This window comes from Anabas testudineus, chromosome 16 (genome assembly GCF_900324465.2).
Source record: "Anabas testudineus chromosome 16, fAnaTes1.2, whole genome shotgun sequence".
NCBI classification, from domain to species: Eukaryota; Metazoa; Chordata; class Actinopteri; order Anabantiformes; family Anabantidae; genus Anabas; species Anabas testudineus.
In genome coordinates this window covers 16,772,812-16,890,717 of record NC_046625.1, presented here as the reverse complement: position 1 = coordinate 16,890,717, position 117,906 = coordinate 16,772,812, and the positions used below count along the sequence as shown (strand labels likewise).

The following is a 117,906-nucleotide window of genomic DNA, read 5'->3' as shown; positions in this document are numbered from 1 at the left end:
TGGATCTTCTTGCTCTAATGTGCGGGATTGTCAATTGACTAACTAGCCTCCGTCTCGCTGCATATTTCACTCTTTTACTAATGAGCCATTGTCAGCCACTCGGCTCTCTTTGGCCAGGGTGGAGGACTGTTCTGGTGACTGCTGAGAAAAAGGAAACCCTAAGTAAATGTCAGTTATGGACACTTAATGTGGGTAAAGTGACGTAAATGTGTATTAATGTAATGTTGTATTAGGACATAAAAAAATGATTTTTAACAAAAACCATTTTAACAAGCCAGATTTTAAGATTCATGCTCTAAAAAGCATTTTCACTGCTCATAACACTGAAATGCATGTAAGGCTTATGTCTTGGAAAATATACTGGGATTTAACATTCTGTGGAGCAATTTCCCATATAAGTACCTAGAGTTATTTAGTTTAATGTGCTCTTATTATTCTTAAAGTGGATGAATAATGTAAATTCTTCTATAACCATTTCAGCTAAATAAATTTTTCACCCAGAGTTAGGGCACTGAGGGCAGTGTGAAATAGCTCATAGTCGATCGAGAAAGTCTGCAGCTGATGTGAATTGAAGGGTGTTAAACTGAGGTCAATGAGCGCCATCAACACAATCTATCATGAGAGCAACTGAGGGGGCAGATGTGTGCGTGTCTGTAGGGTGGAGGGGGCACGGTCAGTGTCACCCAGCCTGAGCACAGGGAGGATCTTGTGCATTCAGCACAATCATTAATTATCTGCCAGTTCTCATCTTAAATCATGAGCAGGATCCATAATGTAGAATGATGCTCGTACTCAGTGAAAAACATTGCTGCAATATCATACATGTAATTAGCATAATGCTCATTTTAAAATGCATACATTACTGAACACTTGTTTTTTTTTTTTTTGGCTGTCGCATTTCATCATAACCTTTCCTCAAAAGAATCGTAAAGAATAAAGCTGTTGATTTCCTGTTTTTATTATTAACAATATTAAATATTCCACAGAGACCAGCAATCTACTGTTCCACTAACCTGACTTATCTCATCCGCAGACCTCCGCTGTTGTGAAAAACTATTCAAAGCATATAAGCGAGTGTCATCACAACCATACAAAAATATAGTCATTGTAGTTTATGTACGGTATAAACAACTTCACAGACTCATAATGGCCATCACTCTCAGTCTGTGTCTGAAATCACTTCCTATTCACTCCTCCCTGTGTAACGTACAATGACCAAATAATGAGCAGTAAACTGAGACACTTACTGAGCATCACAATGTTCAGCTCTAGAGCTGCAGAACAGCCACCTGCACAACGAGAAGCGTTGCATTGTAGGACTGTTAAGTAATGGACATGCCCTGTGCACCACATTCTCTGTAACAGTAAAGTAAAGTTTTCAAGTGTGTCAACAGTGTACTGTAGTGGACATGCACTCAACATTTGGACACTCAACATGGCCGACAGTAAGTGTAGCGCACTATTGAGCAGATAGGGAGTGAGACAGCCTCAGTCTCTGGAGAGTAGATGCTGCCTTGTTATCACAACCTCTCACTCATGTCATGTTGGTTTCTTGTCATCACTGTGTGTTTCCAGGCAATCAGCAGAGACACCAGCTAGTCATTGTTAAGTCTGACACAGAACTCACAAAAAATACATTTTAGGTGTTTGCACGGACTGCTTGGTAGCAGATTGAGATTGGACGGTGTCAGGCTTCTAGCTAATGTAACCAGCTACTGGCTTTATTTTTATATTTAGAGATATGAGAGGGGAAGGATCCTCTGATCTCGCTTCATGAAAGCAAAAGCAGATTTCCCAAAATGTCAAGCTTTTCAATTAATTATCTGACACCAGCTCACTCATTTAGCTTGTTTCCTGTTCTCATTGTGACTTTTTTCTCTGTTACTGTTTAAAGCTTTTTTGTTTTTTCTTCAAAGGTGTTCACTGTCGGGCTTTTATATCAACACTGAGACAGGTTTTACTTGCTATACCCATTAATACCAATAGATCCCACTAAATGATGCTTCCTATTCAAGTAATGGAGACAAACACAAAGAGGGACTTTTATACTTGGAAGATATTCACTTGAATTATTCAACTCAGACTCATTATGCCTCATTATAGCTCTAGATACACATTTGAATCCAAGAAGAAACTCCTATGGGCACCTGACTGTTGTTTTAAGACACTTGAATAAAATGAGATGAAAATGCTGCATTAATGTAAATGTGCAAATTTAATGAATCATTTCATAAATAGACGTCATGTCAACGCCTCCATGCTGCCAATGCACATGACATCTTAATAGGTTGTGTACATGAGCCAGTGCAACTCAACAGCATCCCTAACACCATGTGCATGTCACAATCAGAAATAATTATTGTACCTGTCAGTTACTATGGATATGTGAGGGATTTTCAGAATGAGGGGATCATATCATTTTTCATTACATAATGGTGATACACGTTAAAGTCTAATCTAAATAATGTCAAGAAGAAGTTAATTTAGCTCGGGGGTAAGAACTTGAGCATGTGACGATAGATCGTGCAAATGTGTGTGGAGGTTCTCAGTCGTCCATCTCAACGTTGTCTCAAACAAACTGGGATAACCACGATACACTGTGAAAGATTCACACTGTAGAGTAGATAGAATAGATAACCACTGTCTGCTCTTAGGTCTTTACTGTCTTGGACACAAAGATCAGAGAATACGTCAAAGGGGAGTCGAATGATCGATACGACCTTGACATATTGTAGCACACACGCTCTTCTCAGCACATGACAACTTGGATCTAATTGCTTACAGGGTGTCCAACTTAATTGCCCCTCTGTCTCCAGCAATTAATTGTGGAAATGTTCTAATTTAGCTTCTAATGCTTTGTGACACGCTCCTGAAGGAAGCAGATTCAGCCTGATGTGGAATTAGTGGCTGCACACAACAGATTTTTCTTTTTCTTCCACAAAGACGGTTTTGACCAGCCAATCACATCTGTCACATATGGCATTCTTCGCTGCTGAAAACGACTTCAGTCGACTCCCACAAGTCGAATCCTGGAGACGCTGAAGCTGTAATACACTCTGCTGCATGAAGAACGAGCTTTCTGAAGGACACGAGTGCGGTTTTTTAAAACACAGGGAATTATTGTAATTTCATCATCTCTCAAAGCCTCAATCAAAGCAGCCATAAAAGAAACTTCTGTGCTCCCCCAACAACCCCCAAAAACATAAAGTAAAATAAAGAGAAAAGAAACCCCACATCAGAACAGAGCCTGCTTTTGATCACTCCAGCCTGTGAGTGAGTAATTGGACTTCATAATTGATACACCGCATGTAGTATTTTATTCACGGGGCCAGAACAGCTGAACATTACTGTTCTGCAGGCTGATATTTGGTTAATACAGTTGCAAACACAAACAAAAAAACATATGTCACTGGCTTTATGCACAAGAATTGTCACTTAAAATCACACACTTAGAAGTAAAAAAGCAAAATACTAAAATAAATAAATAATGAATACAAATTTACCAGGGAATTTGTTAACTGCAGTCTTTATTCAGTGTAGCGCTTTTACTTAGAAACTAAGAATGTCACAGCAAGTGCATTTGAAAAACCCTTCAGATGTGTTCAAGCGCGTTCACCTGATCGACTGAATCAGTGAGGCACTTGCCCGTGTTTTGTCTTGTCTGTATTACTGTATGTACGAACACAACAAATAGTTTTGTGTCTTTGAATAGCAGATCTGCTCTTCAGAGTCCACCTGCGTGAGGCCTGACACACAAGGACACAGTTTGAAAACACTTGTGCCTCTACGCTGAACAGAATATTTCTTCTTCACCATTTTGAGTGACACACGGGGAGAAAAAAAAAACGCTTTAGTTATGAGCTATGAATTAATATGTGACATTTCATCCTGTCAATGGAATGTTTGAGCAATGATATACAACCTCTCTGTCAAGAATGGTGTGATAAATCATAGGATGCTGACATTTTAGATTTGTTATCATGTATGCTCTGGAGGAACAGGAACTCATTTCAGCATAAAAATGAAGGGGAGGAAAAGCGTGCCACATATGATGCTATCTAAACGTATGATTGAGCACATTTGTCCTGTCGAGGCATAATGACGTGTTGTGCAGGCCACAGCCTGCAGCACATTCTCAGAGAGGATAGCTTAAGTTACTACTAACTAAACAGCACATGCCAGTGTTGATATATGTTAATAAGGTGGAAAGGTCGAATGCAGGTGTTTTTATTTATGTATTTAGTTCATGCTAGTGTTTTGGTAACTGTGCCTCAACTGGTAAGAACATACTAAATCAGTGTGTGAATAGTTATTAGCTATTTTGAAGTCAGGGATCACTGGATGTTTGAACTTTTTAGAAGCCCTCCTGCTCAGACCAAGTCCAAAGCACAAAAACACAAAGGCACAGCTGCATCTGGAACTCAAGAACACATCAGCTTACAAGCACTTTGTGGAGAGTTTGGCAGATTTGTTTTATTCAGATCACTCATGCGGTAAAAATGACTATGAGCATTTTTCACTCTAGCTGTTTACTGAATATAATAGCTGTGTGTTATGGTGCTTGTATGGAACATAATGCATGAAGTGTGGAGTGTGGAGGCGTCTGCATTCTCTTCAGATGTCAGAGACTGTTTGATGGATTACCCAAACTGTCCCTGCAGTCTGCTGCTACTTCTGTTTGGCTTGTTGCTAAATTTTGTTGAACCATCTCCGCAGACCAGAGTAACATTGTAAAGACATGTGTTATGTCCTCCCAATCCAATTTAAATGAGGGTGCCATATATTGACTTATGGCAGTCATTTAAATCCTGCACAAGGACATTGGACTCGTCTTGGCTGATACATTTGTCTCCTTTCACTCTGGACCTGACATTATAGGCTGCTAGTTGTAATTTATTATATCATATAATAATGTACTTTCTTCTGTAGCTAAACAGGAACTTGGTATTGCTCCCGTGTGATATCACTATGATATAGTTCGTGTTTCCTGCCCACAGAGATTTGTCTGTCAGTAGAAGTTACTGCAGCAGCCAAAGCTGAACAGTAGGCAGAATCCTCATAAAACATCAGGATCCCCACATCCAGCCCGGCGTAGCTGGTCTAACCGTGAAATGCCACAGACACGCTACATAGGGCAACATCAGCATCACTTCACCACTGTACTAAGACAAGGCAGTCTCTATCAATTACCCAGCTTTTACTCTGTAAATCCAGCAACAACATTGACTATAGCATGAATAAAATCAGCTCTATTAGTGTCTAATGCTTTAAGTTACCGAAACAGTCAAGCAAACTCCAAAAAAAAAGAAGGACCCAGAATAAATAAAGAGCTTCTGTGTGTCAGCGTGTCTATAATGTTTGTATTTTTCCATTTGTGTAGTAGCTTCAGCCTCGTAGATTCTAACACAGTGGAACAACTATCCTAAGGGAAAATATCCTGTCACTAATTCAAAGTGGGACACAGATCTATGTCAGACGTGTGCTGCAGTTTATTTACTCACCCTTTTATATCCAACACATTCTAAATTTAAAGTGTTTTTAAAAAATAATTTCCTCTCAGTTTTTCAAAAATTAAATTAAAATACTAAAAAATTCCAAATAGATCATTTAATGGCATACTATTAAGTTCAAATTTGTAAAAACTGTAAAATGTAATTAGTTGTTTAAAAAACATTGGCCCTCCCACCTCCTATTATTTGGAAAGTCATCATTTTGTCCTGATATATTGTAATCCACAGCAGAGTATCACCCTGGAGGTGGCACATAGTAAGCACAAGAAAAAAACATTAAATATTTTCCAGAGCCGCTATTTAAAATAGTCCATGATTTTGCACTCACACGCTGCAGGTGCCCCGCTTTTGTTCGCTCACAGCCGGCACATAACAGTTGGTGCAAAGGCATATCTAAAAGCAAACGCTGTTCCATATCTGCACTCTTCTTCAAAATCTGCTCTGCTGCAGACCAGTGTTGTCCTTTGTCACAAGATTATCTGTCTGTTTCTGTCTTCTCTGTCTTGATACTGCCCTCGAATCCAGCCAAAGAGAAGCACACAGGCCATAACTGATTATATCGTACAAGCACTTTTCAGTGTGCATCAAACACATAATGCTAGTATGAAAAATCATTTTGCTCAGTGACTTAATATACATTGCGATCTTTTTGCTGGATCTTTTAGTGCTTGTTTTGTCTGATGTTTCAGTGGTATAAATCTTTGCTATTTCTCTTTAACATTACAAATTAGCAGTGAAAGTTAAAGTTCATAACACACTGGGTGAGGTTTAACTACATTCGATTGATAGTGATAGAACGTAAAATGAACAAAACTAATCTAGCTTTTCATATTTATTATATTATATATAATAAAAAATGTAGTTCTCCCAGTCGATAAAATGATTAACCAAGCAGGTTGTGTCATAAAGCCAGAAGAGAAACAGACTGACATTTGACCAGTGCCTGGTGGCAGCAATGGTTCCTCTTGTCAGAGTCATAACAGCAGTGAAATACCACTGTCAGTTATTGTTCTCTGGTTGTCACGGCTTATGTGAAATCTATTTTCTCTGTTTGAATACATTCTGGCAGCAAAGAAAAGACCTAAAGTCACATCTTCTCTGTCCAGTTTTTGACAGGGAGCATCTGACAGCAAATGGCTGCATGGCCTCTTCACAGACCGACCGGTCTCCCATCTGTCCTTGGGCAGCCTATGTTTCACAATGGCTTCAATTCCTTTGCACTAGCTTACAATTATTTTACCCCTAGTGCCTTCATCATCTGTGAGGTTGGAGTGGAGACTGTCCTGGTGTGATTGTAGGCACCTCCTATATGCTCCATACAGGAACATTTCTGCATTCTATATTATAAATAATTTCAACAGTGCCTGTTTTTGAAGAGAGAGTAATTGTGATGAAAGCACCATAGCTGCCCTTCGTAGAGTGTTAAAAATAAATAATCTGCTGCCTATTTGAGACGTTACTTAACACACAAAGTCTTTATTACATATGTCTGCAGCAGGAATATGAAGGGAGGAGAAGATTTTTCCATGATGATGATTGCTCTGGACCCTGAGGGATTACATAGAGCTCTAGCCTACATTTGACCTGGCAGCATGTACCCAGCCTGTCAGACACTGCCATGCCTTTAAACAAACTTTCCTTCAGTCCTGTCATGGCATCATGACACTCCACTCCACTCAGAGTCAGCCCCATCCCAAACTCAGCCGCCTGACGTTGTCAGAAGAGTGATCAGTCGATACGTCTTCAGATCCACGTGTGTCGACTCTGATTAACTGGCTGAGGTTTCGCAGTTAAAATTACAGATGTTTTGTTGCATTTGCAAATTTTATCAGAAGCGTTTTATCTTTGGAAACCCAATCTCAAAGTATTTACAGATCAATTCAAGTTACAAAACAAAGATTCAGTCATTTGAGAAGAATCAGAGGGTAGATGTCTGTGAAAACTCGCCCAGCTTAGAGTCTCGCAGTATATGTTAGAGCTGAATTAACTTGAAACAACCTAAAAGAAATTAAATTTAGTGACTCAGCTGTCTGAGTATTGAAACATGGAAAGTAATGCAGCACTGTTGGTTTATTAGCCCGCAGTGTTGATGAATGGTGCAATAATGGCTTTCATTATGAGTGCTGATTTAGTTGCTGGTAAGTTCCACAGTGGTTTATTGTTGGCTCCCTGTGTTGTTGACGTGCTGCCCAACCAAAGCCAACATATACCAGCACAAACATTCACCCACAGTATAGTTTTAACACTGTTCCCAGCCAGCTCAGCTATTGAGCCTTGAGCTCACTCACAAAACCAGGGCACTGTAGAATTAAACGACCTAAAGACTTGTTAATTTCCTTATGATGTGGTTATTTTGAAAACAATTTATTACAGTCACTGAAACATTTCAGTGAAATTAGTATCATCTGCAACACGGTTGATACTGAATTAAAGTCCTACTTCCTAGAATACACTCAACAGAGTGCTCGTTTGAAACAATGCTGATGTAAACTCTGACCCTAATAAGGATAGATTCATCTGCGGTGTTGTGCTCTCTACTACAGTAATGAAATATATGAAATAAACTATGAATAATAGTCATGTTCATTCACTTAATTATGTGCAGAGAATTAGTTTGACTCATTAGCTAAACAAGATAATGCAAGTCCGCCTGGAAACCAACGCGGTGCTGATGTGGTTGTCGCGGTGAGTCGAAATGTTGTGTCAAGATGGTTCATTTTACTGAAATATTATCCTATACTTGACGCAGCTGGACTGGCTGATGTTATTACTGTAAATGGAACACCGTACGGACTATCTCATTATTTACAGTAGCACATGCAGTCCCGCAGTGTAATGGGAGCCATTGTAGAAGTCTCCCATTGGCAATACATCCTGCTGAAATTCTGCACTAGCAGCTTCAGGAGGGCTGTAAATTAGAAATGAAGAAGCATGTAGTCGCACAGACATCCAGACCTGCACTGGAGCTCTCTGAGGTCACACAAACCACCATTTCAATTCTCCAAATAAATCCTTCTGTGGCCAGAATGGCCGGGAAGCAGTAATTCACAACAGCATGCAGCGTAAGAGAGGCTCTCATGATGGCTACATCTCTCCTTCTCCGGTGACACCAGAATACTCCCTTTTGTGATCCTCGGTCTCAAAAGCCCCAAAGAGCATCGTAGCAGTCTGACAAAACAGAGCTGTCACAGCCTGTCTGCAAGAAGAAAAGACACCCTCTGTCTAGTTGTCTTTGTTATGTCTTGTCTTTTTTTTCATTTATACTTTGCTCCTTTATTTCTTCTGTTTGTTTTGTCTCTATTCTTTCTTCCACCCTTCCTTCATTCTTGTGTACCTTCCTTTCTCATTTCATCCCTCCATTGTTACTTTCATCTCTCTCTTCCCCTCCCTCTGTCCTCTTTTTTTTTCTTCTATCCTTCCTGTGGTCGCTCTTTTCTTCCTTCCCTCATTCCCTTAATTCCTCCATCCATCCCGTGTCTCATGACACAGCTCTCTGCTCTGCACACATTCTGCTCCATGTGTGTTACCCCTGTTTGGACAGCACCGAGTCCATCAGATCTGAGTTAAATGCAGCCACACACTGGGCTCCACGCTGATTGGTGTGTCAACACAGGCTGGATTTCAACTGCCTGCTCAAATGTGACTTTGTTTGGTGCGCCACCTGTTCAAATCCAGCTCAGATCTTATGAATGGGTGAGAGAAACCTTGTCAGATTTGAGCAGGCAGTGTAAATCTAGCCCATGTTGACGGACACACCAATCAGAGCAGAACAGAGCGAGGATCTATGTTTGTGGCTGAAATGCTGTCTTAGGCTTCAGATATGATGCTCATTTCCACTGTGTGGCGAGTGTTCGTTCTATTCTTCAATTTAAAAGAAGACGCGTTGCTGTCTGAACAGGGAAACAACGTTTTGCATTAGTGACACTTTAAAGGAAACAAAAATATTACATGTAGTTGAGAGAAATGAAGGATTTGATCCAGCAGTTAAAATGGAGAGGCAGCTGGTCTAAGAGAGCTCTCAGGGGGATTTGGTGCTGCTGGTTGGGTGGGGAGGTGTGAGAAGTGGGAGAGTCACAACCAAATCACTACAATTAGTAGAAGAAGCACAGGAGACTAGTGCCCCCCAGTGTTTGTTTGATATATAAACTCTGTGCTGCTGTGATATTAAAGACTCTCACTTAGTTGAAATTGCCTTTTTTTTAATCATGTACAGAGATCAGAACCAAATTACCAGCTTTAGTTGTTGTTCAGTCCTTTATAAATAATCTGTCTTCTGCAGCTTTACTGTTCAAGTCAACAGCCAGAGCTGCAGAGTGGGTGTACATGAAGCAGGAAGTCTAATGGTTGCTGTCATGAAAAGAGCCTGAAACACAGTCTAGAGGTTGTCGTCGTTATGTATCTGAGGTATAATCCCTTTAAATATTACATTAAAACACACGATGTTTGGTGGAATCAAATTTAATCAATGCTATGAAGTGGAAATGACAAAGTATTTGAGCTGTTTTCATTGAAAAAGGACTGGTTTCTCATTCATAGATGAAGTCCTCACTATATCCTTTTCAGTGGCAATTCTCCATGGAGGAGCACTAAGACTGTATTGACCTACATTACTTCACGTATTTTCAGCATACAGTATGTCTTTAGCTATTCTTCCTTGCTGATACTCAATATCCATAATCCCTTTGTGTAGGTTGGATTCATGGCGTGCATCAGCCGTCTGTCTGTGACTGGATGATTTCCATGAGCAGGTTGCTGTCAATGTGTAACCAAGGAGAGCCAGGAAGGTCACGTGACAACATTTCACAGGGGCCATTGTACTGCATTGGCCTTTTTGTGCGATACAGGAAGAAATGTTACAGACTTATCACTTACGGCAGCCTAATGATGTGTCATTACAGGAAATTGAAATTTATAACCTGCATTTGTTGAAAGCATTAGTTTTAACTTCTAAAGGCTTTTATGGCACCGAATAGGAGAAAGAAAGAAAAAGGTAAAGACACAGTTTGCTCTAACAAAGTGCCAGCCCTGTTGGTTTAATGACATTTTAAGAACTTCATCAGAATATCCCATTGAGCCTAATGAGGGATACATCCTTTTCCCCTGGAGCTTAACTCCTGTCTCTGTGGGAACTGACTGATAACAGGTAGACTTTGCCCTCAAGGGGAACCAACACTACAGGAAGAGCAGCAGTGCAGATTCCAAGCTGTCACAGCAGAGGTAAGGCATATTTCAATGGATTCAAGTTGTTATTAATTGATTTATGTGAACAGACCTGAAGTCAAACAGCGGCCGGTCGCTTTTTGAACACTAGAAAAACAGTTTTGTCACATCTCGGAAGTGGGGATGTTTAAGGCTATGTAAGCAAACAGAAACAAAGTCCAGCTCTTGTCATTCAAAAATTAGAAAATATGTTTAAACATACAGTATTTTCACTTTGTTCTGTCAATCACAGGTTTTATTTCAGGAGTTTAGTTGAGCTGTATTGAGGAAGCTGATGTCAAATTAGGTTTTTATGTGGCATGAGTCATTACTAATTTCCGATGTTACAGGGAGTGTATATTTTTGATTAAACCATCTACACAGATCAAAATACAGTGCTGACGCGTCTTTGAAACTGCTGGTTTCTTATCTACAGCCAGCGCAGCTTTCTTGTGGTTTCATTTCATACAGAATTTGTGATTGTGCAACTAATTATGACTCAATGACTTTAATGATTAATGCAAAACCGGGGACCTTAAAGTGTCATGTCGTCACAGTATATGAAATAAAATCCCTGCATTTGCTCTGTCTTCCTTGATGACATCTGAATGTCCTCTGAGCTCAATTAACCGCAACCTATTTGGCCATTAAATACACATACAGCTCTATTATAAGAGAATGAGGCTTAAGGCCATCATTATTAATGTTAGTCATGGATGGCGCTCAGTGTTTGTGATGTGTGATGCATCATTTTGTAATCACCCATTTATTTGTTCCACGCTGACATTGCCCCATTTGCCAGTTTAGCATTCCTGATGAAAGCGTTGACGTTTATAAAAATGCTTTAGTGTCTCAGCCGTGACATTACCTTGCCTGTCTGTCAGAGCAATGGCCCAAACCAATGGCAACAGCAATGGTGGATATGGACCACCTCCCTCGTACAGCCCTCAGGACTACAGAGAGAGCTCCTACACGGGGGTGAGCTATCAGGTCAGTCCCAACATCAGTACCTTTTTAGTACAGAAGCTGAGATAAAATCATATTTTTTCCCTTCATTTTGGATTTAATGTCTAACTGTTAAGAAAGCATCAGCTGAAATCACACACACCAGCAGTCTTTGATCATGGGATTATCATATATTAAGTGTCAGCAGCACAAGAACTGTTTGCTCATTTGATTTCACATTGATGACAGTGTTCCTTTCACTCACTCACTTCAAAAAGAAAGAAAACTGAGTCCACTATCCAAACCCAAGTGTAGTTTGAACCGTCTGTTTGTCTGCATGATGCAGGTTGGGACAGGACAAGTTGCAGTAGTCTCCCCTCCTGGCACCTATGATAACATGGCCCCTCCTGAGGGTATGGCAGCAGCTGGAGGTGACCAGCAGTACGTTGAAGCTCCACCTGACTACTCCAGCAGCTTAGAGGATAGTGGCTTCAGCGATGCTGCCATACGAAGAGGTGAGGAATGGAGCGAGCATAATGAATATGTGTTAGCTTGCATGGCCAGAGCAGAAAAGGATAAACAGAATTCACACCCTCCATTTTCTTTTCAGTGTTTTCTTGGAATTGATTTGAAATTGAAAATTGTTCCCTGATCTGCAAACTGTACTGTACTGTACCCTGCTGCAGCTCCTCACCTCCCACACAACACAAATTATTTGAAATGAGAGGTTGAAATGCGGGTTTGGTGAAAACAATCATTTTGAATTGTGGTGCAGCATAAACAAGTGTGTGTGTGTGTGTGTGTGTGTGTGTGTGTGTGTGTGTGTGTGTGTGCGTGCGTGCGTGCGTGTGTGTGTGTGTGTGTGTGTGTGTTGTGTGTGTGTGTGTTTTCTTTCTTTCCGAACAGGTTTCATAAGAAAAGTCTACTTGACCTTGATGTTGCAGCTGCTGGTGACTGTTGGGATCATCTGTGCTTTTATTTACTGGTGAGGCACCAGGGGAATTCCTTTTCCCCGTGTAAGAGAGGAAATGCATGTCAGGCACCTATCCATCTATCAGCCTTTAGTGTAGTCTGTCAGTGTGCAAGGCCTTCCAACATCACAGTGTACAAGCACCACAGTTGTCCTAACAAAAATTTCCAGCATGCAGCTCAGCACTGCTCAAATAACCATAAATATGTGAAGTGACACAAGAACGGTAGAGAATACGTGAGCGTTTCTAAAACCTAATATTTTTGCCTGCAGTTGTTCGAAAGCTTTATATGTTTTGTATAATGTATGTGGTGGAACGCTGCTACAGTAATTTCTTTTCATAAATTCCATCTGGCTCCCATGTGCACAATGCTCTGTCCTCTGTTAATATTTAATCAAATCATTCTACTGCCTCTATCTAATAAATGGTTCCTCTATTAACCACTCCCTTTTCCTTATCAAACAACAGGGACACTCTCAGGAACTGGACACTGGCCAACTTCTGGTTCTCCTATGCTATGATGTAAGCTGCCCTGAACATTTAGTTAGATTGTTTAAACACTGCGTGCTTATTTGTTTTAGCATCTTTGACCATCTGCATGTTTAAACACGTAATAAAATCTCACGTAAATCACGAGCTGTCACCTGCTTCTGAATCCCACTCCAAGAAACTGCCCTGAATAATTCACTGGCTGAATTCACATATTAAACACAGCTCTTTTTTTTCTTTTTTATAGCCTGTTTATTTGCTATTTACGATACACTTTATATTCTCTGTGAAATAGGGCGGCCGTGATGGTGCTCATCCTGGCAATGTCCTGCTGTGACAACCTTCGTCGTCAAGTTCCTCTCAATTTCGTTGCCCTGGGCCTGTTTGTGAGTAGAAGCAGTACCAGCCAGGCATCAAATTAAACCCCCACCACACCTGCTCTATTCCACCATTTTTCTGTTATGTATTTACTTTCCATTTGTCTCCCATCTATCTTTCTCTCCCTGTGTCTCAGACTATTGCAGAGGGCCTGATGCTTGGATCTGTGGCAGCGTGAGTGTCCAAGGATCAATCCCCACCTGATGCTGACTCATTTACACAACAACAGCCCTGTTTGATCTATATCTGATAACGAGTTTGATGCCAGCAATGAAGCCATCTAACCCGGAAAGATGTTATCATGGCTGGTTTGCCAAATTAAAAAAGCGTATGGCATCATATTCTCTGGGTGAAGCTGGAGATAAATCAGAAGCATCACCAACAGCTGAAAACCGTTTTTCTCTGTACCAGCGCCAGCATAAACACAAGATACCTTTTCCATTTATGAGATATTTCTTCTTTAGCAGAGTGTCACTCTATCAGAAAAGCTATCAGTTGATACTCTGCTCTCCAAAATACATTAAAATTACCATATTTATGACACATAGCCAGAAGTTGTATCAGACATGAAATGAACATGGGCAACACATAATGCAATGCACGTCCAGTGGGGGTCTTTCACTTTAGTAGAGACGCGTCAGTTTAAACTGTTACATGATAAAATACCACATTTCTTATAGGACCCAATGTTTGCCTCTCGGGAGCGAACAGAACCCCACTGCTCAAATAGTGTATACACTTTAACTGCTCACTAGATTGACATGATACTATGGGGTTTGTTCCCACTGCGTCTGTTTGATATTTCTCTCTGCAGGTACTTTGATGCTGAGGCAGTTCTGTGGGCCATGGGGGCAACAGCGCTGGTGTCCTTCGCCTTGACTCTGTTCGCTATGCAGTCAAAGGTAAGATCTGTCACACACTTTGAGCTCAGTTTGCAGTGCAGTCAAGTGAAATTTCATAAACTGAGGCAACTTTGCCACGCAGCCGGTGGTAAATGTCCGTACACTTGCCTGTGCAGTCAAAGGAAACGTGTTAAGCTGAGCTAGTCAGGTCCGTTTTTTCATGCGGTGTTTGCTATATGCAGTCACCAGTTTAAAGCTCTGATGGCTTTGCTGCCCAGGCGAAACTATGATTAATGCTGAGATCAGTGTATTTGTCAATCAAGTTAATTCCTTATGTCAAGAGGTGGGACAGAGTTAAACCTCTGTCTGGGCTGCTCTCGTGCTGACTAAGACTCCTATCATAAATATTGAGTTCAGAAATGGCCTTGAGCCTTTTGTTATTTGCTCAATGCCCCTTCTTCCTTTTTGTCAGTGTCCTTTTTACCATGAACTGTCTAATAAAGCAAACATGCTACAAAGTTAATCTTTAAAAAAGTCCTTTCAGAAACACTGCTGGCACAATGCTTCTCCACTGAGTTACATTTAGATATTGAAAGGACCCAAGGCTAAGTTTGGTGAAGTGACAGTGATGCATGCGCTTTAAATGATAATAATAAATAATGCTGATGTGAATTTCCAACCTCACCAAGAATCTAATGTAAAAGGTAATTTTACAATTATTACAGTACAATGATAGATGAACAAATTTGATTAATTAAAGAAGCTTCTGCTACAGTTACCTTTATATATATGTGCACAGTAAATAAACAGTATTAATCTTTGAATTGTCAGTATTTATATAAAGTAACTTATGCTTGTGTAAGTGACACTTCAAATTAGACTTTATTAGCAAGAGTCAGTGTGCACAAGTGAAGAGACCTTTTGAAAACCATCTTGATAAATGGCTCATATATATATATAAAAAAAAGGTAAATGTGCAGTCACTGAATGAAAAAGAAAAACAGACGAGATAAGAGGCAAATTCTAAATGCATTTAAAGTCCCTCTGAATCAGTGCTAAGTGCACCTGAAGGAGCTGCAGACATATATTCTTTCTGCAACGACTGGGTCACAGAAACAAGCATGTGTCTGCTGAATACACTGACATCACATCTGGCCTTAAATGCTCTTTTCTCTTTTCTAATCAGTAGCAGGAAGTCATATGGATTAGGTTTAAATAGTCTGCATTTAATGCTCCTGGATTATATGAATAGAAAACTGCACCATGTCATCAGCCCATCGAAGGCTGAGCGTGGTCACTAATACCACTCCTTTCAGATTATTTTTACAACTTTACATTCATCTTGCAGTTTCAGCAGCTCGTGCTCTTCAGGCCACACCGTGCACGGAGCTCTTTTGTCTCTGTCACTGTGATATAAATGTCATACACAATGCCTTGCATGTTTAGCTCATAGCTGCTCAGGTGATCAGTGTTAAGTGATTCTCCTGAAGTAGCTGCCATCTTTTTTTCTGTCGATCTGAAAAGGCCACGCGGGCCAAAAGGTCACCCTCCCCTGCCTGCGTTGCATCTTGCTGAATAATTATCCAGGATCATTATATCGAGAATGGCTAGGATTTTCTTTTGTATTGAGCTGCAGTGCGTCTTCATCATCTAGTAATCTGCCTCACAGCACAGCTGCAATGCCGACGACCTTGAGCACCCCGGCTTTTACAGCAATGATGAGAGTAAATGAGAGATGTTGTGTCTACAGTTTTCCGTTTGAGAGGCTTGTCACATTCACTGTTTCTCTCCCCCACCCTCCTTTCCTGCACCAGTGGGACTTCACCACACTAAATGGGAGCCTGTGGGTGTTTGCCTGGACCCTCTTTTCGTTTGCATTGCTTTGCGCAATCCTCCGATCGCAGGTAAATCAAGTTAGTCATTGTGTTTACACCTGTGTTTGCTGTGAGAACAGGTTTGAAATTAATTGCAGTTCGAGGCAGGCAGTATATACAGCCTCATAGCTTTTATCCCCAGGATGTACTGCCACTGACCCGTGTCCTGAACAGACTATAAAAAAGAGAGTGTGCACTCTCCAACCTGCACTGATCTCAGACGGTGGCATTAAATGTTCACTGTGACGACTGCTAAAAACATATTGTGTCCAGCCTTTATCAGCCCTTACAGCATCATATTCATCAAACAGAACAACTAAAATGGAAAACGATGTAATTTGTAAGCTGTGTTAAAGAGGGAGGCTGGATTATCGTCTGCAGCCAACACTGCAGTGTTATTTTCCAACTGTTGGCGATTGTTAGTAAAGTGCTGCTGATTTTGTGTCTCTCTCAACAGTATCTTTACATCACATACGCCTGCCTGGGAACCCTGCTGTTTTCTTTAGTAAGTACACTCAAATTTTCATAATAGAGAATGGTTTTTAGAAAAGGGCAACACAGGCAGAATGGAGAAACAGACTGAAACTAACCTTTCAAATGAAAGAAACCATCATCCAAGAAGGTTTAATGTCAGATGACAATGTGATGGGAGATTTGATTGCAGGGCCAAGCAGCCCACCAGCCGCTTGTCACTGCATTTAGTCTGAAGAGAGTCACTCTGATGTCCTCGTGGCCTTTAATTTCTATTATGCACTGCTTAACAGCAGTGGGCTTCGTGTTCACAGTCACCTCACTGTTTGCCTTTGGCATTAAAAGCAAATGTTGTGACCCATCCCATCAGCTGGTGGAACAAACTGCGACTGCACACAGGGCTGAACAGGCTGTCAGCACCAAGTCACAACTTATTTTCAGCTGTACAACTGTGACTACATGATTATTTATATGGCGTGTTATCTGCAGAGTCTTCGCGCTCAAAGATAGGAAACGCTGCTCGTGTTTTCCTTCAAACCGATTCCTCTAACCGCCGCTGTCTCTTTCGTCACACAAACACAGTGCCTTCAGATGTGAGCGTTTGTAGTGCTGAAGCATGTCGTCTCAATCTGTCTCTCTGCAGTACTTGGTGTTTGATACTCAGCTTATTCTGGGTGGAAAACACAGGAAGTATACAGTCTCTCCTGAGGAGTATGTGTTCGCTGCTCTCAACCTCTATCTGGACATCGTCTCCCTGTTCCTCCTCCTGCTGCAGCTCATTGGCCTCTGCCGCTGACACTCAGCCTTCATGGAAAACCAAAACCCTTTGGTTTCATCAGCAGTTGTCTAATTGCTGGCTGATCAGAGATCTGCTATCATATATTTTATTAAGGACATAGGAATGTTTATGTTTCTCTTTCTGTCATTTATCACTGTTAACATTTTATACTCTATTTTCTAAATGCTGTTGCCAAACTAATAACCACTGTTAACAGGATTAAACTGTGTAATATGTTCTGCAGCTTAAATGAAGCTTAGAAATGCTTGTGGAAAACTAGATTCCAGAAAGCAAACTAACTCTGCTGAAGGACAGAATCTGTCTGCATTAGCACTCCCAGCTCCCAGGGCACTGTCATCTTTTTCTCTGCACAATGTGTTTCTACAGACTGTAGGTACTGTATCTCAACAATCAGGGAAGAGGAGCAATCTCAGCTCCATGAATAAAAAACACAAATCAAAACTCAACACATAGTTTATTGGCATCACACATCAAACTTTTTTTTTTTTCATATAAAGAGGGAATGTATCAAGTATAGACTATGAAAGTGCAAATAGCATTTCAAGGATTAGTTGCTTTACAATAGAAAATCTCGATGAGTTACAAAATGTTATATGCCATTTTAAAATAAATCACCTGGACATTAGAGGTGAAATACAAAGAAAGTACAAATTCCATTTAGACTTGTAGCCATTCCATGCACAGCAAACTGTTGAACAAAAAAGGGCAACAAATGTCATCTCCTCCATTAATCCAATCCAACAAAGTTAGCTCCACTAACCATATGGCACTCACTGCTTCACCCCTTCAAGACACTTGTTGATGCAATCACTGTCTTTAGATTTCATGTGACTCTAAATGTCTGTGAGAAAACAAAGATCATTTACTTCAGTCAGACATTAGTCTGTGCAAAAACATACTTAAGTCTTACAACACTTTGATTTTATATTGGGTATGACATTTACAATCCATTTTCTTTAATGGATCAATTCAATTTCTAAAAGATACCTGCTTTATATTGCAACTTTCCTCCATTTTAGTGTCTTCAGGTGAGAATACATTAAAACACTTACAGTAAGTCAACTCATTCCAAAGTCAATACAGTGATTGTTTGTTTTTCAAACACAGAATAACCAACTATCGTGTGCAAGCAAAACCTCTTGCTCCAAACAAGAGAAATAAAACCTTTTTTCAGAATACTTGGGAATAAGATTTGAAAGTACAAATGTATGACAGTGACCATTACCCATTATACCAAATAATAATAATAATAATCAGTGTTATCCACTAAGATAATACTACGAGAACCAACAAAAAGCCTCGTGCTACAAATATTTTGATAAAAAAAAAAAAAGAGTTAATGTCTGCACACTACAAACTTGAGATATATAACTTTAAGGTAACAGGTGTTTGTTTGTTTACACTGTAAATACTGTGTAATTAGCACTCAGATAATGTATGAAAAAAAGAATTAAGTAATGGTGATTGACATAAAGGCACTGTATCTCTAACCTGCGTAGAGAACTGTTTCAAAGACGTGGACTCATTCATGCATTACCTTGTAGCCCACAGCAGCTGCAGAGCTCCAGAAAGGCTTTGCTTATATAACACTTAAAAAGAACCCAGACTTTGATTACAGTGAGTTGGGCTTGAGTCATTAATTTACCAAAGTCAGAATATGATCGCCTGATCATCTCTTTCATTGGCCTTTCCTCTAGTATATAAGCGCTACTACTCGCTCCACATCCAGCTGCAGTGCTTCACATTACTTTATGGCGAGCTACAATAGAATTCAGAATATGCTGTTCAAAGTTATGAACTGAATGACACGGAGCGGCCTCTCTGGTCCTGTCAGCATTTGCTGTTTCTGAAGCTCAGAATACATTTCCAATTAAAAGTGGAATTGAGGCTTTGAGACTGTCAAGTCCATTATGAAATGTTTTCAGGTCAGTCACCTACTCTTCATTTGAAGTATTGACCAAAATGTTTTTAATTGTGAATGTGTCACATAGTAAAGTACACAACCATTGTGGTATTAAACTAGAGATCTACACAGAACACTACAGCTTTTAGTGAAATTTGAAACCATCACTCAGCTTCAGTCTAAAATATGGCTCGATACTTTCACATTAAAGTTTAGCTGAGTTGTTTAGATTGTAATTAGCAGGCACAATTTGCTCTGAAGAATCCACTTGGTGACTGCAAACTGTGCTTTAGCTAGTCAGTGTTTGGCACCGATAAAGTAGGCTGATATGGACAGAATGAGATCTCTCTCAGCCTGCACCATATAGATTGAATACTGGAACAAAATATGAATCTGTTCCCTATGTACAGCTGAAAAATCTGCTTCAGCCCTGATTCAGACACATACAGTAGGCTTTTACTCCAGTGGAACAAAAATAATATCTGCAAGAGGCAGATCTACTCTAATATTTAATTCAGAAACCTTTCTTCATACTTCTATCAGCATAGTACGTGACATATTAATACCTGTCATCAAATGTAATCTCTCAGTTGGTGATTTCAGGCTGTTTTCTTTTTTTTGGTGGGGGGGGGGTACAATACAGTAAACCCAGGCATCTGCCTCCAACAGTATACTAAGCTAAGAATCTACTTCTTCCACCACGTCCAGCTGAAGATGAACCAACACATTCTTCATTCTGTTTACATTCCACCCCATTAGCTATTACACATACAGTGGCAAGAAAAAGTATGTGAACCTTTTGGAATTTCATGGTTTTCTGCATTAATTTCTCATAACGTGATCTGATCTTCAGCTTTGTCTTATTAACAAATATTCATATTCATAGTATGAACAAATATAATGTGCCTAAAATAATAAGACAAAACAATTCTGATCTTTCATGTCTTCATAGAGAACAACCTCAGTGCTAGTGGAAAAAGTATGTGAACCCATCATGTAATCGTTGATTTACATGAAGCTAGAAAGGGTTACAAAGTGATGTCAAAGACTTTAGAAATTCACCAGTCTACAGTTAGACAATCTACAAATGGAGACACTTTGGGATTGTGACCAGTTATTACCCACATACTTTTTCCAATATCACTATGAGGTTTTTATGGTTGTTCTCTATAAAGACATAAAAGACTTAGATGATCAAATCACATTTTCTGACAAATTAATGCAGAAAACCATGACATTCCAAAAGGTTCACTTACTTTTTTCTTGCCACTGTATTTATCAACTCAATTTGCAATCTCTCGTTTCAGCCTTTCCAAAAAGCTTGTTCCCATCTCTTCCAATCTTATCAAACCAAATGCACTTGTTCCTCCCACTCAGAGGAGCTGGTGCTGGGCAGCTGGTCAAATACAGAGTCACACTGTGGAGTGTCAACATGGCAGACCTTAGAACCTCCATGCTCAGCATGGTCTCCACTTGTGTCAGCTGTAGCCATGTAAGGTAATGGCATGGTGTCCAGCCCTACGAGATCTAACTGGGTTGGCCTCTCAACAACAGCACACTCTTTTTCTTCCATATCGCCCAGTCTGTGAGAGCAGAAACCGACCTCTGCCATCACTTCCTGAGGTTTCCTGTTTTCAGGCAGGACAAGCACACTGGATTTGTCATCGTCTTGCAGACGCTCTCCTCCATCTGCATGTAGTGCACTAAAGTTTGAGTCTGTGTCAGAGGAGTTTGAGGGAACCAGGGTGATACCTTGAGGATTCATGTCGTGGAACCAAGCCATGATGTTGCCCAGCAGGTTAGCGTTTCCTGCCAATGCGGACGATGACGATGGATCGTGAGTGCTGCATATGGTTGAGTCTAGCGTGTCACTGGAAGAGGAGAAGAGGCCTGTAGATGAGTTGCTGCCACCTGGAGCTACCGGTATTGGCACAGATGGCCTGTAGGCCCGGTGGTGACTGTCACAGTGCTGACCAGTAGCGGGAACACCAGCGGCAGCAGAGTACTGGCTGTTGATGTTGCCAAGTCTAGCCAGGTTATCTCCCAGTTCCAGCAGTTCTGAGCTGCTTAGGGAAGCTCTGGGGAGGACCTCTACACCAGGAGCTCTCTGTTCAAGCCTGGAAGGCAGGGAGGTGCCAATTGCACCAAGTGAGGCTTCATTGGCAAGACTCTCATAGTTGGACTCACCCCCTGCCATCCCCGAGTCCTGGAGTGAAAGCTGAATGGCTAATAAAATGTTAGGGTCATCATCATCCAAGGAACCAAGACCCTGCAAGAAAATAAAGGGGACATAGTGTCAGTAATGCAAAGTACCTGAAACCAGGCCAAACTGATTACTAGAGTAAACTACATATTTTTAAGGACAGTCATTAGTATTAATGGCATCAGTATGTGTTTGTGCGATTGACTTCAAATGAAACTCATTTACATATTTTTTATATTTTTTTTCATATCTAGAACATGAGGCAGGTCATTTCTTTTATCTTTTTAATACTCTAATTGGACAAAGGTGGGATTATACTCCATGTTCATCAAAATGTGTGTGTATATATTGTGTAGTTTGATTTTATGGCACCATTGCCCCCTGCATTTTCACTTTGCATTCAATCTTCTATCTTTTGTATAATTTAGACAATATTCGTTGTTAAAAATAACAGTAGTCACAAAAAAAAAAAAGAGAAGTCAAATATGAAACTGGTGATGCTAATTTTTTTGACATGAATTTTAAACCATGTTGACTGTAACAGCTTAAAGTCCCTTAAGAGACAGTGAAGTTAGAAATACTCTTCTGTTTCAGCATAAACTGAAATGCTTTATAGTCTGAAAGCCTTTGTAAACTGTGTACTCACCATCAGAGGTCCTTGTCTACATCCACCTCTGACATCCTGTGTGCCTTTGTAGAAAGGGAAATAGCAAACGCCCACAGTCAAAATACTGTTATTAAACAGAATCCTTACAGCAGCATTTGGAAAAAATTTAACCCACTGCTAATTGACACATTTATACAAGACACTGTCACTTTAGTAAACTGTGCACAACAATTGAGTAAAAGCAATCACAGAGCAAATGCCTTCAGGACTTTCCCAGGAAATTCACTAAGTCTGTCTCTACTTTTGAAATGAACTAATCCTTCTTGGCAAAACTTACTGGCCTTAAAACTAAAAACATGGTCAATCTTTCACTCAACACAGCCAGAAACAAAACGGCACTGGGATGGATAAAGCTAGTCTATTAGACATACTGGTTTTGTTGTACTTTTTTAAGCGATTCCAGAGTGGGTTCTATACAAATCTGCGTAAGAAAAACCGAGGACAGACTACTGGTTCAGTGTAGTTTAATTTGATGTACTAAATATGTATTTCACCACCGATTTTTCCCCATCATGTGTTGATAATAGTTAATGAAAAAACATCATTGTGACCCAATCCAAGCCAGAATAGAATCCACCAGCAATAAAAACACTAGAAAGTTCTGAAAGGAGAGTCACGTATGTCTTCTCCCATACCTAAACTGTTTTCGCCAGGTTCATCAGGGTCAGGCGTGTTGCTCCTGAGACTGGACATGTCGCCTCGTCTTCTCTGCCTGTGTCTCCGTCTGTATTGGAACTCTGCATACTCCTTAAAAATAGCAAAAGACAAAACACACTTTTACAACTATATGTCACCAAATACTAACTATACATTTATATTTCATTTCAACAAATGATCTAATCACTCTGTTTATCAGTCATTGTGCCCAACTCTCATCATCTACATGTCACTTGCAGAACCAAAAAAAAAAAGCTTCCATATATAACTGTACTGGGACTAAAGTGTTTTGTAGGTATTTAATAGGTAGACTTGTACACTGCTAGCTTTGGTTCAACCAGTGAAACAGTGTGTTTCAACTGGGATCTAAGTCTCCCCCCAGGGAGGATCAGCACATAGAAGACCGCTTCACACCATTTAATCTCCAGAACAAACCTTCAATCATTAAGCTTCAGCCTAGACTGAATCCAGGTAGAGCACTGGAAATGAAGCAACAGGAGGACTGAGAGTTGGATAAAGCTGTGTCCATATGCCTGACCAGTCTCAAAAGCTACCAGAAGGCGTAATCAAACCTAAACGTGATGTCATTAAAAAGTGAAGTATATTAACTATTTATTTGCTGCTGCAGTGTTAAAAACACAAGTCATAAAGAATTAAACATACTTTGGCTATTTTTTCCTTTGATGTCACTCAGCCTTAATGCTGGACATTGACTGTCGTGTCGTGTACATGTAAGGCTAATCTCTGGTTGCACACCAACATGAAAAGGCTTCTTCATCTTCATAATATCTCGTAAAATAATCAACTATATTCTCTGTTCAATTATCTCATAGATTTGCAAAATCAGCGAGTCACATTCACATAATCAAAAGCCTCTCACCCTTACTCTGTCTTTCATGTTTCCACTGCTCTAAAATTAGCCCACTATGAAGTGATCTGCAGCCATATTAAGAACCATGGAGTGGACCATCTGTGCCTGTGAGGCGTGTCATCATGCTTTCATTATTAGTATGGTGTTCCCATTAACTACTGTGGCTGACAGACAGAGGCTCTTAATTAGGGGTCAGCTTCTTGTACTAGGTGTTCAGACTCTGACGGAAGCATTTAACTTCCACATAAATACTTTCTTGTGCCTAAAATCATGTGTTGACTGGTAGAATACTGGCAGGCGTGTTTGTTATCTAAATCCTGTAGGAGAAAATAGGGTGGACGTAAGATAAGCATCACACCAGACACTGATAACTTGTTCTTTTGAAGATAAGCCACATCTTTGTAGTGTTCCTCCCAGCTTAATTAAATTTTTGCTTGTGGCTTGTATACTACATTTGTCTTAAGAATCAATAGTGGTATTCCGCAGTACAGTAAACAAACTGATACAAATTAAAGTCTGACAGAGATAATAGTCACCAAAAGACACTGACAGTATTTCAAGCAACTTCTAATTAAGAACAGTTTGGCTCTTTCAGATTTTTCAGAAAGTTCAGACCAATCAGTGAGAGGAGATAACCTGTGACATCATCTCATGTGGCTCAATATTTTATAATCTTACAACAGGATCTAACTGTCAAACTACTTCATACACTGTAATAGCACATTTAAAGATTAGAAGAACGGAATATAGAAAACATAGGAACCAATTTCAGACATCACTGGCATCTGTGTGAGACAAGCCACAAAGCTGTGTCCAACTTTGGATGATAAAAAAATTTTGTCCAGTGATGGCCATTTAAGTGGCATATGCACTGCATGGGGCTGAGCAGGTAGAGAAGGAGGAGTTTTAAAATGCATTTATCAAACTGGCATTTGTACATGTGTCAAACTGTGCCGAAAAATTAGACAGGCCAATAATCGGACCATTATATGGTCAACAGTTTTATGAGTGAAAGTACAAACGCCTGTTACTAATGTGCAGTGATTGGGAGCAACCTGCTTAGGTGTTTGCCAGACGACACGGTGCACAGGGGAAAACTGAGCCATCTGGCTGACTTCAGTGTGTGGAATAACATATTTGGGTCATCATTGGCTGTTGACACAGCCAAAGTCAAACCACCAATATTAAAATGATTCATGTATACTTCTTGACTTCATAAAAAGGATTTAATGTAGAGCTGCATAATTATGTAATAATAATGATTAAAGTATCTGCAATTGATTGAACCTTATTAGGTGATATACTAAAAGAGTGGCAGTATTAGTGCACTGGATAAAGCTCTCATCCATTAACAGCTAAATATTCTGACCTATCACAGGTTTCTGTTTTAAATCGGTTGGTGATATCACCTTCTGCTTCGAAAGTGAGTATAATTGTAGTTCCTGTGAATAAGATACCACATCCCAGAGTCCCTAGAGTCCTCAATGACTACAGACCAGTGGCTCTGACCTCACATATTATGAAGGCTTTTTAGAGGCTGATTCTGGAGTCCTTCCGCTCTCTGGTCAAACCTTTACTTGACCCCCTCCAGTTTGCTTATCAGCCCAAAGTGGTGGACAGTTTCATGGACTGGTGTGGACTAAGCCATCTTCAACTAACCCTAACTCTAAAACAAAGAAGCTGTGATGGACTTCAGGAAATCTGGGAGTCCTGTCACCCTGAGTATCCAAGTACAAATACCTGGGAGTGTACTTAGTCCAGTCCTGTCTGTTGTCCAAGAATTATCAGCACTGTACAAAAAGGCTCAGTTTTTTGAATCTTGATTGTTGACGAGAGCTGCAAATGTAATATAGCTGAACATTCTCTAGGAATAAAATAATGTGGCTGCATTTTACAGTGATGTTATTGCTACTGTAGTGTCCAGTAGAATTTATGATAGATGTCTACAAGGAAAGTCAATAATGCCTCTTGGACATGTGTGTATGCTATTGATATTAGATTTAAACTGTAGGTTTAGCATATATGTCTTTGCCCCTTTAACAGATGGAACTGCAATACATTTTTTACGTTTATAAAACAAATAATTTAGAATCATCATAATAAGGTGTGATCTAAATACTTTAAAATACATTATATTTTAGTCATGAGCAGACACCTCTAATCTGTTTGGATATGTTGTCAGAAATTTAACAGTGCAAAATGTGATCTGTCAGACCATAATAGTGTTGAAAGACACCCACACGTTGTTTTTGTCGTGGGGGCCTCAAAATGCACAGTTGACATTTTAACTAACAAATCCTGACAGTCAGCTCATTCTCTTACCTCTGGTGATGCAAAGCCTAAGTATTCCCAGTCCCATGTTCCACCAGCAAAACTGCAAATGAGCAAGAGATAGAGTTTTAGTTAATTGTTATAGTTGCTAAAATGATATGATTAATTAGTCTCAACCAGTTCTATTATGTTTTATTACTGTTTTTGATTGAAAAGAGATGCATGTTTGTATGTTACCTGCGTCTAGGGGCTTCAGGAGAGTCATTTGGAGCCACTCCCCTGGCCACTGAGGCCAGGAACTCCTGCCTCTTCTGCTGTACCAGACATGCTGCACGGATGATCTTGTGTCGTGGAGTCCGCAGGTAAGGTCGGTTGACCTTTTGTGCCAGGTCCTCAGTTACCATCTCCAAATCAGTCTAAGGACCAAAAACAGAGCTGGCTAAGAGATTTCTGTTGTTTAATAATAATTATAATAATTTATGATTGCACAGTTTGAAGATCAACTTGATGATCTGTTTCCAAACTGGGATGTTCACAGAAAAAGTGACTTTAGAAGTAGCTCACTAAGTTATTTTAAGAGCAACTGTGTATGTATTGATTTGACTATAAATTGCAACAAACTGTAAGGAAATTGTAAAAGACTGATGCCCCTTTATTTTAAAGTAGGTAAAATGCCACAACATAAAACAGGCTTGCAGGCAAGTAAGTACATTCTGTATGTATACCAACAATCGTAAATTATACCCTAGATAACACTACATCTTAAAAGGTGAGATGTGGAGGTATAACTGGGGCACACTGTGAAGATTATTAGGTAGAAAGCTTTAGTTCCACATTTCTAATGCCCCATATAAAACTGAGTACTGAGAACATTTGTCTTTTTTCTATGTAAGTAGGACTGAACCTGCATAAGCTCGTAGATCTCTTTCTTTGTGCTTTTGGGTTCCAGAAAAAACCCATAAGGATAAGAGCACTTGAGAATGCGGCGAGTCTTCAGTAGTTCTAGGACCGCATCTTCAATGAAAGTAGTGTCAGGTGGGCCTCCTTCCCCTGGGAAAGAAAAAGAATAGACAGTCAGAAATCAAAAATCTGTTTTACGTGTGTGGAATACATCCCTCATTCCAGCCTAACTTCCCAACACTTCAAAACAGACCAGTACATAATGAGTTCTGAAACAAAGAATTTGAAAGAACAGCTCTGTTTTAATAAATGTACTGTAGATACTGTTTAACTAGAGTTCAGCAAATTCTTTTGAATTTTAGGTCAAATAGAGATGTTATTTGAATGCATCTATTTAGCAAAAGCACATCATAGTATAGACAAATTTTAGCATTTTAAAACACTGTGTTTTTTGTGTTTTTGTGTTATTTGTAATAGAAACTTTTCAGAAATGTCCACCCAAACACAAAAAACTGGTGGTCAATAATTGCCCATGGTCATTTTATGTATAAAAGCTGCAATAGTTTTTAACAGGATGAATTGTGCAAATTTTGAACTGACTCAAACTCATGACTGCTGAGTTATGGTCATTTCCATCTCTCTCTGTCGGTTGACAGCCACAATTATGTAAGTACTGCCACAGAGATTTAAACTGTTTATTAGAAGGAAAAGCTTGGCTATGTTAAACGGGCTGTAATTGCCTGTACAGATGGGGATTTAAAGGACTCTAGACAAGGCTTATTCACAAAGTTCTTGTCCCTCCTGCTTACTTCCTATCCTATCCTATTAATATTAGAACTTCCCAAGACTAATATCAGAGGACTAGATTAAGATGCCTAATAAAGATTGACACTACTGCGGCAGACTGCACACTCACTTCCACTCAGGGCTCGACTGAGCTGCTCCATCTTCTCTTTGGCTGTTTTTAAAAGACGTTGCTCCAGCTATGATTAGGAAAACAGAAGGGGTTTTTTTTGTTAAGTCAATCATCTGACTGATGAACAAAGACCAAACAAAGAGAAGCCAAAATAAATTTTAGGAAGGTGAAATCAGCAGACCTGTTTTCTTTTTTTTTTTTTTTTAGTAAATCAAACCATTGTTATGTCTGATGATTGTTGCTGCAACAAAACCCTGTCACCTAAAAATGTAAAATGGCTTGTACAGACTGCGTGTGTGTACACAGACAGTGCAGAATACAGAAATACTGTACTTTTTATCATTTTACAGTATATGAATTTGGAAAATGTGCCCACCTGTCAGGAAATGGGCGAGTGTTACGCCAGATAACAATTTTCCACTGGCTACAGCCACTGCATGACTGTACACTATGCAAAGCAGACATCATTGGCAGACAAAGCCACAGCTGTTTACCTGATAGCTGTGCTCATGGTTCTTGAAGCGTGTGTAGTAGTGCATAAAACGGTCGAGTTCCTGAAAGCTCTTGTGCTTCTTCTCTGCCTGCAAAACCAAGATGAGACACCAGTCACAGTCAATAAACTTCTGAGCATATTGTTACCCCTTACAGAGAAAAGAGTAGGTACACTGGTTGACAGAAGTCATAGCAAGTGAGCTCTCTGGTACTTGTGATTTGGAAGAATGCTAATACAGTAAGGACCAGGAATGAACTTCTCTCAGCTTTGATAAAGGTAGGCAGAATTCACTCTCAGGTAAACTAAACAAGCGGCTACCTGTAGGTTTTTTGTCTTTATGTGTTTTTCTTCATAGTCATGTAAGCTCCAAAGAAATGTAATTGTGTTTGTATTTATAAACATACAAACACAATTACTGTTCTTAGCTTCCTGCCAATTAGGTATCAAATCAACAATTGAAGACACACACAATTGTTTTTCTTTTACAATCAGCAATCACACTTAATCAACCCAAGTGACTCTGTTTGCAATTCCTTTTGCATTTATCAATCAACTACTCTGTGCAATCTCACAAAACATTGTAACTCTACTCTCCATATACTTGCCACTTCAGCTTTTTCTAATGTGGATGTGTCCACAAGCCCCATGTTACTGCAGTTATTTTCTCTGTTTAGCTGTATTTAAGAACCAGGTATATTTCTGTAAGTTCTGTAGATGAAACCTGAAATTCACATATGAATGAATGAATATATATATAGTAAATGACAATAATTGTTGACCTATTTTTAGTTTATGCCAACAATCTGAAAACACAGACAAGTATCCAGCTATAGCTTGAATATGTGTGAGTATACCTCTTCAGTCATCTCCTTGGACTGTTCCTCCACCTGCTGGATGACCTCGTAGCGGGTGCAGCGATAATAGCCTCCTGTAGATGAGCTGTGCTTTTTCCACTCCTCCAGGCATATCCAGCAGAAGTCATACTTACACTATAAGAAAATAGGAATATTATACCTAAAACTGCTCTAGTTAGCCATCATATCAACCAGTGAATAGCCAATTACTAATTGTGTTGCAGCTGTCAGTCACTGTATTATGATGAGAAAATGTAAAATCCTTTCTCTCTACAAAAATATACAACATAAGTATAGACCTACAAGGATATGAAAGAAAAGATTTTTAACATCAGTGTTATGTGAACCTCGCTATTAGCCTGACTAATGTCTACCAATTTGTTTTTGTGCGTCTCTCCTCCTCAGTCACTGAGGGCCAGAGGAGGTCTACCTGTATGTATAAAAGGCTGTGAAGGAGGAGCAGTTCTGTTCTCTCTCACCACCACCACAGATCATGTTTTGCATTGTAGTCTGTTTAATGTTTTGTTAGTTTGGTTTGGAGTTACTACAAATAATGTCTTCAGTTTTGTTTTGTTGGCTGAACTGAATGGATCTCTTTCCATGCATACACATAGTTAACAGTATATGTACTTTAGGTTTAGTTTAACTTGATTATCCCCTCCCAAAGCCAAAAGACTACAAAGGTTCACAAGCTAGGTGATGACATGCTAGGTATGAAACTGGAAGGATATGAAAGATGAAAAGATTTTTAACATCAGCAAGTTCTAATAAAAATGGTACTGTTCTCAAAATTAGAGGAGAGATATTGAGGTGCAGGATACAGTATCTAAAGACAGTACTCTTGGACACAAGATCCCCTGCTTGTCTGTCTTATCACTGTCTCAATCGTGTTCCTATATTTTTTATCTTTTACAAATGGAAGAGCTTAAAAGAGGACACAGCAGTTATTTGTACCTAGTTATGAATCCTCACAGCCTGCTACCACTAGAAGGCACTCAGACCACATTTGAGATCAGCAGGTCCCATTGGGCATTGTAGAACAACAAAACACTAAAGCCACTCAAATCTGCAGCCTGTTTGGGTGTAAGTGATTTCTCTTCCCATGGCACAAGTACTTCTGTGGGTGACAAGTTAGGTAGAGCAACACAAAACCCTAAAGGCTGAGACCTCTGTTGTCCTGGAAACACTATGCTTACATGACACTTGAGAAAAATCAATACAAATGAAAGAGTGGGAGAGGGATGAATGAAAGGAAAGATACTAAAATGAGACCATGTGAAATGGAGACACTTAAGATTTAAAAAGATGTGAAGCCACACCAGAGGATAGGAAATGGCAGCAAAAAGACAAAGAGATGTTTCTTGGCAACACTGAGTCCTGTGTTTCTAAGCAACGGGGTAAAGCCATTTCTTAACACGTAATAAGAGGTCAAGAGGCTGAGCCCTCTGTGGCCTTGTCAAAGCTGCTCCATTACTTCCACAGTAATGTCCATCTCTGGTCAGCCTCCTTAAGCAGGGTGAAGAAAGTGACAGAGTTGTCTGAGACAAAAGGAGCCTGGTCCTATGATTGCACTGCGCTCCTTTAATATCCCCCAGCAACAGTTGTAGTTGCAGTCAGGCAACATGACTTTGTGATTTTCAGACTACATGACGCCTTCCCAGCTCTCTGGCGGATTGTTTGTGACAGTACCATAAGCTGCCATTTGTAAAATAAGCTTTTATAAAGCTAGCAAAACGCAATGGCCTAAATATGATCAGAAACATTTTATTCTTCACAATTTAATTACTGCTATGCTGCTACAGCTAACTTAACCAGAACTAGAGTTTCTTACTTACTAAACTTTATAAAACTATTTCATCATCAGTTTAACAGCACATCATTTTCATAATTTGAGCGGCAGTAGCTCAGGTCGTAGGGCAGTCATCTACGAATACCAGGGTGAATGGTTCAATTCCTGGTTCCTCCTGGCTACTTGCTGAGGTGTCCGTACATGTCGGTGCTACAACCGAAACCCAGTTGTAGCACCGACATGTACTGTCTGGCAGCTGTCCAACCACAATTTCCCCAAGGGGATCAAAGAAGTTTTTTTTTTTTTTTTATTATTATGAATACATAATTATTTCATCATTAACATCATACAAGTCCAAGGTGTAAATTACAAGCTGACAAACATTTTGTATAAATATCATAGAGCAACAGGAAGGTCTGGTGTAATGAACAAGAAGAACTGGCCAAATGTGAATGAGCTTCAGTGGTATTCTGAAGTTTAAAGGTAGCAGATATTCACTGAGCTCTTGTCTAAGTCAGAACAACCACCTGTGTGCTGATAATCTGCTGTATACTATACTGTACTGCGCCTTGAGTATACTTCATCTAAAACCATTTTCCCTAGTGATGCCCCAAACCAAATCTGTTACTGTTTGTGTAGTTAGAGAGATCCATAAAGGCATTGACATAAAACCAGCAAGTCCTTCTTAGGAAGTATGTGCAACCTTTAATTCTGACATACAAGGTATTTTGTCAGCCCTGCCCTCTTCCTTACAGCTGGTCAACTTCCTACTTCAAACACTTCTTACACATCTTGAGATGCACTTTGAAACATCAAACCTGTGGTATAGAAAAATTCTATCTGTAAATTCACCATGTGATGAAGATGGATGTCTAGACAAAGGTGTTTTTCTTTTTCAATTGGCATCAACATATATTTTGTGTTTTACCATGCCCCAGGTATCTGATATGAAGTCCGGACAATGTCTGGAGAATCAGATGCAGACATTTCCCCTGCCACACATGTAGGACCAAACATGAGACTATCTGAGTCTCACTCATTGAAAACACTCTGATTCAGGCAAGTGGTGATACATGCATAGCATGCACAAGGCACGATGTGACAAAAAGTATACTGCTGAAATTGCGGTATTTTGTTTACAGCTACCAGAGGCAGTGCTAGTCGAATGATAGAAATGCAGTGAATTCTATGGACATTTACTTACTGTATTCATACATGGTCTCAATCATCATCAGACATTACGTAGACTTTGCACTACAGAACTGGCTGGATGAAGTATGTTTAATGTCTGGGCAAAGTGTTTTGCGCTTTCACATTCAGTGCCTGAGGGTAATCTCTTGATAAGTTCAGGGTTCCACTGTATGTCTGAGAAGGGCCATAAATGCTCACACAACTTCCCACCCCCTCGCTAACAGATATTTGAGATTTATATAAAAATGGACAAAATGGATTCCTATATAAAATAGTCATGTCACCTACAAAATTGATAGCAAAATTGAACTAAATGTAGCACTTCACAACACTGCCTTGGCTGCACCTACAGAAAATAGTAACATAAAAATATTAAATACAGTGTCTGGAAAATGAGATGTGAGGGGGAGACTATAGATAATGCACCTTATTTTTCTTTCATATGATGTCAAGGCTGATGTCTCCTTAAAGTGCTTTCCACTAAATATAATTTATATGTTTTTCCAATCAGAAAACAATCTACTTATTACATCTGACAACATAAAGACTGGACTAGCATCTAAGCTACCTAATTGCCTACGGTATATATAAGACAGGTGCACTTAGCAGCTTAACTTACCTTAGCACACTGCATGTGGTTACAGCCCTCATTTTTCTGTATTGGGGACTTGCAGTTGGCGCAGGGTTTAGAGTTTGTGAGCAACCATAAGCAGTTGGCTGCATCCTCATAAGCTTCACTCACACCAGCCACTTCAAGAGAAGAGGGGGGAGGTAAAGAGAACAAATAAAGGGATAATGAAACAGAATGAGAATGACTATTACCACTGCATCTAAACAGACCAATGCCCTGAGCAGGAAATTGTCCTGCTTGACTAATATGTATTGCTTATATATTCTGCTAACATCTCCCAAGATGCTCTTGCACCCACACACACATACAGTACAAACAGAATAATTGGCAATTATCAAAGCACCCCTGATGTGCCGTTTGAAATGCCAAGATAAAACTGAATCTGGGAAAATTGAAGGGGAAGATGGTTCCAAAACAAAATAATTGCTTTTATCTTTCCTCCATCACCTCTACAAAGAGGCACTTTGGAGGGAGTTGGGTCATCTTAAATGATCTATTAGATTGCTCATAGTCCAATTACTGCTTCTGAACATCATGTACTTTCAATAAAAGGTTGTTCATTTTAATTAATCATTTATAATCAACATGATGGGTTTTAACTGTCTTAGTGTTAAACAGTTTGTAATTGGTGTGGTTGAGTTCCAGGAAATTTAATTTAATCCATCATATTACACGTAAACTAACCTTCTTTATTACTGCACTACATAACTTAACACAGTTATATTGAGTCAATATCGACTGAGTTAAGTTATGTTACAAAATCTGTAGCTATAACTACTATTACTCTAAAAAGCATCCATAAATAAGAAGAAAATTCATGACACTACTTACATTCCTCAGGTCTCATCTCAGTGACTTTTTGTAGCCACATCTTCCAGGTCTCACAGTCACATGGCTCATGTGCCTCACCTCGACACTCCCTGTAATACACACATACAAGTAGAGATAAAGATTGGAGGTAAAATTAAGTATTCAAAGCAAACATTCTGTCTCCTGACCATAGACAAACACACTGATAACTTAAAATCATTGACCATCATTAATAAACACATCAGCTTTTCAACTGAATCTCTTCCTTATATTACAGAGGTTGCAGCAGTGTCCAGCTTCATTACCAAATGTCAGATAAACTCGAGTGAACCTCAAGTTAAACTAATGGCCACTTTCAGGAACCATATAGTGAGGTAAGGCTATGTCAGGTGTCCAGTATTAATTGTGGTGGTGTGGGGATCATAATACATTCTGAAGGTATCTAGGAGTAAGAATACAGAGGAAGACTAACCAGCATTTGTGCTCTACTGCCCTTAAACATCCTGCTAAGCAAGCACACGCAGACAGATAACTTAAGTAATTACAAATGTGTATATACACAATTATACCCATGCCAACACACACAAATGTGACGATGTGCATATAGGCGCATATTTAATAATTATTTATTCTCATTCTGAAACGTTTTGTTAAATAAAGTATTTGAGAACCTATGGATAGCAGCAGTCTAACATCTGAGATAAGCTAACTAAAGGTAGAAGATTTGCAAAAACACTGGACATAATATTGTTTTGATCAAACAGTTTATATGTGAGAAAATTGTTTTCCCTATGTCTCCCTTTTCTCAAAGTGCTGTTTGGCAAACTCCATCCAGGCATTTATACAACTTTCCCTTACATCTGTTGGTTGGCTCCCTAAAATTACCTTGTAGTTAGTGGGTTTGACTAGACACTGACCTCATTTTCAGACTTTCTAATTCACTGTGGTAGAGCACATGAAGAAAAACATGTTAACATTATTACAGTTTAGAATTTCTAGGTAATGTACAGTATATAAATTAACCAAAACATCTCTTGACATGTGTCTTGCAATAATGAATGCTTACCATACGTTTTAACAATACCCACTCACCAGCAAAATAGATGTCCCCTGCCACAATCTACAGCAGGAGCTTGAAGGAGGGGGAAACTCAGAGGATCTGAGGTGGAGGTGCCAGGACCCTGAGCATTTAATCTGACTGCCCTTTCACACCCCGCTTCAGGACACCAACGGATTGCTGGGTTGTTCTCGACAAATGCCTGTAACAGAAGTAAAAAGACAATTACAACTAATCGGCAATCCAACCGGTGGTGAACTGTACACTGACTACACCCGCAACTACAAGTATTTTTGCGCTTGAAAAGATAATTGACAAAATTATTATTCTGCTTGGTGTTAATTTACTTTTAAATGGTTGTAAAACCCCACGAGCCAGTGACTTTGAAATCTAAAGAGCTAACAAATTTTAACATAGAAAAATATTTAGGGGAATTATGTTGTTACAATAATTCCCTCACTGTGCATGTGCTCTTTTCTGAGTCCACACCCTCAGAAAGCTACAGTGCTGCTCAATTTTTTTTAAGTAATTCAATCTTGACCCGAGCTGTGCTGTATAACTGAAAAAAATGTTCATGTTACTATGGCAACTCAAACTAAAAGGTTGGCTAATTATTTGAGGTTTGTACCCATTAGACTTTTCTATTAAGAAACAATAGTTATGGGTGGAAAGCAGCTACTTACGCTGAAAGCAAAGTGAGTGCTGACTGGTTGGTAGAGGCATCTGAGGCAATTTGACGCTGTACAAAGCACAGCTTACTATAGTTGTACCATGTGTTGTTTGGCAACAGAAAAAAATATTTTAAATAAAGACTATTTGGTGGTGACATCCAAGAATATCTCTCCACTTTCATCAATGTTTGCCCCTCTATGTCATTCAATCTCAGGCAAATGGCATCTATGTTTAGCCTGCACTGAAACTGAACAGAAGGAGACATTTAAAATGTGTAGAAGGCTCACCGTTACTGTGTGAACATCTGTGTTTTTCAGCTAATTTACCTTAATGTCAAACTGAAGGTAGCGCCTGTCCATCTCTTTAGAAACCACACTCTCTATGACTTCAACGGGAACTAGCTGGTAGCAGTCGAAAGCAGGGCAGAAGATGTTGTGAGCTTCACCCTCTTGGATCTTTAGATTTAGAAACCTGTGGAAGTATTCATACATACATGTTGGAGACAGCAAGTATCTACACACATAAAACAATTAGGAAGACCTGTGCAAGTAAATTAAGGCCATCCAAAGCTGACAAACAGAATCTGCATGCTAAATCAAAATACACTGGTATACCCTTCCCAGCATGCTCTGCAGAACTCGTGGCCACAGGACATGTCAACAGGTTCCTCGAAGACGGAGATGGAAGACATGCAGATACCACACTGTAAGACAAAGGTAAATATTTTTTAAATACAATCAATCTTACAGCCAAAGTGCAATTTGTTTCAAGTCTATCTAGACAAATAAAAGCAAAGAGTAACTCAAAAATTATGTGGTGCAAATTCAAAAGCCTGACAGCTCTTTGCATGAACGACAAGATTGTTGAGAGTAGGCTGACTGATGAGTGGCTTAATGTTAATATTCAATTAAAGTAGTAGGCTGGTAAAATTCTGCTGTAATTAGCTGATATGTCAATGTGCTTAAATAGCCCTTGATTTATGAAAAAAACCCTACAAGCAGTCGAAGTTGAAGATGATGACCTCTCCTTAACATGTGGCTTGGTAACTGTGTTCAGATGTATTTTCTCACACCCACATAAACTTGACAAACAGTAACAAACACAATCACACTCAGACATACACACAGCCCTTGTTAGAGTGAAAGACTGACCCTCACAAAAGGCATAAAGAAGGCAGTGTACTTCAACAATGTAAGTATTGATTTGTGAAAGAGCAGTATGTGATATAATCAACTGTAACCTTTAAAGAGGCCCTTGAGTAGAGCCGGTCGATTGGCATGGTGCACTTCAAGGCCCTCTTTTTCAGAATCACAACAACAGATACTGTCATATAAACACAACCTGTAATTTCTTATAAAGTAAAAGATAAATCATGTCTATCACCTTCAGCTATAATTTGTCATTTGTAGTTTAGTTCACATACTGAAACACACTGAATTGAAACATTTCCAAAAGGATAAATCATCATCCAAAAATATGATGTCTTCTGCCTCATTTCCCTCTGTAGGTGGTTATGTCATTTCAGTGTTCATTTTGTCAACAAACTTTTTGGTGATAAATATCTGACTCATACCTGTAGCCTATGCTAACTTGAGTTCAACATGTACACCGGTCAGCCAGAATAGTAACCCTACATGACAGTTTTAATGTTGGGTTGGACCAATGTCAGCACAGGCACTTTGAGAAGAAGCATTAAAACTGTCCTGCCCACCAATAGATTAAACCACCAGGTGGTGTTCCTGTTTTGATGGATTGGTGTAATTGCTTACTTTAAAACTCTCCCAGGCTGTAGGCTATTTATACTGTGAGTATGACTTGTCTGTTGACACTGTCCCTGTCAGAGGAGCAACACACCAGCTGCAAAGTGACACAAAGATAACAGATTTTGCACTAATCATCTGTCTGCACATAGTTGCTAGTTGCTGTCAGTCATTCTCAATTACGGAATAATAATTAGATATGATAAGATTGAGCTAGTTAAGGAAAAAACTGTGTTATTATTTTTTTTTACTTTTGCTTTCATTCTCATCTTTATTTTACCTGCCATAGGTCTGCATTTAGTACACTTTTACCCATATCCATACATTTTCAGTATGAATACTTTTTATTTTTTTAATTGACAAGTAATTAAAGCCTGAAATTATTATTCTCATAGTCCAACATCATAAAATGTAAGCTATGCAGCTACAATCCACAGTATTCACTGAACTATGTAGGAGGATCTGCACGAGCCTAACATTTTATTCTCAAATTTAGGATGTTAAAATTTTGTAATAAAGCTTTCCATCCGAAATTAAAGGGATGCTATTATATGTAAACATTAAAGTTAATGGAAATTAACTGATAAACTGGAAATTAACATGTTAACAAACTATTACTTTCCACCACTTTGATTCTTATCAGACATATCTGACTGCTGGCAGTCTTCAACAGAAAGTGATCAAACAAGACCAACTACCAACAGCATTAAATTAGTAAAAGGCCAGGTGCCACTAGTCATTGTTTCGGTGCAGCACATCACAAATTACCAGGCATAATTTCCATATTGACAAATGCTCACAAAGATCGCTGTTGAGGAAAATGTCAAGCATGTTTGATAATGATCAGGAAATCCTAGACAAGGTCAAGATAACAGGAGGGCAATTAAACAGGGAGCTTACTGACCCTGTAACAGCAGTGGGTCAATAGGTTCAATGATACCCATGCAGACATGCAGATTCTGTAAACACAGCTGTGCAAACTACACCTTCCATGATGGTATTTTAACAATACACTTGTATGTCTGTGACTCATGGGAGCAGCTGTTGGTGAATGTTACCAACATATTTCTTTAATCCCTTCTAAATTTTTACGTTTTACATAGTTTTTGGTATGTTATTTTTTAGGATAAAACAATTAACAGACAGCTACAATTATATTTGTATTTAGTATTCTCTATGCTTTGTAAAATTGATGACTTTATGCTTTCGTGTTTTATACAGACGCAGAAGGTTGTGAATAGAGGTTCTTTTCTACCTGTTGTTATGGTCTTTCTTATCAGACTATGGAGAGTTTTTAATACTGTTATGTTCAGGATTTTCCAACACCCTAATTAACAAATCACTAATTCTCGTAGGAGGAGGGAGGGGGGCACTGGCATGAATACTAATGATTGCCAGCATTATAATACTGGGAAATAATCAGCATTATGCAGAAAAACAGGTGTAGCAGTGAAAATTTAAAGAATTCAGCAGAAACACTTCAGGAAACTGCTGGGACCGTAGGGACTCAATTTAAATAAACATACAGGTGTAAAGTTTTTATGGGTACACTGCCATTTACTACTAAAATGTGTGCTTTGGTTTGCTACTTTTGTCCCTTGCTGCTATATAGCAGCTTCTTGGCCAGGAAAACATGCTGCTCCCCGAGGCTACTTGTCCTTTGGTTTCATTTCATCTGATGGCTCTTCAATGATGGGTACAGTTAAATGACAGACTTCATAACATTGCTGTTCTCGTATACAACATCTGCTATAGCCATTTAAAGTTTTTAACTTAAACTTTTTGGAAAAAAATAAATAAATAAAAGACATTGTGAGGCAACTGTGAAACTATTATTCTTGGTCAAACATGGATGCAGTGCTATGTTCTTAGGTATCACATATAAACTGCACCTCTATGGAAGAAGTATAGACGATGGTTTGTGTCATGAATATCTCACTAATGTATGCATTTCTTTTTCTCTCTTGTTTTTCATTTCTCTCTCTTGTTCAAATGATTTGTCAAACATTGGTAAAAAGGAACCTAAAGACATCTCTCACCAGAGAAGACTCCTCATCTGCAGGCATTAGGCTGATTTGGTCAGGTGACGTGATGGAGGAGCGGGTGGTTCGTGGTGTCCTGGGTGAGGGCAAGGTGTCCCAGGCATTGCAGCCACTTGGAGGGGGATGGGGCATCTGTACCCCTGAGCGTTGGCAACATTCCTCTGCATTAGTCATCCAAGCCTCTAAGAGCTTCTCCCTGTCCCAGTCTGATGAAAAAGGTAAAGACATAAAATGTTAATAACACAAAAAAACAACAGGAGCATCATCAAATGAGGAACTTAATAGTTTTTATGTGCATATGATGAGGTATAAAATAAGTTTGGATCAAGGTTGTGAAAATTACTCTAATAAAGACCTAATATAGACCTGTACAGTTTTGTAAAAGGGACTATTAAAAGGCTGGAATAAGGTTGGAATAGCCAGTTAAGTTGGTCTTTTAAACCAACATAAACCTGTTTACCCCAACCCAGACTTTTCTAAGCCATGTGATAAGCAAACAGAGCAGGCCCAGTTTCACAAAGTGTTCTAAAAATAGCACCTCTGATCTAGAATCACAAAGTTGATACAAAAACATGATGTATTTTGTGATAATATTTTCTGTGCTTCAAGAATGCAGGCCTTAAGCACACATGGATAAACAAAGACAACATAGGGAAGAAATACCATTCAGTCAATTGTACACAATGGATTCACAACATTTTCTTCAGTCTATATTGTCTTACATTTGTCAGAACTAGTGAACAAAGCGCAGCAAAGTCCAAACAAATTCCACCTCAGTGGCAACGTACCCACCTTTCAAATGGCCAAACAGCACTGACCTGCTACCACTGGTTTTCTGTTGAAGATTATCTGTTCGATCTTACATTAGCACATTAGCAGGTTTGAGAACTTTTCAGTATAAATATTGAATGGCTTATGGACTGTGCCTGAGCCCAGATATTCTCACAAAAATGTCCCCTCCAAAAACAAGGAACACGACCCGGTCAACTGTGCAATTAGGCCATTATCAGCCTGGAGACACGTTTCACCACCAATCAAATGCCTCAGACTCTAAATGGCCTCGTTTAGATAATGAATATTGCAACAATGTCCCTCGTCTCCATTCAATTAAAACTCATCAATGAATATGACCCTATCTTCATGCTTTCAGCCATGAAAATGGGTCCGAAATTAAAAGTCTTCACATTTAGTCTTAAATATTAAAAATTAGTTGGGAAATACAAATTAGCAGAATTATAGAAAAACGGACATGGTAGTTCAGAAGGAAAGCTCGAAGAATTGTGATAAGGAAACTGACAAAAAACTAGCAAGAAAAAAAATACGTTTTCACAAGAAATGAATGATGCATTAAGTCCAAAAACCCCTTCTAATGGAGATTAGCAAAACTCCTGACGTGTCCCATCCTATTAAATAGAGAGACAGCATTCCCATGATAGAGGTGAATAAATATAGCACCATTCTGGGGTCACCCCCTCCCCCCAGCTTCTAAAAAGTATGTCTAATATGTAGAACACACAGCTATACAGCCAGAAACTCAAATTAGTAAACTGTGTGTTTAAAGAGTGAAAATCAACCCCACACTGACACATTAGTGGTTTAAGGCTACAAATCAAATCAAAACTGTGACACATTTTCTCAACATGTGGCCAAGCCTAAGCTAGAAGAGATTCAGTTTAAGGAATTCAGGAAAACTGCTTGATGTCTGTGGGCATGAAGAATGTGACAAAATCACATCCCCTCACTCTGCTCATGGAGAGTGAAGGGACATGGTGACAACTGTGTCTTCTAGACACATGTGTCATTAGGAAAATAAGATCAACATGATAACTTTAAATTAACTGGACATATTGGAGTCATAAGAATTATCACTTTTATGAGCTAAACTGTGTGGACATGACTATGAACTTTGCTAATGTGGATAGGAAATACCCAAATGATGTAGCCCAAGGGAACAGCTACAGCACAGTTTTCTTTTTTATAAAGAAGTGAGCTTATTTCTTTAAAGAAATAAAAAGTAAAAATGTGAAAGAACCTATATTAGCTAGAGCAATATGTGCACAAGTAAAATAAAGCTAACTTGTGTGGTTGTGGATGTTCCACTGTTCCACTTTTCTTGCATATTTGGTGAAAAGAACAAGTACATTGAACTGGTATATAAACCATAATACAATAACACTCTCCACTAATAGAAATACAAGTAAAATTCTGTGAACAAAAGCTCATCTCGCTTCTTTGACAGCAAGAAAATCACTGGAGTGTACCATGAAGATGAGACAACACAAGGATTCTCGTGCAATGTATGGTATGTAAATATTAATGATAATACAATTGTACATACTATCCAAACAATTAGTTTTAGCCAAAGCTGCAAAACACAAAGCAATTATTAGCCATAAATAGAAGTCACACCCTTTAGTGGTGATATTCCATTCTTTGTCATCCATCACATGATGTCTCTTTTTAAGACCTGACCACAGAATATCCTTCCAGTATTTATCAGGCCTCTTGTCATGTTCTTTGGCAAATCTAATCTTGCAGTTTTGTGAGTAATGGTGTTATTTATTTTCATCTGTAAACGTTGACTTCATGCAATGTGCTTCAAACTGTCTGATAAGTCACTGGAACACTACAGGCACGATTCCACAGGTAATCCTTCTTCTGTTATTGGTAATGTGTTTTTCCCATACATTTTTATTATTGCTGCAACTGTGTTTCTACCTGTTCTCATATTCATAACGTCTCAATATGCTTTTTTTTTACTAGTTCAAAAAGCTTCTTACCACTTACAGCTATGCTGCATTACACACAACCTAGGGCTGTGCCATATAATTTCCTCTAGTGTATTGTGATAATTCCTCCCTATGATAAAAATGTTGTCATATTGTCAATATTGTGATACTGACAACATACACTAGGTTGCATGATGACATGTTTGCAAATGTGCTATAACATGGCCATCTAACATAAACCTACAAATATAACAAGCATGCTGAAAGGCTGAACTTTAACACTATATTTAATAATAACAACAACAACTAATAATAATACTGTATATGATTGCCATTTCAACTGTTGACAAGAAGGGATCCAGGCTAATCATAAAATATGGATGACAGATTATACTGTGAAGAAAATGTTTTATTTATAATATAATTACTCAGTTTCTTTGGTATTTGATGCCCAGGTATATTGGGTATTTTAGTTTGTTTTAGTTTGTTTCATGATATGTCGTGATATAGTTTTAAGTCTACATGGCCCGCCCCTGAAAAAACCTAGAACAATGCACTGTGAGAGACTGTGGTGTTTTAAGTGCTGTTTTATATTATAATCTTTAAATCAAATTGTCTTAGTAAATCATGCATCAGCAAGGGTTAAAATAATCACAGGTAAACCTAATTTTGTTGCATGAGTCATAGATGTATACACACTTTTGTTGCATTAAGATAGTACAGTGCATTTTTTAATGTTATCCATCTAACCTGTTTTTTATTATTATTATATAACATTTATTTTCACTTACATATAAGGTATACAGTTATTGTAAGATAACAGTTTTCTATCATTAACATTTTAGTGACATTCCACTAGTGCACTCAGTTCTGCTGTATCCTGTATATACTGTTTTTTAACCACAAGGCTTCCTTGATGTGCCTATCATATTAACAACCAGCAGAGAGCTGCATGTGTGTAACTGAGTGTGTATCTTTGTGTGTTAAATCGTACCATGAGCACGTAGCAGTGCCTCTGCAGTAAAGAGAGGGGACTGTAGCATATCAGCTGTCTCCACTATCAGCATGTCCTTCAGCCTCCGTAGATCCTGAGGCCGCAGGCCCTCATAAAGCTAGAGAGGAAAGGGCACAGTCAAGAGAGGGGGTAAAGAGGATGATGACAAGAGGAGAATAAAAAAAGGAGGAAAGTAAGGAAGGTTAACAGAAAAAGTGAAGAAAGAACAGAGGGAGTAATAGAGGGTGAAATCAGGGTAAAACATGAAAGGAAAGGAAAAGAATGAGGGTAGGGGTAGAAGGAAAGACAAGGCAAAGGGAAAAAGAGAACAGAGGTATTAAAAGCAAATCAAAGATTTGTAGATTACTGTTCTGCCTGGCTGAATGAGCTAACCAGCTGATGAAGACGGGAGTCACATATTTTACATCTGACTATTTTGTGACTAATATCTATATATGTGTGTGTTTGTGTCCAAGGAAATCATCTTCAGTGCATATAAAAGGTTGGCTGTCCAGCAGATTTTCAGCGAAATCTGTACACTATAATATTCAAAAAGTACCCAGCTTTGGAAGGAAACTACAGACAAACAAACACTGAATGAAAGACTTTCATTTCTTACAAACTATGCCTCATATTCATATTCATGTACCCTAAAGATTAGGGTTTGTCACCCTTGTGAGAGTTTAGGCAAGTTAGGGATTAGAGTAACAAGGGTAGGTTTGCTAAAAAAAGTACAGTATAATAATAAACTGTTAAGGTCTTTGTTTCCAACAATAGGGGAGGAGATAAACTGTAAATGACACTAGTATACAATGGATGTCATTCTGTACCTCTCTTCGGTCGAGGGCTGCATACTCTGCCTCTATACCCTCTGCCTCAGGGGCAAGAGAGAAGACCATCTGCGACTCTAGGCACAGGGCCAAGTCCTTGTGGTGCTGCTTCTCTGCACAGTCACATGGAGTCTCGCGGTTTTCATTCTCCGCAAACAGGTCCGCTTCTCTTTGCACCAGCAGCTAAGCAAGTTTAAAAGAAAAGAGGGGAAAATGTATCTTTGGATGGTGGGGCGTTTGAAAGCAGAAATTGTTATAATAAAAAATATTCCAATAATATTTTCGCTTATCATCGTCATAAAGCCACAATAATTCTGGTATAAAAAATGTTTCATCATTATAACTTGCAGTTCTCTAGTTTCAGAGTGATGTGAATTGGATTTGTGCCCTTGTATAGTTACATGATTTTTTAGAAAGTCTACATAAGGGAAGATATTGAATAATTAGTGTAAATATCATGGTTGTTCTGACCCCTTTTATCTTTCCTTCACTCAAATTTCTTTCTGTCTTGATAGGGTTAGTTTCCATCTATGGAGCCTTTGATTTATAACTCAATGTTATAATACACTAAATTATATTCTATACTTGTTCAGACTGAAAAACAGATTCTCACCTCAACACAAGTCCTCATGCCTGAGGCAGCAGCATAGTGCAAGCAAGTGTTTTTCTTGTTGTCGACAGCATTGATATCAGCACTCTCATACTCTCCACGGTCCAGCTTTGCTCCAGTCCATGCCAAGATGATTTGTAGACATTCTGCACGACGCTGTTCATCTTCATATGGCCGTGAGATCCGAGGCTGCAGCGCCCCCTCTGAAGTCAGAATCTGGGGCCCCATGCAGAGAAGGTGCAGAGATGTCTCGTTGTGCATATTACGCTTATTAGGATTTCCATCTTTGTTTAGGAGAAAATACCTAAAAGGATAAGAAAAGGACAGAAATAACAGTTTTGTTTCAGTTGTTTCTTCACATTTTGTAATTAATGTGCAAATCTAACTCCATCAATTAGTCTGTGTCTCAGAATTGAAATGCTTTATGTGGAAACTACAATCATAAGAATAATATATATCCTTGCATCTATACATATTTTTCTAAACAATATTTGATCAAGTCAAAATACGTAATGAAGTAAAAATACAATATTGAGCAAGCATCTGATTAGTAAGGAAAAATTAAGGCCTCAAAGGCAAACACATGCAAGATTTTTGTGGGATGGGAAGCTCTTGGAGCTCTATCCTATCCTATCCCAGCATGTTGCATTCCTGAGAGCTGCTAACAGATGGCTATGTGGAGAGACAGATGGGACAAAAACATATAGAGACAAAAGATGAAGCATTTTATCTTATGATGCAGCAATACAGGCCGGTGTTACAACAACTTGAAGAACCTTAAAATAAAAATTTCTGCCACATAATTAATACAAATAATAACTACATCCATCAGAATTTACAGCATACAGTATGAATAACCTAAAGCACAGCCAATTAGTCCTTCATCTATCAACCATTAGGTTTATTTTTTTTTGGTTTTTTTTCTTTTTACCTCAGCCAACCACAGATAGCAGCCAGACCAAAATTACGTGTCTCTGAATGTGCACATTACATGTCTTTGCTCACTGCTCGTTTGATTTTATCTGGTCCACATCCTGACCTGAGTAGGCGTGTCATGGCGTGCCGGGCAGCATAGTGTAGTGGAGTGTTGTGCTGGTAAGACTCTCCATATGTAGAGTTGGGATCCAGAGCCTCCTTGAACTGTGGGTTGCTCTCATAGAGTTGGCAGGCGAGCACCTCATCCCCATTAATGAGAGCCTTACGGAACTTGGTTGCTGTGTTCCCCATCTCGTCCTTAATGTGGGTCCAAGCTCTGACTGACTCAGCAGCCTCTTAAGTGGTCTTCAACCTGTTCAAGTCCAATAGGCCACCATACTGTATGTCCTAAAGGACAAAAAATAACAGGGGTTAAATTCCTTTATAGCTATATCCAAATCCAACAAGGCCTAGCTAAAAGCCAAAGTCACTGATCTTGTAAAAAGTTAAAAAGCTTCAGCCACTTCTTCCAAAAAGCCCAAAATAGTTTTATCATTAAAAAGAAAAATCCGCTCTACACAAATTTTCTCTTTCACTCCCTCTGAATTACAAAGACAAGAGCTGCATCTTCAAAGTTGCTCAAGCTGCTCTGCCACAAGCCCCGGTGCTTGTATCACCACTGAATTCTACACCACCTCACTGTTTCTCTTTTTATTTTTTGTTTTGAATAACTACGCATAATGCCAACAAAGCTCACACAGAGAAAAGAACAAGACTTCCTCTGGCACCACCATGAGCTTCCGCCTCCCTGTGCCAATGCTGCCAATCCTACTGAGGCCAAGAGTCATTGTAGAGCAAGCTATCCTCAACTCAAGAACAACATGCGGCGAATCAGCATTTCGCTTCCACCAGAGCACCATATGGTCCTGACTGTTTGGGCAGTGTGATGCCATTGTGTATTTTGGGGAGTTACAGCACAAACCAACAGAACATGACATAATTTCTTATGAACAGAACAGTATACACTGCCTAATGACTAAAATTCATTCATACCATTATTTAAATTCTTCTGCCCAACAGCTTCTTGTTGTACGAATGGTAAAAAGCGAAGGATAGAATAAAATGCTCCCACATACCCTCAAGGTGAACATACATAATACACATAATGCCAAACTTTCCTCAGGAAGCAGGTAAGACATACAATTGATTATTTTCCCACAGACATATGCAGATGAGTCTGACTCATTTTGACCTTATCAACCATTCTTAACACATTTACAGTGATCTAAAACTACACCACAGATTGTACATGCATGTTACACATACGTAAGAGAAGGCAATTCCAGGTCATTTTCATAACCTTTGAATGCCAAGAATGGATGTAAGTGGGGGAAAAGGGCTGGAACAGAGTGGGACAGGACCTTTTCTTCCTACTCATTCTTTGTAACATACTAAATAAATCAATTTATATGCATGTATGATTGATTATTCTGTTAACCTAAATAACTACATAATGTCTACATATTCTAATGTGTTAATATACTGCCCAATAAGATACAACACCATGTAAACAAAGAAGGCAGCTGTCACAAGCTAACTTGCCTTGCATCAAAACATCTTGTGCCAACTGAGGACAGACACCCTCATAACCACACACAGTCAGATGGCAAATGACGTCCCACCTTTGGTGAACACACGCAAACACCTGATCTTTGAACAGTTATGTAAGCTCCTAGATAAAACACACTAAGGCTACTCTTCAAATGTATAACTAATTAACCTACCTACCAAACAATAGTTAACGACACTCCCATATTCCAGCTCCAACCAACGACATCCAACTAGGCATTAAAAACACTAAAGTCACACCGGATTGTCTGCGCAGCTTGCCACTTGTCACCAAACCCCTCCATGCAGGCCTTTCCCCATGTTGTTTGGTGTTTACCATTTTAGACAGTTAGCTCAAATCGACAACAGTGTGTTGTGTTAATGAACAGTCCGCGGTAACGCTTCGTTATATATCTAGTTAATTAAAAACATCCACTAGCCAACCGACCTTAGATAACGTTAACGCTGCAAATCACCCCGTTAGTTGAAAGTCTTAGTGTTAATCACAATGCACAGAGTTGCTTGCTAGCTGTACGTTATTCAAAACAAAAAACATCATGACGCTAACATCTGCGTTGGCTAACGTCAGCGCACACGCTAACGGGTCAGCTAGCAAGCTAACCGTCCTGCTAGCCAACTTAGCTAGCTAGCACAGTTGATAAACTCACACTAAACACTGAGTATCCCGACTTACACAGATGATACATCTCGCAGTTACAGACCTGCCCTTGTGAAACGACTGTCAGTCGCTAGCGTAACAAAACAAAGGCTTTTCTCGTTAAGTTAGGCAATGCTTTCCTATAAATAGTGTGTGGTCAGAGCTGTACTGTTGCTCCTGTCAACTCTCCGTAGACTCTGTGCTGGCTGTTGTTCGGGTTGCCAGGTTCCAACACATCCCCCAAACAGACGGATAAACATGGCGTTTTTTTTTTTTCTCTAAGACTAAACTGTGCCATTTTGTGTTGCCCATAGATTTACTGGCTACATACCGATAACACAAGCATACACTGATTCCAGTGATTGTAGCTTGTTCAAACGAAAACCGCTGTACTCCCCTCTTCTGTGCATATGTGTGATGCTGTCTGGCAATAATAAGAGTATATAAGCCTGTGCAGTTCAGTGTATGCCACGTTCAGATGGACGCTTCAAGATAAAAAAACAAGTCCACATTCTGGACTGTTGATCTCACCATGTGATTAAACTGAGATTTTCACTCAGTTTAATCACAACTCAACAGGCTCCTGTGGTAAAAACCTGCGAGTAGTAACGACGAACCGCCACCAGATGGCGACAGAGTCCGGAGCAAGAAATAAGAGTGGCTGCAGAACCTGGAGCTATTTTTAATTTGAGTCTTTACTTTACGTTTAATAATAAATGAAGGATAAAAAGAGCTGAAGTGAATTCACTCTGCATCACACGCTTGTGCATGCTGTGGTGAACCAGTCAAAAGCAAATGCTACATGCCCAAAGGCCTATGTAAAGCCCACCATATGTGAAAATAGGCTGAACAGTATTTAAACATAACAAAAATGTGTTAACTCGAAATAACTACTCAGATAATAAACTGAACACGTGCCTTTTATTATCAAATATCTGCACTTAAAGTGAAAGTAGGCTATATACAGCATAATATTCTCATATTTAAGAGTGCACAAATTTCTTAGGCCTTCAATAAATAATTTGTAAGCACATAAGTGTAAGGCAGATACAATGTGGTATGCAACAATTAAACATACATAACACTGTGTTTAGAAAAAAAAAGTAACAAATTGAACCGATGCTTTGGCAAAATTTCAAATACAGAGTTACATATATGACATACTCAAAAATGATATATTATCAAGGGAATCAGATGAGCCTGCATCTCCATGCAGCAATGCTTAATGTGCCACACGTGTCGTGACTTTTCATGTCAGTATTTTAAAGTGTCTGGGTGTGCACATGACACAAAAGCAAAAATAATATTTCTTATTCATGACCATACCAAACCGACACATTTCAGAGTCAACACATTCAAGGGTTTGTGTAAAATGAATAGTATGCTGCCATGCCCTTAGACAAGGAAGCTTCTTTGCTATAGGAGCTACCATTGGTGACATCAGAGGCCAAGTCTTCACATTTGATGTCAGCGGGTGAGTCTTCTGTGCTTGGACCATTAACAGACAAGCGCCTTCGTTTGCAGCTTGTGGAATAAGAGTCAGCCTTATCCAGAGAAAGCGCTGATTGCTGCGTCTCTGTCCAGGAGGAGATCAACCCTCCACTGCCAGTCACCTCCTCTTCAATCTGTGTTTTGACTTTTTCTGATCCCTCTGGGAAACCAGCAGTTGGACTGGGTCTGGGAGACCAAGGGATGCTGGAGGTGACCTTTCTCTGATATGGGGCTCTGGACCCCCACCCTGCTGACATGGTGGTAAAAGGAGAGTCTGGATAGTAGCTGAGAGCATGGGATGTTTGCATGGACAGGGATTTGATGCCATAAGGGAGCAGGGAACTCGAGTATTCACCCTCATAAGGTGTCAGATCTAACTTGTTGCTTGCGCTAGTGCCATTTCCCCCCTGTTGCATGGAGGTGACAAACCACCTCTGCGAAGTTCCATCTTCAGTCTGAGGTGAGAGGAGGCTGTTAGTCTGCGGTACTGCTCTCTCGCTGTTGTAGAAGCGGTTCTGGGGAAGGTTGTTGACAAATTGGTCCTGGAAGAGGGGCTGCATGGTATAGCGGGCTCCGGGCACAATCTGGTGGGCACGTGGAGAGTCGGTTGGAGACGGGGTGAGGCGGTCATTCTCTGAAGCTGTGTACATCCTAGAAAAAAAAACACATACTTTTAAACTTCACTTTAAAGGTCAAGGAAGGTGACAAAAAAAAAAACAACTAATGTCTCAACATTTAATTCAAAACATATTCAGCATATTTTGACATAGCCTACTAAGAAGCAACAAAGTAAAATACTCACGAATCGTAATTATCTCTGAATCCTTTAGCGAAAGGGTTGTGGTCAATTTTCAGTTGTGTGATCTAAAAGAAAGAACCATGGAAGAATAAACTAGAGGTTAAAAGAGAAGTGTACAGTGTAAAATTGCAGGTGATTAACACAGAAATTGTAACTGATGTTGGCTGTATGTGTTTCTGTAACTCGATATTACAGACTAATAATAAAGAAATTACTGAGCACAATATGCAATTTACAAGCCCAGTATTTATACTATAATCTAACTCAAAACATATTGTGTCATAGAGGTAGAAAGTAGTAACACAGTGGAACTATTTTCACTCTCACTATAACTCCACTGCAGTTCTGACGGAAGTGTTGAACACTACCTTTATTTCTCTTTAGTTATTAACTACTATTGCAGGTGTTGATTCTTAATTATAGAGAATCAATAAATAATGATGTATTGCTATGAATCAACCATCTGGCAGCTCATAAAGTGGTTAAAGATCAGCTCCACCTTTATTAAGTCTCAATCAACACAGACCTTTTAATAGTAAAAGTTTTGTTTTTATGATTTTCACCTTTAGGAGTTTCTCAAACAAATCTGGACTAGACTTGTATATGTATATTATTAATAGTACTAAATTTAATAGGCTATTGTGGAGCCTACTCAGCACTTTGACAAGGTGGTGGAGTGTTGTTCAGGCAAGAGGCTGCTTTTACCTGGGAAAACAATTTGTGGACTTCTAGGTGACATGCAAAAAAAAAAAAAAAGAGAAGAGGATATTTCTCTACTTACATCTGTGTTCTGATAGGCGGTGACGGCTATAAACTGAGTCTCTGGAAAAGTGAAGCTCTGGGTCTTTAGGTCATTGTTAAGGTCCTCCACCCCGTCCTCCGTCACCTCCACGATGTGCAGCCTCGGCTGGTACTTGTGCAGCGACTGCAGGACGATCATCTACATAAAATAAAGGAAATTAAATTAAATTAAATTAAATTAAATAAAAAGGTCACCGGTTAATAAGAGCCCCGACACGATGAGTCTATAGGTGCAAAAGTATTCAGCACTCAACCATAGTTGATTTGAATAAATATAAATAAATAAATAAATAAATAAATAAATAAATAAATAAATAAATAAATAGCGCAAAATTTCTTGTGTAGCTGTTTGTTTGCGCAGTTTCTGTTGCAATTAAACGCATCATGTGTGAGCGCGTTTTATAATGAACGAATCGGCCTCTAGGAAGCACACACCTTTATTATAAGCTACAGTATTTCCCCATGGGGATCAATAAAATATTTATTAAAGACTGTAAAATAATATCACCAAACATGAATTTAAGTCCCAGCTGTAGTCCAGTAACTGGAGGTAGGACAAACAAAACTTACATTTATTTAAATAGAAATGCTACAGGCCTGTAAACTGCAACTGATACTAAAAATCAACTAGTCACTTAACTGCAACGAAACCTGTGAGTCAATTGAACATAGAGTGTTTAAACACTCTGCTGGGACAGATAACAGCAATTAGTTTATTTTCATGTGAAGTAGTACCTGTGAAGTAGTACTGTGACTGGTCCCTTTGTTGTTGGTGAGTTTCAGTTTGCTGAAGGAGATTTCTTGTCTCATCCAGTGAGCCCCTGTGTTTGGAGACTCTGGATGGATGTAAACTTTGTTCCCTGTAATGAAGACAGTTTCCCACTTCAAATTCCGCCACGTTCAGTCAACACAAATAGTGGTTTAGTATGTTATTTATAAAAAAATAAATAACAGCAGGCCTGTATTTCAACATATGTAATATACCCTGAAAATAACGTTCAGTCTTCATATAAAAAATTAAAACCAAATAAAACAAATAAAAAACAGAGGCCACTAACTTATATATAACTTATATTAATAGTTTAAGATTTAATTTAGAATTCGTATTAAAACTAAATGTCAAACATGGACCTGTTTCCCTACCTTGGCTGCTGCTGTCCGCCTTCCCACAGGTCACCCATTTCCCACCCTGAAACCTCCAGTGGTTTGGATCCGCCAGCACCACCTCCACAAACACGTTGTAGTGCGCTGTGAGACTGAGACCAGCTATGTTAAAACTGAGGAACGGGAACATCCGCCTGTAAACACAGAGGAAATTCACATGAACACACCTCTTTTGAAACGAGCCGCTTTCAAGTGTGCGTAAAATCTCCTGGATTTATGGGCCAGGACCCAGAAGTGTTTTTCAAATGTAGGTAAAAAGGACAGTTAATGAGGTCTAATGTGACAGTAAGAAGACAGTTCTCCTCATCTGTTATTGTAAAGTGTTCCTGTTGTCTCACCTGCCCTGCTTGGTGATGATCATCTCGGTCTGGTGCCGGTGGAACTTGAGCCACAGCGGTCGGTTGCACAGATAGACCTGGGCCCTCATCCCCGGGCCTGCGGCCGGTAGAGCCATGTTGCTGAGCGCGGACCCGGACCCGGTGTAGGGCGGATAGAGGCAGCCGGTGCTCTGCCCGAACTGATAAGTGGGGCTGAAGTGACTTCGTCCGGCTGTGGAGGGAGAAAACCCCGCGGGGGGCAACACGGAGCCCAGGTGGAGAGAGGAGGGATACCTGGCCGCGCTGGACGGTGCGTAAACTGTCCCACCGGGGGTGTAAGGGATGAAGGAGCAGGGGTTCGCTGCCTCTGGGTTTTGTTTGGAAACCGCTGGAGAGATGTAGTACCGGTCAGCACCCATACCGTGCTCCGTGTACCTGCTGCCAGCCGCCGGATCGTCCGCACCCACAGCTGGAGACTTGCGCCTCTCCTCCGCTGCTTCCTTCGTAGAAGTGAAGGCGCTGCTCTCCCCCTCACCGCCGAGCATGGCTGCTCCTCTTCCTCAGTGTCGTCACAGGCTGGTTGGTACCAGGGTTTTTCTCCTCAGTAGCTTAACTCACCAAAACTTTTTTTTTTTTAATGGCAGGTGAAAGCTTCCTCTGCCTGAGACAGGAACAGATGATGGTTAGGCACAGCGTGTGTGTGTGTGTGTGTGTGTGTGTGTGTGTGTGTGTGTGTGTGTGTGTGTGTGTGTGTGTGAGGCTACATGAGTCACCAACATTTCAGAGCACTAATAGGCCTACAAGTGGCAATAAGTAAGTAACTTAGCACGAAAACACAGCGAGGCGGTGGTGGAAAGTGACCGTCATATCAAAGTCCAGGATCTCCGTGGGGGTTGTCAGGGTGTGGCTGTGACAGTGGGACCTCGGCCCACGAACATATGAACTTCAAACTTCAGTCGGTTTATTCTTTTGGAAATCGGTGTCTGTAACTTAACCTGACAACTGAACGTCCGTTTCGTTTCATTAGATTTTTCTGTGCTTGTAAATAACCGGGTTTAGTGTAAGAAGAGTTATTTGAAGCGTGGCTCAGATTAATAGTTCACGATCCATGCGTGCGTCTGCGTAAAGCCCACAGAGTGAAAACAAACGACTGCTCATCCTTGTTTTCTGTGGACACCACCGAGGGGGAATCGACTAGAGGTTCGAGCCAGTTTCTTGTAAATCATATGACAAACTTGAAGTAAAGCACAGATTTTTATGTGGTGAAACTCTAAAGTGAAAGTTCGCCCACGATCTCGTTGTATATTTGGAAAGAATCTGCAAGAATCATACGAAAGAATAAACCGCATATTTTCGGTAAAAGGAAAATACAGTGCTATTTTTTTTTGTTTTTGTTTTAAAATTAGATTTCACAACAATAACCACGAAAATACCAAAATGGCAGCGTTAGTAAGTCATTTATCTGGATAAACATTTACAAAAACAGAAAAGAAAATATCGAGGACAAATAGGCTACTTTTATTTGTATTTATTTTTTTATTAATAACTGTAAACTGTGCTGATTTAGTGTTATAGGCTAATGTCCTGTTATTCGGACTTAACCTAATGAATTTGCATTCATTCAGTCCTGACATGGCTCTGTGTCCCACAGGGATGCCCGACGTGAAACGGGGGAATAGACAATTATTTTTCCGTTTGAAAAAACCTGTGATGTTTCCTGGATCCGACAGTCCGATGTAAAAAAAATCTAAATCTAAACAAATCCGAAGAGATTCTATTAATATAACTAAAAACACACAGTAGATAAATCAAATGAATGAACGTCGCTCGGTCATTTCAAATCTAGCTGCATTTCGGGGGAAATGATGCCTGATGATGTTGATTTCTCTTTCATTATAGTCTTAAATAGGCTATAAATAATTTATCATCAGACTGTGAATTAAAAAATATAAGTGTTCAAACACACAAACTTACCCAGCGATTCTTCCTAATGGCTCCGTTTGCAACTCAAGCTGAAGGCACAAAAACAAAAATCTAAACTAAACTAAAACACGAAACAACCTGCGAAGCTGATCCCACACCGGTACGTGCCATCACCTTGTGTTTGGGGTCGAAGTGGGAGTAAAACATGAAGCCTGAGCCGTGTGGAGGCGGACTGATCAGAGTCTAGGCGCACTCCCGCTTTCGCCGCTCCTCTCTCCTTGTGGCCATGACGCACAGATAGCAGCCTATTATCAGATTCTCTTCTGATCTCCAGAGGAGGGGCAGGGGATCCTCAGCATCACAGCCCAGGTACACATCCATCCACGAATCGTTTCTCATCACTAGATGTCAGATCACTAGAATAAAAGTCCCCTGATGGTGTGTCTTTGAAGGGTATAAGGTGCGCTGTAGTTTGGGGAGACCTTACTGCGTCGGGGTCATTTTCAGTTCCACGTAATACTTTACATGAAAGTTTTAACACATCTCGCACATTCTCACAGTATAAAAGGTGCTATTAATTTCACTTTCAGCTGTAGGTCCTCCAGGCTTCAGCCATGGTTACACCAAAACGTGGCGGCGCAACAATAAATTGAAAAGTAAAAAAGGCCTCCCTGTCAATAAGAAAGCTATAGAATCCACACAAGTCTTTGATTTTCACATCGGTTTTGCCAAAATGACTGTAAATAACTGTCATGAGTACAACTCAGCTGTAGTAGTGGTTAAAGAGTAGCTCAGACAATCAATAATGATACCATCACATGTGAGCACTAATGGGGCTGAAGAGTGAGGAGCCTATACAGAGGAGCAGCAGAATGAATAGCTGTGTAGGGTTGCATGTGCTGCTCTGTGTGTGTGTGTGTGATATTGCCATTATGGGGATGGGGGAAGCAAACACAAAAAAAGGATGTGTGTTACTTTTTATTTGACACCGACACTCAAAAGGAGAAACACACATGCATTTTATTTTCAGTGAGGTATGAGAATGTCGACAAGTTTACACCACAAATCGAATGCAAACTGTGTATCTGCACTGTCCTCAGTGGTTCACCACAACAGAACAGCGCATGTCCAATGGTGACCGTTGCCCGTGAGCCGCCACACTATGCAACAAGGTCCCTCACGAAAATCACAGATAGATTTAGCTCTTAAAGAGGACTCATATGATGCTGCTTCCGCCTCAGTGCTCACTTCACTTCTTCAGTTCAAAGGAAACCAAATTCAGCCTTTAAAATGATGCTGCATTGCTGTGCTGATGGCACCCCTTAACAGCTTAAAGACCCGCTCTGAAGACCAGACGACCCTCAGCTGCATCTGCAGTTTTACATGAGAAAGACAGGGAGAGGATTAGAGAAGGAGGTCACCACCTCTGAAATAAACACGCTGCATATCAAACAAAGACAAATCAACTATTTGGGTAAACTGTTTGATGAGCAAACAGTCTAAAGCTAATACACTTCTCCTGGTGGCACTGATAAACTGATTGAGTTGTTTGATTATTTCAGGAAGTTAGAATTCACAGTTCTTGGTGTGCTAAATAGTTTCAGTGGTTCTAAATTTACTTTGAACTCGAAGTACCTTTCCCTGCTCGTGTGTTTCCCCCCTTGCTGATTGTATGGCGACTGATTTGTGCTGTCATTTCCAGCCTGACCTCTTCATATATTGAGTACAGTTTGGTGAAGCTTAACCCTGAAGTGACGTATCACACAGAATTCAAATCCAAGCACATTAAGCTCTCTCGCTCCCTCCAAATTTGTCTTTTCCCTATTTAGCAAACGATCCATCTGACATGCAAACACATGCTTTCGATGGTGAAACCAGTGAGTCACAAGTGAGAATGTGTGGAGTTTTGAAAAGTTGTCGCAGCAGCGCAGGGGAAAAGTGCTGAGCAGAATGTACGTCTGTGAACGTGAGTTCGGAACTGCGAGGCTGTTTTTACATTCATCTGCCAATGGGGGAATTTTCTCTGTGCTCACCTTACATCTCAGTTTAACACGTGCCTGAAAACTTCAGGGCACATCAGCAGAAACTGGCGATTTCTACAAATCGTAATTTGCCCGTGCTGCCTTCTCAGTAAAGGCATAAACCTCTCTCACAATATTCCTGCCTTGCTTGTTTTTTTAAAAGCACTTGTACTCTTCTCTGCTTGTCATGTTTACTGGGAGGCCTGCGCGAGTAGCCTCGCTCCTCACTCTGTCACGCTCAATGAGCAGCTTCCCCTAGCTGTGCCTGCTTTTTGACACATCTAAAGGGCTGTTTCTGAAATCTTGCCATCTTGCCAGCCACCCCTCCCACAGGGTTCATGCCAGGCAGGAGGAAAAAGCTGGTGACCTGGCCATCGCTGCCCTGCCCTAGGCCACTGCCACCATGCTGACAGCAGAAGGTCTGTTGGTCTGAAGCCACGCCAGGATCTCTGCCCGCCACAGCTTGTGATGTCACGACAGATACGCTGTAAGAGGAGACTTCTGATTGGCTCTCAGGGCTTGGCCTTTCTCACTACCTGGGAACCCGCTGCCTTCTCAACAACCTACACACATACAAATGTAATTAATTATCATTTCTAAATTGGATTTCAGGTTTCTGGCATTATAACTAATCATATGTTCTCCTGTCTCCCATGTGACACTTGGAGTTTAGTATCGAAAAACTTGACTTTACTTTAAGTGACTTGTATTGTAAAACATACATTTTCAAATGAAATAAAAACGTTCATATAAATTATGTACATATAAATGCACATACATGAAGACTTGATGTAATATGATAAAAGCCACTGGGATACTACTCCCACAAACTAATAGTCACCAATGAAAGTTTCTACTGCAGGGCTTCAGATGGCAGAAGGTGAAGGGCTCCGGTGACCCTCTTGCTCATCCCACCCCCTATGCTTACATTTATGGTTTGGTCCTACATCCTGTTAAGAGTAGCAGCAGGAGCGGACCATCACATTTGGTGCTCAGCGTGGGGGCGGTTGGTGAGCTGTCATGTTCCAGCTATCCCATGGAGATACACTTCTGCCTCTCTGCGAAGATTTGGTGTTTTCTCATTTGCATTTGCTAATGAGATCCTGTTTGCATGACTTTATACTGGAAGACTATCACCCTGGATATCTTTTTGCAGGAGGTGGATTTATTTAACCTTTATTAACCATTTAGTCCCGTTAAGATTAAGAATATCTCTTGCAGGAAAGATCTAGTCACAGAAGTAGTGTCATGGTAATGTAACACTACAGTTAAGTTAAAGGACACATTGAAAAAACCTGTTTGTACTAGTAACTGCTTTACATTGATACAGTAAAAGCTCTCAGGCTGGCATTTAACAAAGACAACTGCGAGATTTATACCATCAAGTAGTCCCAACCTACTCCAGATGTGTTTAAATCAAAAGTTATGTTTTGTGTCTTTCTATTTGCCATGAGGGAGCATACCATTTCACTAGTGATCAAGTGTCTGAGCCAGCCCTCGACAGTTCACCCTAATCACAACTTCACACAAGAGACTCATTTTCCCAGAAGCTTTCCTCAGCCAAGGCCCATGACTTCCAAAATCATTTATCTTATGAAAAGTTCGAGAAGTCACAGGCGCAAATGCCAATTAGGGCCTGTTTAGAGCACTTCCTCGTTACCACCCAATCTGTACTGTTGAGAATTTGTGCCCATCAATCTGCCAGTGTCAGCGGCCCCCAAAAACAGTGACAGTCAGATTTCATGTCGTAGCCTTAAACTGGTGCTTTGACTAAACCAAAGTGACCTTCAGAGTTGATGATGATATATTTAAGCCCCAAAAAAATACGTGGCTCGAACATGAATCCAAATATACCTACTTACTCCCCTCAATGCTTCCTTTTCTGCAGCTGACCTCTGACCTCAGGGACAATCAAAACATTTGTTTACAGCTGATCATCATTTGTTTTTTATTCTAATAAACTGAATGAGAATAAATTGTTTAAATCCAAGTATCTTAATAACTGTAACGTAGCGGTTCTCTTGATACAACTCTGAATATGTCCTTCACACAACACACATGGCAAATTAATAAATCTATACATTGGCACAGCAGGAACAAAACATTAGGATAATAAGCCATGAATAGCAAAGAATTATATATGTATAAAGAAAGAACAAAAATATATTTTTGCTATATGGCTCAGAAGAATGTCCTTTTCTCCAGTGGGGTGGAAAGAATATTTTCTCCATTATGTCCCCTCTCTGAGCAGACAGGCAGAGACATGAGCATGTTTTTCTTATATGGGGAATCTGCTGACTGCAGTATCACATTATGATTAACAATTTAACTACAATACCCTTCTTTCCCCATTGTTATTCCAGAGATGACTGAGAGTAAGCGTGAAATGCCAGCGACAATACGCAGGCTTCATTAGATTCATTGATTGATTTATTGTTTTCCATGGTTGTAATCACTTTCCCCGAGGTAATTTGTAAGCTCTTTATGGTTCAGAGGTATAAGCCTGAGAGTTAATTAATCTGCTTTGTTTCGAAGTTTTGGAAGTAGAAATGCCCCTCTGAATTGGTAACTGCAAAAACAGTCTCTGTAACTCAGAATCCCTTGTTTACCAAGACACAAGATCAAAACTAAGCAGATAAACAGACTCAATTATGTCTGAATGATTTCTTCTGATTTTTAGTTTACTCTGTTAGTTTTCTTCTTGTCTCATTCTAAGTGATGAACTTTGTCTTACACACGCTTCAGCATCTTGTAAAAGGATTTAGAAACCTTTTTTATTGAAAAATCAAGACAGAGTTTGCCAAGTGAAAAGAAATAAATAACAACTTGTCAATGAAACTGACCTACAGTGAAGAAAACAAGACAGATCAAACTTCTGTAATAGTCTTTGCAGTAATTACAATGAAAATCACTTCTCTTTGAGACCTATTCCATGCTTTTATTCTTGGGTTAATTTCACTTTTTTCATCAAAAAAAAAGGAAAATTCCTCCTCTCAGTTGCGGTAAAGTATCATCACCCCAAAACCTTATGTTCTGGACATTTTCATTTTTACTTTTAACAGGAGCTAAAGGGACACCACCCCCCACCCATCCACCCACCAACAAAATCTGATATTGACTGGCTTTTGTCAGTCCTAATAGAAGTCCCGGCTCCCTTTAATTGGCTTTGCAATGGCATGTGAATGAGAACTGCTGTTTATGGGTTAAGTGCATCTTAATCAGGGCTTTAATCCAGTCATTAACAGAGAAACATGAGGTGTTGAGAGGAGCGAGGAGAGGTTGTTAATTGAGAAGCTGCTTCTTGACTCCCTGTGCTGTGTGTGTATGTGTTTCTGTGTGTATGTAGAGCTTTTATGTGTTACTGTATGTTCGACTCGGGCACGTGTGCTCACTTTTGGAGTGCTACATACAGGCAAAACCGACAAGACATTATATTATATGTCATTATATTATACATTGACATTTTGACATTTTATAGGCTATACTACATGTAAAACCAGAAATCATTGTTTTCAATATGTCACTATCCACTCACAGTTTCCTTATGTTTATACAGCCGATATCTATGTAAAGATAAATATTTCCTCGACAGCACTTTCAGAGAAAAACACACACATTTTCTTTATTTCAGAATCGTATTTGTTTCCTGATAAAAATACATACCACTACTGATTGCTACTTACCATTGTCTACAAAACACAACTCCTCTATACCAGCCCCACTCCTCCCTATTGCTCAGCTGTCACATTCTCACTGAGTTTTTCTCACTGTATATTTTAGCACCTATCCCCCGTGTGAGGCCTGTGTTCTTCTGTGCCACCTCTCTTGTATTCATTTCACAAACATGAACACACACACACACACACACACACACACACACACACACACACACACACACACACACACATGCACGCACAATGCACAGAGCGTTGAATCAACAAGATTATATTGATTAAACACACTGCTTTTAGATATGGTCCTGATTTGCATCATCTTTTGCGAGGTGTATTTTTCACCATTTGCAGAGTAATTTACTATAGACTTACACACACCCACTGATCCTATAAAAGCACTGTCAATTGCTCAAAAACCTTCAGTGCTAGTCACCTTTTCAGAGAGGATCATCAACAAATAAGCCCCCCAAAAATAGCCCATTCATATTCTGCTGGTGGCATAGAGGCTACAGGAGAGAAGGTACTGTACATTTGGGATTGAATAGTATTGTATTTAATGGGAATCTGGTATTGACTTCCCTTATCCCCGAATCCTATCACCAATTGAATTTATTTAGGGTCAGTTTATGTTAATTATTATAATTATTATTTATTTATTTTAAGGTTAAGGTTAGGGTTAGATATTCTGAACATCTATCTCTACTAATTAACACAATTCTGTGTGTATTCCTTCTGTGACCATTCATGTGTGGTGGTGCTGCACTCAAATAACTAGATTTAGCCACCTGAACTCCTTATTACTGGTTATTGATGGTTTATAGATAGAACGTTAAAAATGGAAACAACACCGCCTGATTGGACAATCTGGACTAATTACGACAGTGAGTGATAATGTGCCAACAGCAGCTAGTCCAACACAGCAAACAGGTTTTGAAGGCAGTGACAGCTCCGTGGAGGGAGAAGCCTTATTGCCAGACACCACTGTCGCCATCTGCAGCATGAACCTGGGCCTTGGGGTGCAGAATTGTTTCTCCATTGGACAAGGAAACAATGATGTGAGTGGGAAAACTGCCGATTCATAGGCACGCAAAGTTTCACAGAACTCAACAGAACACAATCCCAAAACTTCTGTGGCTTCTTTGTACTATTTTGAGCTTATTGGAGCCGACACTGCTTGTGCTTTTGCCTTAGTCATATTTCGAACCTGCAGTCAAACATGACACAAAACAAAACCCAAGTCCCTTCAGGTATTTGAGGTGTTCTGTCTGAAGTGCACCTCATGCTACTGATAAAGCCTTAAATTAGCTGCATCAGGTGTGCTTGAGACAATAAGTGATTTGCCAATGCGCTTCTATTATGAGGGATTCTATTTGTGTGTGTGTGCGGATGTTGTGTGTATCTGTCTATTATTCGAAGGTGTGAAATACCTAATGACAAGATAAACACTGTGGGCCAAGCTTGACCTCTCCCAAAGCTTCACCACACACACACACACACACACACACACACACTCGCACACACACACAGTCTAGCTGTGGAAGCGTGAAAACATTTACATGCCATTTACAGCATGAGATGACACTTGCTCCCAGGTCAGTGGGTCACACACACACACACACACACACATACACACATCCAAACACACACACACACACACACACGCACACAAATCAGTGTCAGCCCAACAGGCAAGCAACATCTCTCTCTCTCTCTGATGCTGACAGACGGGGATGTTGGAAGTTCATTTCATTTGAACTTCCCTGACAGTGAATGGAGAAAGTACAGATGAAGACAGATGGATCTTTAGCATGACTACACTGAAGCATACTCACTACAGGAAAGACAGTGTGGAGACATAATGTTGCGCTTTATATAGCTTGAACAGTGTTTTTGTGCATTTACAAGTCACAAATGTTTTTTTTTTTTTACTTGAGCACACACACGAGAACACTCAGACACACACACACACACTCTGATACACATACGTCTTTACTTCTGAGATGTTATAAAAACTTCTCTTTTATCCATTAAAAAACTATCGATCTTGTGCTTTGCCTTCTCTACTTGATGGGTTTTTTCTGTCATAATGGAAAGTCTCCCCGGCCATTTCTTCAGCCTATTCTTCATTTGGAGTAATTATAGATGGAGAGGTAAAAGATGTTTTTTCCCCTTTCTTTTCTTTTCTCCTTCCTACCTATCTTCCTCTCCTCTGTGTGCATTCAGAGGAGCTCTCACCACTGCATTCTTATTAGGGACATGTCTGAAAGGCTCTCCGCAGCATGTGGTGTCCTCTGACCATCCGCTATGGCTGCTTTTTGTTGGCATTAACAAGCCAAGCAACCAAGGATAGCTTTTCAACAGGTACAAACTTTTCCTTTTAGATAATTAACCGCATTCAGACACTCACTGCACTGTAGGCAATGTGGGCACAGAAGACTAGAGAGGATCGTGTTCTAGAAAAAAGAGGAGAGAAAGGGAAGAGGGATGGAGAAAAAAGAAATTGATCAAAAGACAAGATGTTCTCTTTGGTGTTGTTTAGTGCTGCTGGATTCTATGCCAAACCCCTATTCAAATAGTGTGGTCTTCTATCCTGTTCTCCTTGTTGTCCTCGTGTCTATCAGTTGCATCTTTTCATCAAGCCGGACCACCTAATGAGGGAAAACTCTGGTCATTGTAGAATGGTCAAAGGTTTGCTGCCTTAATGAATGGAGGAAGCACACGAAGGGCTGAAAGCGCTCCCTCGTTCCTGTTTGACATGCTGCAAAAGCCCCAGGATGCCTCCTGAAGAAGGCCTCCTCCATCCATTGCCGTCTCATCTGTTGTTAAAGAGGGCATAAAGCAAAGGCAGAGGGGAAAAGTAATTTTCTTCCCCTGACTATCCATTCTTTCAGTGGGTTTCTTCCACTTTTTCCTGTGAACTTTCATAAAGCTTATAATTATCTTTCTGAGAGCCCCTCAAGCGAGAACGAATGGAGTCTTTGTACCCTTCTCTCTTCAGCCCTCTCCTGTTTCTGGGAAGAAGGGAGTCATATTAACATTTGGTCTTCCCCTTCTACAGATGCAGCGAAAAAGCCAGCTGTGTCTCTAAAAAAAACCCCTTCAACAACTTAATTTTCCAAACATGTTTTCAGAATCACAGCTGAGCAAAACAGGGAGGAAGAATTTTTTTTATCTTACACCTACCATTTACTTATATGCAGCACTGTTATAAAAACCCAGAGACTGAGAGAAATCTTATATTTTATTTTAAGAGAGCCCAAGAAAAACATCAGCATTTAAAATGACTACTTTATTGATCTGGCAGCAGAGATCACTGGTTTGGGGTCAAACTCTCCCCCCTTTATCCTCTATCGAAACCCCTCCTGCTTACACCCACCACTCCCTGGATCCCTCTGACTTCCATCCCCAACTCTTCTGGCTGATTACTCCTAATGTAATTTTAATTAAAAACTGTGGTGTCAAAGGGTTTAGCCTGCCTGAGAAGCGAGTGCAGATTGTGGCACAGTGGCAGACCCCTTCACTTGCTTGAGAGGAAATGCATTCTGACATTGCTTGGGTGGTGCCAACACCATTGGAGCCAGGTTAAGCAAAAAGGCTTTCTGGTCCATTTAAATATCAGTTTGTAACTTTATGTTACTACAGTGCCCAGAAATATGTGTGTTAGTTCTCTTGTTGATGAATTTAAGTAGTGTGCTATTTACCTCTCACACTAGTGGTGATTTAATTATATACTTCATGCAAACATGTTTACACACCAGGGTTATTGTTACCTTAAACTGACTGGATTAGACTGTTAAAATCGAGAAAGTCTCTACAAACTTATGCTTCAGTCATCACAGAAAACTCCATCACAAATCTCTCTTTCCAATCTCGTGTCAATTAAATCAGTTCTAAAATCTAGAAATAAAAGAAAAGCTGACACCACCAAGCTGTCACTTATAATATCAATGTCTAATATCAACAAACACTGAGTTGACTTTGACAATAATGCCACGTTTCGGCGGTATGACCTGTAGAAGGTGCCCCACAGCAGGACTTAACAGCAGAGGTCTGCCTGTAGGTTTGTAATCCCCTCACCCTAGCCGTTGGATTATGTGCTCTCCATCGACCCTGAAGAGACTCCCTGTGGCTCGGGCTTAAACACTCTCATCTCCACACCCCATCTGCCGGCCGAGCGACGTCTTGAAAGTCACAGACATGGAGGAGCGGGGAGTGAGGCCGCAGAGCAGACGAGGAAAATGAAAATACACCTTGTTCGTCTCATTGTGGCCATGTGCAGCAGAGAAAAGGAGAAAACGCATAGTTTATATTACAAAGGATTAGTTTCACTTATTAAGCGGTAAAATTTAAAATCTTTCCTGGACCTGGTTACTTCTTCTTCTTCCTCGATGCAGCAGATTGTCAGTGTAAAAGTACTTTAAATGATTTTCCTTGAGTGAAGTTCGCGAATAAGAAGCATGAATCACACATCAAGAATCTGTTTTCTGGGGTCTAACGAATGTCAGTGTTGATGACCTGTTAACATTCTCTGACAGGGGCCTTATCTTGTGACCATAAGTGGACAGTTGGAGGAGTTGGTGGTTGGCCCTGAGCAGTCAGGCATGTTGTAAGAGGGTTTAACTTTGCTAACCTCCTTCTGCCAGGTTCATGGGACCCTGCTGCTCGGGTAATATTGGATGAATGTTGGGAGCCCATGCCCGTACTGTATCAGCCAGCATGCGACCATGGGTGGTGGGCAGTTCCAACGACAGAGCCAAGGAGCTTCAGTTGCTGTTTTACCTTACATGTTCTTGAAAATCTCAAAATCTAAAATGGATTTGATTTGTTTTACTTAAACTAAAACATTATATTGTAGTCACACAAATCAAGTATGCCTAAGGCTAACCACGTTGCAGTCTGCACCCGCTTTCAAAACAATATAAATCACAGCTATTTAAAATGTTTTTAAAGGCGGTGTTATCTCTGGCTGCAAGTGACAAGTGAAAACAGGAACTGTCTTGTAAGTCAGTAAGTAGATTAGTAAAAACCTGACTGTTTCACAGTTACCACTTGTTTTTATTATTAAAACTGACAAGAAGGTGTGCACTTGGCAAGAGGACAATTAAGCACCTTGTGTTTTTGTGTATTAGATTACTTACTTTGCCAACAGATAAACAAAAAATGAAAAATTTAAATAAATAAAAAAGAATATATACTGTAAGGGTGGTTGTTTATTTTGACTGTGCAGTGAGAGTCATATTAGCAGTGCTCTGATGTGAGGCACCACTGGCTGAAAAAAATAATGTCCAGGTAAAAATCACGAGGTCTTACACTGTCACAGTACGCATTAAAAACATACACATCATATTGTGTTTTTTCAGTTCTTACTAGCGATTTAGCTCAGATCTGTATGGCTTAATTTTTGTTAATACTACTTAGTTGAACAAAGAAGAAAATCCTTTAAAGTATTGCTGCATTGTCAAAGCATCAGCTCAGTTTGAGACAAGGAGCGCTATTTTTGTTTGTACAGTTTCATTGGAATTGACTTTTGTTTCCCTGAATCTACTTTAGAAAAAAAAAGAACTAGAAAGACAGATTAAAAGACAATAGTACAGAAAAGGCACACTGTGGAAGTCACTAAAATAACCTGAAACTGACAAATTTAATAATGTAATATTGACTAAAAATGAACTCTTAAAAAATCAGACAAACAAACTAATGAAACTGACCTTGCACAACCTTTTGAGGCTGCTCACTGCAAGCAAGCGATTTCTGTAACTCTCAATGAGACTTCTGCGCCTGTCGACAGGTATTTTGGTTCACTCCTCGCGACCAAACTGCTCCAGCTGTCTCAGGTTTGAAGAGTGCCATCTCCATACTGAATGTTTTAGCTCTATCCCAAATGTTCGATAGGATTTCATTTTTGTATCTGCAAACATAGAGCGTTTGTGACTTGCCAAAAAGTTCCAGTTTCGTCTTATGTGTCTAAAAGACATTGTCCCAGAACCTTTGCAGCTTGTCAATATGTGTTTTTAATGAATTGCTTTCAATAGTGGCGTCCTCCTCAGTCGTCTTCTATTAAGTCCACTTTGTGACTGATGGTGCAATCTGATGTACCCTGATCTTGGATTTCATCTCTAATCTCTTTGGAAGTTGTTCTGGACTCTTTGGTTTCCATTCGTATTATCCGTCCCTTCAATTTGTCATTAATTTTCCTCATGCAGCCACGTCCAGGGAGGTTGGCTACAGTGCAATGGACCTTAAATTTCTAAATAAAATGTGCAACTGTACTTCAAATCTTTTCTATGGGTATAATCATTTTTATTTAAATCAGTTTTATTTGTTTTTTTATATTTTATTTTTATTTTTTAAACTTTGAACCACAACTCAAAAGCAATGTCTGATTTTCATGAATTATTTTTTTTATTACATTTATATTTATTTTTACTTTTATTACTATTTCTTTTGTCAGTTTCAGGTTATTTAAGTTTACAGTTAACAGTTATTGATATATATATATATGTATTTTATTCTCCATTTCCTCTGCTGTTTTATTGGTTCATTGCAGCTTTTTTCTCTCAGCCTGTGTGGTCTTGATGAAACACACAGCGATGGCACTTGTAAGCTAAATGCAGATGAAACAACTTTATATTTCATTCAGAAAAAAAAAATCTTCTCATTATTAGGGATCATCATTAGGCTTTTGCTCAGTTTATAATGCAAAAGTGATGATTCACTGTGTCATAGACCGATAATCTTAGAAATAACCGAAAATATAATAACACTATGTCACTATATGTCACTTTTGTGAGTTGTAAAATGACACTGTTTTGTTTTTTCATATTTTTTATTTTATTTTATTGCACTATTAAATATATCAATAAAATCCATGCATTGTCAAGAATTCAAGAGAAATTAAAATATCGTTTTTCTTCGATCTGGTTCAGTGACTGTGCAATCATTCGTATGAGCCCCACTTGGCCATGTTGTGAATATTTGGCTCGTACTGCAGTTTGGAGAGATCTGCTGATATTAAAATCTGCATGTGCCCACCTGGTGTCAGGAGGGATGGAAACAGTGTGTGCGGTCTGGGAAGTGTTTCGTTCAGTTTGGAGATGCTTGTGTGTGTCCATATGTCTATGAGTTTAAGTAAACAACAAAAACATGTGCAGTGCATACAGGTGATGGCCTGTGGTTTTTGTTGTGTTTTCTCTCTGTGTTTTTTTTTTTTTTTTACTACTTGTACAATTTTTTTCTGGCCTTTGATTTGCAGATGAAAAGAATGTGCTCCTCCTGAGAGGAAGGTGGCAGCTTTAGCATCGTAAGGTCATAGAGCTGTGAGAACGTCAGGCAGACACGCAACATATTCACTATATCCCCTCTGTTGGTACTGTGTGTGGGTGAGTGTGAGGTGTGAAGGCGCATCTAGGTGTGTGTGTGTGGTTTGGATATGGAGGTGGATACACCTGTTTCTTATTGTAGTCTTAAGTCTAACTGTATGTGTGAAAATTTCTTCTTCTTCAAGGTGTATGTGGGTCTGTGACTATGTACCTGTCGCTTTGAATGAACAGGTGGGGCCTCTTTGCATGGGATCTAGACAGGCAGTCCGCCACACAGCTGACTGTGGTCAGGCTTACTGTGCTCAGCATGCAGTCTGTGGTGCAGGCTCAGGTACATTGTGGTTGGATGTTCAAGCTCTTTGAGGATTTTTTTCATTTTATTTTATTTTGTAATTTCTCCACCACTTTATTTCACTCTTTCAAGTTTGTCCACATAACACATATCACTCTATTTTGTTCTTTAATTTCTTAATTTGTTCTTTAATTTCTTCTCCTTTTCTTAGCCTTTTGTATTGACAACATGACAGTATTATTATTAACTGGCTAAAATATCATCCCCTTTGTTCACGGCAAAACATTTGGCCTGTTAAAAGCAGGAATAGCACAAGTCTTGGTAATAACATTAATAACAACTGTGCTCTATTATCATTTAACCCAGGACCTTCAATCAGAAGCGGATTTACTTAAAACCCTGATGACATATGTAAACTACAGCACAACACAAGCGCATAAATACAGAATGTGAAAATGTGTTTGTTCATATAAAGATAGGTATGGTGTGAAAAAATAAATATCCAGAAATAACTCACAAAAGTATGAGAGAGGTGTTTCTAAAAGACTAATATAACGCTTCCTTTATTTAAATTAAATGCAACCATAGATCAGTCCACGATGTACATGACCAGGAAGTTCAATCACTCGCTAGCCGAGTCCGTGCGTGACTCTGGGATTTGTAGTTCCTTCGTTTTCGTCCAACTACGTCAGCGGAAGTATTTTGAACGTGCTTGAGCGAGGTCACATTGGTGTAGTTTTGTAATGTGTTGAAATAGTGCTACAATGGGGACACCTAACACAGGTATTGAATGTTTATGCTGTCTTAAAAGCTCAGTGTGCATATGCCATGACGCAGCGTTATCGAAACAAAATACGTAACAAAAAATAAATTGCTATTGTGTTATTTATTACGTGTTATTCAGCCCCGTGCATGTAGCCAGCGCTAGCTATGTAGCTTAAACTAATGGGACTATTTCATTCACGTCTCAGCTTGGTTACAGAGTAACATTGTGTATGCCAACTATTTTATTATACCTGTAAATTCTCTTCATATGTAGTGCAAGGTGTCAATATGATGAACAGTAGAGGTGCACTTAAATATTTTCAAATGCAAAAGCATATTGGACATATAAGAGGCACAAACTGGGGCCAGGGAAAATGCTGTCAGTGCTTTAAATGTTTAATTTTCTTTTTGCCCTGTTTCATCAGAGGAGGTGCATCTGAGGCATGTGGAAAAAGATGTCCTAATCCCCAAATTAATGAGGGAGAAAGCCAAGGAGCGCTGTGCTGACAAAGTCCAAGGTGTGTGTGTGTGTGTGTGTGTGTGTGTGTGTGTGTGTGTGTGTGTGTATATTACATTCAGTAATATAATTATACCGTACCACCACCCGTACATTCTTTAAAGTTGTTTTATGGTAAAACCATGGTCACCATTTAAACGCCATGCCAGGGCATGTATGGACGTTAATAATGACCACATTCAGCATAGATGAGCCAGTTCCACAACCCTGGTGCTTAAGGTTGTTTAATAGTCAAAAATAAACCTTTACACTGTGCTTGTTTAACGAAATGCCTTGTGTACAATCTCATACATCTCAAAGCACAGATATATTCTTTGAGAGTATAGACACCAAAAAATGGAGATGAAGGGTTAGTACAATGCTGTGATCTTAAATATTTTCAATAGCAAACAATCAACATGGCAGCCAACAGTGTGTTCACATGCACTTAAGTAACCATGTTACATTTGGCTTTTTAGAGCAAGTGGACTTACTGTTATGTAAACAGTAAACCTGGTTTCCATTTTTAGGGTAGGGAATTAGAAACCTGATTTCCTCAGGTAGATTTCTTCTGGACAACTCTGTTTTCTCTGCCATAAATACACATACTTAGTATTTTAAATGGCTCTTTAGATAAGCGCATATGCAAGAAAAAGGCTGTAGATATTCACCACTATTTTCTGCAGCGATGAGCACTTCTTCTTCTTCATTGTGTATTTCTTTTTTCATTCACGGTTTGCGCTTTGAAAAAGAGGATTGTATCTTTTATTTTAAATTTTTTTATTTAATCGGAAAAAACTGTTGCGATTGAAATCTCTTTTAAAAGCGTGACCTGGTCAAGAGGTCAGCAGCACACATCGTAATAAATTAATACAATTTTATAAAAACACATTACAAACTGACACATATTACAAATGTGTGTGTGTCTCTCTCTCACTATTGCTCTCAGCCCTGACATGTATAAACAAAAGTCAGTCAACAGTAAACGTCATCTCTATACTGTTAAAATCTGTGAACTATGCTTTAAAACTAAGCCCAAGGTAGAGAAGAAATCGGATTACTTATCTCGCATGTATACGCAGATTTCCAGTAACCAGGTTTCTATAGTGCAAGTAAACTTGTTCCCCGATTACTCAAGAAAGCTGGTTTCTCTGACTAAACTGGTTAGTTAAATGCATATGAAGGCAGTCAGAGTAAGAACTGCTGACTATGCAAAGGTAATGTAATTTTTCTCCTATTTTACCAAAAACAATATTTCACCGATTCTTTGTTTAAAGATTGGATGAACAGCTTATGTTCAGTTAAGCTGACTGTATGTTCTGGCTTACACTAAAACAAAGATCACACAGTGCAGTTTGTCTCTTAGAGAGGAAGTCACGTTCAGACTAGATACCAATCAATAGTGTGAGAAGGTTTGGTTGTACTAGTATCTTAAAAACACTTAATAAGCCAATAAAGAGTATGGACCAGTAAACACAGGGTCTTGGATAAAGCCAAAATTAATGGGCTAATGTTGTAGGTGAATACTATTATTTTGAGTATATGCCAAAAGAATATTTCAGCCAATATTAATCGGTAATTTCTGGAGAGGTTTGCTGCTCCACAGCTCCATTTACAAAAGGGATATTATATCCAGTTGTCATTACGCTTCACACTAGGATAAAAACCTCAGTTCAGATAATATAAGCATAACATTAATTAGTGTAACGTTTGGCACAAAAATGTGTATTTTAAAGTCTGGTTACAATAGCCGATTGCTGTTGTGTTGCTCTGCACTTCATGGTATGAAGTATAAAATAACAAGTTAGGTTTGGCTGTGTGGTTTATAGTTTATTAACAAACTCAACCATCCTCAATCCTGCTGTTTTGAGAAAAATAATTGCATTATTAGGCCTTAGATGTTGTCTTATCACCATATTTTTGACACCTGTCATGCTCAGCCTCCAGACGGATTGTTTAAACATGTATTTTACATTTATTTCACCTGTCCCGTCACAGGAATTCCTTTTAACCCTCTAGTTGCTATGCCTTGACCTTTTGACTTTCAGTCTGAACTGTTTCCCACGAGTCAACACCTGCTTCTCCAGTCTACCTATTTTCTCTGAATTGAGGATCAGGCCAGTTGGCATGACACCAGCTGCCACTTCATCTGTATGGAAGTGGTAGCTACTGTTTTGCTGAGATACTGTATGCCCTGTCTATTGCAGCAACACATCAGCTAGATGGTGACATGGTTATGTGGTTTCTTGAAATCTGATGACAGCCAATATGAGCCAGCCACCCGAAAAGACAATGCACATGAACCTGAGGTGATGGGACAGACAGTGACTGTGTGGGTAGTGGAAACCCCCCTCACATTACTAGCTTTTCGTCCCACTCGTTTTCACACCTCCATCCTCCACCCTCTAACATCTCATTCTGTATGTTTGTGTCTTCACTGGGCTTTTCTGAGTGTGTGCGTCTATGATTGCAATGTACAAACAAAAGTAAAAGGAAAAAAAATAACACAAGCTACGTTTATGTTTTCCTGTGTTATCTGTCTGTGCATATATGCCCTTACACACCCCACGGTTGTATATTGTAGGCTTTGTTGTTTAGGCAGAGAAGTGCTACTGGCTTCAATACAACATCTTTGTAGTTTTATTTTACCTGACGTGATTTTTCCTATTGTTGGTGATTCATGATAATACTCTCACGTCTTTCAGAGTCGAGCCATTTCAGCAGCCCACATACTCAATTAGCAACCACTTTCACATTGACATTAACTACTGTTATGTTTTTGCAAGGCTTTGATTTGCAGAAATTGTTTGTAAATTGCATTTGGGTGTGTGTCTAGATCTCCAAATCTAAAATATGGAAGAGAAAACTGAATTGAAATGAGCATTTTGCCTATTAATATGATCTATTTTTAAATTACTATTTCAATATTAATTAGTTTGTTGTTCAGAAATACGGCAACCATGCCCAAAATCTTGACATTTTTCTGTTATAACTAATTATGTTTTAATGGTTCACACATCTATATCTTCCTATACAGGTCCAGATATTCCTAAACGTTCAAGCCCAGAGCTTCTGCTTTCTTCCAACTGCCAAAGTGCACTTCTGCATCTTTAAAAATGGCAAACAAAACAGCTTAAAGTAAAGGTGGCCTCACACATTTCTTAAGAAGGACCTCCTCTGACATTAAGCTAGTCTCTCACACACATTTGGGCTGGGTATAGCTGCGATCAGAGAGGCATCCTCTATTAGTACCATGGGACAAGGATGAGGCGTCTGTTGATTAAATTAGTCGCACTGTTCTGCTCCTCTAAATTGGTTTTGTAGTTATTTTTTTCTATAGCTGCATTCAGATTAAAGTGTCTGTGTGATAACCATACTGATACCTAGGTAATTACAATGAAAAGCGGACATGGAAGGGTAGTGGTTCTAATTAAAGACTTGAGAAAGAACTTGCTAACAAGGTGTAAACCCAGTCTTAAACATCTTGTTTACATTGAGGACCTTGCACATTTAATCTGGAATAGCTAGCTTAACACTTTGCATTAGAAGATTTCATTTGTATCCCAAGTAACAATCATATTTGATGCTCATCTTGTTTCACTCACTTAGCGAAAGATTGAAGCCTGTGTAAGGGACAGTGACTGAGAAGGGTCAGAACGGATTTACAGTACAAGCAACTGTTTATCTGAACAGTTGGTGTTTCTAAAGGTCACACAGTATGGTGCACTCATTTAACTTTGAGCTTTCTGTTAAAGACATTAATAGCCTTAATGTTGATCTCATCTCTCAACATCTCATGCTCCTAATAATGTAGGGCCTGTGATTTTGGAAAATGCAGCTTTTTTTTTTTTTTTGGCATAGTCATTGTTAATAAGTCATGGTTGCCACAGGCTACGACGGGCACTGTGATCAGCGAAGCTTAACCTATGTTTAATTTGTGTTTATATTTGCGGGTGGTGGGATGAGTATGACAGAGCCAATGTGGAAACAGAGCGACCGCAGATACAGCCACTCTGTGGCCATTACACTTAGCTTCAGTCCTTGTGTGAACAAGGAAACGTGGTTTCAGTTTGATAAGAGGCTTGGCAACGTGACCTGTGACCATGTTCCTTCTTGTGGTGTAATGCCAAGATGAGGCCCATCGCGGTTTGCTTGCAGCTACGTGTTGTCTTTTCAGTATGAGTACTCAAGGATCAAAAAACGTAAGGTGAAAGGACTGTTAATAGATTTGAAACAGGCTCTATAAATACATGTAGGTTTGAGGCAGTTGTACGTGTTATGTGTGTCCCTCTTTTCTGCTGATTTCTTCCTCTTTGTGCCATCTTCCTTTACCTCCCTCCAGCCTTCAGCCACTGCTGTAAAGAAACTGGTCTCTTGATGGCGTTTAAGTGTCAAGAAGAAAATTCCGCCCTAAAAGAATGTCTGACACTACAGTGAGTACGTTTCAGTATCTATCGTAACACTTACCTCGTGTTATTGCACCATGTGTTATCCCCCCAGCACCTCTTATATGGGCCTACCCTGTTTCTTCCACCCTCACTGACACTCTAAACTGCTTAGTCTAATCACCATCAAAGATCTAGTCATACCAGCCTACATTAAATATGTCAAATTAATACTGTACCATCTTTTTTTTTCTGTCAGCTACAAGGACCCTGCGTTCTTTGAAGAGTGTAAAAAGCAATACATCCAAGAGAAACTGGAGTTTGAGAGGACAGGAATCCCAGCAAAGAACAGGAAACAGAAACTACCAACTAGCATGTAATGAACAACACCAACAGAACATCTATATTTTAAGGAGAAGGTATGGACAGTGCAGAGCAAGCACCAATATCTGCATACCTCGGGTAAATGGTGATCTGGCAGAATTACTAATACAGACACACGACTGTGTGTGTGTTTGATTTGAATTAGTAATTTTGTCTGTAAGACATTGAAACTACTTTGGTGTGTAAGACTGGTATAAAGTATACAAAAATGTTCCATCAGATGGACACAATTATTGCATTAGAATCTTATCTTCTATCTTATTGTTTGGTCGAATATAGACAAACAGCGTATGATATAGTTGCCTCCTATGCCTTAACCTGGAAGGTCCTCATGAGGTGTGCAGTCAGGTGAGGGATAGATAATGTTTGCTTGTAATATTTTTAAATTCTACATGCAGTGACAACACAGTGCTAAAGAAGAGTCTGGCTTGCTGTCTTTGCCTGGCCTCACAGATTGGAATAAGGCGATTAACTCATTTAAAAAATAAATTCTGACTTTTACAATGTTAAAGATTTCTGACAACTAACTCAGCAGTGACAGTCATTATTTATGCTCAAATCATATTGTAATTAAGTTAAAGTAAGTTAAACAACATATGACATGATGTGTATTTCAGAGGGGTTTGTACTCTAATCCTGTGGAAAAATGTAGTCCATAGCCTTCACATTCAGTATCTTTAAGTGCACTGTCTACTTCAATTTATGACTTTCAAATGAAAACATTTTCTGATTAAATTGTTCAATCTCAATGGCTCTAATTCTTACATTGTGTTTGGTTAGATGGCAACTTTTCTCTGTTTCACTTTTGTTTGGAGTCAAATTGGCAGGAAGCTGATGTTTGAGTCACACCACTCTAGAACAGTGTGGAGTAAAATTAGCTCAAGTAAGAAATTTGAACATTTATTTACTTTATTCTGTAGTTTTTCTTCAATGAATTCTGCCGTTATGGACTTTAATTATGGTCTTTTAATGTTTCTGATCTTGCTAGTGAATTCCTTCGATTGAAGATGTTGAAATGCAAAGTCACCTCCAGATCTTTTAAATGTCTGCTTGTAATATAATAGTGAGTGAGCAGTGAACAGACCATTGTTTCCATGAAACCGCTTGGGAAGTGGAAGTGTGTGTATACAATGACTAGTTAAATGTAAATGTCTAAACTTTAATGACATCCCAATTGCTTCAGTGTAGATGTAAAATTTCAAAAAATGTGTCACTGTTCACATACTTCTAGATGTTTCCTTTTGGGAGACAGCTGGATTCACATCACCGCTGTAATCCATGGATGTGTCATAGCAGATCACTGAAGTTGGCTGTCTTACAGTTAGGATTATTGAAATCATATGCATGTATTTATGTTAGTGGCCAAGACGAACTGGGACTCAAACCACTGGCTTAGCAGGACATAGATGACTACTTTATTAACTGATGAATAGTTGAATGCAGCTCCTGTTATGATTATGTAATTTTATGTATCGTGTAAGGAATATATGGATATTTCAACATTTCAAGGTTCCTGAGCAGGACTTTCAGAAAAGCAACAAATCCTGCCTTTGAGAAGCTGGAATCTGCTAAACTTTGAATAACCATTGGTTGATTGTTAAAGTTAAAAGAAATTGTTCTGCTTGCTGAGCTATTGCATGTAAGGTCTGTGGAAAACATTGCTGGTTTCAACTCTCAAGTGGCTTCATGTGCCAGAGTCAGTTTTAATCATTTGCACCCCAGCTTTATAGCTAAAAATATAACAATTTCACACAGTCACTTCCTTTAGTTCGTTTAATTGATCATATTTACAAACAGTCTCAAGTACAGTAAGTCTAAAATATAATCCATATCTACTGTACATTGCATTTTGGTTTGCAGATTGTTTACAGAAGTATGAAACTACTGCTGTAAAATAACATTTCTTAAAAATGAAGAACAAAAAGACCACAATTATCATGGAACAGATTGGAAAAAAGTAAAAAAAACAAAACAAAAAACATCTTTTTGACAACCACGGCCCTTTGTGCTTTGTGCACGCATTTGTCAAGTCACAGCTCACGTTGGCTTGTCTTGCCACCTTTACAGACAGCTCTTAAACACAGAAGTGTTAGGGGGTGGGGGAAGAAAACAAAAGAAAACTAACCAATGCATTGGAGTGCAAAACCACGTTTGGCAGAATACTGAAGCCCACCATTTACATTTATACACATATGCACATTCTTCCTACTGTATATCTTGTATTCTACTCATAATAGGTTTTCTTTTGTACATCCTTCAGTATATACTCATGTGAAATCAAAGACAGACATTCCTGGTCACACAACTTACCCCTTACTGCAGAACAAGTGTATCATAGATGAACATCAGCACAGTACAGAGTTTAGTTACATTTCCTATGGTTCAAAACCTCCCAAAACCTAATCCGCTTTCCAACATTAACAGGATTTCTAAATACAGGGGTGTTCAAACTCTATTCCATGAGCCCAAATTAAAAGTCCTGCAAAAAAACATCCAACAATGCACAGTTCTTCACAACTGACAAATGAAAAGAATCAATGCTGCCTTACAGCAGTTCTGAGAAAATTGAACATGTGATAACAGGCAGGTTCAGAGGCTTGTGCGAGCCGTGAAATCTCTCTGAAATTGTAAACAGTTAATCATTTTCTGGTACAAGTGAGGATGGAGTGTTTTTTTCTTTATTCAGAAAGTTATATACTTTTGATTACAATTATTTGCTACTCAGTATGTAATACCCCAGAAATTCAAGTACGTAACTGCATGCTTAAAATTGATTCTGAAAGAATATGTAGACAGCATACTTTGATAAACCAATATGGACTTTGATTAAAAATAACTATTTTGAGGAAAAAAAAAGAGATTCAAGTCAGCAAAGTCTGGAACAAAAATCTGCAATTATTCTGAATGCCTGTTTTCATCACAGTCTTAAACACATCCTCATACCCAGACACCACCTTCACATGAACATGAGACATACATGGGACTACATATGTGATATACTTTACAGTGATCAAATGTAAAAAAAAAAAAAAACTTGCATTAGAGGAAGTATAGTTTTACAAGTTGAAGTACTATGTGTCCAGCTGTGGCTCCAGTAATCACTGGCAAAAAGTAAATGGAGAAAGAGGCCATCTGAGCCCTATTGGGTTTATTATGACAAGATACAGATACAGGCAGGCGAGAGGCGCCCACACAGGCACACTGTGTTTGATGTGCACATATGCACACAATTAAACAGCTTGTATGCATGCTTGCACACACTTCTGCACGTGCATACAAGTACACATATATATGGACAAACTATTGATTCTGTTGAGGGTCTCTCATCACCTTCTCTTCTCCAAGGTCAGATATATTCACCGATGCGGTGCACAGAGAAATTAGTGAGTTCACAGAGTCTTAACCTCAGAAAAAGCAAAAAATAAAAGGCCTCTTCTGGCCTTAAATAGTTCCCACAACCAGTAGGTCCATTGCAGATCAGCTCAGAGGAGTAGTCTTAACAACTTAAGGCAGGTTAGGTGGTAGCTATGTGGCAGGATTGAAAAATCCATTCATTCATCCTCCTGTTTATTTTAAATCCAATTACACACTAATGATCTTTCCCCTCAGTAGGGTCTGGCCCACTCAGTATTAGGGGGGCTTCTGGGACTGTAGTTTCCCATTGATGATGAGGAGTTGGACGCAGCGGAGTGTCCTTCCCAAAATATGGCATCGCTGGGTTTGGGGGGGCTGGGGAAAGACCTAGAGCTTTCATCTAAGGAAGCTTGGTTAAGGGGAGGCGGGGGCAGGACAACAGAGCAGGTGTCGCTCCCAATCAGAGCTTCTGCTGAACAGGTGTGGGTGGGCCAGGGCCCATTGTACCAGCAGTCCTCCTTCAGACTGTCCGGCAGCAGGGTGCCTGACGGGCAGCCGACCGGGGGGCATGGGCGGCCGGAGCACGATGGGAGTGGGGGGGCATTAGGGGGATGAGGCACTGACACCAGATGAACTTGATGGTGGTTGTTCTTTTCCACATCATCCAAACACTGGACTGGAACTGTTGGGGCAGATGGAGACAGAGAAAGTCAGACAAAGATAGAATAGGAAAAAAGTGAAGGTTAGAGGGAGAGGACAGAGGAAACAAGGAATGGAAGCAGCATCAGTGGGATTATTTGCATTTTGTGAGAACACACTGGATCATTGGTACCATGATAATATACATAACATAATGACGAATAAACAATTATTATTATTATTTACACAACCCCCATATACAAAAAAAGTCCACCATGCCAAGAAAAAAAAAGAAAAAAAGCATATAAGCAAGATCGTGCTCACACTACGTAAGCGTAAGGAGCTCTTGCCTAAGGACCCCTACTGGAGGTAGACCACAGCCAGGATTTGAACCCCATTGGTACCACTACACCACTTATTCAACAGACGTAAGGCAGACATGGATCACTTCAGTGATTTCTAATTTGGTAAGTGACAGATTGAAGATTAGGTTTGTTAGTATGAATCATCTCAGTGAAATCAAGTTGGTAGATGAATTAAGGCCAGCTACTCTTCCCTCAATAGCTAATGTCTACTAAAAGTCTACTTTTATATTTGTAACCTTGGTGTACTTAACATGTAGATTCAACCTCCACCCCATACAACAGACATATTGTAATAAACCCTCTGCACCACTTAAATATCCAAAATCTTAAAAAAAAGAAATTGCCAGAAGAAAACCTAATCAGACAAAGCTTGCATAAACTAAGCCACAAATCAAATGTCCTAATCTCTCACACATCATTGGTTTGCTATCAAATCATCATCTTGAGCAAATGATAAAGTTTGAATGAGAGTAGATTCTCTCGCTTTTACCCCCTACCTCTTTAAATCCACACATCGTCTATCCATCCCTGCCTGCTACTCTTCCATGAGAGCGTCTCCTGAGTCTAGGATTTGAATAAAAGTGATTCCAAAGGAAGAACATTAGAAGAATACAGATGCACAGTAGGACTGAATAAACATCATTCTCCTCTTTGGCACTCATGCTTTTCCTGATTTCTCTCCATCTGCCTCATCTAAGTTAAAGGATTACCCTCTTATTCAGTGGAATAAATAGGCCAAAGATTTATTTTCTTGCCATATTTCGTTCTAATTTTCACCTCCCGGTCTCTTCTTCTGACACTCTGAGGGAATTGCCAACAGAGGTAATCTCTCCTGGGCTGGAATACATCATCACAGAGGGTAGGGTAGAGGAAGCATTTTATGATGTCCTTTTTCAGAGTGTTTGAGTACTAAGATAATATCTGCAGTCTTATCACACCCTTATACAAATTGCAACAAGGGGCAGCAGGAGAAGTCTTCTCTGCGAGTAGTACTTCTTTAGAAAAGCCTTCCTTTAAATGAGGAGAGGCAGTACTAGCCTCCTCCTTTCCTTTGATGTTAGCCACATCAATTTCTTTGAGGAGAAGTAAGGTTTGATTTCCAGCTGTTAGACTTAAATGTGCACTCTCATACTGCTGAACACCCAGGTTATATCCTAATGTCAGATTGGTTCAATTTGTTAAATGTCTCTTTGCATTGGCCAAAGATCCAAAAAATAGAGTTATCATTACATAAACCCATATAACACATATTTAAAAGCAAGCCCACAATTTCTGCATTTTCTTTTCGCGTCGGTGTGTGTGCCCCACCTTGTCTTGTCTCACTGATCAGTGGCCTCAGCTTCTTGATCAGGCCTGATTGGTGGCTTAGCTCTGAATGGAGACGAGTGACTTCACAGTGCAAAGCCTGGTACATCTGCTGTATGCTCCTCTCACTGCAAATGAACAGAATATTTTGAATTTATATCCAAAAAAATAAATACGTTTAAGGAATTAAACAGCCTGCGTACAAGATGATAAGATTGTGGCATACTGTAGGCTCATAGTTTCACTGTTATACAATTTGAATATCTTTCAGTTTGTTGCATATATTCAAAAAGGAAAAGAAAAAGAGCAATCCTTAAAACACAGCCTAATATACTTACCAAATTATAGAGAGTCCTGGAGAGTGACGTATTTGTGAAACTTTAACTCTACAATATAGTTTGTTTCTTTGTTGACAGATTTAACAGTCACTAACTGTGCTGATGGGAAGCCACAGAGGAGTTTCACTTGTATTCACGTAACGGCGTGCGTTCACATTATTTGCTACATTAACAACACACCACTTTTGACTCTGAATAATAGACTGTATTGATGCTAAAGGTATTTGGGGCCAGCAACACCTACAAACAGTCCAATCCACACCTTATGTAAAGACGCAAAATCTCATCAACGCTTTGCTTCTTAAATTCAAACACCTGCCCCGAAATAAAAAAAAAAACGCAATGAGAAAAACTGTCAGGAGATAAAAAAAAAAGAAAAAAGATTTTTGTGCTGCTAAAAACGTAACACCATCGGAAGAACCTGCTGACAAGTCAAACAATTGTTATACACCACATGTGTAATTTTCTGAAATGTAAGTCCCTGCTAATTTACAGGGGATTATCTCACTGAAAAGTAGGTGGAGGATCTATAGATCTACCATAGAGCTGCTGTATGCATTGAAACACTGGAGTGCCAAGGGTTTAGTTGGTGGTCATCATATATAGCTCTATTGCTCCTGCATTTCATAGACTGTGTTAACTCTAATCTCTTTCTCGTTCTTATCTACCTGACACTGTGTGTTTTGTATAGGGGCTATTACAACACTAGAATTTCCTTTTGGGATAAATAAAGATTGATCTATTGTTCTATCTTCTTTTCTACCCAGCTATCTGTCTGTTCTGCAGATAAGACTTGCAATGCATAAAGCTGCACCCTCCTCTAGTGGCCAAACAAGAAAACTACAATCCACGGTGTACACACTGGAACAAGCATACAACATCCTGTACAGCACTGTAATGTACTGTATTTCTGAAATCCCATCTTGTGGGCTGTAGCACACCAGTCTAACCTGTCAAGTTTCCTCACATACCATTTGTCCCCATCACGCTCCTCGTGTCGTCATAGTTCATGTATGTTTCTCGTAAATTCGTACATCGTTCTGTCAGGTCGATGAGAGCTGCGCACTGAATTGACTACGACTCTTCTATGATATTCATAAAACACTATACCTTGCATTATACTTTGCATCACAGATCTGGTCCAAGTCTGGTCCGTTAAGGCCATGGGGTTCCTCCTAAAACAAAGGTAAGTTATGGAAAATACAGAGTGGGGTGTTGTCTGAAGTTGTTTTGAAGTATTTTCATGTTTGTTGTTGTATTATGACATAACCAGGACTCCTCTGCTATCATTGATTAACCCCTGCTCCTGTCGTTCTTTCCTAATCACTGTACCTGTTCTATTGTGTATATGCACCCCTGTGCTCCTGTATTCCTCACTAGGCTGTTTCCTACTGCAACTGTCTGCCTCTCCCCCAACACCTACCTCCTACTCTGTTTTACTCTCCTGTGTTTATGCCACATCTCTTCCTTAGTGCGATTTTTTTTTTAGCATTATCCTCTCAACGGTGTCTGTTCTCTTTCTATTATCCTTTCCTGTCCTTCCAACTCCCCCCCCCCACATTCACTTACCCCACTTCTCTCCAGCAGTCTGCTGTTTTCCAGTGTCACCCTTTCCACCTCCTCCTGCAGTTTCTGGATCTTTAGCTCAGTGGTGACTCGGTCTACCTGCCAGTAGTCCTGAGGGCTGTTCAAGCTCTTCATGACTGGAGATACACACACACACACACACAATGGACGTTAGACCATTATTGTTGAAGTGTTAATAAATGGGATGATTTCAAATGTGATGTAAAATGTCAGATACAGTAAATGTAGTACATGAACAAGTTCAGTTAGTTCTGTTACACATAAGTAAACTTATCTTTAGACATAAGAGCAGCAAATACTAATGTTTGAATATGCCAGAGAATGTTATATATTCCATTGTTACCATATTACGTGCTTCTCAGCTCTTTCATGGAATAGAAAGTAGACTTGTGTGCTCTACCTGTACCTTGGCTGGTCTCCATCTCCGTCCTCAACTGAAGCAGCTCCAACTCTTTGGCCTGGAGCTGCTCTGTCAGCAACCTCTCACCCTCACTCTTCTCCTTTTTCTGACAGACAAAGAGAAGGGACAGTGAGGAGAAAGGAGAGGAGAAAGATGTTAGTATTCGTGCCAATCCAGCAAACTCTTTTGATCTCACTGTCTTGGTGGTTCTACTTACAATTAAAGTTAAACTTACAGTTTAGAGTTTTGATTATAAGGTTACAAAAATACTGTATATTCACCTTAGAATAAAATATTATGCAGTATTTTATAGGTTTGCAACATACTTGATCTTTGTGCCAGGCTCGAGTTTCAGTTAACTGAGGAAGTTTCAAATTAATCAGTAAACGCACCAGTTTGTTAAGCTCCATCTGCAGGTCCTCCTTCTCTATATAGATACCTCGGTAAGCACTGAAGGCCTTGTTTACATACTGGGGACCCTCAGATGGTGGTGCATCTGGCCTGAAGAGCTATGGTATAGTGATAGATAAAATGAGAAGAGGTGGGGAAAAAAAGGAGAAAAGAAGAAGAAAAAAGAAAAGATATCAATTTCATTTAATGTAAATATCTGTGGTAGGAAGTCACTTTCCTCCCACCACATCCTATCTCGAATGGTCTAATGCAGCAGCAGATAAAACCAAAACTGATAAAGATGAGACACTTGTGAAGAAGATACTCTGCCCACATGTTGTGTTGCATTTTCACTTCAGCTACTCTACCAGCTGTGACAACTGGGTCTTTTGTTTTTTTCAAATCCAATTTCAGGAGCTCTCTCCCCCAGTGTGCAGGGTTCCAGCACATTGTTTGGCAATGCCATACTTTTCCAGACCTCCTCTCTGTTTTTAGACAGAGTAGATTTATTTCTCATTGTTTTATAGCTTTGACTATAGGCCAACAATATTAATGATGCTGGCATAAAGACTCTCCCAGAGGCAAGCATTTTGCAGCATGGTGTTGAATTTACAGACTTCTTCCAAACTTTCCCTGAGCATTTTTTCGCTTGTCCATTATTCTGATGTCCAGGAAAAATGGGAAAAACAACTTTCATTCATCTCTGTCTTTAGCTCGCCCCTTGCTGTTTAACCACCTGGATAAGCTATTACCTCTTTCTTCTATCTTCATCTTGCCTCTCTCCCACAAACACCATTTACTGAACCATTTACATCTATACCTTATCCTCTAGTTGCTTAACCCTCTTCCTCAGCAAGGTATTCTCTCGCTCTGTGTCTCTCAGCCTCTTCTTGATGTCCTCATAGGCTGTGACCAAGGCAAAGTGGGAAGCAACAGATTCGTCTCCAGCACACACTGATACAGGGCTCTCGCCGGCAGCGGTGTAGGCTGTCTCATGTTTAAGGATACAGATGTCATCATCCACTGCCAGGGGCTCCATGCCTGCACGGGTCTACTCTGTAGCAGATAGCAGACCTGGAGAGTGATAAAATGTCATTGTCAAAGTTATAGATCTCTTTTTGTTGTTGTTTAGCCAAAAACAAAAATGACAACTGACTGAAATGAATTGAAGATTTGATTATTGAACTTAAGTTAGCACTTCTACTATAAAGCATTTGGTTTTAAAAATGTCACACAGAAATATTGTTGGGGTAATAAATAATTTCTGAAAGCGTTATAAACAGTGTGCAATGTGCAGATTTAAGATAGTCATGCATACAGAAAGAAAAAACAACACTGTGCTGACGATGCAGCCTTAGTGATATTTGGACAGTGTGTACTGTATGTCCAAATACAACTTCTGATCCAACAAAATTTGCCACACAGCTCTATCATCCCACTGACAGCTGATCCAACTGAGCCACTGGAGCCATTGGAAACAGACATCACTTCAGATGAGTGTTCAGAGAAAGGACGTCTCACTTCTCTCTCGCCACATCTTCTCCTCCACCTTTCCTTACGTCTTCAAAGGGAGGGACTAAGATGCAAGAAGATGATGTGAGGGAAACATTCATACCCTTGGTCTATTTCTTTTATAGAAACCACTGTTACAGGAAGTGAACAATGCATCGCTTCCTGACACATTTTCACAAGTAAAGAGCTACTAGAGGTGAACTGTTATAAACAACTGCTAAAGATTTGATGAAGGGGATTTACCCTGAAACAGATCTGAAGTGCAGCAACACTTCATATTTGTTGCTTATTTTTAAAACACTGGTCATGGTGTTATAGAGAGTATTAGAGGTACATTTACACACATCTACATCTATTAGAAACTAATACAGCCCTACAATAATTTCCCTTTTCATAATATTAATATGGTTCAGTCTCAGAGAGGTGTTGATTCTACTGTGTGGTCATTTTGTAAGATAGTAGTTGGTGATGCACTGATGAACTGTACTACATTATGTAGAAAGGTGCAAATGGGAGACAAAGTCATAGTAGACACTTGTCGGTTGAACAAAATTGAAAAGAACCACACATTACATTTTCCAAAAAACTACACTACACTTTTTCAACAGAAATTGAACATTATCACCTTGATGAATGACGGATTCATTGCAGGTCTGCTGTGTGAATACAAGAGGAAACTCTGACTGTGTACATGGAGGAGGGGGGCGTCTCACTGACCTGAATACTGGCCTTCCTGTCCATTTGACTCTAAGCAATAATTTAAGCACATGGAGCCGAGCTACCTGAAGCAGACAAAACCTAAACCTTCTGAATACTTCCTGTTTGGTGGACCCCGGGAACAGAGACAGTGCAGCTAAAGCTATTGATGATGTCAGCATGCAATGATGCAGCAAACTCCGAGGAGCCAGGATTTTAAGTCTGAAGGCCGTGGTATTTAGAAAAATAAGAACAAGTGTGCTGCAAAACAACTAGACCGATTGTTAGCTAGACCACATGTCATGGATAGAAACCAAAGAAGAAAAAAAAAACAAACGCGTTTCCGCTGACTTTCATTGAAGACTTCTGACAATTGTATGAAATCGAAAGTGACCCCTGCAACTATTTCAAAACGAAAGTGGACATGAATCCAAAACAAGACACGATGAGTAAACGTTAGTCATTTCGTTCGTTAAAACAGGACAGCTGATTGCTAGCAGGTCAACGACAAAGAGGACGAGACATTTTTTCGTACAAAGTGGCACTAAAAAGAAATAATAGTTGGGATGTAAACAATCAATGAATCTCATTCTGTGCACGATGCTAACGCTGTGGTGTTAGCTTCCGCGAGCTATGTTGACAACCCATAAAACACACAGTTTGCAGTTTTAAAACAGGCTACGAATAAATGACACATCGGGCAGACAATACCCTCTAGAAAAATAAAAGCCAAAACAATGACTGGCTACGACGATTAAAATGGTCGATGTGTTATTGTAACAGTTAGCTAGCGCCTAGCTAACGTCTTGTGACTATTTGTAGGTGAAGCAGAGGTAGTCGATTATTTTTCAGTTTCGACTGTCACTAACCGTGTTAGATGCTGTCCTCAATTAGACGTCAGTTGTACACATAGGATTATCATTAATTCTTGAGAAAGGAGGACCTGTTTTTAGGAGAAAAACACAGAGGCGAGACTGGACTCTTGCGCCGTGTCAGAAATGACAGGTGAGAAAACAAAAACTTCCGGGAGTCACTTGACTGCTGTCGTCTTTTCAAAATAAAAGCACATGAGAAAAAGCTGTTTAGCTACAGAGCTCAGAGTGAACTGTGAAGTGGTGGAAGACCAGATGTACCAAATATATCAAAGAAACAGTGACTGGTACGACAAACAAGTGTCTAAAGAGTCGGAGATCCTTCAATGAAGAAGGACTCGTTCCCTGACATGAACTCATGGTCTTGATCGTGTACACTGCTGTGTATGCACACATTATGGATATGTGGAGGTGTATGTGTAACGTTAAGTATATGTAAACAAATGTACACTATAGTACTCTCTCTCTCTCTCTCTTTTTTATTTATTATTTATATTTTTTGCTGTGCAACTTTTTCATGTATAAGCTACTAGTAGTAGGCTACAAATCCTAAGCACTATACACCAAAGGTGTGCTTATCCCAATGTCTTACTTAGGCTAATTTTGTAGGGGACTATTCTGCACATGGTTTCTCTACATTAAAGGGATGATCAGATCACTGGGCCATGTCATGAGTTCATATGTGCTAGAGGACAGGAGTAAAACCTTGGACAGCCGCATCTCAACAAGCTAAGCACCAAGAGGCGACCAGTAAGCACTGAAAAATAACTCAACAATAATTATAAAGAACGTAATGTACTTTTTAACGCCTTAAAAAGTTTAACTATGTCTTATAGGAAAAGTCCCTCTTTTTCACTGTGTCTGTGGCGCTAACACTGAAGTTAGCCTTAGCTTGCTAACTTCAGGCTAGCTAACTTGGCCAATGTCAATTTATTTGCTTAATAAGCTAACGTTACAGTAAGGATAACTCCCACATACACTGACAAAATGTAACTCACTAAAATAAAGTAATAATTCTAATAGGAAAAACAAATGTTTTGTCCTATAAGAATAAGCGTTAGTAGTAATTATTGTTCGATAGCGAGGTAACACCTGCTTTCTAGCAGGTAGCTAACTAGCTAAACTAGCAAGTAGCTGGATTAAAAGTGGTCTAAATATTTGATATTGTTGTAGTTCAAATTTGATTAACGTACTCGTTGAGTCTTTAACTAATAGTCTTCATACTGGATTTAAATAATTTACCCAGAGAATGAATAATTGGATCTATTAGATCAACCATACACATGACTGTAACTGTAACTGGGGTATGAGATCAGGTTTTTTCTATCAGTACCATATATTTTACTGAAATTATAATCTCCACTTGTGTCATCTTAACAATTTTAAAGGACATAGGAGTAAAATACAAACCCTGGACTTGGAGGACTGGCTGTGGAAGAAAAAGTGGAAGGATCAGTGAAATGGCAAGTGAAGAGCACCCTGAAATCATGATCTCAGAGACCAGAGAGTGTAAGCTCAACACTCTGATGGAGGCATATAATAACTTATTAAATATATCATATATTAATTTGTGTGCATCTAAAATAAATATGAAATGTTTTATAGGTGTAAAATTTATCCTGCACGACAATGTGTTTATTTTTTTTGTGGACATTTTTTAGTGTTGTCAAATGCTCAGCAGTTGATGAGAGAAATTGAGGACCTGCTGGACTGGTGTACATTAACAGGCCATGCCAACCCGAAGAGGCCCAGAATGGTATGCAAATACTCCGAGATATCCTAATGGAAACAAAATGAAGTGAACCGCTTTAGCCCCAACTAAATTATTATCGTATTGCGAATTGGGCTTGTGACTTTGTCCCATGTTCTTCCATAGTTTTTTCCACTGACTGACTGTTTTTTCCACTTACATTATATTTAAGAGAGAGATATTGTTTATTGTAGTTGTTTTATTTTTTTTTTATCCCTTACAAAACCTTAGAAATGTATGCACAAGCTGACTTGCCAACAAAATAAATTTTAGTTGCTTAACCAAACAGTGGCAAAAAAGTATGTGAACCTCTTTGAATTTCATGTTTTTTTTTTTTTTTTGCATTGATTTTGACGTGATCTGATCTTCATCTCAAGTCAAGAGTTGTAACAAATATGATGTGCCTTTTTACACCAGATGTAGTCCCATGTGTTTTTTCCAAATAGTTCAATATAGTTTCATCAGTCCACAAAACATTTTGCCAATACGGCTGTGGACTGCCAACGTGCTCTTTGGCAAACTTCAGGCATGCAGCAATGTTCTTTTTAGTAAGCAGCAGCTTCCTTTAGGGTGTCCTGCTGTAGACACCCTGCACATGGTCAGCCAGTTCCAATGATGCCTTCAAATTTGAGTCTCTCTGGGTTGTTTCTTTACCTCATTGACGAGTGTTCGTTGTGCTCTTGGGGTCATTTTAACTGGCCTCCCACTTCTTGGTAGAGTAGCCACAGTCCCAAAGTGTCTCCATTTGTAGATTGTTTTCCTAACGGTAGACTGTTGAATTTCTGCTTTGACATCACTTTGTAACCCTTTCCAGCTTCATGTAAATCAACAATTCTTGATCTTAGATCCTCTGAAAGCTCCTTTTGGCAAGTCACATTGGCACATTGTGTGTTTTAATACTCTTGACTTAGATAAAGATCAGATCACATTTAATGACAAATTAATGCAGAAAACTATGAAATTCCAAAAGGTTCACATACTTTTTCTTGCCACCATTACGCACTCTCTTTGCACTCTAAGCTTAAGACTCTGAACCTGTCCTGTATGATCTTCTATCAAAGTTGTCAAAGAACAAACAGCTTCAAGCTTTAATTCATCACTTCTATTTTATCACGTAGCAGAAAGCACCAACAGATAAATAAAACTTTGTTCCCTATAGCGTTTTGGTAAAATGAGAAAAAAGTCATATTTGCTTGACAGAAACGCCTTCAGTGCATTGTGATGGGACTTTGGAGCTTGTTGTTTCAGTGAGCTGATTTACAACAGTCTCATCCACATCCATGCTTGTTGCTATATTTCTTTGGATTCTGGACTGTGACTGCTGCCTGTACTGTGCAGGATATTTTTTAATAATGATAGATGTATAAATGACCTTGTCATTATTCTGTGTGCTTAGGCATTCTGTGCGCAGTAGGGTCTAGTGTGCATGTTGTTGTTGTGACAGACTCAGCAGGAGTGTGAGGCGTGCATAGAGGAGGACGGAGAGACCTTGGTCATAGAGGGCTTCAGGTTTGAGAGTGCGACCAGCAGTGAGGAGCTGAGGAGGCTGAGATCAGAGGCTGGTGCACGAGGACGCCAGAGCAACTCATGACTGATGGCTACCTCAGTGGTTTCATCACATAAGGTCACGAAGGTCAAACAACTGCCAGAGGTAACGATGGAAGACAGCGAGCCCCCAAATGATATGATTGAAATGATGGGAGAAAGGCTAACCATTTGATATGTGTAGCTTCTAACATCAGAAAGACAAAGCAGTCTGACACCATATCATATAGCTCTTAAAGGCTGGTTTTAGATATATGTTCCCATTGTTTCTAAATGTTTATATTTAACATTAAGAGTTGATACTTCATTGTTTATTGTTTCAGAATGTTTCAGCTCTAACAACAGTTTGACAGTTTTGAATTTCCATATTTGGCACAACATTTGACTTTACCATTACAGAAAAGGCCATAAAGTTGCTTTTGAGTGTTGTATTTCTAATAGAGCTATATTTGACTTCCCAGTTGTACACTATCTTGCTTCCTAAAAGTACTTCTGTGCTGATTTTTGTTTAATGGCCCACTGTGCTTTTTAGTGCTGCTGACTTGAAGAAGAAGAAAAAAAACAGTGTAATAAATAACAGCGCTGGGGGTATATGTGAATATCTGTAGGTCCATTAGAAATCCTAACATTATATAAATAAAGAACCTGAAGACATAACCTCTAGGGTTCATCAGTACAGTTTGGAGTTGGAGTTGGAGTATGATCATCACAGTAGAGTCTGTTGCAGTTTAACAGTTCTCTATGTAGGATCTAGATCTTTACCCCTCTGCTAATTTCACAGGTGAAAGTGGTGCTAAAAACATTTTGACATAAATTAAAAATGAATAAAAAATGTACTTTCATTGCTTACAATATCCTATTTGACAATATTGTGATTCTGTTTGTGCTGTAAAGGCTAATTAAACATAATTGTTCATCCTTGTTAATTTAAGTATTCATAAATTATTACCTATTGTATATTTTTACCATAGCTCAATAATATTTTACATTTTGAGCTGTTGGCCTGGAAAAAATATACAGTATATATTTAGACTTTATTGTTTAAAGGAAAGGCAAATGCAGTATTATTCAGTAACAATATACTTTTCTCATTTATTATTATCTGATAAAGTCCCTCTTTAATGCCGGGGGATGTAATTCTGTGCTGTGCTGCTTTAAAGTACTATACAGTATAGTACCAGTGTAGTAGCTTGTCTGTTTCGTTTAGTTTGTTAGGTTTATAAGTAAGTAATACCATTCATTTATTGACAGAATTAAACATAAAAATCTCCTCTTTGGTAAATAAATTGTAAAATTAAATCCTCTAAATGCTGAAGAAAGCTTTGCCGTGTGTAAAGTGGAAAAGTACTGTTGGCTGTTTGGTTCCGAAATGAACAAACAAGACCTGCCAGTAGATTAACAAATGTCAGAGCATCAATGTAACCAATTAACAAACTCCCAATTAGAATGTCTGCTGAACGATTAAACCCAGAGTTTACCAAGCATTAACATACTAAGCAGACTGACATAATATATGCAAATAAGGTCATTATTATGCATGTGCTAGTTCAGTGCTCAAATTAAGTGCTTGTTTGGAGCACTCGGGATGTGTTTGCAAGAATGAGCTCTATGACAACATATTACAGAAATAATGGTCACTTGAAAAATCTAATTAGTTTTCCATTTGGCTGTAAGCTATAGTAGTCAGTGGAACGCTAAGACATCTTGAATCAAATTTAGTAACCATTCAAAGCTATAGAACGTAATCTCTTTATGTTTATAGATAGGGGAAAGGCTTTAATAATAAATTGTTTGGAATGATAATATGCAGACACAGACTCACACTGTGTACACAAACACATGCATCCTGTAATCAGTCCAAGTGGTAGAAAAGCATTCAGCAGATGCTGAATTAGTAATGACAGAAGTTGAAGATTGCCTGTGTTGATTGTCATGTTTTTGTCCTAAAGTGCTGCATGAATTATTTATGTTACAGCCCATATAATTAGATGTTGATGGGAAAAGATTGGACAAGGAAAACTTGAGCGCCTGCTGTTCTTTGGAAATTATTAATCATTTCCTTGGTCCTTAATCGTTTTTGACAATTTTAGGTCTTTGAACCTCTTCAGACTGAGGCAGCTGTGGTGACCACCTCTTCACTACAGCCTACAAAACACTGGCACTGTTGTAATGGGTAGTTGTCTTTTGGTTTATGATTGCAGTTGTAGTTTGCTTGGGTGATCATCTTTAGCCTGTTTTTGATATAAACATCTGTTGCCAATAAATCTGAACCCATGGAACTAAGAGGCGTGATGCATGCTATGATCAATTTCCACCAGAAGAGGATGCTGTTTCTTTGTCATTTTGCATTGCGCCCCTGTACATTATGCACTCTCGCCATAATGGACGACACTGAGAAGGCATATAAAACTCATTCTAGGGAAGAGGTGTGGGCTGTAAAACATTGAGTAAAACATTATAAAATTAGTGCAGACTACAGACCCTGCATTTGAATACCCACCTCTTGCTAGGTAGAATGTATTCACCTACCATTAATCATAAGTCAGACATATGAATAATATAGTAGTAGGTTATTGTATCCTTTCTGTGATCCCCTTTTCTGCAGTATAACACCCAATCAACTACCACTGCACTACTGCAGTTAAAGTTAAGATCAATGATGCCAGCGGTACTCCCATATATCATACTGCTGTCTGAGAGTTGTTTCACACTGCTGAACTAAACTGCACCAACACAACTCAAACCTACAGCAGATGTAACCCCAGTATTTTTCTCTCCACCCATTTCATAAAACTGGGGAAGTCTGACAGCCTCGGACTGCATGTGGTGAAGACTCGTCATCAATCACTGTGTGTCAAGCAGCACTGGAGGAAAGTTGTCATAAAGTTTTGCTGGTAAATTTTTAGCCTACATGTTAATGAATACATTTCATGGGAAAACAGTTTTACCAAACACTGTTTACCGCTTTGTGCAAGATGTTTAGCCTGAGAGTACTATTTGCATGTAGAGTTAACAAGACCTCTGTTGGTCTGAACATTCTTGGCAGCCCACAGGGTCTTTTCATATTGTGCTTCAAAACTGCTGAAGTAATGTGCACTCGCCTGTTTACTGATTCATTACAGACCCTGAAACTGCACCGTGTAATCAGGAACTGGCCTCCTTCAGACAGCACAGAGGTCAGCCATATCCAAGGCCCCTGTATGTGTGTTTGCACAGCAGAGGGCATCCCTGTAGACTGAATGAACATAACTGCACCAGGGCATCCAAGGCCCTTCCTTTGTTCATGCTGAGCCAATTAGAATGTGAGGGAGAGAGCGCATTGGTTGTAAAAAGAGAACAATGACTTTTTCGCTTTGTGTTTGAGCCCATGAGTGTAAATGTGTGTGTGTGTGTGTGTGTGTGTGTGTGAATATGCATAGAGTCGATGTGTGTTTGCATAGGCTATCCGGTGATTATGTGTGTGTTTCTGCAGCCACGGCACACAAGGATGTGGAGCATGTGTGTAGAATAACAATAAGAGTGAGAGTAGTGTTGTATACAGCAGATGAGAGGAAACAAGAAAACGATTGCCCACAAAGTATGACAGACAGCATATGGCCTCATATGCTGCAATTCAGTTAAGCCCCACACATGCAAGCACACACACACACACACACACACACACAGCAAATCACCAGAGAGGCAAATAGAAATTAGGAAGACTTCCTGCATTTATGCGCTGAGGCACATACAATGGTTGTAATTAAAAAGTCGCCACTGTTGAGTGACAGTCTGGATCACGCGCAGGTAGTTTGTGTCCTCGCTCCAACTCCTGTGAAACTTTCTGACAGGAAATGCAGCGATGATTTCACAGTAGGTCATAACACTCTGTCTCTCCCAAGGACCTGGAGGTCATTAACCCCTACCTGCTGCTGTCTCGAGCTGTGCAGTTTGATGACTCTTCTTCTTAAGCCATAGAGTGAAAAGAGAGAGGTATGAGGATGTGTGCGCGTGTTGAACAGAGCTAGCACCCCTGGCTTGGCCAGCCGGCTCCACCATATGGCCACATTTATCATGTATCCCACTATTCATTAAGACTGCCCTTGCTGGCTGCAGAAGCACTGCTGGGGGCCTCAACCTCACCTCACTGTGGTCAACAGTCTGCGGTCCACTGTGATTTTGGGTGTGGATTCTGCAAGATTATATGACGAGCATTAACAACTGCTTATTTTTCTCTGTAGAAGTTGTCACTTTGCATCAGTTACAAATCCAGTTTGCATCGAGCTATGTATAAGTAAAACATTATGTTTTTTTGTGCCCAAATGTATAACCTGTGTTTTAAAGATGCAACGGTCGATCGTCAGTGGGCAGTCTGACGTGATGAACTGTTATCACATACAGTGACATAATTTTGTAATGAAACAAACAAAACAACAGCTTCTTATCATCTTTATTGCCAGACTGCTGTCATATCCAGTAGTTTGGGAAATGTGTTGCTCTTTCTTCATTTTGCAGTGTTGTATTGTGGCACTCTACAGAGATTTATCTAGGCTACTGTAATTCATCATTTTATCTCACTTGCTAATGTTTTGAGAGATGGACATTTAATCACTTAATCACTGTAAATTTTACCTGATAAGTGGATAATACTCCTTTTTTTCTGTTGTTGCTGTTTTCTAAATCTTGCTTTTCAAAATTTCAGAAGTTGATTAAGTGAGACACCTAATTAATTCATAATGAGCCCTTACCAAACATCTGTGGCATCATATTGCATGTTTTTCTAACATTTATTAGACTTCATGTTGATTCAAAACGTGTCATGAACATTTCCAGTAGACATCATGTATTAATAAATGGTTTCCTAAACCAGCTACAAACAATGTTTTGATTAGAATATCAATCTTTTCCCCAAGCTAACTGTGGCAGTGGAAAATAATTACCTAAGCCTTTACCTTTTAGTTTGATCTGCAATCCATGTAGTGTGTCAGACTGTACAGTATTTACAGAGCTCATCATCTTTGCCTTTCTGATGTTGATCGTGTTCAATTTGTGTGACTTGGTAATTCTGCATCCCCTGTTTAAAGACAAAGAAATAAATGAGAGCTGACGGTAAGATCCTAAAATCTTTACCATCTCAGCCAGAGAACAGAAAACACTTTACTCACTGATACAGTAAATTAACTGGAGGTTTCCTTGGTCAAAGTGTGGACTGTAGTTGCTAGTCGCACTGTTTGAGAAGTATAGTCTAATTTCATCCTGTCGGTTTTGCTTAGGATTTTTTAATGCAGGCATTGATGGGTTCACATGACTACTACTCTTTGTTTTTTCTCTCCTTTATTTAGGTAACCCTAAAATATCTGTGCACTTTTAAAATATGTCATGTAGAGCTTTGTGGCTCTTAGTGAATGCTCAGCAGACAAAACAGGTGCAGAGACCTTGCATTGAGCTCATGTTTACTTGTGCATCCATCTGCTCTCATCCACCCCTCATTGGTCACAATTTAAACTATCTAGTCAAAGCATTTTGAGAAAGTTGCAGAAAAAAATGTTAGTGGTGTAAGGAAAGGAATTCTTGGATTCATTAGGAAAAAAGATAGAAGAGAAGAAGGTGAAGCCAACGGTGAACTTGGAAACGGTCCGGAGCAGGATTTGTGATGGCCTTTGTATGGCCACATGTGTTGGAAGCAGGTTACATCACTGAAAAGACAGCTGAACGCAGCAAGGAAGTGAAAAGATGTGAAAGTCTCAACAGCAAGATCATTGGCTTTCTGAGGTTGAGGCAAAATCTGATTGGCTGAATACGATGAAAAAAGAAGTTATTAATGCCTGGTACTGTACACTCTGTTCATTTTGCAAAGCATCACATTTTTATAAATATTAAAATAAACACTCCCGGCTGTGGATACTGAGTTATATAGACATTTCTGAACAGTGAATAAGGAGGTACCTCAGCATGAGTGATAATCTTCCTGATTAAACAACATTGTATTTTTGCCATTGTGAGGCAAAAACATACTGATCATGATGTTGATCATTACAGTAATGCATTTTACTTGCCATCTTGTTTAGCCACTAAGTTGATGAACTGTCTGTAGTCAGGAGGGTTTTTTAATTTACCGTGGCTTGTGTGAGGACTGTGAGGCCAGATGTTGTTTCAGTACGTCCTTTTCAAGCATCAAAACATCAAACAGCAAGCATGACTTAAGTGCCCTCAAAAGATTACAGACTGCTGCTGTGCCTGTCATTTTTATCTCAGGAACAAGTCTTTGCATTTCTCTCCCACTCTGTGTAACACTCTTGATTTTCTCTCATCCTGCCTGTCCATCTTCCTCTGTCTCTTCTTGACGGTTTGACAGTGTGACAGCGGTGGAGAGACGTCTTCAGTCTTGTTTGGGAAGAAGGGGAGGGCGGGAGTGTGGGGGGCTGGGGAGGGGGAGGGAGGGGTGTCAGCAGGAGAGAGATGCCTGTCTTGGCACCACTGATTGCGCTGTGTGTGGGTGTGCGTCCACGCTTGTGTGAATGCGATGCTCGAGTGTAGATACTGTAGGTGTTCTTATGTGTTGCATATTGAATATCAAAAGAGGGAGCGTGTCATTCACTTTATTTTGTGCTTATAAATTGCCAGTTATTTTAACTGGCTATAATGATTTAGAAAAAAAACCCAACGATTTGGTTAGACAGATCTGTCTTGATTGTAGTGCTTTATGAACAATGTCTGTGATGGTTGGGCCACTGCAGTCATTCAAATTTGGAAGCATCTGTCTTCATTGACTGCACCTGCAAATGGGGCCTCGCAGTTTTGCCTTGTCGAAATAATGCGTGCATATTGCTTTAGTTTAGATATAGACATGCTTTATAAAATCCTGTATGTCTGATAAAGCCTCTGGCCGTTCCTGTGGGACCACAGCATGTTATTCCCAAGTACTGTATAATATTAGCTGCTCACTGTGCAGTCAATTCCTTTACTGCCTTCACCCTTCCTTTTGCCTTTCCAGATATTAATTACATATCGCATTTTAATGGAGTGGGGGACTGGCTGAACTAAGGGAAGATGTAGTGTGGTTTGACAGTTTACATTTCTGTGGTTTGTATTGTAGATTTCTGACGCTAGGAGCTCAGTTGGAATCCTTTCTTAAATGATGAATACTACCGTAGAAAGGTTTCCTGTTTTTCTGTCTGGCTTCCTGTTGACTTATTTGTAACCATGTACCTTCAGAAACAGAGATCATTGGGATATTGAACTGTTTGAAAACTGAAAAACTGACCTGGGTCCTCATGACTTTGTAAAATGTCTTCAGGTGTCTTGTAGGATATGGAAATGCTGTTGGTTCCCATATGTGGATATACCACAAATAATGTGTGTCTTATAACCTTCTCAGCATTTTCATCTGCTTTCACAACAGTGGGCTGACTTGCCATTAAGAGGGTAGCAGAAAGCAGCTGCAGTCTTTGTTGTTGTGTTTAAGAAGGATATGACAGGAGACACCTTGTAGTAACACAGTAGATCAGCATGTAGAGTTCTGTTGTTATAAATCTAACAGCAGTGTTCTTATCCCCCACGTTTTCTTGGACTCATTTCTGTTTATTTCGTTATCCTTAAGTACTACCACTGACTTCAGTGGAGTAGGAATACAAAACAAACAAACTTTGATTTAATGTAATTTGTTCACTCGCTTCTATGCCTGATTCCAAGAAAGTACAACAAAGCAATGGTGTGTGCGTCAGATTTTCATTAATAATGTTGAAGAAGGCATAACAGTTATAGCTTTCATGAGAAAATAAAGAGCCTAGTCAGAGATCTGTGTCTGACCTCAGTCACTGAGTAACTATAAGTATAAAAACTATTATATTTGTAAAGAAGTCACGTAATTTCTATGGCTGGCGGACTCGTTCAAGTGGGTCTTATACAATAAAGAGCTGGCAGAGAGACGAGCCTGGGCATGTGAAACCAGCAGACTTACATGATCTATGGATGAAGTGAGAGAAGAATGAGAGTGAAACCGTGATTTTGGCATAGTGTCAATGACAGACATGATCACATATTACCTTTGAAGAAAAAAGAAGCTGTCATTACTGCAGGGAGGGAAAACCCTGCGACTGTTTCTTTGCATCCGAAAAAATGATAAACTAATCAGATCCTATGTTCATGTGGCTGTGTGTGAAAGTCTTTTCAGGTGCAGTGGAATTTCCCCGATCTTTGTGTTTCTATCAGTGGAATTACCCCTCAGGACACCTGATGCTTTGTAGCATGTCTAACACATGCGAACACAGCCCAAGCCATGTCAGTGACAAAAAATAATTTATCTGCTTATGGTCAGAACCTTATTGTTGAGTCACACACTTCATCCCACATGTCTTTTTGACTCCACATCAGTGTAATATGAAACTGTTACTTGAGAGCAACAGCAGCTTTGTTTGGATTAGTGCACATGTGAAGAAGGGCAAGACCTCTGTTGTGTTTGGAAAAGTCTTACTGTGAACACACAGAACTACATATAGGCATACTGATGCTGTTGCATGTTTTCTATATGGGGCCCAAATAAAAGCCTGCTTCCGTCATCCTGCTGACGCACACACACAACGACGGAGCACTGTGGAGTATGATGTTATTTTCCAGGCTAAGCTAATTGTATTTGGGGCTGAGTTCACTCGCTCTGGTTGCAGTCGGACTTTGCTCTGTTGCATGATGCAGCCGCGGATCCCTGGGAAGGCACTAATGAAGAGTTATGAGAATCTGGCTGCCTCATGGCTGTGGAGAGATGGAAGATGGGAGTGAGGCGTGGAAGGGTGAGAGAGAGAGGCATGAGAGCAGGAACGAGGGGGAGAGCACGCAGTGAGGCAGAAAGATAGATGAATTGAAAGAAAGTGGGAGAGGGTGTCTTTAGAGAAGAAAGATGCAACAAGGCCTTTTAAGCCGAAAGCATGATTCTTGCTGCTCTGCCCCGTACTAGCACATTATGAGGACGTTAAGGCTTGAAGAGTGTGGTGAAAATGAAGAAACTGCTGAAGTTTAAACTTTTACATGTTCATCAGGGGACATGGTTGGTGTTCTGTAACCAGAACTTAACTACTTACTGCAGAATTTGCATTTTTATGGAACGTTTGAGGCTTAAGCCTGCTGGCCAGCATTACATGAGTTGGGTGTTTATGTCATCTCTCCCTCAAGTCCTGTCTGCAGCCCTGAGTCTGTCACTCCACTCTCTATCTCTCTTTTTCTCTATTGCAATTACATTTGTGAACGTTGTCAGCCTTCTACTTGCTCAGTCTTTCCTGCCTTTTCCCTGTCTGTGTTTGTGGAAGCATCTTGTTTTCACTCTGACCTGTTTAGGGTTTCTCAAAAAACATCTGAAAGATTTAAAAAAAGCAAATCTTGGGATTTATTCAGTGTCTGTTTTCATTCAATGCACAACATGTGCCTGCATATTGTAGGTTTGCTAATCAAAGTATTGTCTTGAGTTGTGCTTCTTGAGAATCACTTTTTGCTGGAGGGAAATCCTATAAAAAGAGTGTGTAAACATTGATTGGGTGTCTGCACAAGGTGCTGATCAGGTATTTGATCAACGGTGGTTGTGGTCTACACAGAAAGCGTTTGAAGGTGTGCTAAATTCTCTAAAAACACTCAAGTTAACTGTGTACTGGCCATCGTAGGGTCCCCTAAAATATTTGTGTTCATTGGCGTATATTTATTTTTAGCACAAACATATGTTGACAGTTTCAAATATAGAAAGGGTGGAATGGTGTTAGATTGAACTGTTTTGTTGGAAGCACAGCAGGAAAGAAAATCCTGGCAATTTAAATGCAGCTGTTGAAAGCTTCCTTTCTTATTATTCTTCTACTCAGTTCTTTATATACTGTGATCAGCATTTGAAGTTACGGTGATAGGTACGTTGCTCTCAGCATTAATCATTAATAACATAAGGAATCCACAGCATCCATTTATTTAGAATGTTCCCTGCATATATAACAAAAACCTATTTCTTTTCCTATAGATAGAGCTGCTCCCTCTTATGGATGACAGAACAGCTTCAGCCATTTTGACTTCAGATGTGGTTGACCTGGGTCATGCCCTTGGAGGGTAGAGACGACTCTGTGTCCCTTTTCAGGGGAGAATCTTTTCTCTAACTTCCTCTCTTCCTCCTGCCTTCACTCAAGTCTAAATGTCAGCCAGCCTGAGAGGGAGAAAGACAGAGAAAGAGAGAGGGGGATCTGCGGTCTGCTGGGAAAAAGCCATTGAAAGCATACATGATGACACATTTCCCCCATTCAGTCTGATGAGCTATTGAAAAGCAAGATGACATTTTGCAATAATACACAATATAGCTCCAGAGTTTAGCGAGATGAAACATTCATAAATATGTGATGCCTGGCATTTATTGATGTTTGTGGCTAGATTTGCTGTGAAATCATTCTCTGTTTCACTTGGAGTTGTATTTGTGAGGAAATATTCCCCACCTTGACAAAGTGATGAACCCTAACAGTGAGCCGTTTATAATCTACTATACAAGCGTATAATGTTTAGCCCAAGGAATGTGAAGGGTCACACTGAATATTATAAGATTTTCAAAGCACTTCCTGAGTAATTATGAATAATGATCTATTGTATGCATGCGGGCACCTCTGCGTTGAGGTTACAGAACACCAAGACTCAGGCTTCAGCTTTGTGGCCCAGTCACAGTGGAGATTCTGCTTCATAAGCCTGCATATGATCTGGCAAAATCAGTTTTGAGTGATGAGAAAAAGGGATTTTGTTGACATGGTTTCCCAGGAGAGAGCGCTTCAGAACTGCTTCTAAGGCATCTAATGCTGAGAGGCGTGCGTGTTTGTATAGCTGTTTTTTTTCCAGTATGTGCGTGTTCACATCAGGTGGAACACTAACAATACGCTGATTGGGGAAATCAGTTTGGCTTTTTGGGAACGGCAGGCAAGATCATGCTATTATGCTTGTCCTCTTTCCTCGTCTGCCTCTCTCAATTTCTACCCTTTTCACCTCCCTCTCTGTGTTGTCCTCTTCCATCATTCCTCTCTCTGTCAGAAGAGAGAGGAGTGTTATTTCCTTTTACGTCCCCAAATCGGTATGAAGTCCCCATGAAGGGTAGTAGATTAGTCCCATTCTCATCCAGATAATTTTAACAGCTGCAGTGATGTTGGTGCCGCCGACATCTGAAGCCTCTTTTCTCATGAGAGACACTCTGGCTGTTGGTTGAATTTCTGTCGCTTCAGATCAGCCCAGCTGGAGAAGCACTAAACAGGCACATTTTATTCACTGCGGGCCCCCACGGATGTTCTGGCTACACAGTGCTGGAGCTTCAGTATCACCAAAGTATTGACTGTTGCATTCAGAGGAGCAGAGACAGTACTAAAGGGTCTTAGCTTTTAGACTCTAGTCCAGTCTTTAGTCTTCTAGAAAAAGGAAAAACTACACTGGATGAAAGGTGAAAAGTCTTAACCAACTTGTGGTTGTCAAGCTTAAGGCTAATATTGTCTCTTCTCCCTCTTATGGCCAAACTATTTTGTAAATGCTCAGCCCTGTAGATACTATGTCACACCTCTATATGGGGAATACTTTGGAAAAAGGCTGTGAGCGAGTTTCATTTTTGACATGCTTGTCTATTGTTCTGATAGACGAGTAGCTCACTGGAGTCACTACTACATAAGTTTGTTCACATTCTTGATAAAACACAAGCACCACACCTTCAGAAACACTGGGAATTTTCCTGAATTGCATTGGAAACAAAAATATGTGATTTGTTAGTTATCTTGGTCCTGGAACAAATTAGGAGAGATTATCCTTACAACTGTGTTACATCACCTTTCATTTTAATTACACTTTTTAATCATTTGGGAGTGCAAGCTATACCAAATGTTGCAGTTTTGCAAGTGGATTTGTTTTTTTGTCCATAAGACTTCAGCCGCTCAACTTCATTGGTCGCCATACATTTTCAATACGAGACAGATCTGGAGTGCAGGCAGAGCAGACAAGCACATACATTCTGTCTCTATAATGCCACGTTGTTTGCAGCACTTGCAGAACGAGGCCTAGCATTTGCCCTGCTGAATTACCCACTAACTTGCCAGCAAATGCTGCCTGCATATGTCTTTCTAAATACCCAATATACACCTTGGTGTTAATAGTACTTTCACACATCTGCAAGTACAAATTTGGCACAAGGTGGCGAGCTACAGCCTATCTATCTTTACTTGCAAAGAGCGAGTGGATGGATGCTGCTAATTAACCTGCAAATGTTGTAATAATTCAGAATGGTGTTACTTGAATAATTTTTACTTTGCCTTTGCCTCATATTTTGAGTATGTTGAAGGTGTCAAACGAAATAGAGTTGGGTTCATCAACCGCAATGATGAAAAGCTTTTCTTTACTTTAGTCAGATACATAAACTTTCAAGCTAATTGACAAGTCACAGAATTTAGTTTTCATTGCATTCTAGACAATTTCAATGAGGTTTGTCCACTGCATGCACCTGACAGGTGATAGTTTGAAACAAACTGAGCCCTACCATACAAAATACATGCACAGAGGCATCACCATTTAGCACTGTGACATAGTCTATTTGTGAGTGCTCGTACCGCAGCAGGTCAGTTCACTTGAGAAGAATAGCAAATGGTGACGAGGTAGACCTACCTACATCTCCTTACAGAATGTCTTTCGGAAAGGCAGCTGAAATATAACACACCAGCATTGCGTTACGGGTTACTTGTTAATCCTCTTTGGCTGTGCACTAAGACCATTGCAGAGCATTTTCTGGACTACACACTGTACAGTAAAATTTTATGTCCTCTTAGAAAGAAAACAAATAATTGTGTGAACTAACTCTAATTCCTGAGGTATGTGAACTTGAATAAACTTGATAGAACAAATAATCACAAATACTATTCTTTAAAATCAGTGATCATGTATGCTCACATTTGGTCCTTTAAATGTTGCTGTTCAGTATTTCACATAGCCTTGTTCTAAAAGACTGTAGTCACAGCTTTGGAGAGCATATCTAATGGATTTGACAAAACCAAAGGATGTTTTTTTTTCATTGTTTCAGCTCTGTAATCGCTGAACTCAGTTGCAGGGCATAAGCCAGCGTCATTGGCAGATCTGCCGAACTGACTGTGTGCTATGTTTATGTTGGGCGGGTATTGATTTTGTGTTTGTCCTGGTAAATACTGTATTTTGGAACTCACAGAGTGCTTCACTGAAATCTGGACAGAGTTGTTGGATGGTAACAGAGCAGAGGGAATGACACACATACAAGAGAGGTAACAAAAAGTGCATGGAGCAGCAGTAATACAGCACGATATACAGCAAGGGGAAAACTGAGCTTGACAAAGGAAGAGAAGGAGAGCAGAGAAGAGAACAGGAAGTATTAAATAAGACTGTGAAGAAGAGGAGACAAATGATGAGGTACGACTGCTAGAATTGATACAGGAGAATAGTGAGAAGGAAGGAGAGGACTGTTACTTGGAATGCAAGTACACATACACTCCAACAACTCACTACCAGCAGAGCAGGCAAGATCTGTGGCCAAATCACCCACCACCCTCTTCTCCCACTCCCTCCCTTTTCTGTTCAAGAACTTAATTACAGCGATAATTTGGCCTTGTTTGTTGTAGTCATCATTAGATTCTGCAAGCACTGGTCAGCTAATGAAAACATAGACACGCAGATCAGACATGTGGCCGGGGCTCTGTCTAAAAACCAGAGGAGGAAAACAAGTTAAGCAAAAAAAAGAGCTGTCAGACATACTATTACGCTTTGACAAGTAAAAATGATCACCAGAGCCTTCTCTACGTTCACTGATGCCTGCAGATATGATTAAGAATAAGAAAAATATAAGGGGAAAATAATAAAGAGGAGCTGGTACGTAATCTTGGCTGTTGACTGTGGTGTGTCATTTTTGGAAAATGGCAATAAAAAAAAAAAAAGTAAGAGATGAATGATCATCTTAATGCTTGCTCTAATTACTTGAAATTACAGACTTTCCTTAATTTAAACATCAACTCAAAACACTTTGAGATCCAGACAAGTCTCATTACAAAGTGGAGCAGCACATGCTAGAAAACGCTTATCTGCTTAGACATATACTGTATGGTTAATTTTGTATGTTGATGCTGCTGATTGTGAGGCGAATGAACTAGTGTTTAATGCTTATAAACTATTATATGTGTATTTTTAAGTCTGGTTGGGAGCTGCAGCACAGGATGGTGGTGATTATCAAGATCATCACTAACGATCCATCATTGGAAGCCCGGATTTTAAGTGAGACAAAAGAAGTGCCACGTTTGGAAACTGCATTAGTTGAAGTCCTGACTAGATAAATTGCAGACTAAGCTCATGTTGAAGCACCACTCAGTCTCTAGAACCCTGAGGAAGCATTCAAGTCTGCTGGGATGCCCCTCTCCATTTATTAAATGATTTTGCTGCAGTTACATAGCTGTGTAAATGTCAGCTGACATGTGGGCAAAACTCCATTTAAAGCTTGTCAGAGAGATTTGTCACAGCATTAAAAACTTTAAAATGTGCTGTTTTTTAAAGCTGTTGTGATGTGTCATACACCTCCACAGCTGCACATTATTGCAGGAGAGTGAACAGGCAAATAAAATATTTACATCCTTTGTAGACCACCACAGATCCATACAGAGTAGTGTGATAGATGCTCTTCTTCACTGTGCATTGAATTAGAACTGTAAATAGATAACACACATTATTGTTGTAATTCTAATTAGATGAGCAAAGTATAAATTGCCATTTTATTTATAATTGGCTGAAGTGCTGTCATTGACTAATAAACCAGTGTAACTGGATCCCCCATATTAGAACTTGAGGCTACAATTTCCAACTCTGCATTTCCTTTCATTATGACACTGAAATAAAAGATACCTTCCTCAGGAGAATCATGTTTATCACTGCTCTAACTGGGATGTGTACACTCAGATAGCCCAGAGACTTGTGATACACAACCTGGCCTTGGCTTCGTTTGGTGACAAATACACGTCCTCAGTTGACTAAGCACAAATGGGCCAAAACGAGGTCATCACTGACCCACACTTTCCAGACGGACCTCGCTCATACGTTCCACACGCTGCATAGCCGGCTGCCAGGTGAATAACATGAAATTATGACAGCAGTGTCATTTTATGATGCTTTTTCTAGAATTAGGGCTGATGCAACCTAGCCAACTGTGGGGTTTCCGTCATGGCGGCTGCTGTGAGCATCATAAAAGTCTCCCTGGTGCCTTTTCACACACACACATACACTGTCTCTTCTCGTTTACTCATGCACACAGCCACAGACATTGCACCAGTGGATTTATAGTCTGTGAACAGCACTTTTTTTTCTTTTTTATGTGGGGTTTAGACAAACAGTATTTCGAGCCAGTTGATCGTTATGCTGTACATTATCCCATTTGCTGGAACACATTTCTCTCGTTGCCAGTAACACTGGCTAGAACTTGCTAAAACTGGACTGCGGGCCAGACATACACTGTCTACAGAACAAAGGAGTTTATAAACAAAACTGTGTGGAAATATTGTTATTTCAGAAAAGACATACTGGAGAGAAACTGTCATCTTTTTTTTTTTTATTTTTGTCTGCAGATTTTCTGTTGAGTTTTTATTTTTCTGCATACCTTTGTGAATCTCTTTTCTGTATTGATGGAGCCAGCACAAGGTGTTTTTTTTTAAATTACATTTTAAAGTAGGTTTTTAATTATGCAAACACTGCACAGACACATACAACATACTGTACTTGTATCAGTTCCAAGAATACACATACAGTAAGCACAGGCAACGGGGAAAAATACTTTTTTCCCATGCATTTGCATAGAAAAAGAGGAGAAGGGGATAAATGCATAGTACATAGAACTGCTGAGCAAATAGTAACAAAGCAATAGAGCTGAAAAAAACATAAGAAGATGGTGAAGCTAAATGCAAATTTTCCTACTTTTATTTTATTTATTGCTTGTTTAACTTGTTGTTATTGGGTTTTAAGTGTTGACTGCACTTGGGACTGACTTTTATTTCAGCAGTAAAATGATAGGTTACAGTTACTCTTTACTCTTCATGTGATGTGCATTGTGTTTCATGAATTCTTGCTAATGTTTTTTTTTGTTTTTCTAATAAAGTCCTCACTTAGGAAGAGAATCAAAGTCCTAATTTAGATTTGTTTTTTTATGCTATTTTTAATGAATAGTTTTTAGTTTTTCTGACATGAAGTACTTCAGCTTGATAGAAGGACTGTAATTATTGACCTATTTTCATCTATGTTACATATTCTGTATATATAGTATATATATATATATATATATATATATATATATATATATATATATATATATATGTCATATACTGTATATATGAGTTTTCTGTATTGATTTTATTCTGTACTCTCTGTGTTGGTGTAGATCCTTTTTGGTTCTGGTTCCCTTTTCCTGTCTGAGTTAAGAGCAACTGTAACAAGGCAAAACAACTTCCTTCTGAGATTGATAAAGTTTTTTGAATCTTGAATCTTAAAAAATAAGGATCAGCAGTTTAACCTTTCTTCACTAAATGAGGAACAAGTGATTTGTGGATAATATATTGTATTCAGTGAAAAGAAGGCTTTGAAAAAACGTGTCAGTCTGCCATTATAGCGTGTCGGTTAGAGCACAACATAGTTTCACCTGTTTGAACTTCTCAAATTTGATATTGCTTGGACTGTACTGCTGACCTTACTCACTACATCAGCAGGGCTCATCCATCCATTTCATACTGTTATACACCCTTTCAATGGAGAGGACACCCTTACGTCTGACTGGCTTGGCTAATTCACTTAACACAGCAACATTTGATCAAATAAAGTCCAAGCCTGGAAGCTTAATTAAATACAAGGGGGTGGGGAGTTGCCTCTGTGTGTATGCGTATGGCTTTAGTATGCCCATCCCCTACACATCTGGGTGAGTATCAGTGCCTGAGTGGTGGTGTCTGTGTGTATGGCTGCAGGTGCAGGCCTGATTCAGTTTGTGTGTTTATGCTTGCTTGAATGTTTGTGTGTGTGTTTTTATAAATGGTTGCTAGGCAGGGGATGAGATTAAGTGTTTAACTGAGACACGGGAGATTTCAAACTTGCTCTTCCGTTGAGCTGCTGAATACACAATAGGAAGGAGTTCAACAAAGTTCACAGAAACCACTTCAGACTGCTCACTCAATGTTACATGAATATGGATTCCTAAGTTAGATTTTTTCTTTCTCAAAAATAATTAATTATTTAAACAACACCTTGCAGCCAAAACAAACAGGCAACTGTGTTTATGCACGAGGTAGGGCCTTGCATGCCCCAAAGAATTAGAACTACTAACCTGGCATCAACAAAGACGGGGCTCGAGCTCAGGCAGACGCTAAACAGTAATTTACACCTACTTATGCAGCCAGCACGCATGCTGCTGCATGTGCTCTTTTTATGGATGTATACTGTATTGACATGAATAATGATCTAAAAATAAAAAAACAAATCATATGACGTAAGTAAGAGTGATGAAAAGTGATGAAACTCTCTGCTGAAGTCTTAGAGATAGCGAGTTTAGCCAACAGTAGTGTATAGTTGCTTACGATGTCACAAGTTCTGGCTGAAAACTGGGCTCTTCAGGAGAACATAGCCATTCACTACCTCTCTCCCAAAATCCCCACTGAAGAGGATCACTCTGGAGGATGTCTTCAAGCAGCGTTGAGGCAGCCAAAAACAGAATGAGCTCTTTGACTCCTTTCTATGTCACCAGAGAGGCATATCTCATAGCACAGTTTCCTGGCATACTTGTGGACTGAAGCAGCCGGTCCTGGATGGCTTCTGGTTTCAGGGGACACCCTGTAAGTATGCTGTGACCCTACCCTCTTTTAGACACGGGTAGATGGTGATAGTAGCTGACAGATTTCCAGCCGTTGTTTGGAGAATTGCAGCATCTGCTTCTAGAAATCCATTTGAGTGGGACCAGTACCACCAGCCCTCCACCCTCGTCACAGTCAAAGTAAAAGAGGGGGAATAGATAAATAGAGCTGGAAAGAGACATTCATGTCCTGCTTCCTTTCTCACCTTTGAGCAACTGGACAGCTTCTGTGCAAATTGTGTGGAGTCATCATACTATGAGCTTTAAAAAGTCACAGGGGTTTATGTCACTCTCATTCATATGTTGGTGTGCTTGCTGGTAGTTGGTGTGTGTTGGTAGGGGTGTGTGTGTTTTGTGTGCAGGATGCACCTCAAGACTTGAAAAATAATTCAGTGAAAGCTTGGAGGCTTGTCCAAAAATCACTAAATAAAAAATACATTACATCCTGCACATGCAAGCAAAACTCTATTCGCTGCAGGTCAAAAAGCATGGGGGAATTTGCTCGAGGCTCAGAAAGAGACACGAAGACGACACAGCACTCCTTTTCACAGCAAAAACTGTCCGAATTAAAGACATTCACAAGAAAAAGTGACTTGTTAGACATCCGTAAGGTGCTTTGATTGACAGTTTTAGTCTGATTTTGGGCTGACTTGATTTGAACTTGACATGGCATTGCTCGGTGTAATGATCTCCCTTTCATCTAGCTGCTTCTCTCTGCTGAAAGTAGCAGAGTGGCAAGTGTCTGCACAAGCACACCTGTAAAAAGCTGATCAGGAACTTGGTTAGGCTTATATTCAAGCCAGAGAAATCAGAGGTCTCTGGGAGAAATCTCCCCAGAATACAGAAACATTTACATGGAAGTTAAGAAATCAGCGTACTTGACAGAGCCGGCTGTAAGTGCATGTAAACACAGCCTTTGTGTCCAGTCTCAGAAAGAACGCAAGAAAAATTTGCAGTGAGTCGGTGTAACACCTGTCTCTGTCAAAAAAATGATGAATGAAGAAAATCAGTTGAGACTGGCAGTTACAAAATCATTCAAGCTTGACTGTACCCTTTGTGATGACCATTTCTCAGAGTGTAAGAACTGCTGCCACTCACAGACGCTCTCAGAGTGTGCACATATCTCTAATGCTCGTCAGATCCAAAATAATGAAAACGATGATGCGTTTTTTTCTTTTAGAAACCATGTGATTGTGATTTGTTTTTAGGCGGTAACCCACCAAGCTTTAGGAACTCACAAATATGTTGCTGCACCCCTCATCGCTTATATAGTGTGCTGCTGCCTGCTGGGATAAAATCTTCATCTGCTTTGACAGCTGGCAGCAGAATATACAGTACATTTTGGAACCACTTTGAAATGACAGAAATGGACAGTCCTGACATTACATGAGTGGTTGTCAACCTCTCCTGATGCCTGCAAGCAGGCCACCTGCTAGAATCTACCTTCTTTCTCTGAAAATATATTTGAAGTAATTAAAATTGTACTTTCTCTCCATACGCCATAAGGGGAAAATATCTGCGAGGCATGCGAGCAATATCCAGCAGTCGTGTGAGACATAAGCTCAGTGCTGCAATATGCCCATTTAGTACTGAATTTATAAAAGAATACCTGCAATGGCTTTCATAGTAGTGGAGCAGTAAGTATGCAGAGTAAGCAGATTCTATGGTTGCCTCTGCATGAAGGAACAATTTGTTATCCTATGTCACTAAGTAGAGGAAGGCCCCTGCCACTGTCAAGGTTCAGAGTTATATTCCCATTGGTCCCACTCGTATTAAACACAAGAACTCCAGCAGCTCGAGCGAGCCACAAAATGGCTTGATATCCGAGGTAGCCCAAGGTACAGTACGTGCCATCTACTTACCAATTTGCATAGCAGCAAATGACGGTTGACTCTTCCCTCGTTCCCCTATATATTGTGTTTTTAATGTTCACAATATTTTAATCTACATAATTAAAAGTTAATGAGTTTGTCTGTCCCGAGATGTTGCGCGTGTCAGTGTGTTTGGCATCTACATGTTCCAGTTATTTGATAGTGTTGTTGATCATGATCATGTTGCGACTGCCACGCCCCCCCCCCCTCTCAGGAGAGCCTATCTCCTGCCACTCTCAATTCCTCGTTTCCCCTTAGCCCCATTCTCCCCCTCTGTGATCTCGTCCTTCCCTTGCTTCTGTCTCTTAGCATCCTCTGCCCTCCTTGCTACCCTCTCCTGGGCCTCTCCTCTCCTCTCCTCCGGTGACAGAGTGATGGATTAAGCCCAAATAAACTCATTCATCTTTCAATTAGAGCCAGTGTTGAGGAGGTGCCAGCTATTATGAAGCTGTCTGGAAGACTGGGAGCGAGGGAGTGACGGAGAGAAGAAAGAAGAAGAAGAAAAAAAAAAAAAAGAACAAGTTGTGGCATTAGCGTGAGCGACAGAGATAGAAAGATGCTTGTGAAAGACAAAGTTAGGCGAGACGAGAGTTCTCACTGTGTGTGTGTGTGTAGAAGTTGTTGGTCGAGGGAGCGAATCCCGCTATTAAAACATCACTCCTGTGCTGCCATTAGAACTGAACTCCCATGCCTGGTCGACCACCCACGGTCTAGCTCTCCACGTCATCGCCAGCCCAGCTTGCACTTTTACGCAACATTGCCTTTCGCTAATTTGATTTTTTTTTTTTTTCCCTCTATTGTCGCTGTTTCTTATGAGTCTGATGAATTTGTTCTGAGTGGCTTAGTCATAAAATAGAAGGGCCACGAAGAAAGTGGAAAGACCCCTGCATGTATACGTGGGTGTAAGCATAGCTATTTGTCTGCAGATGTACTACTTATGCTCACATATTACGGTCTTAGCACATATACAGTATTTTCAATCTAGTGTTTCTGGGCAGTCGCAGACAGTATGTGAGGGTGCATGAGAAGAAGAAAACAGTGATGTTTGAGAAGGCAGTTATGACTTACTACGTCCGCTTTTATTCTCTCCCAGAAACCAATACTGAGTTGTTGGCATATTTTATTTTTTTCTGTTTTACTTCTTCAAGGGAATATTATGTACTGTAGGCACACAGGGACGAGTTCTAATGAATTTGAATGAGCGTCTCAATTTATTTTCCATGTTTTATTTATTTTTTCAGGGTTTGGGGAGTAAATTGAATCGACGGCGGTGATGCGTGCGCTAGTCAGGAGCAATATAGGGACCTGCTGTTCTGATTAAGTTCCTGTTATGGAGCCGTTCATTATTGATTTTATTTCTCCTCACTTCTCCTCCCTCTCACATTCGCATTCGATACATATCTCTTTCTTCTCAGCGGGTCTCTCCCTCTTTCTCTGTGCCTCTTACTCCTTCATTCCTCTTCGCTGTCAGCTCTCATTTAAAAGCAGCAAGTTGTTATTTAGAAAACTCTTCAGTTTTACTCCAGACGAACACAATTATTTTGTACTTCTTATGCCAATCTCGTATGTTTTGCTTGGGAGTTTGCTTAGATGTGCTGTGTGCAGACAACATTGTAATGTGGAGCCAAGTCCTGAATGATGTCGTTGGACTGTTTCACTCAGTCCTGTAAATGGACTTGACAACACCTGTTTATTTACCAACCAGTTACATAGTCAGCTCCAGCTTTGAACTGAGCATTATTTGGTGAAACACTAAATCAATTCTCTCTCTGTGCTGTTAAGAGAGTTGTGCTAGAAGGAGCACCTGTGTCTGCCTACATTTGCACATTATTTTGTGAAAAAGAAAACAAAAGGCAAAAAAAAATACAACTTACAAGTTGTTCACTGCGTGTTGTGTGTTTTTTTATGTAAATTCAACCATGCTCAGCAAACATGTCAATTGTTTCCAGTTATTGTACTTTGCACTGAAAAACCCACATCATATTATTTCATGACAGTATGAAGGCCTTTATCATACTCGTCTTAACAGCCAGCAGTGGCGTGGATGTAGCTCGTGTAGACTGGGATGCCCACTTATTGTAGCTCTAGTTCCTCCTGTCCACATGTCAAATTGTCTTGAGCAATATTAAAACCAAAATTCAGACTCTTTTTGAGATTTTTTAGAGCAACATTTGTTTTGGTTTATTTGTCCTTCTTTGATCTCAAAGTTCAAACAAATATTTAACAAATCTATTGAATCTGCTCTTTTCAGTTGCTGATCCGCTAATAGCTCACAGATGAGAGCGACGTGGGTTCTCTCTCGCCATGCTCTGTCTCGCTGGAAAACACAGGTCACAAGTACTGATGAAGTTTCCAAGAAATAAGCAAAGCTTTTAAGATATAATTAAGTTCTCAAAAAAAAAAAACTATCTGTATTCACTTTAAGGAGCCTGTAGTTAAGGTTCTTTTGTGGTGGATTAAGAAGTGTAGCTTGGGTAAACTATGAGGTTGGCAGCTGTGTTGAGACTAAGCTATGGTTAGGAGGCAAATTGGAGGACTTCTAGTGTTATTATGACTAACTTCCTATAACCCGACCGCTCTGTGAGTCAAGAGCCACCTCACAGAGGAAGGAATGCAGCGACAGGTTCCATGGAAAAATGAAGAGGGGAACCTGTTGTTTTAATGAGTGTCTGGCCTTTTCGACTGGCTGGCTGCTTTGCTTACTGGCAGTGTGGGTGGCAGATTGGATCACAGAAGGCAGACTATAGTACAATGTGTGTAGTTCTCGTCCTAGCTGATATTCCCACTCACTGGTCTTGTTGCTGACTGGTAAAGGCTAGCTGTTTCGCCTTTGACTTGCTCACTGACTAAAAGTGCTGCAAGAGAATATAAAATGAGTTTTGTCAGTGTAGTCATAATAATCCTCTGTGAAATGAAATTCTCATATTTTCCTCACTTTATACATAAGCCTGGTATTTTTATTTATACTTAAAAACACGGTTTGGAATGTAGTTTGACCTGGCACCCTCTGTCTGCCTTTTAGAGGAACGCCCTGTCAAAATTTGGGTCTTCTTAACCTAAACCCTGAGAGAGTGAGAGCCTCCTGCTAAAACATCTGTGGTCTTGGCTGGGAATGAATGACTGGAATTAAGGATCCTTGATGGGAGCGAGGGTGATGAAGAAGTTGGCTGTGGCTCGGGGGGTTGTGAGTTAGAAACAAGCTGTGGGTGAGTTACAGGAGACAGCTCCGCACACCCTCCCCTCACCTAATTCCAAACTTTCAGTTGAGAATTGGGTGAGGGGAGGCCTGAGGGAATCGGGCTTGAGCAGAAATGGCTGTGGGAAGGGTGCGGTGATTGTTGAAAAAGCTGGGGTTAAGACTGGGACAAAGGCAGATGTAGAACCCAAAAACAAACCATTGCACTCCTTCTCTTGTCTTGTAGCTGATATTTCTGTAGTGAGTAACAAATGAAAGAACATCAGTTCAATTATTCACATTATTTTGCTGGTTTAGGATCAACAAATAGAAGTTTGTTGATGCAGACTTTATTTCCCCTTCTAAAATGCCTGCTTTATATGAGGCTGCCCTGAATAGACAGATATATAAATGATAAGTTGAAATCAAAAAGAATTTGGCCTGAGTTGGAGCATGTGAGGGTGGAGTTAGTTGGTCTGGGGGCTTGAGGAATGGGGTTGCAATGAGCGTCATTTAATGCTATTTGGGCTGTTTCCGGATTAACCCAGGGCTGCTTAGATGTGAAAAAGATCTTCACAGACACAAACTTAAACATGCACAGACTCCTTTCATGCTAACACACTTATGTATTAAACTCTGGGGAGACTTTTGGGAAGAGGATATTATGGACCATACAGAAGATGAATCGGCCACAGGAAGCCCTGAAAACCCACAGTGGCTGGCCGGACTACATAGAGGCAGAGAGCGACAGCGAGACAGAGAGAGGCAGAGGAAGTGAGTTTGTAAGGGGGAGAAAATACAAATGAAAGGGAAATAAAGTTTCTTTCTTGGCCTTGTTTTAGGTTCCCAATGTCAGTTAATAAGTATCCATTATTAGACACGAATAGCAGTAACCAATACATTTTAACAACCAATAAACAACTCAGGCCAAATCTTGACTGACACTCAGTCAGATCTGTGTTATGCCGACAGAGCAAGTACAAATTTCTTTATTTCAGCAAAAGTCTGCATGCGGTTTGAGAAATAAAAGGAACCTCTGCAGTTGGAACAAAAAAGCCTTTCCACAGTTGTTTTGAGGTAAAGGCTGGATGCCAAAAGAAACATTAGCATCAATGAATATATCATTTCCTATCATAACTAACTGTGATAATCATCTGCAGCCAAATTCCACAAATGCAGCTGAGAATTGTCCCTGCCCGAGGGTTGCGATGTGAGATGTTTGTTCTACGTTTGTATGGGCTTAGGAGTTTATTCATTATATATGAACTTTAATTTCAGTGTATTTGCAAGTTCTGTCTGTAGTGTAGCTCTGTCTGTTTACACAGCTTTCAGAGTTAGTTGCATTGGATGATGGTAAACCAACCCAGATCAAGCTACGGATGGAGATACCACTACTATATGAAACTCAAAAGGTTTGTGAACGGTGTGGTCTTTATTTTGTGGAACCCCAGCAAAACCACAGGAATGGTGCTCTAGCATCAACCATCTCTGGCAGGGTCTTAACACCACTGTACAATATTGCTGCAACTAATTAGAGAGTGATATATGAAGAATTAAATATCCTACATGTCACACTTTTTTCCCTCTCTTTGGTCTTTGTACCGTCATTGGGGCTGACATTACATCTCTGCTGGGGTATTTTGTCTGTTGTCCTGCCAAGCTGACACAAAGGAGTCCAGAACCCAGTTGGGGATCAGCTTGAGGCTTAAGTCCCATATGCTGAACCTCCACTGAGCCTGGGCAGACACAACTGGAAGAAAGTAAAGTCTCACGCTCAGTTTTATGCATGATATTGCCAACTGTGACTGTGACCCTTTAGATTTCAAATTAGGTTTATTAATGTTTGTCCATAATATCACTCAAAACAAGCAAACTACAAGTGATCGGATCCTTTTTTGGTTCAGAAACTTGGATGTTTCTCAATGTCAACTTTTCTCAACCTAAAAAGGAAGCCAGCACAGACTCAAATTATGAGTAAGCACTTACTGTAACTGTAAAAAATAAATCTTTCTGATGAACCATGACAAATTTCAATGGGGACATGGTTATGAACTCTTCCTGTCCTGTAAAATCCCAGAGTTCTGACATAACTGAAAAAGTCCAAACACCTGTAAAGCTGTGACGCAGCAGCCCATTTAAAACATAATGATTTTACACACAATGACATACAAGTGAGCTATATTTGACTATGTAAAATAATTCATACCTGCTCCTGTGCCAGCCTGGCAGTGAGAGACAAGTAGAAAAGTGCTGACTCACCCTTGGGCCCCTGGTATCATGTACCTTCCCAACACTTGCGGTGTTGCAGTGACCTTGAGCGGTGCATGGCAAAGTGAGTGAGTGATTAACGAAAAATGAGATGAGGAGTGGAATAGAGAAAGAGACGGGGACCCCTCCAGTCTGCTTCTCGACAGATAATCTGTCAACCACCCCCCCACCACTGGTCCCCAAACCTCACGGTACATGCGGCGTACACACACATATGCTGTATAGAGCACATGCACACACACACACACACACACACCTCTCACCAGCCACCTACCCCTGCAGCACAGCTGAGTGTCTGACAGAGAGGTAGTTGGTGGAGAACACACATACCTCCCTCCTCTCTCCTATTCCTTTACAGCACCATCCATCACATCCATCACACCCACCAAACCACTTTCTTTCTCTATCTTTCACTTCCTACCTTTTCTCTCATATATTATCCTTCATCTCTTTCATAACCGTCCTCTCTTTCTTGCTGTGGGCCCATCCCTGACTCTTTCTTTTTTTTTTCTATCTTTAATTTGTCATGCCTTTTATTTGTCTTTGCCTAAACCACCTGGGTTAGTTGGGGAGAGTGAAGGAGGGGGAAAAAAAAGCTTAATCAGTGAAAAATGGACACTGTGGAGAACACACACTGGTCTGTAATCTACGTACAAGTTGGAACATTCTTGATTATATTAGCCTTGTGAATTGCTGCAGCAAATATATGAAATAGAGCTCGCCATGAATGGCTGTTGTTAACCAACCTGAAATTGCAAACTATTGATTAGTTCACTTACTGTTCATCAGTGCATATGCACATTTTCTCCCTCTGTGACATAAAACACACACACACACACATACACACACATCAGTGGATGTGAGATAGTAGTGGTCTAAAGGTCTGGTCACTGTCTTGCAAGGTAGTTTCCTCAGAGATCTCCTGCAGCCCTACAGCACACACACTGACACAGACATGGGAGCACATGCACACATTACATGTCCACCATATTCTCACCTTTAGTACAAAGCATACATAAAAACTCCTTCTAGGTTGGAGATTTACACACCAAGAACTTTTCTGCTAGGTTTCAGTGCATAATGTTGTGCAAGCTGACGTAAGAGAGTCTTCATTTTACAAAAGAAACGGATACAGCAGTTAACTTGTGTGTCTTTTCTTTTTTTTTCCTGAGTGGGTAGAGCACAGAATGAGTCAGTGGGCTGACATTAACCGGCAGTCCTGGAGAGTGCGCAGATGCATCGCAAAGACTCAATATGAGTCACCCCTCACATCAAAGATGATTATTGCACTTACTGACTCAATTACTACATTTGGATTTAAATTATTTTTGTGGAAATTACTGCAGAAAAAGCTGAAGTGAGGAGACATTCTGTGGGCACAAGGACTGGGGGACATAGAGGGAATGGCCAAAATGTGTTTGTTGTAAAGGGAATGTGAGAGATGGATTTAGAATACAGAATGGCGATGCCTCCTCCACCATGTGTGATCATTTAGACCATTACTGGTCGTATTGTTTGTTCTCAATGTCGAAACTGTAGTGCCGTCGATCTTTCTGCCAACTTAATTTCCCTGCCATGTGACAGTTAGATTTATAGACGTGTTCCCCTACTGAGCTGCCACAGGAGGTGGAGCCGCACAGATGTGATGAAGTACTGTAGAATCCAAGAACTACAGCCGAGTTCCCGATCCGTGCCAGGAGCCATGTGAATGTGGGTGGGGTGGTGAGGTGGTGTTGGTTAAAGCAGCTGAAACTCCTAGGGATGCTGTGAACTGAATTCCTTTGCACATCTGTGATAGGCGATGTCCAGTCAGTGATGCTCATCTTCCAAATGGCTAAAGCGGTGGGGTGGGTTCTTATTGATTGAATCGGATGATGCATATTCACGCTGTATGAGGAGATTTATGCGGTAATGTTAATAATTAAAGTAATAGTTCACCCATAAACAGTCAATTTATGGATCTAGAGACAAAATAGTTAGCTCGACATTTGTAATACTCAGGGAATTAAGCTATGTTCTTTTGGTCATAAAACTACTCCTACTACTCAATGTCTTGTACAAACACAGCTATCCTTTCAAATTCCACTCATGTAAGTGGATATGCTACAGTGCTGTACGACATTTGAGAATTAAATACTGTTTAAAAAGCATATGCATTTTTACAACATTATATTTTTACACAAATAGCACATTGCATCGAACATCTATTTGATTATTTTCTGTGTGACGTTGCATGAGATATACTATTCAACATTATTGGCTGTCATGCACTGAATCTATAAATTGACATGTCGGTATGTGATATATCAGTCACTGGGTTCCACACTGGCTTCAGAAACAATTTAAGTGTGATAATGGCTTTGACAGCACCTGGCCACAAAATAACATATATAAAAAAATAAATACATTTTTACACTGCTGGAAGATACTTAATATACCAAAGATAAAGAAACTTGAAGACGCTTATTTTAGTGTGAAATATGCTGACTGGCTGACCTTGATGCCTTGCTTTAATACGCTTGGAAACTTGATTTGAACATGTCAAGCACAAAAGCACAATTGAGTCATTTTAATTAATTGTACTTGCACCAACAGAAAAATGACAGATGTACAAAACTGCACAGCAAACGTCTCACATTAAGGCAGTGGAAGTCTGTGCACATAAAATAACTTCTGAATCAGATGTCATCAGATGTCTGACAAAACAAAAGCCATAGCTGTTGCTTAATGAAGCATTTCATTCCCATCATCGTTTTAACACCCCCACAGGATTTCAATGTATCTTTTTACTTGATGTATGTGAAGTGCAGCAGAGCACTGTACCCACATAATTTTAGATGGAGAGCTCTGAAGCATTGCTCTGTGTTCAGAATAGGCTGGTAATGAGAGTCACAATTTTCCTCTGCACAGAAATAACTGATGTGGCTGTGTATGTATGTACGTGTGTGTGTGTGTGTGTGAATGCTTTGTGTGTGGAACAATGATAATTGAATGTAAGTGGTGCCTATAAATCGTGTTCATATTTCTCAGTAGCATTAAAACCTATGGAGATTTGAAAACTCATTTAGCGGTGCCACTTCAAAGAAAAGAAAATATTACTTAAAAACTATGCTGAAGTGTGGGCACCCTCCTCGCTTTCCTCCCCTTCTGCTGCTGTGGTGTGAAGTCCACAAAAGACCTGCCGTGTGCAAAATGAATTAGGGTCTCTCTTTCACTGTATTTCCACCGTGCTGTGATTGTGCATGCTTGGATTAATGCGTCTCTATATGCTTGTGTGCTAATACACATCTGTTCACATCTTTGTCTGAGCTAAGTGCATGTTTGTATTCATGCTAATTAGTGTGTCCATTGAAAAACAGGAAGCTGTTCCCAGTCTGCAAAGATGAAAGGCATTAGAGCTGTGTCCAGTATTTCCTCCCTGGTGTGTTACACTGCAGCTCTACAGGCTTTCACAATGAGATCTGTCCAACAAAGAAAGAAAGAAACCGAGAAAATGACCGACCGCTGCAGAGTTTCCTAAGCTCAGTTTCACAACAACATCAGAGTGAAAACCTTTCTGAGATAAATGCAGCCAGGTCAGGAAGGTTTCAATACAGAGCGCCGTAGAGGGCGTGAAGTCAGGTTATTTGCAATTAATTATGGAGGACACAGTGCAGCATTTTCACCTGATTTAGCTCAATTTGCAGTGCTGCACAAAAGGATATAATAAATTTCAATGTGCAGTGGGAAAGAATTAGCTGGTTAGAGGATTTCAAAGGATGATGAATATTTGAATGAATATATGACACGCACACACACACACGTGACGCTCCGTGTGCTCTGACAACTGTCAATCATGGCCAGAATCACATTTTCCCAATGCTGACCCCTGTCCGCCGCAGAATTAATACCACCAGTTGATGTGAGTGTGTGCGTGCATGCATGCAGTTAACTAGGCCAGCAAATGTAATGAGTTCCTAGACTTGAGCCACGTTTAATTAACTCCAAAAACGATGATGAACTAATTTAAGTACATTTAATTAAGGTAAATATGACCCTAATGCACATAGTTGGGGATTTAAATGCTAATGTAAAAATAATGTTTTCATGATTGCTGATTTAATAAAAATCTAAATGTGATGTAAACATTCTCAGCTACTTTGGGAGTGCCTTGCTATCAAATTCAACTGTTTCGGTTTACAGAGAATGTGGTTAAGTGTTTTTCTGTTCGTAATCCTGCAGTGTAAATATCCCTTTGAGTTGTTGTTTATGAAAAGATTTAAATAGTAATCATTTATATTTAAATAAACTAATAAATGCCTCCCTTGACTGATTTTATACTTTCTACTTGTATAAAACTTGATAGATGAATTATAACATAGCATATTGGCCCGAAGAACTTTTATAATTAAAGTGGAAAGGTTCCTATTTTTTCATGCTAACGTGACAGAAGCTGCTGAAGGGGACAACTCTCCAAGTCTAATTAAACAAAGAACCTATTCATAATAAGCTATGAAATATTTATTATGTGTCCCTGATATACACTCCCCAAATTTCACCTCACATTATTACTTGAGAGAGGCTCAGCTAAAGACTCTCTGTGTTATACCTGTCTGCCCCCTCAACACATTTATTTTGGTTTTCCAGGTGAATGTGATTTGCTCCTTGCAACTTAGCAGCT

At 39.7% G+C, this 117,906-nt stretch overlaps 5 protein-coding genes across 11 annotated transcripts; 2 read left to right on the top strand and 3 right to left on the bottom strand.

Annotated features, from left to right (window-relative positions):
* The first annotated feature begins 10,676 nt into the window (after positions 1 to 10,676).
* Positions 10,677 to 19,784, top strand: zgc:110410 (LFG_like domain-containing protein). The gene is made up of 11 exons (XM_026373338.1): positions 10,677 to 10,727; positions 11,594 to 11,699; positions 12,001 to 12,169; positions 12,561 to 12,639; positions 13,094 to 13,147; positions 13,410 to 13,500; positions 13,629 to 13,666; positions 14,307 to 14,394; positions 16,149 to 16,238; positions 16,666 to 16,713; positions 17,323 to 19,784. Exons 2-11 carry the CDS (start codon positions 11,598 to 11,600, stop codon positions 17,473 to 17,475), a joined length of 912 nt encoding a protein of 303 aa, XP_026229123.1. The 5' UTR covers positions 10,677 to 10,727; positions 11,594 to 11,597; the 3' UTR covers positions 17,476 to 19,784.
* Positions 19,785 to 20,568: 784 nt separating this feature from the next.
* LOC113169724 (ankyrin repeat and IBR domain-containing protein 1) lies at positions 20,569 to 47,719 on the bottom strand. Of its 5 annotated transcripts, none has more exons than XM_026371366.1 (20): positions 47,520 to 47,719; positions 45,368 to 45,651; positions 44,332 to 44,632; positions 43,719 to 43,901; positions 42,889 to 43,006; positions 39,163 to 39,371; positions 35,978 to 36,066; positions 35,690 to 35,834; positions 34,727 to 34,893; positions 33,656 to 33,744; positions 32,813 to 32,943; positions 29,214 to 29,348; positions 28,361 to 28,447; positions 27,867 to 27,933; positions 26,955 to 27,100; positions 26,288 to 26,466; positions 26,102 to 26,153; positions 22,887 to 22,998; positions 22,231 to 22,274; positions 20,569 to 21,650 (listed from the first exon to the last, which is right to left on the bottom strand). In XM_026371366.1, exons 2-20 carry the CDS (start codon positions 45,553 to 45,555, stop codon positions 20,727 to 20,729), a joined length of 3,366 nt encoding a protein of 1,121 aa, XP_026227151.1. In that variant the 5' UTR covers positions 45,556 to 45,651; positions 47,520 to 47,719; the 3' UTR covers positions 20,569 to 20,726. The 5 variants fall into 5 exon arrangements, with proteins under 5 accessions (XP_026227151.1, XP_026227149.1, XP_026227150.1 ...); XM_026371364.1 differs by having other exon boundaries at positions 47,546 to 47,719; XM_026371365.1 differs by having other exon boundaries at positions 47,574 to 47,719.
* Positions 47,720 to 48,411: 692 nt separating this feature from the next.
* Positions 48,412 to 54,275, bottom strand: eomesb (eomesodermin homolog b). Its single transcript, XM_026373535.1, has 7 exons — positions 54,056 to 54,275; positions 52,103 to 52,742; positions 51,744 to 51,898; positions 51,336 to 51,460; positions 50,581 to 50,739; positions 49,803 to 49,864; positions 48,412 to 49,651 (listed from the first exon to the last, which is right to left on the bottom strand). Exons 2-7 carry the CDS (start codon positions 52,624 to 52,626, stop codon positions 48,865 to 48,867), a joined length of 1,812 nt encoding a protein of 603 aa, XP_026229320.1. The 5' UTR covers positions 52,627 to 52,742; positions 54,056 to 54,275; the 3' UTR covers positions 48,412 to 48,864.
* Positions 54,276 to 67,959: 13,684 nt separating this feature from the next.
* Positions 67,960 to 74,089, top strand: cmc1 (C-x(9)-C motif containing 1). Its single transcript, XM_026372935.1, has 4 exons — positions 67,960 to 68,093; positions 68,501 to 68,593; positions 72,914 to 73,004; positions 73,216 to 74,089. The coding sequence occupies exons 1-4, from the start codon at positions 68,075 to 68,077 to the stop codon at positions 73,334 to 73,336; spliced, it is 324 nt and encodes a 107-aa protein (XP_026228720.1). The 5' UTR covers positions 67,960 to 68,074; the 3' UTR covers positions 73,337 to 74,089.
* Positions 74,090 to 75,099: 1,010 nt separating this feature from the next.
* azi2 (5-azacytidine induced 2) lies at positions 75,100 to 84,941 on the bottom strand. Of its 3 annotated transcripts, none has more exons than XM_026371985.1 (8): positions 84,796 to 84,941; positions 82,539 to 82,792; positions 81,721 to 81,837; positions 81,329 to 81,434; positions 80,911 to 81,044; positions 80,452 to 80,516; positions 79,007 to 79,131; positions 75,100 to 77,376 (listed from the first exon to the last, which is right to left on the bottom strand). In XM_026371985.1, exons 2-8 carry the CDS (start codon positions 82,755 to 82,757, stop codon positions 76,946 to 76,948), a joined length of 1,197 nt encoding a protein of 398 aa, XP_026227770.1. In that variant the 5' UTR covers positions 82,758 to 82,792; positions 84,796 to 84,941; the 3' UTR covers positions 75,100 to 76,945. The 3 variants fall into 3 exon arrangements, with proteins under 3 accessions (XP_026227770.1, XP_026227772.1, XP_026227771.1); XM_026371987.1 differs by having other exon boundaries at positions 81,335 to 81,434; XM_026371986.1 differs by lacking the exon at positions 84,796 to 84,941 and adding an exon at positions 83,162 to 84,778.
* Between the last annotated feature and the right edge of the window lie 32,965 nt (positions 84,942 to 117,906).

Bases quoted from the DNA above. Each gene is read 5' to 3' on its own strand.
- cmc1 (XM_026372935.1), top strand. The intron at 68,594-72,913 runs GTGTGTGTGTGT...ACCTCCCTCCAG, and splicing joins CTGTGCTGACAAAGTCCAAG to CCTTCAGCCACTGCTGTAAA. The intron at 73,005-73,215 runs GTGAGTACGTTT...TTTTTCTGTCAG, and splicing joins AAAGAATGTCTGACACTACA to CTACAAGGACCCTGCGTTCT.
- LOC113169724 (XM_026371366.1), bottom strand. From the start codon at position 45,555: ATGGGGAACACAGCAACCAAGTTCCGTAAGGCTCTCATTAATGGGGAT. The intron at 34,894-35,689 runs GTAAATTAGCTG...CTTCTGTTACAG, and splicing joins ACCTTCAGTTTGACATTAAG to GCATTTGTCGAGAACAACCC. The intron at 22,999-26,101 runs GTAAGAGAATGA...GCTATTTTTAAG, and splicing joins TAGGCTTTGCATCACCAGAG to GAGTATGCAGAGTTCCAATA.
- eomesb (XM_026373535.1), bottom strand. From the start codon at position 52,626: ATGCTCGGCGGTGAGGGGGAGAGCAGCGCCTTCACTTCTACGAAGGAA. The intron at 51,899-52,102 runs GTGAGACAACAG...CTGTGTTTACAG, and splicing joins ATCATCACCAAGCAGGGCAG to GCGGATGTTCCCGTTCCTCA. The intron at 51,461-51,743 runs GTAGGGAAACAG...TCTTCATTACAG, and splicing joins GGCGGACAGCAGCAGCCAAG to GGAACAAAGTTTACATCCAT.
- azi2 (XM_026371985.1), bottom strand. From the start codon at position 82,757: ATGGAGCCCCTGGCAGTGGATGATGACATCTGTATCCTTAAACATGAG. The intron at 79,132-80,451 runs GTATAGTGTTTT...GTTCATTTGCAG, and splicing joins GATGCAAAGTATAATGCAAG to TGAGAGGAGCATACAGCAGA. The intron at 77,377-79,006 runs GTGGGGCACACA...CTGCCCCAACAG, and splicing joins GATCAGTGAGACAAGACAAG to TTCCAGTCCAGTGTTTGGAT.
- zgc:110410 (XM_026373338.1), top strand. From the start codon at position 11,598: ATGGCCCAAACCAATGGCAACAGCAATGGTGGATATGGACCACCTCCC. The intron at 11,700-12,000 runs GTCAGTCCCAAC...TGCATGATGCAG, and splicing joins ACACGGGGGTGAGCTATCAG to GTTGGGACAGGACAAGTTGC. The intron at 13,667-14,306 runs GTGAGTGTCCAA...TTCTCTCTGCAG, and splicing joins ATGCTTGGATCTGTGGCAGC to GTACTTTGATGCTGAGGCAG.